The sequence below is a fragment of the Vigna umbellata genome, chromosome 2, assembly GCF_029865625.1.
Source record: "Vigna umbellata cultivar VRB3 chromosome 2, Vumbellata_1.0, whole genome shotgun sequence".
Lineage (NCBI taxonomy): Eukaryota > Viridiplantae > Streptophyta > Magnoliopsida > Fabales > Fabaceae > Vigna > Vigna umbellata.
The window spans coordinates 12,847,537-12,991,715 of record NC_142166.1 but is presented as its reverse complement, the minus strand read 5'-3'; the positions used below and the strand labels follow the sequence as shown (position 1 = coordinate 12,991,715).

At 32.2% G+C, this 144,179-nt stretch overlaps 9 protein-coding genes across 11 annotated transcripts in view; 6 read left to right on the top strand and 3 right to left on the bottom strand.

Moving 5' to 3' along the window:
* Positions 1-9,580: 9,580 nt before the first annotated feature.
* Positions 9,581-11,207, bottom strand: LOC124826249 (protein JINGUBANG-like). The gene has a single exon (XM_047299033.2). It carries the CDS (start codon positions 10,967-10,969, stop codon positions 9,767-9,769), a length of 1,203 nt encoding a protein of 400 aa, XP_047154989.1. The 5' UTR covers positions 10,970-11,207; the 3' UTR covers positions 9,581-9,766.
* A 23,066-nt stretch (positions 11,208-34,273) lies between these two features.
* Positions 34,274-47,853, top strand: LOC124843586 (alpha-N-acetylglucosaminidase-like). Its single transcript, XM_088107607.1, has 19 exons — positions 34,274-34,513; positions 34,581-34,657; positions 35,629-35,843; positions 35,935-36,056; positions 36,833-36,921; positions 37,204-37,298; positions 37,469-37,550; positions 37,751-37,857; positions 37,964-37,994; positions 41,625-41,742; positions 41,889-41,936; positions 42,311-42,421; positions 42,642-42,743; positions 43,516-43,614; positions 44,442-44,552; positions 45,353-45,579; positions 45,672-45,909; positions 46,474-46,552; positions 47,258-47,853. Exons 1-19 carry the CDS (start codon positions 34,274-34,276, stop codon positions 47,524-47,526), a joined length of 2,460 nt encoding a protein of 819 aa, XP_087963733.1. The 3' UTR covers positions 47,527-47,853.
* Positions 47,854-55,158: 7,305 nt separating this feature from the next.
* LOC148203451 (uncharacterized) lies at positions 55,159-55,701 on the top strand. The gene has a single exon (XM_088107930.1). The coding sequence runs from the start codon at positions 55,303-55,305 to the stop codon at positions 55,513-55,515; it is 213 nt and encodes a 70-aa protein (XP_087964056.1). The 5' UTR covers positions 55,159-55,302; the 3' UTR covers positions 55,516-55,701.
* A 4,866-nt stretch (positions 55,702-60,567) lies between these two features.
* Positions 60,568-67,246, top strand: LOC124843589 (aminoaldehyde dehydrogenase 1, peroxisomal). Its single transcript, XM_047320368.2, has 15 exons — positions 60,568-60,734; positions 60,881-61,023; positions 61,414-61,494; positions 61,586-61,734; positions 61,886-61,978; positions 62,059-62,182; positions 62,298-62,363; positions 62,541-62,607; positions 62,793-62,869; positions 63,086-63,199; positions 66,011-66,088; positions 66,179-66,330; positions 66,439-66,499; positions 66,591-66,697; positions 66,964-67,246. Exons 1-15 carry the CDS (start codon positions 60,626-60,628, stop codon positions 67,052-67,054), a joined length of 1,512 nt encoding a protein of 503 aa, XP_047176324.2. The 5' UTR covers positions 60,568-60,625; the 3' UTR covers positions 67,055-67,246.
* Positions 67,247-76,098: 8,852 nt separating this feature from the next.
* Positions 76,099-80,345, top strand: LOC124843588 (uncharacterized). Of its 2 annotated transcripts, XM_047320365.2 has the most exons (16): positions 76,099-76,175; positions 76,302-76,388; positions 76,809-76,906; positions 77,029-77,129; positions 77,229-77,307; positions 77,457-77,517; positions 77,679-77,725; positions 77,826-77,918; positions 78,021-78,111; positions 78,283-78,331; positions 78,721-78,837; positions 78,917-79,064; positions 79,407-79,499; positions 79,574-79,642; positions 79,869-79,911; positions 80,029-80,345. In XM_047320365.2, the coding sequence occupies exons 2-16, from the start codon at positions 76,331-76,333 to the stop codon at positions 80,127-80,129; spliced, it is 1,248 nt and encodes a 415-aa protein (XP_047176321.1). In that variant the 5' UTR covers positions 76,099-76,175; positions 76,302-76,330; the 3' UTR covers positions 80,130-80,345. The 2 variants fall into 2 exon arrangements, with proteins under 2 accessions (XP_047176321.1, XP_047176320.2); XM_047320364.2 differs by lacking the exons at positions 76,099-76,175; positions 76,302-76,388 and having other exon boundaries at positions 76,733-76,906.
* Positions 80,346-83,722: 3,377 nt separating this feature from the next.
* Positions 83,723-90,750, bottom strand: LOC124843587 (E2F transcription factor-like E2FE). 2 transcript variants are annotated; one of them, XM_047320363.2, is made up of 10 exons: positions 90,551-90,750; positions 90,347-90,467; positions 90,185-90,262; positions 90,049-90,105; positions 89,843-89,951; positions 88,681-88,748; positions 88,519-88,588; positions 87,083-87,144; positions 86,519-86,935; positions 83,723-84,149 (listed from the first exon to the last, which is right to left on the bottom strand). In XM_047320363.2, the coding sequence occupies exons 1-9, from the start codon at positions 90,616-90,618 to the stop codon at positions 86,519-86,521; spliced, it is 1,050 nt and encodes a 349-aa protein (XP_047176319.1). In that variant the 5' UTR covers positions 90,619-90,750; the 3' UTR covers positions 83,723-84,149. The 2 variants fall into 2 exon arrangements, with proteins under 2 accessions (XP_047176319.1, XP_047176318.1); XM_047320362.2 differs by having other exon boundaries at positions 86,527-86,935.
* Positions 90,751-106,049: 15,299 nt separating this feature from the next.
* Positions 106,050-107,783, bottom strand: LOC124825533 (uncharacterized). The gene is made up of 3 exons (XM_047298167.2): positions 107,604-107,783; positions 107,435-107,523; positions 106,050-106,361 (listed from the first exon to the last, which is right to left on the bottom strand). Exons 1-3 carry the CDS (start codon positions 107,628-107,630, stop codon positions 106,208-106,210), a joined length of 270 nt encoding a protein of 89 aa, XP_047154123.1. The 5' UTR covers positions 107,631-107,783; the 3' UTR covers positions 106,050-106,207.
* A 9,313-nt stretch (positions 107,784-117,096) lies between these two features.
* On the top strand, positions 117,097-122,895 carry SDH4 (succinate dehydrogenase subunit 4). The gene is made up of 5 exons (XM_047298166.2): positions 117,097-117,427; positions 117,576-117,606; positions 117,721-117,734; positions 119,671-119,732; positions 122,440-122,895. The coding sequence occupies exons 1-5, from the start codon at positions 117,206-117,208 to the stop codon at positions 122,714-122,716; spliced, it is 606 nt and encodes a 201-aa protein (XP_047154122.1). The 5' UTR covers positions 117,097-117,205; the 3' UTR covers positions 122,717-122,895.
* Positions 122,896-143,475: 20,580 nt separating this feature from the next.
* LOC124825531 (two-component response regulator ARR6-like) overlaps positions 143,476-144,179 on the top strand; it is a 2,200-nt gene continuing 1,496 nt past the window's right edge. Inside the window, exons 1-2 of the mRNA XM_047298164.2 lie at positions 143,476-143,839; positions 144,027-144,103. Of these exons, the coding sequence (XP_047154120.1) occupies positions 143,713-143,839; positions 144,027-144,103 (204 nt within the window). The 5' untranslated portion in view covers positions 143,476-143,712. The remainder of the gene's footprint in view (positions 143,840-144,026; positions 144,104-144,179) is intronic.

Below are 144,179 nucleotides of genomic sequence, written 5' to 3'. Positions count from 1 at the left end.
TTTACTTTAAGCCCTCTTTTATAAATTTATATTAATTAGTATCATTATATATAGTATATATACTGTCATAACCAGTAAAATCCACGCACGTATCGTTTAGTGGAGTTCACGTGTCAAGAGGGGGGCTCGACACTCAGATGACGAACGCCAGGTGTCAAGCGAAGAAGATCTGAAACTCAGTTAGTGGAAAGCAGGTGTCGACTGAATAGGGGACGTTCGTTTTGACGTGTGAAGCAAAACTTGGATTTTCAGGAAATGTACTCCGCTCTCTACATGCACCCTCTTTTCAGATTTCTGAAGAATCTCATTCTCTCCTCCTTCTCTCTACATCCTCTTCATCTTCTCTCTGAGAAAACACTCATTTTCTCTTCTCCGATCACTGTTCCGGCACCATAGAAGCACTTCCGGCGTCAAGAGCTTCCAGATAAACCGTTCGGTTTGTGAAGCTGGGCTGGTAAGTCCTTCTCTTCGCTCTGTCGTTCGTTTTTCTAAACATGCAAACCCAGTTCTGGGTTCGTGTGTTGATCATCATTCTTAAAATGAGTGGTTCTGATAGTGTCAGGTTGTCAATTGGTGTAGTTGGAATTGTCGAGCGTTGACGGTAGAAGAATCTGTAGTGGTGAAATTGTATTTCTGCGTCTGGAACGTACGTTCACGCTCAGAGGTAAGGGAAGCTTATTTAATTTAATTTGTATGATGTTGTACTGTATGAACGTCCGTTATTTGACTGAATGAATATAATGCATGATGGTTGATATGTTTGAAGTGTATGAATGTGAATATGAGTATTTGTTTGGAGTATGATTTATTAACATGATATAGATTTTACGAAGTATGTAAATTGATGTTTTATGTGAAGTTATAAGGTTCTAAAATAATGTATTGAAAAATGAGTTCAAAATAAATGAAAATCTGAATATGAAATTCTCATATGAAAGTATACGTTCGTTACTGAACGGTCTTCGACCGTTCGGTTCTTCTGGTAAACATAGTTGAAATGGGATTCTTTCATTTGGAGAGAATCCTAGTTGATGACGAGCGTCCTCGTGTGGTAATACTATGCTTGAGCGTTCGGCCAAGCACAGTTGTATCTGGGTATCCTGTGATAACTTAAATCTGTATATATATGTAATGGTATATTTTCGTTGTTCGTAAACACTACTTCAATAATATCTGACTATATTTATCAAGCCTTTTATTTTAAGTTCATCAGTGCTCGGTCTTATACCTAGCTCTCGTACTAAGTAGTGCTCGGTCTTACACCAAGCGCTCGTACTGAGTAGTGCTCGGTCTTACACCAAGCGCTCATGCTCGTTTCTTATATAATCTATCGTGATGAAAAATAGCATTCGTGTAACTTTAATAGGATTTTCTTCTCTACCGTGATCGGTCATTGACTGACATTCGGATTTCTTGATGTAAATTCAAATAAGCTAAATATTCTTAAGCGTTCGGTTTCTTCAGGTGAATCCTTCTAAGTATTCTTCTCTGAAAGTCTTGAAGTGTATACGTCCATTTGGATCCGGCTTAGAGCTTTAGTATTTGGCCTAGTTCTTTCTGCGTTTGGTTAGAACTCTCAAGGGTCAGTTCATCTAATTTACTCACTTTGTAAGTAACGTCCGTTCTAGTCATTCTTGCGATATGCAGTTGACCTCGGTTTCTTTCATTATCCGATAGTAACCCTTCTGTCTTATTCTATTCTGGAACTGGAGACCTCTCTGTCTCGTTCCAAGTGTTCGTCCTCGTTCCGAGTGAGGATTGAACGTTCGGTATATGGTGTCTTTATAAATCTTCGAACAAAGAGGAAATTGAAATGATTGACAAATGAAAGGTGAAACTAAGATGATTGATAATGGAAGATGAGGAGAATATGATATGAATGAATTGTGTTGGAATTATGAACGAGCGTTCCGAGGAGGAACGACTCATGTTTGAATATTGGAATTTGTAAAGTATGACTGTGGGAAGCTAATGCTGACGGTTCATCCTGATGTTCCGTGAGTACTTGTCCTCACGTAGAGGAGGGTAGGTCATGTGTGGGAACGGCAGGAGGTCCTAGTCCTTAAGGGCACTTTGGACAGATAGGACTAACCTCGGGTGGCAGCTGATGAGAGTATTCCAGTTACTACATCACCCGGGTGCACGAACGCCTGTAGCTACATAGATTTCATACAGTCTGGACAGTCAGTCTAGTGATAGGCTTTGTATGATACGTACGTTGAAATTTATCTGGTGTTGGATTATTTGAAATGTATGTTTATGCATGAATTAAATTACATAAGCTTACCCTGTGTTTCCTGTCGTGTCTGGTTTTGTACGTTCGTCCTTGTCATTGCAATGATCATCCGTGTGGATGTGAGCAGAAGGAGACGAGCTGTTGGAAGAGGCGCTGGAAGAAGAAAATTTGGAAGAAATCGAAGTCAAGACCAAAGAGTAGGACGTTCGGTCAATAGTTTAGTTATAGTAAGGAGGTCGTTCGATCACCTTCCCTTTTGTTAAGAATGGTCGTTCGGTATTTTCTTTTGTAAACCGTTCGGTCAGGTTTGCTTGTCTTGTACGGTTTAAATTTGTAACTCTTTCTGTAAGGTCGTTCGGCCATGAGCGTACGCTCGACTCTAGTGTATGACTGATCTGGATTATTATTAATGTGATTATTCTATTATATAGTTTATTGCTGTATTTTTGGGATGTTACATATACTTTGATACATCTCAAAATGTATTCACAATTTGTTATTATACGAAAAATATTATTAAAAAGAAAACAAAAACAAGAAAATATGGAAATATCAAACTAAATTCATGTTTAAGAAATACAATCTTATAAAAAAAAACTAAATAACTCTAAACATATAGGTCGCTGAAACTTATTATTTAAAAAATGTTAAATTAAGTAGGAAAATTAATTAAGTCTTTTTTAATTTTATTTATCTCAATTTGTTTTTTATTTTAAGAAATTTGATACAATTAGGATGAATAGTTGAATAAATAAGGTGTTCTTTGTTGGTGGAAGCAATAATGAGATGCGTAGACCTGTTAAATAGGTCCACATAATAGGACTTGGTCCTAGTCCATGTGGGTTGGAGAAAAAAAACTTACAGGACCAAAAAATTCTCTTATTAAAAAAGTTCATCGGATTAAATATCCCCAAAGTCCTTGGGTTATGGCCAACTCATAGACTTTCCCTTTTTTAGGATGAAAAATATATAATAATAAACTTATTATCTTAGTATTTAATATAAATATATACTTAAAGTTTTAACTTCTATAACTGATAAAATATTTGTTATCAATGTTATACTTTCAACTTTTATCATCACTTATTTATGGGTTATTAAGAATAAAGTAGTAAAAATAGTGATGAACTTTCTGCAATTTTTTTGGACAAATATGATGAGGAGAATTTACCAATAGTGGACATTTTTGAATTTACCAATAGTGGATTCTCATAATGGAACCCAAAAACGACAAAGCTTGAAAGTATAACATTGATAACATGCGATCAAGGGGCTTAACCCCATGTTATCAATGTTATACTTTAATAACATTGATAAACACGGCTGATAAAAAACTGGAGCCTCCATGCATGGTGATGAACATAGTGTTATCAACAATGACATACAATTATCCTGCAAACAAATTGAACGTATATCTCTCTGACGATGGAGGCTCTAAGGAGGCTCTAAGCTAGCATTCTACGTTCTCTTAAAGGCCTCCATTTTCTCCAAACATTGGTTACCTTATTGTAGAAGATTCAATGTTAAGCTAGGTCCCCAGAAGTTTTCTTTGCTCAACCCCAAAATTTAAGCACTAGCGTTGAGTATCAGGAAGCATATGAGGAAGCATATTTACATATCAAGGTAACCAAGTTTTTTTTTATTATTATTAAGCACGTTGAACGAATATATATATATATATATATATATATATGTATATGTATATGTATATATATATATATATATGTATATGTATATGTATATGTATATATGTATATGTATATGTATATATGTATATGTATATGTATATATGTATATGTATATGTATATATGTATATGTATATGTATATATGTATATGTATATGTATATATGTATATGTATATGTATATATGTATATGTATATGTATATATGTATATGTATATGTATATGTATATGTATATGTATATATGTATATGTATATGTATATGTATATGTATATGTATATATATATGTATATGTATATGTATATATATATATATGTATATGTGTATATATGTATATGTGTATATATGTATATATATGTGTATATATGTATATATATGTGTATATATGTATATATATGTGTATATATGTATATATATGTATATATATATATATATATATATATATATATATATATATGTGTGTGTGTGTGTGTGTGTATATACATGTGTATATATATATATATATAGATGTATATATATATATATATATATATATATATATATATATATGTGTGTGTGTGTGTGTGTGTGTGTGTGTGTGTATATGTATGTATGTCAGAAATTTATAAGGAAATGAAAAGTGAGATTGCATCAACAGTAGAAGGAAGGGAGAGTTTCTAGAGAATGTGAGGAATGGGCACAGGGGATTCTCAGAATGAAACCCAAAAACGAAAAAACTTTAAAGTATAACATTGATAACATTGGTCAAGGGGCTTAACCCGGTCTTAATTCAATGCCAACCCATTTAATGCGGCTATTAGGGCTAGAGGCTTTGAAAAGACCCTCTATAGTGTGGGTCAAAAAGATGGGGTCTAACTCTATGAAAGGCCAGGGTTGGCCTTGGACTGTAAGGTAAATTGAGAGCTCTAGAAACGAGGTCCACAAACCCTTGTGCATCATGAAGGAGTGAGAACATGATTTTGTTTGGTCTCGTTGCCGAAATCACCAATATAACCTTTGATTTGGTGTAGGGGAAGCGAGGATTGGAGAGTGTACCGACAATGGGCAAAAATTCTTCTTCCTCACCTACAATGTCCCATTGCAAATAAAAGACGTTGGAAGCACGAGACTTTCAGGAAGCTACTATGCACATCACGATTTGGTAAAAAATTATTCCACAAAATTTGCATCCGATTCTTCTACACCCACAATCTTCGGAAGCAACAACTTTTTCAATACAAGATTTACAACAATCCCCCACATATTGCAAAAAACGAGAAAGAAAGATTGAAAGAAAGAGAAAAAAGCTCATACAGACATAAGCATGGAAAGTGCATCCCAATGTTCTTGGTTTGGACATTGAACGTACCTACTTAGTCTACCTATACTACATAAGCAATATCAAGTCTAGAAAAGCTCATCAAGTGTAGTAAGCTCCCAATTATCTGGGCATGATGAGGCTGAGATATAAATTCTCCTTTATTTTTCATTAATTTAGAGTTAACATCATAGGGGGTACTCACAGGTTTGAAGTCATAATACCCAAACTTCTTAAGAAGTTTCTCAATGTATTGTTCTTGGGATAGTAATATACTATCTCCCTTCCTTATGATTCTAACACCTAAACTCACATTGGTTTCACCTATGTCTGTCATTTCAAAGTTCGATCCTAGAGACAATTTAATTCTAGCAACAATCTCCATGTACCAAAAATTAACATGTCATCCACATACAAACATATAATGACATAATCACCATATTCAAATTTAGAGTACATACATTTATCAGCATCATTAGGCGAAAAATCATCATATAACAATACATTATCAAGTTTTTCATGCATTTTTTTGACACTTGTTTCAATCCATACAAAGATTTTAAAAGTTTGCAATTTTATTCTCTTGACAAGGTACAACACACCCTTCAAATTGAGTTATATAAATTTTCTCCTCTAAATCACCATTCAAAAAGATAGTTTTAACATCCATTTGGTGTATCACTAGCTTATGGATGACAGTTAAGGCTAACAATATTTGAATAAAGGAAATCCTAGTCACAAAGGAAAAAGTGTCAAAATAATCTATGTTGGGTTTTTGAGTAAAACCTTTGTTCTCTAATCGTGCCTTATACTTCTTTATAGATCCATTAGGATGATACTTTTTCTTAAAGATCCATTTACAACCAATGTGTATTACTCCTTTATGCGAATCTACTAAGGTCCAAGTATTATTTTTCTGAATTGATTTAATTTAATCTTAATGGCTTTATCCCATTGTTTGGCATAAGGAGAATTGATGACTTCTACAGAGCTACTTGGATCATTATCAACTGATGGGTATAGAAATCATTACCAAATGAAGTTTTCTTCCTCTGTCTTTTACTTCTTAATTCCTCACACAAAGCATCATCATCATTATTATCTACAGGTTAAGACGTCTCACTATCCTTTAAAGGAAAAACATGTTAAAAAAACTCAACATTTTTCATCTCCGTTATAGAATTACTTTCAAGTATATCACTTTTAAGAACTAGAAACCTATAGGCAGCATAATGTTCAGCATAGCCTAAAAACATGCAATCAGAAGTTTTAGAGCATGTTTTCCTTTTCTTAGGATCGGGTAACATCACCTTAGCTAGGCACCCCACACTCTTAGATATTTAAGTTTAGGTTGATAACCTTTCCACATCTCATAGGGAGTTTTACCAATTTTCTTATGAGGTATTCTATTTTGTAAAAAACATGCAGTAAGCAAAGCTTCTTCCCAAAAGTTATCAGGTGCACTAGAACTAATAATCATAGCATTCATCATCTCTTTAAGAGTTTTATTATTTCTCTCAGCTACTCCATTAGACTCAGGTGAATATGGTAGGGTTAATTCATATATGATACCTTCTTTAACACAAAATTCATTAAACAATACATATTCATCATATCTATTTGATATAGTCCAAAATATCTGCTAATGAAAGTAAACTTTTAATAAAATAAGAACGTTGCAAACCAAATAAAAGACGTTGGCAATATCCTTTCTTGCAAAAAATGTTGGAAGCACGAGACTTGCGGAAGGCTACTATGCACATCATGGTTTGGTCAAAAACTGTTCCACAAAATATGCATTTGATTCTTTTGCACCCAAAATCTTCGGAAGTAACAACTTTTGCAATACAAGATTTACAACAAAACATTGATGATCCAGAAGACGAATTTGTAATGTGTTTGAGGAAATTAATAGAGATGACATTGTTGTAGAAATTGTATTGTTGTTCTTCTTTCTCTATTTTTTTAATCTTTATATTAGATTAAATTTTATGTTGTGTTTCATTTTGCATAAAAAAAAGTAAAGAAGTTGTTATGATGGTCATGGCGGATGGAAGAAGAAAGATGATTTATATTATGTGTAGGTTTTTTTTTTGGTATTTCATCTCAATTTTTTAAATATTGTTATAAAACAAAATTTCATGTTAGAAAAAAATATTGTGCCAAATATGCATCACTTGTCAAATAAGTACGTCTAATCATGTAGTTGTTAACAATTTTAACAACATCAAGAGAAAAGGAATGATTAAAGTGTTGAAACAAAAAGCTAGGGACCAACTTGAAACTTTGAAACCAAAGTGGGGACCAAGTGAGTAATTAAGTTTTTTTTTTTTTTGTGGTTTTGGAAGATTGTCAAGGTAAGTCTATTTTTTTTTTTTTTGGTTTGGGAAGATGGTAGAGGTTTCATAGGATGTTGTAGAGGTAATACATTTCTTGAAGGCTTCAAGAAGTATATTTCATCTTTTGTCACTGCACCTTTGGTTCCTCCTTCTCCTACTCTTTTTCCTCTTCTGTCATTGTTGCCACAGATCCTATTGTCATTGTTATTATCACCACCATAATAAGAAGATATATTTTTGAGAAAATCCAACAAAAATTGGGACCATAAAAGTAATTAAACCTTAAAATTATATTGATGAATTTACTAATAGATTTAAAAATAAAAATCATTATCAACAAATTTTAATATAATAAAAACTTTGAATTGTCGACAGATTCATTAAAGATAGATATTTTCGTGAGTGAATTTTATTTTAGTGAAAAAAATATTTCCGTCTATAAAATCTATTGGTTAATTTACTATTTTTTTTCATTAATTTCTGTGTTAGTAATAAAAATTTGAATTTAATAGATGTAATATTTATTTTCTTTTTAGACGCGAGAGATTGGATTTTGTTTTTTCAATTTATAAGCTAAACATGTATTTAACTTGATATTGTTGGCTAGATTGACTTGATTTTTTTAAATTTATTTTTCATATTGTGTATTAGTAAACTGGTTATTATATAGGTATTTGTCATTTGTTAGTCGACATAAAAGCTCAATTAAATAGATATTATTATTTTGTTATATATAGTTTGTCTTATTCGTGCAGTAAAATGAAAATGTCCAAAATACTGGATTATGTTTCCAATTTTTTCATCTAACTTTAGTTTCATATATTTTGTATGGATTATCCCGAGTATGTTAAAGCAAAACCTTTCAAAGCTAAGGGTTAAATTCTTCAAGTTTGGACTATACACTTATAAAACAACTGATGACTTAAGCTTGATTAATTTATTCAGGTGAACATATTGAAAAGTTTTAGCTTCATAAATAAAATAATTAATGTTAAGAATTTTTATTAATGGTTATATTTGGAGCTAAATGTATTTCTTTTTCATGATAGTTTTAGTAGGGAATCCAAGATCTAAGTTGCCTAAACTGATTATCTAATTATTTCCTGCTAAATTAACTCAACACATTTAACCGAAGATTTTAAAGGCTATGCTTCTAAGTAGCGAAATCCAAGATTTCGGTACAATTTTCAGAGTACATATTTTATAGATTATAGTTATAGTTATACTTTCGATTACTAGTTAAAAATATTATAAGTTTTTTATTTAATGATAATTTCTTGGTACGTGTAAATTCAATTGACTATACATTTAATACATATATATATTCTCATTATATATCTTAAATTCAATAAATATATCATAGTAATATTATGTAATTTATTTAGTTTTCACGAATGATTTGTGTGATTTACTATATATTTTGTAATGATTATATTGTTAAGTAGAGTTTATCCCCATTCAAATGAGGGATTACATTATCAAACATTGCGACGTTGAGTTTGAAACAATGGAACAGTTTGAGTGCACGGTTTCAATGGTTTACATGATTGGGAATTTCCTTCACATAATATTATCTTCTTTTTTCAAATTATTCAAAAGTAAACGTCCTTTTTGTTTATAAAATAGTAGAATTGAGACTAAAATAAAATTGACAACATTTGAAATTTGTGTGGAAAAACCTATATGATTAAAAAGAAGAAACAGGATATATTACCAATGAAGAAATACATTTGAGTTTTATTTTTTAAAACAAGTAGCATTTTTAATTATTTTATCGAATCAGAAACAGTATACATCAAAGAATATATATCTTCTATCATTAACATAAGTAAAAGAATATAATTTATACAACAAGTTATGTGGGTCGGACTTCAGCAACCCAGGTTCAAATTGAGAGCAATTTGCTTAACACATTAAACAACTTACACGACTTCACAATCATAGTGAGAGTATAGTAATCTGCCGTTTAACGAAGTCAAAACTGAAACAGATATCAAATTATTGTCGGCCGAACAATGGCCACCTCAATAAAATATTTGCCTTTATTTATTTCCACACAACACAAACATCTTTTTAGTGAGAGGGAAAGATCGTATACAGTTCATATTAATCAACAAAAAAATTGTAAAGGAAAAAATTAGGGTCAAGAAAACAAAAGGGCCAAATTGGCCTTTACAAAACAGAAGGAACAGGATTATGGGTCCTATAATTTAGATAGAAGGAACTAAAATCTGCCAAACCTTAATGTCGCAGTCCAAACCGCCACTGTAGACTAGAAAAGATGTCTGAGAGTGCGACGGGTTACAGTGGTCAAGCACGGCAGTTAAGCACTTGATCGAACCACCGTGTCCTTCCAAAACAGCTAAACAAGAGTATTGTGCATGAAAACCTCGCCAAATTCTTATCGTTTTATCAGCAGACCCACTGCACACCAAATCGCCCACCACAGCCAAACACAAAATGGATTTTGTGTGGCCCCTCAACGCACCCACCAACCCCATTCTCTCTCCCTTTTTCTCCCAAACCAACACCGATCTATCGCATGCACCCGAATACAAATGCTTCTCGTCACTGCTCAGAGCCAGCGCATTCACCCCAGATTTGTGCTTCTCCAAACTCTCCACCAGCCTGTGTTTTCCTTCCCCTTCCTCCTTCCTCCACACCTTGATTCTCTTGTCTGCTGATCCCGTGTACACGCGTCCATCGTAAGATACTGCCACGGCGTTTATGGCGTCGTCGTGTGCGCTCGTCACGGACTCCAGGCACGCGAAGTCCTTCGTTCTCCAGATTTTTATGCTCCTGTCCCACGAAACGGAGTACAGCAAGGTCCCGTCTTTCGACAGGGCCAGCGCGGACACGGTGTCCACGTGATGAACCCACGTGCACTTCTTGTGCCTTCGGATTTGGACATGGTTCTTCGGAATCAGAACCTTCGAGGCGCGGTCTCCCAGGGTCGGGAGTGTGGCCACGTGCGTGTATTTTTTATGGTCGTCAACGTCGTGTTCGTGTTTACCGTTGTTGTTGGTGTTGCTGATTTTCCATACGCGGATTTTGTGGTCTTGGTGGGCGCTGAAGAGTTTGTTGGATTTAATAATCAAGGACTTAACGGCGCCGTTCCCGGCGAGAATGGTGTTCTGAGGGTGGGAGTTGAGAGGGGTGCGGTTCCAGGACCTGATTTCCCCGTCGGAGGAGCCTGTGTAAAGGAATTTACCGGAGAGGGTTAGGGAGGAGATGTGGGAGGTATGACCCTTGAGGGTGGTGAGGCACTGGTGGAAGGTGGTGGCGGTGGTGGTGGAAGGGTTGAGGGATGGAACTGAGATAAGGCTGCGTTGTGAAGAGAGGGGTGTTGAGCCTGGTTGATGGTGGGAGGAGTGAGAAGAGGAAGCGAAGCTGTATGATGGAGGGTATTCCATGATTCACATGCTAAGGTAAGGTGAGTGAGTGAGTGTGTGAAAATGGTGTGGCAGATAGCGAAATCAGATATTATTATATATAGCCATCATAAATGTACACCATAGGGGAGGAGAGAAAATAAGAACAGAAAAGGTGAAGAGTGAAAGTGATACATTTAATACAACAAATGTAATAGGTTTTAATAAATTTTGATAAAGTTAATGTTTTATTAATATTTTTATATGACAATGCATGTGATGAAATTAAAATGGAAGAAAAATATATATATAGATGAAGGACAAAAGCGGTGGATGTTAACAATTCTTAAAATTATGTCAGTTCAAAATTAATTCTAAACTCACCTTATGATTCAACACAACACCAATAGAATTATAAAAATGAAACCAAATATATATATATATATATATATACATACGTGGAGGGCAGAGAATAATAAGTTGCTAGTTATAGTTATACTGTTCCTGTGGGGTCTGCAGGGGACATGTGAGGAGCAAGATTAGACCTGAATTGATTAAGGTGTGATTTGAACTCATTACGCATCCTAATTAAATAGGTAATCATGTTAATCAAATTAAGCTCGGATCTATTTCCCAAGGGTCTTTCCCATTCGGCCTTTCTAAAGTTGAGTTGATGGAAAATCGTACCAAGTTGAGCTCAACTTTTATGCCCGTCTACTTGGATCATCTCACAAATTTAGGTCAGGCCACTTGGAAGAAAACGCACTTTTTTAAGTATATTAAAGAATTAATTAATCTAAGGATTTTTCTTCGTATAATTAGATTTAAGAAGCAAAGGATACATATATGACAAAAGTATTATGGATTTTTTGGTACCCAACTAAAAGCATAATAATTAAGCGATTGAATTCAGAGGTCACGGTTTTTAATTAATTCTACCAAAAACCTAGTAAACATTTTTTTAAGGATATGTATCTAGCTGCCAACAGCATCAGATGGGTGTTACCCACTAACTGACTGTCATGTCAGTGTTTTAGGAGCAGCTGATGCTGAGAGCAATCTCGTAAGCAATTACTAGAGGATCAATCTCTGTGAATAAAAGAAACACACATAAAATTTGTATATAAAATATAAATAAATAATTGAAGGTTTAGGTCACTGATAGAGACTTGTCGTCAATTGTTTTGGATGCAAGTTTTCTAAGGGCCGTGAAAGAATACAAATATCTCACGTTTAAAAGCAGTGTAAAGTTAATCATATATATCTATATATGTGCAACTTGTTATTACTTTTTACATGATGAGTTGATTTCGTGGAGACCCTTATGCCATAATTTTACTACTACAGCAGTCTTGGCTTTTCACAGTTGGAAGAGGACATTAGCTAGCATTTTGTGGAGGGCTTGACTTAGTGATGTAGATTATTAGGGAATGAAGTGTGCTTGTCGCAAAAAGTGCAAAAATACAATATAGGCATTAGGGTCTAGTGGCTGCTGCACCAGTGGTGGTGGAAAGTTCTAGTCCCTCCCTTTTATTTTGAAGGCTACATTCTTTAACTCTTGGTGAAGGGTCAAAGGGTCCATTTCGGTAAGAGAGCTATATCTTAGACATAACACCTTTACTGATACATAAGATTAATATTTGTTATGAATATAGTTCAGAAAATTTGTTCAGATAACCTAGGAGTTTAAGAAACTGGCTGTTGCATTGATATAAGCACCATGAGTTGGATTAGCCAATTAAGCATTGAAGGTTTGCAAAGACCAAATGAAAAGTAAAAGAAGCATCCACTCTGTCTGTTTTGATCTAAATCATTCATGCTTTGTGAATGTGATACACTAACGTACTATCAGGTGTCCTAGTACTTCTAAGTGAAAGGACTGTGTGGAGCCCCCATCGAGCTGTTCCAACTTTGGTTTTTGTTGAGTTTTCTGGACTCATATCTACCTCATGAAGACAAGTTTCTTTGTTACCATTCGATATTCGATTTGGACCATCCAAATAATTTTAATTTCCATCTATTCTCCATGCCCCTATATCCTATATATTGGAATAGTTCTCCTCTACCAAAAGAAGTATGAAGGGACTTATTGTCACAGGTAGTCACTCTTTAGTTCTATTGTAGTCAGATTGTGTTTGTTTGTCTTTAGTTTGGTGGACAATGGTATATAGTTAGTTTTTATGATTTTATCTTTTGTTTTTGTTTTAAGAGAATTAGTATTCAGTTAATCCAATCTATATAAAATTTTTGAGATTTTACACACTCCTTTCTCTATTTTTTTAAAAGGAGTTCTTACTTTGAGAAACTTAGACATTCTGAATTATGTTGTATTCAGAGTCTAAGTCCATGAAATGGCATGGTTAGGGTTAATAGTCTCATACGAATATTATTTGATTTAGAATTTAAAATTTTTGTAATGATTTTTTCTTTAAAAACAGGTAGGAGAATTTAAGAAAAAAACATATTTAAAATGTTTTTAATTTCAATTTAAACAAGGTACTATTATTGGATACTCACCTAAACTTAGATAGTTTTTAAATGAGTTGAAGTGTTAACTTTCAATTCATCTCAACCAAGTCCATGTAATATCAAGTATATTATAGAAAAAATATATTTTGACAGATATTTTTACAAAATTTTGACAAATTTTTTTATTAATTTATTATTATATTGACGTATTCTAACCTCAATTAAAAAAATAACTCGTATACTGTATTAAAATATCGTAAAAAATATATATTAAGGTAGCATTGCCTTATATTATAACATTGACATGACAATTTCGACCAACCGTTAGATGTTATCATTGACGGTCGAGTTCCAAAATAACTTGCTGAGATCATTTATACAGTTCAATTTGTTGCATCATGCCATTTAAACCTAGCTATTTCTAAGTCCTGAGAAACTCTAAGAGTGATTTAGCATAATTTATTAGAGTATTGAGTAGATGAATTACTTATGTAGGGTCAAGCTAGAGATTTGTTATGGCAGCGTGCTTGAGACAAACGACAATGCGGAGGGGAGATGGACCATAAAAAAAATGAATATGATGATGATTTAGTTGAACCTAACTCTAAATGAAGTTATTTTTACCAAACATTAGATCATTCACTATGTAGTGCTAGCTAGTCATGCCAATATACTCTAAAGTCAACATTGGATCTAACCAAGGTTGGCCCCATTTGTTTGAGAAGATAAGGCTTGTAGAGGTTTTAATAAATGGTAGAGGGAAAGATTTCAACCTAAAAGTAAATATTCAAGGTTTTATTGCCAAAAAAAACATTAAAATAATTTATCAATGAATGTTTAAAATAAGGGTAGAAGAACTAAAATGTATTTTATAAAAAAAAAATAAGTTTTCTTTTCAGTACATTTTGAAATTCGTTAGTTTGTATTAAAAAAAAAAGTAGTGTGTGATTGAGGGATTAGTCTTTGAGGGATATTAGTTTCTATGCTTGTTAGAGATTAGTCTTTAAAGGATATTAGTTATTATTTTATAAATTTGGTTGTTCTTTCCTCTTATCCATAAAATATATTGTTTGCTTTCTACAAAAGTCTAAATTTCGTTAACCAATAAATTTTAAATTTACATATCTTTGTAATCTCGAGATATTTCTCTAATGTAAAGTACATTTGTTTTGAGATTTATGTTTCTAACAATATGGACGAGGGATGTAGCATTTTCTTGTTTTATTCTTTTTTAAAGAATTAAATATATTTTTAATCTTGATATAAAATTAAAATTTTTTTGTCTCAAATTTTAGTATATTTTAATCCTAAAATTTTAAAAATAAATTAATATAGTTTTCCTAACTTAACATTGTTTTTATTAGGTTTAAACCCTCCCTTGGTCCTCAAGTTTGTATGGAAATCTCAGTTTGGTCATCATCTTTTTTTCTGTCTCAATTGGATCATATTTTTTGTAAAAATGAGCACATTGTACCATAACCGTTAAGTGGTGTGAGACGGCGTTAAATTGATGTGAGCTGGATTTTTTCATTTACCGACGTGGCATTGTGCATTAAAATTGAAAGGCCACGTGGTGATGTTTTGACTAGAACCAGATCTTCTCCTCCCTCCCCCTCTGCTTCCTTCCATCGGCGCCACCCACCATCTACAACACAATCACAGACCAAAAAAGTGAACTTTGCAGTGGATTCTCTAGAAGGAACACACTACTGGAAAATTTGGATTTACAGACGTCATTTTACCGAAGGCCTTGAAGCCCTCGGTATAGAGGTAATTACCGAAGGCTTATAAGCCGTCGGTAAGGACCTCACTAACTTAAGTCAGAAATTAGGTTCCTCGTGCCCCAAATTCATTTTCATCAGCCTCGTCGTTTTGTGCGTATCCTCCCTCTCTTCACACACTTGCCTCTGTTGGTTCACGCTCTGTCAGTTTATCGGTGAGTCACCCGCGGTGGTTGGTCACGGTGGTCAGCGGTGCGTCCACCGGTGTTGGTTCACGGTGCGTGGTGGTTTTGGGGAGTCCAGGGCTAGGGTTCGTCCTAGGTTGGTTCTTTCGTTGAGGGCTGGTGGTGTGGAGGTTGAGGGACTTTGTCGGAGGTAAGTTCCGCAGAACTTCATTCACACTGTCATGTTCATTTTGGTAAAGCCTAGACAGTGTTGCTGCCTTCATCTACTTTTCATTAACTTCTTAGTATACGGTTGAAGGAACTTGGTTGAGGGCTGCGTTGGAGTGGCCGTGGGGCGTCGCTGTCAAGGTTATCTCGGTTAAGGTAAGTTGTTCGTTTAAAAATTGGTTTGTTCAATCTGTATGATTTTGTTGTGGCATCAGTGTATGTGCTTGTTTGATTGAGAAAGATTGGTTTGTAATTGGAATGAGGGACCTCTCCCAGGCCGTAACTCTCTGGTCTCTGGAACCCTCTGCTACACGGCTCTCTCCCTTTTGTTATATACCAACAACCACTTCCTTGCTCTCATGCTTGCTGCTGCCGTGAGTGTGTGTGGAACTGACCATGACATTGTGCTTGCTGCCTTGCTGCCGTGAGTGTGTGTGGAACTGACCATGACATTGTGCTTGCTGCCTTGCTCCACTTCACTTCTACACATGGCTCTTTTATTTTCTTCCAAGTAAAATGCTCCCTTCTATGTGCTCTCCCTACAGTTGCTGTCTCTACTTTTCTGCCCTCCACTTTCTACGTGCACCATTTCCAAAAGAAGACAAACATTTGCTCATCATTACCAAATAAACAATTGATTAATTTCTTTTCTCTGTTCTTCCTCTGCCTCGAACGTGTGTTGTCTAAGGTGGTTGCTGCTGGATGCACCTTGCGTGAAGGTGATGATCAACTTCTCCTTCCAGCCGTGACAGTCTGAGCTTGGGTGTGGCAGTTGCTGCTTGCTGGACTTTGCTGGTGCTGCTGGTTCTCTTCTACACGTTACTGGATCTGCTGTGAAGGTTGTGGGCGTGAAGATGTTGGATGTGGTTGCTGCTACATTTTGTAAGCCAAGAAAATAATTGCCTCCATATGGCTGGACAACACCAAAAATAAATCCATGATGTTGTCTCCTCTATAGGCCCGTGAGCTTCTCTTCCATCTCAACTGGACGTGAATTTTCCATGAGCTGCTTCTCCAACCGTGACAGTTGTTGCACCTCTTCTTGCTTCCAACGAGCCGTGTGTTGGCTCTCTTGTGCACTCCAAAACTTCTTTAATTTGCAGTGAGAGGTGTGTGGTTGTTGGACGTGTAATGTGCTTCTCACGAGGGCTGTGACACCAACCCAAAGTGAGATTTCTTGTGTGGGGCCGTGACACCACTCCCTTTAATAATAAAATTCATCACTGGAGCTCCATGGGCGTGAACTTTCAAATTGGTAGCCCCCTCTTCCATCAAGCACGGCTTACATAGTCTAAAAAGAATTCTCCAATCTCCCATTTGATTCCAATACATATGCATGCTATATAAAACAAAACCGTGTGGCCCCTCCATCATTTCACGGTCTCCTTCATTTGTCATAAGCCAAATAAACATTCTTCAATCCTAGGTGGCACTCCCATTTTTGTTTCCATCCAAAACTTTGCTTGTAAAATGAATTATTCATGGGCCCATTCGTGAGGAATTGTGGCAGCTCCTTTGCACAATAGAAAAATCACATATTATTTGAGAAAACCGTGGACACTTGCACATGTGATCCCCTTCTTCCATTTCAATTCAAATCATGTTCATTTACTTTCTCCAAGACCGTGTGTGTCACATCAATTCTTGCTTCCAATAGTGATGTGCGACTTCTTACAAGACAAATAAAATTGCTCCTTTATTCTCTGTAGTTGGCAGCTCACGTGCAGAGTATACTGTTATTTTTTCGTGCCACTTACCGAAGGCTTTTGGCCCTCGGTAATTACCGAAGGGCAAAAGCCGTCGGTAATAGTTAGCGACAAGGGATTTACCGACGGCTCGATGCCCGTCGGTAGGCCGTCTGTAAATGTCTTTTTCCGACGGCTTTTGGCTGTTTCCGAGGGATTATGGCCTTCGGTAATTCCCTTTTTTTTGTAGTGACAAGATGAAGCGCAAACTTTTTCCTCGTTCAGAATACCAGAAGCAACAAGATGAAGCGCAAAATTTTTCCCTTCTGCATTGTAGATAGTATGCCCAGCATTAGCTCCACCCTGAGAAATACATTAATAACCACAAATTATCAGTGCAAAGCAACAACTAAAAAGACAAACCAACACCAAGCGAAGCCGATCTCAATACACCAAAATAATCCCTAAAATTAACCCTATCGCAATCTGGAACTGCAGAAATGTCGTTATAGTCCCTAAAATTACCAGACATCAATCAATTTAAGAAAAAAAGAAAAAAAAATAAAAAACAGATTCTCTAGGTTAAAATTTGATTGAAGCTACAAAACATGTACAGTACTCATTAAAGAAGAAACCAGACTGAAAAATTTATGACTGGAGGCAATGATCTTGTTTCCAATGGTGTGGACACCGAGGGAGAGAACTCAAGGAGCAAGGTGCAGTGCCCTCAGCATCGTGATTTTTTTTAGGGTAAGGAACGCCCACAAGAGAGAAAGCAAAAGGAAGGAGAAGAATCTTTGCGCAGGATAGAAGACCAAAACGAAGGAGAAGAAGAGAACGATCGCCATGTCATAATCTCTCAAATTAAATAAAAATTCCACGTAATAAAATATTTTGACATCAGCACATTAATTATGTAACACGTCAGCACTAACTAACGCCGTTTGTTACAATTTAACGGTTAGGGTAAAATGTGCTCATTTTTACAAAAAATATGATCCAATTGAGACAGAAAAAAAGATGATGACCAAACTGAGATTTCCATACAAACTTGAGGACCAAGGGAGGGTTTAAACCTTTTTATTATGTGTGAAAGTATTTTAAGATGACGTCTAAGTTTTACACAATTTTAATAAGTTCGAGTTCAAATATTAAATTAGAATATTATTTAATAAGTCTAAAATATTTAACAATAATATTGTATTCATTTATTTGTAAAGTTTGGAGATAAAATATATTAAAATTAGAGTCCGACACTCACATCCAAATTTAAAAAATAAAAACCATTTAACCCTTTCTTAAAGAAATGTAAGCATAGTTGATTAAAAAGGAGTAATTTCCATATATATATATATATATATATATATATATATATATATATATATATATATATATATATATATATATATAACATTCCAGTTTAATAATATAAACTATTAAAATGAACCTTACATTAATAATGATATAACAGAATTATAGATCTTTCGAATAATAAAATTCTTCACCTGAAGAATAAGAGTATAATCTACTCTGCAAGCTTTACTCTTAACCTCCCGCTGAGTCAACTGAAAGATTGTATCCCTAAGCTCACACCATTAAGATAATCATCGCAATAGAGAAAGCACAAACAAAGACAGACCACAGAAAATGCAAGGGTAAGCTAGTTTATAATTGAGAAACGACATATATATATATATATATATATATATATATATATATATATATATATAAACTCATTTAAAACATGTTATATACAACGAACATATCAATACACAATCATCAAACCCTTTATGCAGAACACTTATTATGAATGAACTGTTCGGACTTAGAATGATTGCCGAGCTATGACGGGTTGTGCACTCGTGGTGGCTTCTACTGCTTTGCAAAGCCATTGCCAATGGGTTTCACCCTACCACACTCACGAGGTTAGTCTGTATCACGCCTTGGAGCATACTAGAAGCCCCCAAGACTAAGACCTCCTACTACTCCTCACGACATGGATCAATCCTCTCTACTTGAGAATGAAGGACCATTAAAGTTTCAGGATAACCCCCAAGACTGAGCTCCTACATTCATTCTAAACATACTTGAATCTCAACAAGAGAATTCACTTTGAATCACCATATAGGGCACCACCATGTAACCTCTCTGTGAGGTTTATGGAATTACGTCCATTAACCATACTTTGAAATTACATACTTTGAAATCACCAACTTTCACTTTGGAACACAACTTACAACAATAATCAGTTATATAACATAATACAACTCAAACATATTTCATAAGGCACTCAATAGTTCATTTAAAACAACTTAAGACTAAAAGAAAAGAGTGAACTAAACCTGGACCGTTCGCTGAGTGAAACCAGAGGCTTCTCGCACAACGACCCAACTCGTTGTGCGAATCCTCAGACAGAGACCCACTCCTCAAAACCATTCGCACAGCGGTTAAACTCGCGATGCGAAAAAACTCTGAATTGTATTAGACCCCAAACCCCTCGCATAGCGCCCCAAATCGTTATGCGAGAACCCTAGGTAGTGGCTCAGACTCCCTAAACACTCGCAGAGCGCACCTATTCGCTGTTCGAATAAAATTAACAATAGTCCCAAACTCCACCCAGTCGCATAACGCCCCTAATCGTCATGTGGATCATCAAACAGAGAGCAACCCTCTCAACCCATTCGCACAGCGCGCTCATTCGCTGTGCGAATGCCTTGGCAGAGAGCATCTCGCCAAGGTGACTCGCTATACGAATCCATTCGCACAGCGAGTCTGCATAATCTACAGAATGAAATTCTGCAAAATTATGCAACTCAACCAGCAATTACCAATTCTAACCATTTTTTCCAACTTCTAACACCGCTAGATTGTTTTATATACCTAATTATACTTGACTAAACGATTCTAAACCTTCCTAACATCAATCTAAAGTGTTTATGGATCAATTCCTACTATAGAACATCAAATTTATCAACTGAAGGACCCCAATCACAATCTACCACTTTGAACATGTTTTTGACCATTTTGATGACTCAAACAAGTCATATCTGACTTACCAAAGCTATCCCAATAGACCAAAACAACATATAACATCAAATTCTTATTTTCACTACTCCACTTCCTCATAATTTGAGTTCTAACACAAATAAAACTCTATTTCATCCCCATTACCTACCTACAACTCATATTTCTACCACTTCCAAAGTATAAAACATGCCTCTAGACATCTCATAACTAACCTTTAATGCAATAAATCAGTTCATCCACCCTTGCTCACCAATTCTCCACACTAAACCCCAATTTTTACAAATTCATCTTCAACTTATATTACATTTTTTCTTCAACAATCCAATTATCCCAATACACTTCACTAACATCAAATTACAGCATCACAAACATACATGAAACAGATTCTACCTTCATTTCCTCTACTCATTATCATTCCATTCATTAAATTCATAAAATCCCAAATTGATCAAGAACACCAATTGCACTCACATTTCAAACAGTTTAATATTCTCTTACCATACATTTTCACAGCATGCATAAAATTTAAAAGTAATCAACTAGCTTCCCTTACCTTTGGTCAACAACACAACTCAACACAACTCTGACATATGCTTGCACCGCAAGGCAACTCTAGAAAACCCTACAAATCACCAATTGGTGATAGGAGATCAACCTTAGAACCTAATTTGAGCTAAGAATTGAAGAGAAAAGCTACTAGATACATGCAAACAAAATTTGTCGCATGATCATAGTTCAAGAATGTACGGAGGAAAAAGAGAAAACGACTTACTGGCTCAAAACAAGAAATTGATCGGTAGAGATTGTTGCCCTTAATGCAAGGATCGTCTAGGCACTTCCTGATCGTCAAACAGATGATCCAAGAGCGAGAAAGGTTAGAGAGATGGTAGAGAACTCTAGAAAAGTAATTTCTAGAGAGATGATACGTTTTAAAATAATGAAACTCGTTTATAACAAAACTATTTATAATAAAACCGTTTAATATTAAAATAATCGAGTCTCATTATTTTTAGACTACCATCACTTCCAAAATACCATTTTCTGGGGTTTCACATTGTGTATTAAACTATTAACCATTTTAATTCTCACTTTTAACGTTTTTTTATAATTTGAATTCAAAAAATAAATATTCAGAGAAATATTAAATCTTAAACAAATATAAAAGGTGGACCTACGGAGTAATATATTTATGAAAATAAACGTTACCAGTTTATATTTAAGCTTTCACTTCTTATATCACCTTTTTCTAAAAACTAATTCTTGCCGCATTCTTTCTCTCAAAAATATCCAGCTTTTGAGTTTTGGTATTGAATCTTGTTATCTTTAGATTTATAGTTCCAAAATTTGGAGAACGGGAAAAATCACTGGCGTATGTTATTACTAAGAGCATATGCACTTTTGATAGCCAAAGGAAATTAAGAGATTCAAGTATAGAGAATCTCATGGATTATGTTGGATATTTGTAAATGTTCACGTTTGCTATATATTCAATACATGTTATAAAGTAGGGTTCCTAAAATATCATAAAATACTTCTCATCACTGGTTCAATTATTATAAATTTTTCTGACATTATACTATATAAAACATTTCTTTGGCAACAAAACCAACCTTATCTTCCGCAATACAGTGAAACCAAAAGAAAACCTTTACCTATAAATGTAAAAGCTCATAATGGTACTTTGGGACCTGTTTCCACTCAAAATATTATATGCATATATAAACCAAATAGAGATGTAGTAGGTTTCATAGGTTTCATATTAAAAAAAGTTAGTCCTATCCATTAGACATATATATATATATATATATATGTCTATGTAGGTTACAATTTATGCCACTTGGAAAGAACTTCTTCTCTTGTATATGGAAGATAGGATGAGCATAGACCTGTAATAATGTTGAGGTTGATCTTAATGTTATTCTTGGAATTTAACTAGAAATATCAGTTGATGTACCTGAGTTCACTGTAATCTTTATGGTTTTTGTCTTGTTGAACAAACGAAGAAACATTCAATTTTTTTGTCATGTGATCTTGTGAATTGCATGTAGCAGTTCATGACCGTTTTTGTGTCATTAGGGAAAGCATAAAACGATGATGTTGATGACGAGAAAGATGGTTCGTGTTTTGTGGTATAACAGTTGTACATGTTGGCTGTGGCTTCACTTTGTAGTTTTATCACTGTCATTTTAACTGTAGACAATCACATGCTGTTTTCTAACTTCTTAGTGGATGATTGATTGAGAGCATACGCAATTTCTGCATCTAGGAAAAATTTTCGATCACCAAAAAGAAAGGAAAAACGATCTCTGCAAATGAACTCCATATATTCAACATGGGATTTCTCATACACACAGTAGACAACACCCATACCATATTTGTATTATTTTTTATTAAATATTATTATTATTTATGTTTTAAATTGAATATGAGAAGAAAGAAAGACAGTCGTGTGACAGTTCTCTATTTTGTTCCATGGTTTTTCACAAAATAATGATAGAGTACTATATTTTTACATTTCTTTAATATATTATAAAAATAAAATAATCATAAAAAATTGAACTTTTATAATTTTTTTTAAAATTAAAAAAAAAATAATGTGAAAGTTAAAAGAAAGGAAAATAGGTTGACATGTCTACACACATAATTTTTATAATAGAAAAAATGAGAAATAATGTATTACAGTGTAGTCAAAATATATTTTCTCTATAAAATTGTGTATTAATTTTTTTTAATTTTTTTTTTCTTCGTCTGTCGCCTCTTTTGTTCGCCTGTTCGTTTTCTCAAGCTTTGAGTCATTTGATCTGATAATAGACAATTGGGATGTCTAGGTTACATTTCTTCCTTATTTGTGCTTTTATTTGTTTATTTATGATTCAAGCTTTTGCCTCATATATTTTTGGTTTTTTTTATTACTTTTACTCTCTCTTTTTTGTGATTTTGTGCTGTAGATGAGGTGTTTGCTTTTAATAATAAAAAAAAAAAACAGACTAGGCACTTATTGGGTCACGCAAATAAATAAATAAATTGTGCGGTTTCCAGTTTAAAATTTCATATATAGAGCACCTGTGATTTGGTTAAGACCTTCATTTCATCTGTTAGGAAGACATATATTCTTTTATTTGATAATTTGTATGAAAAATGTTCTGATCGGAAAGATGGTATCGAATAATTTTTTTTTTATCTTTTATTATCCGATCCCTTCTATGTATCATGAGATTATTATTTATGTTTCAGTCAGAAGCTAACTGCCCTAAATAAAAAAAAAGTAAATATAAAAGATAATTTGATTTAAATTTAATAATATTTTAAGTAAGAAAACTCAAGTAATTACCAATCATATATCTCCAAATACAAAAATAATATTTCATTTACTCACTCTCTTATTTAATAATAAAATATAAATTTCTTTATCTTTAATCAATATCCCGTTTATGCATCCTAAGAACATTTATTAAAAATCTTCCTAATAGAAAAATCTTTTTATACCGATAAAAAGAAAGCTTTTTATACTTATTTTTAAATCTGTATAAAATAATGAAATATAGGAAGTATTTTATTTTTTATACTAGTTTTAGAATTGGTATAAAAAATTTAGGCTTAATTACCTACTTAGTCCCCATGTTCGGAGGTAATTTGCTGTTTAGTACCCGGTTTTAAAAATGTAGGCATTTGATACCTATGTTTTGAAATTTGTATCAATTGAATCCTACCCACTTAACGCCGTTATAAATCTAACGTTTTTCTGACTGTGTATGTGATTTGTGGACGAGCGTTTGTGGACGAGCGACGAGGACGATCGTCCAGCGAAGAGGACGCTCGTCCAGCGAGGCAGAAGAGGACGCTCGTCCAGCGAAGCGAACGCCCAGTCAGGCAGAAGAGGACGCTCGTCCAGCGAAGCGAACGCCCAGTCAGGCAGAAGAGGACGCTCGTCCAACGAAGCGAACGCTCGTCCATAACCGCTCGTCCACAAATCACATACACAGTCAGAAAAAACGTTAGATTTATAACGGCGTTAAGTGGGTAGGATTCAATTGATACAAATTTCAAAACATAGGTATCAAATGCCTACATTTTTAAAACCGGGTACTAAACAGCAAATTACCTCCGAACATGGGGACTAAGTAGGTAATTAAGCCAAAAATTTACTTTCTATACGAGTTCTATAAATAATATGAAAGGTTTGTTAAAGCGAAAAGATGAATTTGTATATGATCCAGAGTTTTTATACCGATATGTTAGCTAATTGATATGAAACGTTTGACATATTATACTAGTTAACACTTTAATTGGTATAATAAACTTAACTATTTATACCAGTTAAAGCCTTATATAGTAAAAAAGTCTTGTTTTCTATACCGGTTGGAGCATTAACTAGCATAGAATGTCAATTTTTATATCGATTCGAGCAATAACCAATATAAAAAGTCTCATTTTTTTCTTAATATCAGGTTTGTATGTGTTACCTACCACATACAAAGCTGCATAACATATAAAAGGAAGAAAAATAATGACTACTTCCTACAATTTACACATCAAATAATACTTCTTAACCTTATCACATAATGAATACATCTAATATTTACATAAAAACTCAGAAAATACCTAATATAATCTTTTGTAATCACTTAAAAGGAACAAATCCCTCTACTCTTGAACTTCTTTTAGCATCTCTTGCTTCATTAGAGACACATCACCGAAAATCTATACAATAAAGAGTTTGAGTTAACTTATAGTGATAAAACTAAATATGTTAGTTATAAAATGTTCACATTACCGAATTTCATGATTCAACAACGTTTGCAGATATGATTTTCTGCATGTCCCGCATCACATAATATTCACAATCAAAGCTCTCTGGTTGTTACGAGCACTACAATTAAATTCATAGAATATCATAAAGTTTATAATTATATTTCAATAGTCTGATAGATTAATTATTTATAGTTGGTGTAATGACTTGCAACTTCTTTCTACAGGTGATACTTGTTCCCTTAAACCTCGAATAAGCCTTAACCACTTTGTAAAAGTGAATAAGCCTTAACCACTTTGTAAAAGTGAAATGTACATTGAAATTTGTGGCTAATATGAAACTAGTATTGTCAAAATGGTTTAGAACCCGCGAGCCAACCCGGCCCACCACGGGTTTGGGCCGGGTTGGGTTTGAAAAAATGAAATTCTTTTATACAAGCCAATTTTTAACCCGGCTTACTTAGAACCTGACTCACCCGGGTTGAACTCGTGGCGAGCCTATTTTCTTTGTCATATTTAATGTAATAAGCAGTCAGATTCATGGGAATGCGGCCACTATGTCATGTCTTAGATCAAGACCATCATTCAAGCAGGAACTAAAGATGATTCGACTAAGGTAATAATATATCTTTTACATGTTACAAATCACATTCAATTTTAAACATTAGAATGCAAACATAATTGATAAGGACATATTTTACCATGAATTCAGTAATGAATTAAGACAAAATGTCAACCCTTCCTTAACTTTTTACTTTGTAAATCCTAGTTTTCTTTTAGTTTGTTAAGTGGTTGCACCTTAAGCTCTAATGAGATATTTTGATCACTAATCCCTGCTTTTAAGTGCTTAAAGTATTTGGAAGAAGTCTACGCATCAAATGAAGGCACTGGAAACCAAGGAAAGCAAGAAAAGCAACAAAAATGAAAAACCAGAATTCTGTTGAAGCTAGCCCAGGCCCCCCTTAGTCTATAGGGGCTTGAGCGCCAGTGCATCATGACTGTCGTGCACCTGAGCCCCCCTCCTTCTGGGGGCTGGAGCGCCAACTTTGCTGACATGGCAAATTTGCCCTATTTAACTCAGAGGCGCGGAGAGCTTGACATCTTTTGCTGCCCAAACACGATTTCTCTCATTTGGAGATCTTGGAGGCAAGCTAGGAGCTGTGGGAACATTCCTTCTTCACCCTTGGGTCTTCTTCCTTCTTCCATTTCCACCATTGTTGTAAGCATGAGCTCTCCATTGGAGAGCTAGTTTCATTATTGTTGGGGAATTGATGTAACCACTGAACTCTTATGTAAACTACTATGTTTTGAATGAATATATGCCTCTTTCATTGATTGTTAGTGTTTAATTCCTTCTCTTAATGCTTGTTGTGAAGTTGCTACCCATGACATGATTTTAGGGTTTCCTTGATATTGTGAAATGTTGGGAAAATCTGGACTTGGATTAAACACCTAAAGGAAATAGTATATAGGGATAGAACTAGGACCTTTGGTTGTCTTAAATCTTAATTCTTAATGCCGAAATAATGGTTAGGTCGTCCAAGGGATTGGAGCCTAATAAGGAAGTCTAGGCTCTCTCTACCAAGGGATTGGGTTTGAGTAATTTAGTAAATTGACATTGGCATATTAATGAAGAGGAAGTGAGTTACCATACATAAGAGTGAGGTAGGTGAAATCATACCCCCAACAATACCATTCCATATCATTTCTAATCTTTCCATTTCTAAGTGTTTGAGTATCTAATATCACTTTTATCATTTATGTTGAATGTTTACTTTAATTGCACAAAAACCTAAATTATGGAATCATGCTTTAGTCTAAGTTAGTTGGAAATTACACGATTATTTGGTGACACGAGTCTCTTGGGAAACGATATCTGGTCTTACCGGTTTTATTACTTGAAACGATTTGGTACACTTGCCAAAGTCTCAACAAGTTTTTGGCGCCGTTGTCGGGGACTCAGTGTTAACACTCTACTTTTGTGTGATTTTTAACCAATTTAGGTTTTATTCTTATATTCTTTTTACTCTGAATAATTTTTGTTTTCTTTTATTTTTGGGCTAATTTGGTGCTCTAGTATTGTTGTTCTCTAGTGTATACAGGGCACAATCCGTACTAGGAGCACAACATCATCTCAACCTCTCTTTTAAGACCCTGAAGTTGAGAAAACTACCATAGAAACAAGAGTAGTGGTTGTGCTTGCATATTAGACTAGTCCTTCTTCATCTTATTCATCTTCTCTCTCATCTCTTGTTTGATTTCTTCTCGAAGACTTCCTTAGTAACATGTGTACTTTTGTAAACATTTGAAAATTCATATATCAAAAAGGTTATTTATTATACATTGCTATTATGTATTAGGGTCATTTAGATTTCAATTTTGGTTGAAAAATTAAGTAGGTCCTCATTTTGTTATTGTTTCGTTTAAGTCAAATTTTGAAAAATTGATTCAATTAGGTTTATGTCCGTATTATATAATGAATTTTGAATCAATACAAAGGTTAATTTGTATTTTTTTTGTTTTTTCTTAATTTTTTCATTTTTAATTATTTTTCATAAAAAAAATGTTTTTCATTCCACGTGTTCCATGATCACATGGCAGAACAATGTGATATTCAATATTTTCTGGTATTCAATTTAATCCTTATCACTACAAAAATGTGTAATTTTACCCGAATTTTTTTATGTTATCAGGTTTTAACTCCCCTAAATATGTTTCCCCCTAAATACGTTTCCCGCAGTTCCAAAAACCACTGAAAAAAACAGAGTCACAATTATTGACGGTTTTTGAAAACCGTCATAATTTTCAGAGTTTTTCAAAATCGTCGGTACTAGCAGGAGTTTTCACAAAAATCGCCGGTACTTGCTGGGGTTTTACAAAACCACCGACAATTACCAGGGATTTTCCAAAACTGCCAGAAAATCATTTTTTAAAAAAAAAATTATATATTTATATTTTACATAGAGTATTAGAGCCTCCACAGGATCTTTGTTGCAACTAGAATGTTCTCCTTGCCATGTGATTCGGGTTCTTTATTATATATAGAGGGCTTCCACTTCATTACATGTGCATCACGAGCTACTCTTTCATTTACTTCAGGGGTATCCCTCACTACCACCGTTTCTTCTGGGCGTAAAATTCGATCCAATTCCACCATCAAATTAACAAGGTTACATCTGCAATGAAATCATGAAGCAATCAGCGTAAGTTCATAACTTATGTGAACAGTTGTGTCTCCAAGGATGATACAGTATGACAAATACTCTCACTTTGTTTGTTAGTATCTGAAACTTAGAACTACATTTGACTGTAATCTTTTGTTTATTAAGTAGTAAAACCGTGACTATAAGCACATGTATACTTGACTTTGGTACAAAACTAAGATGAAACTAACGAGTTGCACGTCAATTAAGGTAGCAAGTGTTTATTTATTGTTATTTTACTCTTTAGTTGAATTTATTTTTCATAATAATAATAATAAAATCTTAAATCTAATCAGGCCAGACACGGGTACATAACTATTTGGGTGTTTCATCATGCACTTCCAGCAGTTCATCTTACACCTCCAATTTTTTAAAAAATTTCTTTTTAATTTTAGTAAATATTTTTTTACTTTTTCTCTTTCTATTTTAAGTAATCCTATACTTCTTTACCTCTGCACTCTTTTAACTAAATTTTTAAAATTTTGTCTTTTATTTATCATCTACTAACTATTTAATTTAATTTTAAAATCTAATATTATTTAATATTTTTTCATATTTTAATAATTATTAAAATATGATTTGTATTACTATAATAATTATATTACAAAAATTAAAATGGAAATAATTACAACAAAAGTAATAAAAATAAAAATAATTATATAAAATCTGATTTAATATATATAAATAGATTAAATTAATAAAATAGAATTTTGAAATTTTTAGATTCTTAATTATTGTTATTATTATTTTAATTTTTAATATTACTACTATAATAATATAAATTATATTTTATTAGTTATTTACATATAAAATATATTAAATAATATTAAATTTTTAAATTAAATAAAATAATTAATAAAATATAAATAAAAATTGAATTTGTAGTGTCGGAATTGGAAGTCCGATAACTATCTTATCGGATACCGATATCCGATGACCTTTTTTTAAATTTTATTTTCTATTAAAAATTTATTAATAATTTAATTTTTCATATAACAATTATATTACAAAATTTAAAATTAAAATAATAAAAATAAAAGTAATAAAAATAAAAATAATTATATAAAATCTGATTTAATATATATATATATATATATATATATATATATATATATAGGTTTAATTGCTTCCTTTGTCCCCAGTTTGGTTGAATTGTGTCAAATTCATCCTCATTTTTAAAAAAGTTTCATTGTCGTCCTCACGTGGTGTAAAAGTGTCAATTGAATCCAAACATAGAAAAAATTTGTGTCAATGTAGTCATCTCCGTTAAATACACACTAACGGTGTTAAGTGGCTGATTATTTGGCACTAACGTGGCAAATGAGTCACAGTAGTGGTAATGACGTGTGCACAAACTCTGGCCATGTGTTCCCCTCTTCTTCTGATACTTCCTCTTCTTCTTCTTCTCTTTTTTCTCCAGGGTACGAATATGCTTCCTCAATTTGAGAGTGAAACCAGAAGGCGTGTTGCTCTTGTCACGCATGTAGATAGTAGAATGCAATCTCACGCCACTCTCCATGAGCAGTAGAACCTTCTCGCTCTCCCCAGATTCCGAAACTCCACTGCTGTTCATCAGCTTAAACACGTAGGTCTGCAGAGAAGGAAAATGGAATCAAATCGAATTGAGGAAAGTGAAAGAACGAAAAATGAAAAGGGAGGAGCTACCTTCGGAGAAAGATCGTAGACGTTGGAGCACCGCATTCCAATGAAGCGCCGGAGGCATTTAACCTCGGCGGCTACATCGGCGGTGTTCATTCGCACCTTCACCATCTTGTGTTAGGGTTTTGATAAATTAGTGCGAGGGGGTAGAAGAAGAAAAGAATATAATTTTATAGTGTGTTTTGATTTAATTAATTAGAATGGTTTTGGAGAAGAAGAAGAGGGAAGAGCATGAATGTATATTCTGTTCTGTATTTGGTTGCAGGGAGAGGAAGAGAGACAAGGGGAGGCTTTTTGTCTTACACTTTTAATTTTTGGTGGGTTTTGCTTCCCTCCCTCACTCCCTTCCAAGCCAATGCTCGGACAACACTAATTCCAAATGCGTCGCCGTCTTCCCTTCTTCTCCGGCCGCCTCCGCCATGTACTTCTCCCCAATACCACCAATCCCCTGCGGCCAATTTCAGTTTTTCCTATCCTGCACCCACCTCTCTCCTCCCCTCGTCGTTTCTCCTCTTCCACCCTCTCCAGAGACGATGGCGTCTCCCTCTGCTGTCAGATGTGGATCGACAACTTCCGCCACCCCGACCGCGTCGTCACCTCCATCTCCCCCCTCCTCCGCCGCTTCGACCTCTGGCTCCTCGCCTACCAGAAAGTCGCCACCGACGACACGGGCTCCTACGTCCCCCGCTCCTCCATCTCCACCTCCACCCTCCAGGACCTTCTCGCCCTTCGCAACGCCGTCCTCGACGGAAAATTCAAGTGGGGCGCCATACTCAAGTTCTTCGTGAAATCCCCGCGAGACAAAACCGTTGCTGCTTATTTGTGGTATATAAAGGCTGATTTTAGTGTTTTGTTAGATGGGATGAAAGTGGGGTTGGTGATCAATGCTGTCATGAGGGATGTTAGGGATAAATTGATTGTTGATTTGATTAAAGACGCTCTGGTTACGCCGGTGGTTGTGACTACCCTGGAGAAAAAAGAGAAGAAGAAGAAGAGGAAGTATCAGAAGAAGAGGGGAACACTTCATGGCCAGAGTTTGTGCACACGTCATTACCACTGTGACTCATTTGCCACGTTAGTGCCAAATAATCAGCCACTTAACACCGTTAGTGTGTATTTAACGGAGATGACTACATTGACACAAATTTTTTCTATGTTTGGATTCAATTGACACTTTTACACCACGTGAGGACGACAATGAAACTTTTTTAAAAATGAGGATGAATTTGACACAATTCAACCAAACTGGGGACAAAGGAAGCAATTAAACCTATATATATATATATATATATATATATATATATATATATATATATATATATATATATATATATATATATTGAATTAATAAAATTGAATTTTGAAATTTTTAGATTCTTAATTATTATTATTATTTTAACTTTTTTAATATTACTACTATAATAATATAAATTATATTTTAATAATTATTTAAATATAAAATATATTAATTAATATTAAATTCGTAATTTAAATTTAATAATTAATAAAATATAAATAAAAAAAATTAGTGTTGGAATTGGAAGTCGGATAACATAGTTATCGGATACCAATATTCGATAACTTTTTTTTAAATTTTATTTCTATTTAAAATTTAATAATAATTTAATTTTTCATATAATAATTATATTAAAAAATTAAAATTAAAATAATTAAAATAAAAGTAATAGAAATAAAGACAATTATATAAAATCTGATTTAATATATAAATATATTAAATTATATTAAAATATTAAATTAATAAAATAAGATTTCAAAATTTTAGATTTGTTAATTATTATTATTTTTATTTTAATTTTTTAAATATTACTACTATAATAATATAAACTATATTTTAATAGTTATTTAAATATAAAATATATTAAATTTTTAAATTAAATTAAATAATTAATAAAATATAAATAAAAACAAATTTTTCGTGTTGGAAATAGAAATTCGATATCGGATACCAATATCCGATAATTTTTTTAAATTTTATTTTCTATTTAAAATTTAGTAATAATTTAATTCAAATGAAAATATTATATTTTAATAATTATTAAAATATTGAAAGATATTAAAATATATTATATTTTTAAATTAAATTAAATAGTTATTAAATTATAAATAAAAGAGAGAGTTTTAAAAATTTTATTAAAAGAGTGCATAGTTAAAAAGGTGCAGGAGTATGATGACTTTAAGGTTAAATCCTTTCGAAAGTCTCTATTTATGTGGGTTTTTTCAGTTAGATCTCGTTTTATAGGTTAACGTTGACGTGGTAAGTTTTTTATAGGTGACACATTTAAGCAAATTAGGTGGAATGTATGATTAAAAAATAAAAAAATAAAGTTTTTGATCATTGAAACCCAAATTAGGGTTCATCTTCAACCTCCTTTCATAATCTTCAACCTCCCTTCATCATCTTCAACTTTAGCGATTTATGCTCAGAGTTCATCACCAAATTAGGGTTTATTACCAAATTTGTGAAGAAGGATTTCTCTACAATTTGGAAATTTCTCTGTAATTAGGGTTCATCGTTTCAAGGGTGCTTTGTGCGAATTGGGGCTGGCGCTTTGGTTCGATGGTGTTTGCGATTTAGGGTGGCTACTGATTTTAGGATTTTCTGTTTGCAGGTTTGGTGGCTCTACGGAAGTTGGGTTCAAGGAAGACGAAGACACGAGGGGTTTCACAGTGTTCACGCATGGAAGTCGCGAGATTGGCGTTCTTTGGGTTTTCTCTTTTCTTTTTTGGGTTCTCCTCTTCTTTGCAGGTGTGAGGCAATTGATGAAGGAGGAGAAGACGAACTGAGGTTTCTCGCGATTCTAGGTTTTGTTGCGGTTGAATATGGAGTGATTGCAATGATGTGGTTGATTATGAAGTTCTCGCACTTGGGTTCTGAGTGTGTTTACAGGTCACGATGCTGCAAGGGAGGCGCTGCTTGCGCGACGATGGAGACGAACTCGCGGTAGTGACGGTGGCGGATGATGGGCTTCTGCGATGCAAAAGATTACAAAAACTCGAAGTTCTCTGGTTCAATTGATGCTTTCAGAAAATTTGTATAACCAACAAATTATGGGTTCTCATGATTTGACTTCATAATAATTATTTTCTAATTTCATTGATGTATCATGCAGCAAATGATTTCTGTAGAAGATTGGCCATGAAGGGTGTAACTAAACTGCAAAATTTTGGATCAATTTTCAATATTTTAATACATGTTTTCAAGAATAAGGAGATCCCATAAAATTTGATTTACTCATTCCTCTTGTTCATTTTGTTTTCCAGTTTAATATTGCGGTTCTTATAATATGAATCTCCTTATTTCCATGTGGTTACTAAGTGATTCAAATTCTAGGATAATCTATTCTTAGAGGGAAATTAGGGTTTCTATTGTTGGGGAGGATGACGCTGACGTGACAGGAGTGATGTAGCAAAAACTGGTCACGTCAACGTGACATGTCATCAAAAACTTAACCCCGTTAAGCCAATTTATTTAACGACAGAAATCTAATTGAGTCAAATTTTTAATATTTAGAATCAAATTGACGAAACCTATAAGACAGGACCTAACTGGGAAAAGTCCATATAAATCGAAACTTTCGAGTTTAACCTTACTTTGAATAGAAAGAGAAAAAATAAAAACAATATTTGTTAAAGTTAAAAATAAATTTTTGATGTAAGATGAAGCGATGGAGAAACCAACAACACAATGAACGAACTCCCATTTTTTTCCACTAAACTTAAATATAAAATTATTAAAAAATAGAAATTAATGTTTTCTCGCTTTGCCTTTAGCAACCAGATATTAGATGTTGGCATTTGCATATCAAATTGAAAAAAGAATGATATTTCGTGTCAAAGACTAAACTGATATTTTGGGCCTCTTTTTATTTATTTATATATTAAACGTTATTGCAAGGAATATTGGGATTAAACTGTGAATTGGACTAATCAACCACCGTCCTTCAACTCCAAATTTAAACTCACTAATGTATTTCCATTACTATTGTATTACGTACCTTCAAAAAGGATAAAAGAAAAGACAAAACAAGAAGAGCACTAATGACACGTTTTCTAACATTTTATAATATTTATATTGATAGTGAAACTTATTCAACACTTGTTTACTTTTTTTTCTGTACTCTTTTTATTATTGTTTAAAATTTGTTCTCTTTTCAATAAATTTTAATGCCTAATTATCTTTTGGGTGCTATTATTGCTTCACTCAAGTTTAAATATTTTAATCTATACAAATATAAAAGCATGCTTATCCAAACAAAATTGCCACCTTAAAACTTGTCGTTTCATGGCAAAACATGAGTGCCGGCCAAAAAAAAAAACTAAAACCTTGTCTGTTACGGAAGAAGTTCCTTCCATCATACTGAATCTCTTCTTTTCTATTTCTTCTTTCTCTGTTACCACTTCCCAGTCCCACAAATCCATCATGAACCTTCCATTTCCCGCCATTTTTATCATCTTCATTATCTCCATCCCTTCATCTATCGCCGGCGCTGGCGTCGACGCCGTTTCGCGCCTTATTGAGACCCAAGACCGCGAAAGAGCTCCTCCTTCCGTTCAGGAAGCCGCCGCGCGCGGCGTCCTCCTCCGCTTGTTGCCTTCTCTCTCCTCTAGCTTCCACTTCCAGATCATCTCCAAGGAATACATATATTCTTTTATTATTGTCGTAGCTTATGACTCTTACCCTAATCGAAGTAGTTAATGATTTTTTTTTTACTTTTTTCTATTAACAGAAGCAATGCGATGGTGAATATTGCTTCGTTATCAAAAACCTTCCTTCTTTTGCGACACAAAAGGATCCTCAAATTCTGTATGTCTCTTGTGATTTTCTTAACAAAGTGCTCGAGATTTTTTATTAGAATAATTTTCTATGTTATGTTCTTTTGAAGACTTCAAATTATTCAGTTGCCTGAAATCATCCGTAACGCCATAATTTGTGAGCAAACATAGTTTGTTTATAGTTTGATAGCCTAACTTACTCAGTGGACAATCATAACTTACTGCTGATGCGTTCTCTTTTCACTTTTAAAGTTTTTTTTTTATATTCTTAACTTTATAAAAATATTAGTAAAATATGAAAATTTCTTATGCATTATGCTGATAGAAAATACTTAACTTTATGAAAATGCTTTCTTTAGATCCATGTATATTTTTATTAATATAGATTAGCAGACTTAGTGTCTAAAACTATTTGATAATTTGGATTAATATAGAAATGTGGCTAATCATTTTTATTGTGTCTATTTTAGTTTAGTTCCCAGAATTTAAAAAGTTTAAACTTGATCATTCAAAATATTTTTATTGAATTAACAATTTTATCTATGACGCATATCATAACTATAATTTGACTTTGTAATGACAAAAAGGATAGAAAATAAAGTTAATTTAATAGGTGCACTTTAAAAGATTAAAATAAAACCTTTAAAATTTTAAAAATAAACTGAAATAAAAAAATAAAAGGAAGAATCTTTAACCAAGTCTTTATCCTAAAAAAGGCAGAGTCTTAATACTTAATAAAATAATAAAATTGTCTTCTCAAAAGATAAAATATTAAAATAGTAGTTAGAGAAAAAAACTGAAATACAAGAGATAGTTTCAACTTCAATTGAATTTTTTAAAATTGTTTTAGATTGAAAACATGAATTCTCTCTAGAGTGGTCAACATGAATTTTCCCTAGACAACGTTGAACACAGCAATGTTTTTCTGCTAGCATTTCTCTATAACTCAATCGGAAAGTGATGGAGTGGAACTTGTTCCGATGATTTTGAATCCCCAAATAGGATTGAAGGAACAACAGGAGTGGACATAGTGTCGGGTCTGCACTGGTATCTGAAGCATTGGTGCGGTTCACACATATCATGGGACAAAACCGGTGGTTCGCAGCTATTTTCCGTGCCCAATGCGGGCTTTCTCCCACGCGTTCCCCACTCTGGAGGGGTCTCTGTTCAGAGGCCTATTCCGTGGAGCTATTACCAAAATGCAGTTACTTCTAGCTGTAAGCTACTTCTTTGTGTGGAATTTGATGTCACGGGATTTTGTTTCGTGTTCATGTTGTGTGATGTTATTGCTTTATCTGGGTGTGGAAGATTCCTTCGCTTGGTGGGACTGGGAAAGATGGGAAAAGGAAATTGACTGGATGGCTCTGCAGGGTGTCAACTTGCCTCTTGCGTTTACGGGACAAGAGGCTATTTGGCGGAAAGTGTTCCAGGTCGCTTTCTTACCAATTTGAATTAAAACAAGTTTGTGGTATGGTTTGGCATTCTAGCGTCTTTATAAGGATTGTTCTATAGTTTGATAAAAACAGAGATTTATGTCATTAAGGATTTGAGGTTAGTTTCATTAGTTTTTGGAAAATGGAAATTACCATGTTTGAAAATGTTGATCAATATCCTGTGGTTGATTTACCGTTTGGCCTCATTCAACTTATGTTTTTGTCCTGTAAACTTAGTTTAGTAATGTGTTTGGTTTCCCTCAAAAGTCTGTTTGCTCTCCTACATTTGCCTTGAATCCAAGTTTCTATTGAAAACAAAATGATATCAAGGTTGTTTTTGAAAATTCAGTTTGCAAAATTAAGTTCATTCAAATCATAGTTTGCAAATTTTAATTCAAACATGCGCTTTGATCGTGTTTGTAAATTCGTACACAGCCATTTATAAAGAATCCCACTTTCCAATGCATGAAACTTAGAAGGAAGGGGCTTGATGGATTGGCGTTGCACTGAAGCACACACTTTCAGGGAATGATTTCATAACTCATAAAAAGGACAAAATAATCATCTTTCTCATCTAAATTGATGTCAGCTTCTTTGGCCATTTGATGCTAATGATCAAATATAGATGAACATCTTGATTTAGGCCTTAATTCTGTAATTTGTTTATTCACATTATCTTATCAGAAGCTCAGTAATCTTAGGTATTGTACGGCTTAATTCTGCTCCATGAAGTATTGCTTAGATAGCTATCTGACATTATATTCAACCTCCAGGAGAAATTTAACATGAGTATTTCTGATTTGGATGATTTCTTTGGAGGTCCGGCATTTCTGGCATGGTCACGCATGGGGAATTTACATGGGTGAGTGGAGTGATTCACGAGCCTATTGTTCCACTTTAATAGTTCACATGCTTTTAGTTTAATGTTGATGAGTGAAATTTCAATATTGGAATAATTTAGGTTGAAACTAGAATTGTGCATACATAACATAACTGCTTAAACCTTTCAGTTTCATTGCAAAATTGTCAAGTTTGAGGTTTTTGGCAAAACCTTTCTCTATGCCTTGATTGTCATTTTTCCTGTATCAGGATGTCATAGTTTTAGTGAAATGTGTAACTATTTTGAGTCATAATGCAATTCCAGATGGGGTGGACCACTGCCACAGAGCTGGTTTGATAATCAATTAATCTTACAGAAGAAAATTCTCGCCAGAATGTATGAGCTTGGAATGACACCAGGTACCCATTAACTCGTTATTATTATTGACTCCTCCACATAACAGCAATAAACTATTGTCGATCTTTATGCAAACTAAAGAATGGCCCTGGATTGAAAATTAATATTGTTCTTTTGGTTTAAGTTCTTCTATGGAAGTGGAATTTGTAAGTACTGAAAATTTACTTTTCAGTGCTGCCAGCTTTTTCTGGAAATGTCCCTGCTGCGCTAAAATATATATTTCCATCAGCAAAAATAACACGCTTAGGAAATTGGTGAGTACAACTGTGTATGTGTGTTGAGTTAAACTTGAATGTAATTAGTCTATTTATGAAGCAAACACACTGGTCTAAGAATTTAATTGAGAACGTTTAGTTCTCAGTATATAATTAAGATATTTCTGTAAGAATATTGGGAAGTTGATAAGTGTCATTGAAATGCTCCAGACTTACGACCTTGTTCTGTTGTGCTGTAGGTTTTCTGTAAAGAATGACCTCAAATGGTGCTGCACCTATCTTCTTGACGCAACTGATTCTTTGTTCATTGAGATTGGGAAAGCATTCATTGAGAAACAACTACAAGGTGGGCAGAGTTGTTGGCACAGTAAAATGTTAAGGGAAATTGATTTGTACTAAATATCCAGATACGAATTTAATTGTTTGTGATATTTGATTATGTTTTCACCCAGAGTATGGAAGAACCAGCCACATATATAACTGGTAAGTTTTTCTTCACTGGACTGTTTTACTATATGTTGTGAAAAAATGTTCAGATAGTAAGCAATAATTGTTAAATTACTTTTATTTATTTTAGAAAGAAACAATACATTGGTATTTAAAGGAAAAACGAAATCCTAATAAAAGGAAATAAATCTCCTGAGATAAAGGAAATGTATCTCCAAAAATAAAGGAAATAAATATCCTGAAATAAAGACTCTAAATCAGGTGCAAATCTACCAAATAAATTCATAATCCCAATTCCTTAATTTTAGGGATATTTTACAATCAAATCCATATTTATTATTCAATCAATTTATATTTATTATACATTAAATGTGCAATATTTATACCCGCATTTTAACACTCCTTCTAAAGCGGAGGAATAAATGTCCTCCATTCCCTGCTTGGTTATGAGATTATGGAAGTCTTTTGTCTACACATCAGCCACCTTCTGCCTTTGGATGGAATTATGACATGCATACTAAACCTTCTTCCAATTTTTCCTTAATGAAGTGTCTATCTATTTGTTTATATTTTGTTCTGTCATGCTGAATGGGATCATGTGTAATGTTTATTGCTGATTTATTCTTGGGTCCCTTCAAATTAATCTTCAAGTCGTCTAAATTTTTAGGCATATAACTCACGTAGCCCTTGTGCCATGGACCTGAATTCTATTCCAGCAGATGATCTTGCCACCAACCGTTGTATTTTTCTTCTCCATGTCACTAAGTTCTCACCTAGGAAAGTACATATCCAGTTGTTGATCTTTTATCAATAAGAGAACATGCATAATCTGCACTAATGTCGCTTCAAGAGTTAGTCTTCGATTTCTTTTGAACAGTATTCCCTTGCCAGAGTGACTAATGACACTTACTGAATGAGCAATGTCTGAGCCAAATATATTAGTTTTAAGGAAAGCGTTCACCTGGGAGATATAAATACCAATAACATCTGAGCCCAATCATATAAGGGATTGACACCACTCTCTACCCAAAACTTTAAGGTAATGGGTTAATGGGTCTTTCAACTTTATATAGTGTTCTACTTTTTCATTTCTATCCAATGTGGGACTTAGACTCACTTGGATTCCCAATAGTTATCCCCTCCTTACAGGAATGTTTAGTAAACAAAGTGTGATCTCCTTGACTTTGTTTGTAGCCAAATCCTTTCATAGCTTTTGTGAATATTCCGAACCAAGTTCTAGGAGATCATTTCAATCCATAAAGAGTCTTTCGTAGTCTACATACTTTAATTTTTTTTTTTATCTTTCAACCCAGGTTGAATATTCATGCAGATTTCTTCCTCTAGGTTTCCATGTAGAAACACATTTTTATCATCATAGTGCAGAAGTTTCCAATCAAAGTGGGCAGCTAAAGACAAAAAAGAATCCTTACAATATTCATTTCAGAAATTGGTGCAAAAGTCTTTTAGTAGTCTATTGCATAAGCTTAAGTGTATCTCTTGGTGGCCAAGCTCGTTTGTACCTTTCAATAGATCCATCAGCCTCTTTTTTTACTGTGAATATTCATTTGCAATAAACAATATACTTTTCTCTGGGTTTGTCAACAATTTCCCAAGTACTATTCTTTTCCACTGCATCCATCTCCACTTTTATGGCATCTCTCCATTCTTGCTTTGTCAAAGCTTCAGTAACGGCGTTAGAAACAACAAGAAAATTCAAACTAACGATGAACCTTTTATGGTTAGCTGATAATCTATTCAGAGAAGCATAATTTCATACAGGATAAAGGTTGTTTTATGCTGTTTCTAGTACCTTATCTTAGGCTATTTGCAAATCAAGGTCAGTTGGAGAGTTGAGAGTGTTCTTATTTTCTTGTTCAACTCTGTCTGTATTTTCATGTTTAGGACTTCAATTCGATTCATGGACTTGCCATATGTTTGGAATGTTCTTCCTTCTTGTGTAGACATTGTTGAATCTTGGAAAATTGTTGGTACTAACTCTTGGGATTGAATCTCTAGCTGTTCCGGTATTTTCTCCTTGTAATTCAGTGGCATCAATGATATTATCGATTTAAGTTTCTAATTGTGCCCCAGAATTATTTTACTCAGCTGTAGGTTCATATTTCAAGGCTTCATTTGGAGAATATGACAAATTAAAGAGTTCAAGATGGTCAGCACAATCTTGTGACAAAACTTCTAGAAAGCCATCGTTGAGAAAAATGATTTAGTTTCAATGAAGGTGACATCAATGGAGATATACAATTTTTGGATGAGGGACTATAACGCTTATAACCTTTTTGAGTTGCTGAATAACTAAGGTGACATCCGGAGACGAAGTCTGTCTCTATTTTGATCATGGATATCTACAAAAGCTGTGGACCCAAATATTCTAAGAATGAGACCATTTGAGATCTTAAAGTGAGGTAGGGTTTCAAGAGGACTTTTGTTCTCTAGTTATGTGATGGAAGTCTATTTATCATATATATAGCAATTAGGACAACTTCTCCCCAATAATTTTTTGGAACTTTTTCCCTTGAAAGAGAAGTGCTTGGGTGGTTTTAAGCAAGTGCCTATTTTTCCTCTCTACCCCTCCATCTATTGGGGAGTATAAACACTTGAAGAGTCATGAATAATCCCTTTGGACTGAAAATAAGTAGACACAGTTTGTTTGAAATAATCCCTACCTTGTCAAACCTAAATCTTTATATTAAACCCAAATGTATTTTGAATAAATGAATGAAAGATGGGAATAGTAGTGCTAACGTTAGATTTTTGTTTAAACAAATAGAGCCAATTAACTCTGGTGCAATGTGTCCGTCCTGTCATGCAATGGTATTAGTTAAGTGATCTAACTTAGGTCTTTGTGTCATCCTTATTAGATTATCATGCATATCATTAAGTTTCAAGCTTAAACCCCACTCTCTAATGTGGCTTATCAAAACTTCCTTGTTCAGGATTCTCAAGTCCTTGCATTGATATACGATAGGTATATAAGTTGAGGCCACTAGTTAGTAATTGATGTAAACCCAAGAGGGGTTTTATCTTGATTGTGGACCGACTAACTAAATGAAGGAAATAAAAACACTTAGGATATGCCCACCTAAGAGAAGAATTCTCCAATGAATTCACATTATGAACCAAGCTGAATTACATGAGGACACTTAGCTCCGTATGAGAAACAAGCTAAACAAGTATTCGTGTTCTCAAACAATTGTTTTTAAAACTCAAATTGTCACAATCAAATAGTCATTTGATCTTTTAGGATCACATCAATCAGTTGGGGTGTTGTTGAGTTAGTGAGTCAAGTAGTTGAAGATGTGTCTAAATAGACAAAGGGATTGATAGCAGGGTCATTCTTTATGTGGAAATTTGCAAAGGAATTGTGAGAGACTTGGATCTCTCGAAAGTCCAGCAGTGTTCCCAATATAACTATCACAAGTAGAACTCTCCCCGGTTCTTTGTTGACATTTCTTCTTCCTTTATTAAGTTACCAATATCTCATCAAATTATGAGAAAAAAAGGGTTTGTGATAAATGTCAAACTGAAGTTGCAATTGAGAAATGGTAGAATGTGTAGTATTAATTTATACGCATATGCATCATCTTACTATAAGCTGTTCATAAAGAAAACCCTGATTCATTAACAAAGAGTATGTTGGACTAATCCCAGTGATACTTTTGACGAGAACACCCCACCAATTGATGATCCAGAGTACATTTCATCATTAGGTGCAGCAATTTTTAAAGGAATGCAGAGTGGTGATGATGATGCTGTTTGGCTGATGCAGGTAATGGAAATTAGTTTTTTTCTTTTTATTGGACAACCTTGATTTGATGCTGCTAAGTGCTAGCTTTGATATATAAGCATAGATTTTCATGCAAGTAGACTTATGCATCCACCAAACTCTTAATGGGTCGTACTTCTTCTATACAGGGGTGGCTGTTTTCATATGATCCCTTCTGGAGACCTCCTCAAATGAAGGTTAGTTCATAATATTTTACCTCTGAACTGTATTGAATGTTTTCACCGATAGTCTTCAAATAAACAAAGCTGTCTTAGATCTGTCTATGAAAACTATTCTTTCTGACTTAGTTAATTTTTGTCTTTTGCAAGGATTTCAATTATATTGGTTTTCTCAACTAAAATTTGATTGTTGCTTCAAATCCCCATTATATATAGAGACTATAGCTACTTTCCTTTTTCTTCCATGTGCCTGTACAAGACAACGGCTTGAATAATCCATATACATGTGCTGACAAATGTATTTATTAGGCAGTATAAATGCTTTCTACAATTATGTGTTCACTCTGGTCGTTCCTTCTTAATTATGATTCATATGTGATTCTTATTTTCAGGCCCTTTTACATTCTGTTCCTGTTGGAAAGCTGGTGGTTCTAGACCTATTTGCTGAAGTAAAACCCATTTGGGTTACCTCAGAACAGTTTTATGGAGTTCCCTACATCTGGAAAGTCATTTTCCATTTTATATTTATAAATAAATATAATAGTGTCATTCTTGGCTGTGGCATGTTATAACTTTTGTCTATAACTATGCAACAGGATATTAAAACTTTGAAATTCATTAATTTGATAGATTTAGATATATTTATCTGCTTATGGATTTGATATATAAATAAATTTATGTAATGTTCTTATCACTGACTTCGTGTGTGTTGTGCTTCACAGGTGTATGCTGCACAATTTTGCAGGAAACATTGAGATGTATGGGATATTAGACGCGATAGCATCTGGGCCGATTGATGCACGCACAAGTATTAACTCAACAATGGCAAGTTACTCTTTTTTATTGGGGACTCATTTTTATATTTAGTTGCTCACTATTGAATTATATGAATGATGTGAGGATAGATTGATAAAGAAAACAACAACAAATATGAATATTCCTCAACAATAAAATGTTAAATTGATGTGGTGTAGTATATATGATGATGATTTTATATTATATATATATATATATATATATATATATATATATATATATATATATATATATTTATCTTTCAATTTAGTTAAAGCAATAAACAATTAATTCTTAGCATATTAAAAAAAAAGGCTTTTTCATTTAAATTTGGTTTTTGAAACCAAAACCTATTTTGTAAATGATTCAAAAGCAGTTTAAATTAAATTAAAAACTGAATTTTGGAAGAAAAATAATTTAGTTCCATTTAGGTTTTTTATTTTATCCGCAAAGAATAATATATATATTTTTATATTTATATACAAAAGACACTAGAGGTGCCCATATACAAAAGATACTTTTCGAAGCTAGAATTTGGTGTATATATGAACATAATTACAATCTCTTTGAGATCTTTGAGATCTACTATCTAAAGTGTAATTTACTGTTCAAACTTGGTTTGAGTTGAAAAATGTCATTTCTCGTTCAATGTGGTCTGCTCAGCATGAGAAATATATTCTCAATCTCTTATCTTTTCAACACCCATCAGAATTTGAATTACGCACCATGTTATAATTACTTTCACAAAGTAACTCTGCTAATAACTTTTCATACTTATCATTACCTATTTGATTTAATGAAGGTTGGAGTTGGAATGTCTATGGAAGGTATTGAACAGAATCCCATTGTCTATGATTTGATGTCTGAAATGGCATTTCAGCACAAGAAGATTGATGTTAAGGTAAAATTAGAGAATCTTTGGAGTAAAGAGGTTGCCTTTATTTACTCATGGTTTTCCTATATTCTGCTAGGAGGATCACTTGTAACCTGAGGAACTCCCCATAATGTGGGTGACCAGTTCTGTTGAATGTGAAATGTACTTTTATTGTTTGCCAAGTTTCATTCTGGAGACACTTTCTCCCAAACCAATTTCATTATCCACCTCGACTAGGTAACTTTTTGGACTTAATATGTAATTCCAACTTCTTGTCTTCTATTTCTCATCCCATGAATGCAATTCCATGTTTACAGAACAGAATATTTATAAACCCCATGTTGCTGATAATTTTGATCCATAGCTGGCTTTTTGTTAACCATGGGTAAAATCAGTGTAACCATGGAAATAATATAGAAATGAAGTATATTCCTTTGGCAATTTTTTTTGTCATGCTTATATCTATGTATTGTTCATTAGTGCTCTGATACAACAACGGTAAGAGCCCAATTTGGTTACCATAGCTCTGTCATTTCTCCTTTACTAGTGTGTTTGGTCTCTGCTGTTAATATCTGAAGTTGTAAGCACTGCACACCTGCCACTAAATCCATACTTTAATTTGTTTTATAAAATGTTGTGGGACAATAAATAAATACTAAATAACATGCATTATATGCATTTTGTGTTTCCAACATTGTAAATGTTTTCTTTTCCATTATTATCTATCTACTTTTTTCCCCTATACCCGTGCATCTGATACGTAGAAAAACGCTTCTTTTATTCCATATCTTTCTTCCGTCTTCACTAACTTGGTAATGCTTTTAGATTGAAATACATGAACGTTTCTTTTTCAGGCATGGATTGACATGTATTCAACTAGACGATATGGACAGTCACTTCCTTTGATACAAGAGGGATGGAATGTCTTATATCACACTATTTACAATTGCACAGATGGAGCCTATGTAAGTAATTGATCGAAACTTATAGCTATGATTAATAATTTATTCCAGTTAATCCTGGAAAAGAAGACCTTCTATGGATTGTGTTCAACTTCTACTGATCCTCATTCATTGCCTTCCCTTTATCCATACTTCATTTTCATTGTGTGATACACCGAGATCGATAATACGTTTCAGACACTTCACTAAAGTGTCGAATATAAGTAGCATTTTTTTCTGCTTAGACACTTCTCTAACATAATGTTAATGTTGATGAGGACAGACAAATTGATTTTTTTTCAGAAGTTAAAGTCACAAACTTTTTTGTGTAAACTTCTATTTTTCCTTTATACAAGCAAACAGTCTATTTTGCATTTACGTTTTCTCTTGACCACGACTAATGAGTTTTCTCTTCTGTTTAAAATTGTCTTTGGATGAACTTGAGTAACTTTAGTTGAACTTGATTTAGAGGGTATCTTGTTCAATAATAATGATCCACAAGCTGGTGGCATGTTTTAAATAAATTATACCCTAATTTTTCTTTTCTTAAATTTCAAATCGATGAATTATATCTATTTTGTATTAAGAAATAATGTGTTCATATTGTTATGTTTGACTAACTTTTTTTATAAATGATTTTAAATATATAAATCTTAATTATCAATGGACTATGTCTGTGCGTGATATGTATAAAGCAGGAAAACAAATACATCACATTTTTCGCTAGTTTACTTTATTTGTACATCTCATCCTAGTCCTAGACAGTAATGCATAAGTTCGTATATCATACTAAAGTTTGACCCAATATTCTTGTGTGGGAACAGGACAAAAACAGAGATGTCATCGTAGCATTCCCTGATGTTGACCCTTCCTTAATTTCAGTACATCATGATCAGTCTCGGCACTATGACATGCCCTCAGGAACATTTATCAAGGAAACGACCGATACATTTGATCGACCACATTTATGGTATTCAACTTCTGAAGTAATCTATGCATTGGAGTTTTTTATAACTAGTGGAGATGAACTTTCTAGAAGTAAAACTTACAGGTGAGACTGATAGAAGTTGGTTGTATTATGATTCTTTCTCGTGTTTCAGCACTTAGCTAAATGTAACTCATTGATGTTTATTCTTTACCCAGGTATGACCTAGTTGATCTGACAAGACAAGTCTTGGCAAAATATGCAAATGAATTATTCTTTAAGGTCATAGAGGCATATAAATCACATGATGTCCATGGAACGACCCTTCTCAGCCAGAGATTTCTGGACCTTGTGGAGGATTTGGATACACTATTGGCTTGCCACGATGGGTTTCTTCTGGGACCTTGGTTAGAAAGTGCAAAGAAACTAGCTCAAAATGAAGAACAGGAGCGACAGGTTTGCTATACTCTAATTGGCACAAAAAATTGAAAATTCCCTTGTTCTATTCTTGGTTTTTTTACGAGGGTTATTATGGATATGGATAAGTCGACCCCCACATGACTTCAAATGAAGAAGTGATGCAGGGGTGCATGACTGTAGTTCTGACATTAATTAAAAGGCGAAGTTATGCACCTCACACATTTTCTGAGTTTGGTAATTGATTACAACCAACTTTAATCGATTACATAATACTAAAATCGTGCATGGGTGCATAACAATATTGTAATTGATTACCACAAAAGTTGTACACCTAATGCATGATTTCAGCATTATATAATCAATTACAGTTAGTTGTAATCAATTATTAGACCCGCGCACGACTTCACCTTTTAACAAATGTCAAAACTAAAGTTATGCATCTTTTGCACGACTTCTTTGAAGTCGTGTGGGGACTGTACGACTTGTTTATATCCGTAATTTTGAAATTTTTTTGTCCATATTCATAATAACACTTTTGAATTTGCTTAGAAATGTAAAAGAACTTCTATTCTTCTATTGATGTGACCTAAATGTTTGTAGTTTGAGTGGAACGCTAGAACGCAAATCACCATGTGGTTTGACAACACAAAGGAAGAAGCCAGTCTGCTTCGTGACTACGGTATGAATAACAGTTAATTACTTGCTATACTATTAAACCTTGCTTCACTGGTTAGGATGTGTTAGCCTTTTTTACAGCAACATTATGCCATGTTTGAATAAACTAGAGAAAAGAAAACATGAACAATTAATATATAGAATTTTGTCCTTTATTTATTCAAAAGTTGATTTTTAACTTATACATGAATTATTTTATAATTTTTTTTGGACTAAATATGCTTGCAATCCCTAAACTTGGTGTAGAATTAGAATTTGTCTGTCTTCCAATGTATTTTAGTTTTCAAATTTTAAAAATGAATTAATATAATCTTTTTAGTCTAACTAATGTAAATAGTTCAAAGCTGGATAGCTTTCGAAATCTCAAAAAAAATTTAATCGCAGTTAGGTTAGGAGGTTATATTTACTCAGTTTCAAAATTTGGAGACCAAACTGTATTAAAGTTTGGAATAGAAACAAATTCTAATTTCGTGTCAAAGTGTAGTGACTAAACATATTTAACTCTTTTTTCTTTCTTCGTATAAGTACTTGTAGAAAGGAACACAGATAGGATTTATAAAGTTAAGGCTTGTATACCTTTTGCTTTTGTAAATGGTAAGCACTCTCCTTTCTTAATGAAGAGCATCTTTTGGAACCCACACAGAAAAGGGAAATAAATAATTAATAGCAATGTTATGTTTAGTAATGTCAGTTAACTTGTTCAACGCAGGAAACAAGTACTGGAGCGGGCTTCTGCATGATTACTATGGCCCCAGAGCTGCTATTTACTTTAAATATTTAAGAGAAAGCTTAGAGAAAGGGAAAGATTTCAAGCTAATTGAATGGAGGAGGGAGTGGATAAAGCTTACTAATGAATGGCAAAAGAGTAGGAACATTTTTCCTGTGGAAAGTAAGGGAGATGCTCTAATCACTTCTCGGTGGCTTTTTAACAAATACCTGAACGTCACCAATCCTGAAACAAAGCTTATACAGGAGTAAACAATGAAATTTCAACAAACTGTTCTTAGATGTATAAGAAACCAACACTTTCTCCAGATTTTCAATTCCCATAATCTCTTCCCAAATTTCTTTTTCAAATTTACTTTGCCAATGTGGAAAGGAAACTATAGTTTTCCAGTTCCTGCAAATTGCAAAAACGTAAAGCAAGTGTGCCAGTTATTCCTTTATGCTACCAATGGACTTGAAGTTTTGAAGACAGCCATGTCTTATTGTTGGGAATATAGATGGATTTCTTTAACTATGTGGACCTGACAATTAGGTTGATACCATGTTCTTATTGAATTTTTTCTGAATTAACTTTTCAAATACTTTTCAGATACTATTGTCTTATATAAATTAAATTTTCAAAAATCTATATTAAGCACATGAGCATATCAATTGCACGTTTATTCTTAAAAAGAAGTTACTGCGTTATTTCCCACCATCATAGTGCTAACCAATATTTATATTACATGTAATTGAATATTACTAATATTTTTTTTTTATAAATTATAAAACTTGAATAGGCATAGCATAGAAATTTATCAAAACCATAGTTCACATCTATAAAATAGGTCAACTACTAAATAGTAACTTCTCGAAAGGGAAAATAAAATATGTGGTAAATTTAATTATAAGAAAAAAAATGTCTGGTGAATTTAATTATAAGTAAACTTCAACTTTTTTTATATATCTATGGTATCATATTAAAATATTTTATAATTAATTGAGTTGTTATTTCTTATAAGGATATTTAAAATATTTTTTATATTATTTAATAATATATTTCCAAAGCTATCTTATAATTAATTGAGATACCATTTTTAATTATTTTTTATTTTTTATTTTTTATATTAAATTTTAGTGAAGATACTTTAAGAAAAAAAGTATTCCATAGATACAATGAATAAAAATTAAATTATTAATTTATTTTCTTAATATAAGTATAAATTTGTTTTATTTGTATTTAAGGTTAAGTATCCCACATGCTTTGATTGGATGGTGGTGAAAAGAAAAATAAGAGAGAAAAAAAGAATTAAACCATATAAATGTAACCTTAAAGACCATATTACTCTAAGAAAAAAGCAAAGGAAATGGTCAGAAGAAAAAGTAGGTTTCATTATTACTTAAAAACATAAAAATTGAGGTCAAAGGTATAAAAAAAGTAGAGAGAAAATTAAGAAATGAGATTTAGAGATATAACTTAATAAACTTTACTTATTAGAAAATTTAGAGTTAAATATGTTTTTGTCCCTCAACTATCAAGCTATTTTATTTTTGATCCCTTTTTCAAATTTTGATACACTTTGATCTTTGTCCTTAAGAAAATAATTTTTTGTCCTCCAAAACCAATTTTTCGTCCCTCTTTCAAATTTTGATACACTTTGATCCTTGTCTTTAAAGAAATAATTTTTCGTCTTCCAAAACTAACGGCGTTAAAAATAAGCAGAGGTGACTAACTCCTGACCACACGTGATGACACGTTTCTTTTCAAACGTTAGCCACGTGTTTGATTACATGTTTCCTTTCTTACATTGCTTTGTGGCATGGCGAAAGAGGAAGAAACTCTTCCTGCGTTTCTTGACGAAGAAGTCCTGCCCATATCACACCTCCACTGCGCTGCCGTCTTCTCCGAACAACTATAATCACTAGCTCTTCACTCAACACCACCCACGAGTCAAGGTTCTAGATGTTCGTCACCACCAAAACCACAATTGCAAAGAAACCCTCTTTTTCCCAAGATTGGGTGGTCCGCGAGCAAGGAGCAAGAAATTGGGAAAAAGAAAAATGAGTTTGCGACCCTTTGTTTTAATTGAATATGGATAGCAACTTTTGGAAGGATATGAATTTGCAAAATCAAAGGGAAGAGGGGAGAAAGAAAACTCAGGATAAAGAAGCTTCACATTTTTTAGCCATATTTCTTTCTCGCTTCCATGTGTTTTACTTCATTGCAGAAGTATTCTACTGTTCTTGCAATTGTCTTTGTAACTAAATTTTGTGTGGCTAATTCCACCAAATTTAGAAATATCTGATTACGCCACCAAAATATTTCCGGTAGAAAAAAATGTCTTTTTGTTATGTTGAGGACCTTGTGTGAATCAATTTGTGGGTAATTTGTGCTTTGTTACACGATTATAGCTATTGTTGATAATCTTAATTTTTTAGCTATAGCTTTTGGAATTTCATTATTATCTGTACATGCACAAATTTTTGCAGTTTTATGGTGCCAATAATACTGTGTAGAGAGTGAAAACTTAAAATAAGACCTTGCGTAGAGTTTAGAACCACTTTTTCTACTAAACTCTAGCATTGTGGCTAATTAAGCAATTTACCTGATATGGAATGTGTAACAGGGTTGTTCACCAACAAAGATTAACTCAAAAACCAATAACTGTCCATAAAAGGATAATGAAAACTAAGAATAGAATCAGAAATTGTTAATTTTAAATTTTTGAGTAAATTGTGATACAACAACCTCTTGCAGCCAACTCAAAGACTGAATTCAAACTGATTTTTAAAACAATTTTGGTGCACAAAATCTCAAATGATTTTAATCTTCCAAATTCAAAGATGCAAGTGACACTCCTCATAAGTCTGATATCACGAACGAATCTTCCTCACCCTGTTATGAATCGAGTATACCTCTCCAAAATTTTCCTTCTGTGTTCCAAAGAAATATCTGTTTCACTGTTTCAGGAATATGCTTCTTGGCAAACTCAGTAGCAATTGGATTAAGCATGACGTATGTTTGATTTATCAAATAGAAGCTCCCTTTATTGAATTTTTTGAGGTCATCGTTTTCTTGTTGATCTTGTTGAACTGCAACACCACGGATCCAGATCAGGGCTCTTCGAGAAGCAGGAAGGTACTGACATACACGAAATCCCTTATTTCTCTGAATGTTTTCTGGTCCAAATTTATGTTTATTATGCTCCCAAAACGTAATTCAACAAATTCATCACTTTGAATTCCCTGTATCATTGCAAACATTGTTCTCTGATTGCATTAAGAAGTTGCTCTGATGCAGCCATCTGGACAACAAACAAGACGAAGACAGCACACCTTCTCGACTTCTCTCGCGTCGATATGTAAGTCTCTTCATTCCTCATTTTTCCTATTCTTCATCTTTTTTCCAGCCCATTCATTTTCCCGCCTGATTCACCTCCAATCTCTGTATTACAATCCAAGAAACACTTAACTGCTGCAACTTAACCACAATATATATTAACAGCCAGGTTCACCTCTAATCTCCCTGTTCTTCCCAAGAGGTCAACCATGCATCCATAATTCCAAGTCACAACATTTCTCTCTCAGGCATTGTATCGAACATCTTTTGTGCATCTCTGGTAGCGTCACCAAACCAAACACGATGGTGCACCTCCTCCCGGCCCAAGGCGTCACCGTCGACACCGCACTCCGCAACTTTCCCCTGCACGTGAAAAGCGCGAACGACCTCATCTTTCGAAGAAGGTGAGTGGACGAAGGGAAGAGGTTGTAGCAGTGCACGAATCTGCAAACTAGGGTTTGGGGCTTGGAGGAAAGGGAAGAGACCACAATGTCAAGAGTTTGCGAGGAAGAAGGAGAATGATGAAGAACAGGTTGGACAATTGCAGAACCTTGAGTTCACGGGTTTGTGGATTAGGGACTCTGTTTCTATGAGACGCGGGCGTAGCAACACTTTTCCAGGTGGGAGGAAGAGAGAGAGGAGAGAGGAGAGAGGAGAGAGGAGGTTCGGTGGCGGAGAGAGGGAGAAAAGAACTGATCTTCCCAAGGATAAAGAGAAGCGGAAGGAGGTGGTGGTGATTGTGAGAGTGGGAGAATTTCTAAGGTTTCAGAGACGGTGTTAACCAGTTCAACTTAATTTTAACATTAGTTTTTGGAAGAGAAAAAATTATGGTTTTGTTAAAAGCAAGAATTAAAATATACTAAAGTTTCGAACAGAGATTAAATTTAAAATCACATTATAATTATATTTAAACAGAGATTAAATTTAAAATCACATTATAATTATATAATTGAAAGACTAAAAATATATTTAACTCAAAATTTTATTTATAATTTAAATTTTTTATTATAAAATTATAAAATTATAATATTATAAAATTATACATGGCAAAAGATAAGCGAGCTCATGAGATAAAAAAAATCACCACCTCTACATCAATTAGTTAACAAAAACAACAATTAACAGTTACTCAGTTGAAAAGTTTCAAATATATGAAAACTTAATAAATTATAAAAAATTATTAAGAATTTATTTGAAAGTTTCTAGATTTGTAAGTAGAATTTAAAACGCGGAATCCAGTTTTCGTAAAATTAAATCCTAATCTAATTTTAAAAAAAACAATGAAAGAAAACTTGACAATATTATTCGTAGTTTTTTTATAACCGAACTGTAAACATTCAAACAATATATATAGGGGTTTGCTAACGTGCGTACGCTTGTTTTTCAGTTGGTACATTTTAGCAATGTATACCGAGTTTTAGTAGACAAAAATATACTATGTATTCTAAGTTTTAAGGTTAAGGGTAAAAAAAAACCCCAAACCCTTACTCACTTCTCTTATTCCTCTCAACTCTTTCATCTTTCTCACTCCAATCTTTTCTCTGTCATCTCTACTGTAGCCCCAATTGAAAAAATCAGAAACACCCTGTAGCCCCAATTGAAAAAATCAGAAACACTTGCAGTTAAACAATCTTATAAAAAATGATTTTATAATGAGTTTTGATCTTATAATTTTTGTCTTATCTAATTTTATCCAATTTTCACAAGCATAAAGGAATTGGTAATTGACCTGGAAAAAATCAGAAATACTTGTTGTTAAACAATTTCTTACAAAAAAATGATTTTATAATGAGTTTTTATTTTATAATTTTTGTCTTATCTAATTTTCACAAGCATAATGACATCAAAGGAATTGGTAATTGGCCTGGAAAAAATCAGAAACACTCGTTGTTAAACAATTTCTTATAAAAAATGACTTTATAATGAGTTTTCATTTTATAATTTTTGTCGTATATGATTTTATCTAATTTTCACAAGCATAATGACATCCGAAAGAATTGGTAATTGCCTTGGAGGGTGTTTTTAGAGATGATGATTCAACATATGCAGATGATGAAATTAGAGAAATTAGTGAAGATGGTGAAATTGAAGAGATCTTGAATGAACCTTTGCCTGAAGGTGAATATGTCAATGACTCAACTCTTTACAAAGGCAAATTGTTTAAAGACAAGTGTTTCTGATTTTTTCAATTGGAGCTACAGTAGGGATGACAGAGAAAAGGTTGGAGTGAGAGAGGTGAAAGAGAAAGGATTGAAAGGAATGAGAGAGGTGAGTAAGGGTTTGTGAGGTTTCTTTTTATTTTTTTTAAGTTTTGAGAATGAAAATTATTAAAATACCCTTAACCTTAAACCTTAGAATTCATGATATATAAGGGTATTTTTGTCTACTAAAATCCGGTACACATTACTAAAATGTATCAACTAAAAAAGAGGCGTACGCACGTTAGCAAACCCCATATATATATATATATATATATATATATATATATATATATATATATATATATATATATATATATATATATATATATATATATGAGTTTATTTATGCTATCAATAAACAGCATTCTATCTTTTTCTGTATAAATTTTTTTGTAATCTTATTTTTATAAATTAAATTTTTTTATCTCTTAAATAATTGTTTACTGAAATTTAACCATTTTTTAAAATTAAAATAATTATATTATAATTTTATCATTTTAAATGACTATTTATTTATATTTAATAATTTTTTGAATTATATTAATTACTTACAGTGGAAAAGAAAATACATATATGTGGTTGTGTAAATTTGAATAATTTTTAAGAAAATGAACGTATCTTAAGAAAAAACTTAATAAGTGCAGATAAACTTTACTTTTTTTTTTCACGAAAGTCGGCTTTTGGTTTTGAATAAAAGAAAGCCAGGAAAGCATAAACTTTTCCCATAGCTCACTCAAATAATCCTCTCTTCAGCTCTTTCACATCACCTTCCATTCATGAACCGCGGAATCAATAAAAGTGCAACTAGTCCAAGGTGGTGCTAGGAATCCCACTAAACCACACGCCAACCATATCGTTTCCCCTTTATGTTATGCAATATGTATACCTTTTTATTAATTCAAACATATTGAAATGATAAATTTTGACTTTCCATTATTTTATTTTTTTCGATTATGAGTTGATGTCAAGTTTATTTTAACAAGGGATTCTAATTTTTGAATTCAAATCAAAGTTCTATCTGGAATCTTCTTTTGGTTGAATTGAATTGATGATTATCTATTGGAAGCATTCAATACTAAAGTTAATATTTGTGTGCTATGCAATAGATTAACTATCTAAATATCAAACTTATATTTATAGAGTTTGGGATATGCTAAAATCAATATTTGTTAGAAAGTGTTTGCAATAAATGTTTAGTAAAAGTAACCAATTACCTAAATGTTTGTATTTATAGATTTTGAGATGAATTTCTTATTAGTGTGGACCTAATTATGGCTCAAATGGTAATGATATAAGGTAGGGTTATTGTAATTATTTTTTGTGTTAACTCTACAATTAGTTCATCGATCGTGCAAGACACATAGGCTTGTTGACCGCTCAGTTCATGGCTGATCGGACATTCATATTATATACTTTTTATTAATTCAAATTTGTTAAAATGATAAGGCATTTCCATAATTCTTACATTGAATAGGAGAATTTTGATCATGTTTCTTATCCTAACGAACGAGTGATTCTTACTTGTCTCGAAACTGTAATTTTGAACAATTTAGTCAAGTTCATCATGTTGTTTGATTGATATTAGAAGAGTTGATGTATAAGACAAAGGGTTCCTAACACTTTGTTCCACATAGCTAGGTTTTAATATGGAAGTTTCTCAATTATTCATAATATTTACGCTGCATACCATCTATTTGTTTCTACAAATTCTTTATCATCTCTCTACAGGGTTCATTTGGTTGTTAGATGTTTCGTCCACAACTATATTACTCGTCATGTTTCTTATCGTTATCATAAAATTAAAAGAAGTATAGGCTCGAACCTTATGATGAACACCATCCTATTTCAAATCGTCTCTTTTCCAACATACAATTATTCACTTTCTTATCTATAAATTTAATTTATATTCATCTATGATATTTGTTAAAGGTCTTCCAATATTAAAAATCTTAATTAATACCTTTAACCATAATGATTTTTTTAGGGGTTTTATCTTAATAGTTGGTCGAGATGACATTAATATACTTTTAACATTCAATTTAATGTGAAAAATTCTAACTATTTTATTAAGATTTACCGTTCCAGTATCAATTGACAAGTCAGAAATATATTGTACATCTCAATTCTTTTTTTCATAAATTTTTAGTAATATAAAAAGTACTTTTGGAAACTCGTGTTAGAGAGATTAAAAAAAGCGCCCGGTGGCACTGATCCGTAAGCGCACGCGTCGTAACACGAAGTAGATAGATAGCACACATTCAGACAAATCCACGGTTTCCAGAAGGTTCCAGCGGAGAACCAATGGAAAACGAGTTTTCTTGCATATGCGGTTTCGTGTGCGAAAGTCGACTTGAAAACATAAGCATAATCCTTGCTTTAGGACTCGGTCGATTCTTTTTTTCCAACTTCTAGAACTTCAACTCCTCCTATAAAAACGCATTCAAGCCTTCAGAATTTCTCCATTCTCAAAACCAAACCATACCTCTCAACTCTCTGCTCCTTCAAGAAATGGCTTCCTATGAATCATCTTGGGCCGACCAGTGGGATAACGGGCCTGATCCAATCAGTGGGTCCAACGAATCTAAGAAGAAAAGCAACAACAACGCTCTCGGGAAGACGAAGGCAGTGGCATCGAATGGCGTCAAGAAGCTGAAGGAGGGTACCTCCGTTGGCCTCCAATGGATAAAGACCAAGTACCACAAAACCACCCAGAAACATTAATTTTCGTTCCTTGTACATGTTTTTTTTATTTCCTTATTGCTGAGATATTATTAGATTGGGTAAACATGGGTTTACTTTGTACCATTGATGGATATAGATATCATATTTCTTCTGTTTTGGGTTTGCTGGATTCGTTGGATTGTATACTTTTCTGAATAATCAATCTTTTATTCTTTTTTATGTTAATATTCTTTCTCCCTTTCGCTTCAATTCCACTCCTAACGTTCCTGCTATTGTTCACAACCTTCAAATTCCTGCTTTTTCTTGTTTTCAGGTCAAACATCCTCTTCTACCAGTCTTCTCATACTTCCTTTCACCACAAGGTTGTCATGAATCCACTGATTTTATTTTCAATTGACAGTATTTTGGAAGAAGTTACGTTGATTCATATAATTAAATCAAAATACTCAAATTGAATACGTAAATTGCTTTTGATTTACAATTTCTGTGAATCATATTAATTTAATTGTTTAGTCATGAATTGTAATGCGTAGAATTTATGATATAATTATGCGTTTTAATTTAGTTAATATAAGTTAATCATAATAAAGATGTCATCTATACATTTTAATGTCACGATTGCGCTAGATTTTATAAATAAATTATATTGCTTGCTGTTTTTAAACATTCAAGTTTACATTCGTTAGAAATGAATATGAATTGAATCAATTGGGATTTGGTATAGTTCATAGGAGATAACATGCGAATACTCGAAATAGCTTAATATTAGTCAGTCCAACATAGTTGTTAAGGAAGTATTATTAATATGGAAATTTCGTCTTGTATTATTTTCAGTACAAAACGAGATTATTTGTAAAGGAAATGTAGTTTATCCAGTGAAGGTAAGTAAGATGATACGGTGTTCACCATAGAGATTAGATAAAGACTTGTGTCGTGTGATTTAGGTTAGGGTTTACTATTACTTTATAATTCTTGGTGTTGAAGAATGAGAAAAAGACAAAGTGTGTGTGATGAAGGTATAGGGTGTGACAGGGTAGTTGTAGGTGTGTTAAGCACATGTTACATCTATAACATTTCCTTTTTGTTGTTGTATTTTCTTCCTCTTCAATGTTATGTGCTCATCCCTTTCCTTTCTTATAACCAATCGTAGTCTTCTTAATAAAGACAATCCCAATTAGGGTTGGTAAAGTGGGTCACGGCCCACCCAACCTGCCAAAAACGGAATGGGCCAGTTGTTATTTTAAGTCTGTCAATTTTGGTGGGCCAAAATTCAGGCGGGAAAATCTAGTCGTTGATCCTTTGTTAATTAAAAATTAAAATAAAATATAATTTTAGAGATTGATCATTTTATATTAATTCCTTTAGATGAAAATATACAATAGTATATAACTTAAGTCATTAACACTTATAAACTAGTTATAAATTTAACGTGTAAATATAATAATTATTTTAATTTATCCAATTAAAAATATTAATCAATTAAAATATTAAAAAATATTTGTATGATTAAATATAATTTTAATTTTTATTTATTTATATACATATAAACAAATTTTAAAAATAAAAAACTAAAAAACTCTACATATTTTCAAATTAAAAAATAAAAAGTAACGGACCAGCCTACCCTTTGGTAGCTTAAGTTACAAAATTTAACTCATTTTCCTTTAGTAGACAAGCTCAATCTGACTTGTTTTTGACAGGTCAAGTAAAAATAGGTTGATGAACCGTTTTGCTACTCATAATCCCAGTTTTAATTATTTTTCTTTCATTCCTTTTTTTCTTCATATTATTTTCAAGTTTATTTTGATTGAACACTTCTTTTTCACCTTAATTCTTCAAACTTTCCAACAAATAATATACTCATATGAGTTTTATTAAATAAAAATATTATAATTTTAAAAATATTAAAACTTTAAATCTAGATTATATAAACATATATTAACCATCCAAAATTAAAAACTATTTAACCGATACAAGAGAATTTTAACAAATCACATGACTTTTTATTATAATTGTAAAGTATGAACATTCTGGTCAAACATTATAAGACAATTGACCAACATAAGGTCGATTATTCTGGTGCATCGTCCATGACAGAAATGATTGATTGGTCGAACACAATCGACAATTCAAAATAATTAATTAACTTAAGTATGATTTAACCAAGATAAATCACAAATCAACTCCATAAACAACATTAAAGAATGATTAGGCCACAATTAGGTTAGTGATAAGTAAAGGCATATTATAAGTAGTATAAGATCCAAGTATAAGTAGTATAAATATAAGATCCAAGTGTAAGGTGGTTAGGTTCAATTAATTACAACATCCAATACAAAATGTACTTGAACACATACTGACTTAAGCATCAGAGTTTCTACAAGTACACCCTAAGCAGTTTAGATGGTCGACAAGACTAAAGACTAAAGATTTACATCATTTGAAGACTGAAACGTAGAGTATGTGCTCGACCGGTCTTGAAGAAACATTTTGGCACCCACCATAGGCATGATTAAGCACTTTTCTATTCTCATGGTAATCATAAGGAACATGACAAGCAACGTAGTAGTAGAAAAGGTGGAGAGAACATATGGATCCAATGAAGGCTTTGAGGAGGAAACATGAGGAAGAGATGAAAGCATAAGATGCAAACCAAGGAACCATCATGAACATCAACGACATCCTTCACCTGGGAGCTAAGGGTAGATTTGGCCTTCAAGGAAACCTCCAAATCCTTATGTAACTCAGCAAACTCCTTCCCGAACAAGAAACAACTAATGGGCCTGCCTTAGGGATCGCTTTTCGACTCAATAATACAACCCAAACACTCAACTCGGTTAGGCCATCAACAACCTCTAATTGATATATGCCCTTGTACATTTATTTCTCAGCACCATTAAGGTTGAAATAAATCTTATCACCAAGTCGGAGCTCGGTTCACAAAATTCCCCCAACTAAGGGAGTCGAGGTCCCACCATCACCCTGATGAATTTGTTTGGGAGATCGAGTTGAAGATGATATTTTGCCATGACGCTGCAACTTTCTTTTATTTTGTCCTCGTCTCATCTATCATATTTGGTTACGAGAATTGTCTTCAAAGGAGCAACCTTGATCATAGGGGATTAGTCCCTTAAACATTAACAACCTTTTTAGCCACTCAGGCGTTGACGACAAGAATTGGGGAATTAATGTCTTGAGAGACAAAACTTGAACTATTAGGTGACAATAAAAACATCTTCAACATCTCCTTGCAATAGTTTTACTTTTTTATATTGACAAAGCTCATGAAGTTTGAAAAATAGTCACAAATTTAGCAAAGCTAAGCACCCAATTGAAAATAACTTAAGAAAATGAAATACAATTATAAAAAACTTCACTCCACATGTTAGGGGATAGGTTGGACAGGCAGGTTGACTAAGATTGATGGAATGGATTAGACTGATTGGATGGTCGTCATGACTGATTTGGTGACTGATTTGGTTGAGTTGACCTTCGTGGCCATGATTGACATGATGGTTGAATTGACGTTATGGCGGGAATGATGAGGATGAGCGAAATGGAAGGGAAGGAGTGCATGGGCCAAACTGATTGGATGGCTGAGATTGGTGGAATGATCGGGATAGACTGACTAAATGAGATGACTATGATGTACGAAGGATAAACAAATTAACGAGTTGAATTAAATGGACGGAGTGACGAGATAGTCAGGTTGGATGAGATGAATAAACTGATGAGATGATCGAAATATTTGAGATAGACAAACTAATTGGTTTGATCAGACTAGACTGAATGACCGAATTAATAAAATAGAAAAACTCATCAATATAGACAGAATAATCAAAATGAATGAGCTGAACAAATTCGCTCATCAAACCTAACTTTTTTTATTTCTATTTAAAAATAAATAATAAAAACATATCCATGTAACACATAACTCAAAGGACTAGTTATATGACTATTTGACGCAATATTTCTAATAACTTAAAAAATATTTCTTTCACATCTGAATGTATTTTAAGTTTTATTTTCTGAGTGCCCTATATATTGCAACTTAAATTATAATTTAAAACATTATTATAAAACTAAAATAATTTACAACATGTCCCAACGAATGTGCAACGAAAGCGACACAACATACACACTACACATAGAGTAGCTTTATAAACATTTTGCATTGCAGATTTTAGCTTCCGTGTTTAATTAACTTTAGAAGTTGTGCAAAAGTTATGACACGTTACGAGAGATGAGATGTTATATACACTCGCAACTTTCAATTAATTGTCTGACAACGTGACGGTGATTTGGTTGGGCACTCCGTATCACCCAAAACGTAGTTCTTTGTTATTGTAGGCCAATCATAATGCCATTCACAATCAACAACCTCTACACATAATCTAAAATAATCATAATGCTCTTTTGCACTCTTATGGTTACATTATAAGATGTCAATTATGAATAGAATCATGACAGGTACAGTTATGCCCAATTTCATTAATGAACTACAAGATACAAGTAACTATTACAAGCTTCCAAGATCTCGTTGCTGTTTGTTCTAAGATGTGTGACTCTAAACGTCAGAACGTGGAAACAACATGTTTCCAAACAGTAAAATGAAGCCAAACCTAACCAATAGCAGATAGTACGAAGTCAATGAAATTTTTGGTACCGACAAAGAGGCAAAAGTCGAAAGGAACAAGAAAAAATAAAAATGAAAAGGAACTGTGGTGAGTCATCAACCAGAACAAGATGCAGTTTCAATCCTATTATTATATACAGTTAACATATTTCTATAATTTAACTTTCACACAAAATTTAACTTTAATATATTTTGATAAAAAAGTTTAAAAATAATAAATATAGTCTTTTTAACTTAATTATAATAAACTTTTTACTTTTCAAAACGTGCATGTTTCAATATTAGTTTGTAATGTTTAAAACACATGTGATATACAATTTTTTTATTTAATAATTATATTATATTTATTCCTTTTTATAGTATGAAACCAATGTGATAAGACAGGAGGAATTCAATTTTGTGTGTCTAAGAGATATTTAACGCTTATTATATGTATATATATAACATATGTTATTGAAGAGAAGAATACATTGCATAGCAGAGAGTGAGTGAGAAGAAAGAAAAGAAAGCAAAATGGCCATCTCAGTACCCAGTAGGCAACTATTCATTGATGGAGAGTGGAAAGTCCCCGTCCACAACAACCGGATTCCCATCATCAATCCCGCGACCGAAGACATCATAGGTTCCCTTTTCTTTTTTCTCCTTATCACTACTTGTGTCTGAACTTTTCCAATATCATTGGAGTTTTAATGTTTATGATCATGGCACGCGCATAGTTAAATAAGCTCTCCTGTTTGTAAGTTGTGGCTTGATGTATTTGGTGTTCAGGCGATATCCCTGCCGGTACCAAGGAAGATATTGACCTTGCTGTCGATGCTGCTAAAAGAGCCTTGTCCCGGAACAAAGGCAGAGATTGGTCATCAGCTTCTGGTTCTGTTCGTGCTCGTTATCTTCGAGCCATCGCTTCAAAGGTTGTAATTGTATTTCAACTTTTGCTTTAATCGATTAAATATGTGTTTTCATTTCTCAGACTTGTAAACAGAGAGGGAAAGCATTGAAGTTACGAGTTGCATCAACAACCAAATTAACATTTTTGTTGAATAAGTTTATTTTAATATTGGCTGCTAGATAAACAGAATGTTATATTAATATAAAAAAAACATATAATATATATTATATTTGTTTAATTTTCACAAAACTACTTAGAAATAATCAAGATGTTGTTCAACACTGCGCATCTGGGTACTTTGAGAAATAAAAGTCTCTGACTTCCGGGTTTAAAAATAAATTGGTCAATAAAAGTCGTGGATACTGACTCAGAAGCGCATGTGTTGACACCTTACTGTGTGTCTTTCTCAAAGATAACGGAGAAAAAGGATGAACTGGGAAAGCTTGAAGCAATCGATAGTGGAAAACCACTAGAGGAAGCACTGGCAGACCTGGTAAGTGGTGACGTTTATTTGCATTGAAAAAGCAGTAACTGATGTTTCCATGAGTTTTTTGCTTATTTGGATATGTGATTCTATCTTGTAGGATGATGTTATTGCTTGTTTTAACTACTATGCTGAGCTTGCAGAAGGGTTGGATGCAAAGCAAAAGGCTCCTGTATCCCTCCCTATGGAAACTTTCAAGAGTTATATTCTCAAGGAGCCCATTGGGGTTGTTGCATTAATTACTCCATGGTATTTGATTAGCTTATGTTTCTTCACTAACTAGTTATGCATTTTTTTCAATATAATTTACTTGCTTACACATTCTTTATAGATTGCCTATTCAATGAGGCCCTAACTGAAATATAGCTAATGAAATTATGTGGTTTATGTTATGTGCTAGGAACTATCCTCTCTTAATGGCTACATGGAAAGTTGCTCCTGCTCTGGCTGCTGGTTGTGCTGCAATATTGAAGCCATCTGAATTGGCATCTGTGTATGTTAAAATCAACTATTGCAACTTCGATTTTTTTGTTATGTTGGTATCTTACGCTGTCATACCATTTGCAATTTTAGGACATGTTTGGAGCTGGCTGAAATATGCAGAGAAGTGAACCTTCCTCCAGGGGTATTAAATGTTGTTACTGGATTAGGAAATGATGCCGGTGCTCCTTTGGCATCTCATCCTGATGTAGACAAGGTTCACCCACTTATAGTTATTAGCAGAATTAAATTCTAATTCTATTTCATGCTAGTATTGTTAAAGTGCTGGCGAGCTACTGCTGAATTGTGGCTGATATTTAATTTTTCAACAGGTTGCCTTTACTGGAAGCTCTTTAACTGGGAGCAAGATTATGTCAGCTGCAGCAGAGCTGACCAAGGTATTTTGTGACAATGTTATCTGCAAATTATGTGCAATTCATGTTGTCCTTCTGTTTTAAAAGCTAGAGAAGACTAAGGAACATGCATATTGAAAGAAAATAATTTTTCTTTTCGTATTTCATTCTCTTTTCTTTGTGAGATCATGTAATATAAAATTTGTGGTTTCTTGTTGGCAGCCTGTTTCTCTAGAGCTTGGTGGAAAAAGCCCAATCATTGTTTTTGAGGATGTTGACCTTGACAAGAGTACGTGCCTTTTATTTTGTTATGGACAGCCTATGTTTTCTTGCATTATGGAACTATATTTCGTGTGAAACTCATTGTTTGCTTGTAGATGAGTAAACTTTAGGTGCCTAGAACTGATTACAGAATCGAAAATTGAGTCATACACCATCTAAGATTTTTTTTTGTATTTTTCTTGATTCAAACAGCTGCTGAATGGACAATCTTTGGCTGCTTCTTTACAAATGGTCAGATTTGCAGTGCAACATCTCGACTTATCGTGCATGTAAGTGCAATAGTTAGATTTTGATTCGCCCATTTCATCCTTAACACATTTTCCTGCTCACAAACAAGTATTTCTAGCTAACTTTTCTTATTTTACTGCATAAATTGAAAGGTTTAGATATACTCTGATAGTGGTAGCATTTTTCTGCAAACTTTGTAGCAACGACATTAGCTGAGTTTTGAACATTGATCAAGTAAGATATTTTTACTGTTTCAGGAAAGTATAGCAACAGAATTTGTGGATAAACTTGTGAAATGGGCCAAAAACATCAAAATTTCAGATCCCTTGGAAGAAGGCTGCAGGCTAGGCCCTATTGTTAGTGAAGGACAGGTATGTTTAATGTCTATCACTTCTGCATTTGTTATATTTTAGGTTTTTGTACCAAACTAGGCAAATTTGCCTAAGATATTACAGAAGTAGGCAAAAAATGTTCGAAATACGAAAATAGACAAGTCGTGGGAGCCCAGACGACTTCCAATGAAGAAATCGTGCCTCCCTGCACGACTTCACCCTGTAGCTCTTACCAGGGTTGAAGTCATGCACCCCAAAAACAACTTTATGCCGTTGTAATCAATTACCAAGCATCGCAATCGATTACAACGTGCTGAAGTCGTGTAGGGGGACACGACTTCACCTTTGTAGGCAAAAATGACTCTGGTAATCGATTACACCATGGCTATAATCGATTACCAGCATGTTTAGTGGGCAAAAACTCCTTGGATAGGCAAAAATGACTCTGGTAATCGATTATACCATGGTTGTAATCGATTACCTGCATGTTTAGTGGGCAAAAACTCCCTGGTAATCGATTACAAACTTGCTGTAATCGATTACCAAAGTCTTTTGAGATTGAATGAAAGAGTTTTTTTGGTTCTTAACCATTATTGTAGGTTATTTATGTGTAATTATTTTAATATTTGTAAGCACATGGTTGTTTAGGAAGAGTAATTTTTTGAATGTAAATACAAATGGAAAGCATAAGGCAAAGTCATAAATGAAATTTGAAGTATTTTATTGAATTGAAAATGCATTACAGAAGCAAAAGCTAAAAATAAAATAAGACGAAAGTACAATGAAATTGAAATCTATCTATGAAGAAGATCCGTCATGTGGACCAAAATGACGACGCAAATACCCAATGTCGTGCTGTAGATGTTCAACTTGAGCATCAATTGTATCAAAGCGGTCACCCATGTTCAGCTCTAGTTGTTCAAATCTAGCATTCATGCTATCATTCATAGTATTGAAGTTGTCCCCAACAAATGTTGGGAGATTATTGATCCCCCTTATGACATCATCAAATGAAGAAGTTTGTTGTTGAAGAAGGGGTGGTGGTGGTTTTTGTTGAGGACGTACTTCATTATGGCGTTGAGGAGGAGGAGGAGAGTTTTTGTGAACCCATCTGTTGTCAGCGTTTTGGGTAAATCCAAAGGAGTCTATGACTTGGTGCGCTATTGTCATATGCCTGTTACATGGGCCAAATATTTCATCATTCAATGGAATTTCAAAATGTTGCAGGATCCGGGTGACCAAAAATGGATATGGTAAAGGAGCGTCTTGCCTCAAAGCCTTTTACTTCTTCATTTCATGACGTCATAAGGGGGATCAATGATCTCCGAACATTTGTTGGGGGACAACTTCAATACTATGAATGATAGCATGAATGCTAGATTTGAACAATTAGAGCTGAACATGGGTGACCGCTTTGATACAATTGATGCTCGAGTTGAACATCTACAGCACGACATTGGGTATTTGCGTCGTCATTTTGGTCCACATGACGGATCTTCTTCATAGATAGATTTCAATTTCATTGTACTTTCGTCTTATTTTATTTCTAGCTTTTGCTTCTGTAATGCATTTTCAATTCAATAAAATAGTTCAAATTTTATTTATGACTTTGCCTTATGCTTTCCATTTGTATTTACATTCAAAAAATTACTCTTCCTAAACAACCATGTGCTTACAAAAATTAAAATAATTACACATAAATAACCTACAATAATGGTCAAGAACCAAAAAAACTCTTTCATTCAATCTCAAAAGACTCTGGTAATCAATTACACCAAGTTTGTAATCGATTACGAGGGAGTTTTTGCCCACTGAACATGTAGGTAATCGGTGTAATCGATTACTAAAGTCATTTTTGCCTACCCAAGGAGTTTTTGCCCACTGAATATGCTGGTAATCGATAACAGCCATGGTCTTATTGTAGTTTTAAAATAATTAGTCTTAGACAACTTTTAAAACCAGTTTGGTCACTTAACACAAGCAATCACATGAAACATACTTCAATAGACAATATGGGCCGTAAGATGACTCTCCAGAACTTATCCATCAAGCTTCCAAGTGTATAGTTAAGCAAATAAAACGATATATACCACATCATATCACACGCTACTTTCAGAATCAACAAGGACTTAGACATTCATAGTATCTATTATCTATCCACATAAAGAAGCATAGTAAACTATTAATCATGCATTTTGGTTCGACTTAATCCAATTCTTTTCCAAAATCAAAACTAATACATCAAAACAGATTTTAAACGATTTAAGCACTGAATGGAAAGGTCAATTAACATTCCACTTCGAATTTCTACCAGGCACAATCTTTTATTCATGAATTACATATGATATAGTGTTCCTACCATCAAACAAAATTTAATGAACTATAATCCCATCCAATCATCAATGTTCAAGTTCAGACATACATAGGTATAAAGCTAACATGTTCGGTCAGAGCATAACAGAACTGAAGTGCTAACGTATTCTTTTCCCATTTATACCAGAACTATCATAATTCCAATAGATACATACAGTCGATATTAATCCTTCGGTAATTTATGCTTTTCTTTTAGTACTGACTCCTCTTTCTGCTTTTAACAAAGATATTTGAATTTTTTGGTTTTCACACCTTGTTCCATTTCTTCCCCTATTACGTTTTTGGTTTAAGATAGTGTTTGAAGTTAAGTAATCCTGAAATCTATTTCTAACATAGATTTCTGAATTTCTGATTGTGTTTATTCAATCAAGTCACATCGCATGCAGTATATAGTAGTAATCAAGGTTATATGAAGAAAAGTTCAGTGGTTGCTTTTCCTGACACTGTTTATACACTCTTTTGGTTTATATTATTCAGTACAAAAAGGTATTGAATTTCATTTCAACTGCTAAGAGTGAAGGTGCAACAATTTTGACAGGAGGGTCTCGTCCAAAGGTATGATTAAACACTCTTGTGTATGTGTGTCCCGTTTTGTAGTTCTTCATTTGTCCACAGAAATTATCGAAATGTCAAATTTTATGGCAGCATTTGAAAAGGGGATACTTTGTTGAACCAACCATCATCAGTGATGTGACTACCTCAATGCAAATTTGGAGAGAAGAAGTTTTTGGACCTGTACTCTCTGTGAAAACATTCAGTACCGAGGAAGAAGCTATTGAACTAGCAAATGACACCCAGTAAGTGGACTATTTTTCTGGAAACTGTATATTAGTTTCACATGTAAACTTCTTCTTAACTTCTCCATAGATGTTAACCAATGTTGTCTATGAATTATTATTTCGCAGATACGGCTTAGGGTCTGCCGTAATGTCAAAAGATCTAGAAAGATGTGAGCGTATATCTCAGGTGAGACTGGTCCTTTGTTATCATAGAACAGACAAAACTTATGTATTTTTCTTTACTTGAAAGCTGTATACTTTATATTACTTTTGTGCAGGCTATTAAAGCTGGAATTGTATGGATAAATTGTGCTCAACCAAGCTTCATTCAAGCCCCATGGGGAGGCATAAAACGAAGTGGCTTTGGTCGTGAATTAGGAGAATGGTATTACCCTTATTTCTTCCTAAATCAGCAAATGTAGAATTCAGTTTTAGTGCATTCAAAATTATATTTTGAAATGTGAAAAAACCAAAACTCTTATACTCTTTTTTCAACACACTTTCTTTGTCAGTTGGAATTTGCTTGGATTAAACTGTTTTATGAATGGTTTACTGTTTGTTTGCATTTCTCAAATACAAATATTGATTAGGCTATATCTTAGATTGTTTTATCATCATCTAAGAATCTGAGTCTTCTTTTTATTATTTCAGGGGTCTAGAGAACTATTTAAGTGTGAAGCAAGTGACCAAGTACATATCTGATGAACAGTGGGGCTGGTATCAGTCTCCTTCAAAGCTCTGAAGCAATTTGAGTTCTAAAAGCTGTCATGAAATAAGGCCTGGGCGACACACATATGTGATGATGATTTATTTAGAAAGCATTGTAATGTGTAAAATAAAATTGTTTCATGGCTCTGTCAGTGATGGGTTGTGTTGATGATCTAATTGGTTTTGAAGTTTCACCTAAGTAATCTATATTTATCTTTAATGCACACTTTTTATATGCATTAGTTAAGTTAAACTCTAATTATTATAGAGAACAGTATTCTTTCCATAAAATTAAGTGTTCTTTCCATAAACTACAATGCATAGTATAGGTTTAGGTTGGTAACACATTAATTACAGTTGAGATTAGCTCTGCACATTCCGCAAAAGCTAAATGGTATCTCTCCAAGAAGCACGGCTCTTTATAGCTTGATCTAGAATATAGCTGTTGTCAGAAGAATATTGTCGCTTGTCCAACGTTAATACTTGTTGTTTTTTTAATCCGAGAGATGATTTATATTGTATTGATTGCCTGATTTTATAAAGTTCGAAAGTAAGTATATAAATTGTATATCATGGTATTCCATATTTTTAGGTATAAATATTCGTAAATCATAAATTATTATCAGATCTTCAACAACTAAAACAATTCAAACAACTTAATATAAAAACAATTTGAATAAAAAATACCTATTTGTAGTTATTTTAGGCACAATTTCAATAAATATCTTCTTTGTCTCAGTAGTTGCATACATTTACTTTATTTCTTAAAGTTTCAAAATTGATATTTGGATGGACTTTTTACCTGCACTTTGATATAAGTTCTTCATTTTCAGAAAAAAGAAATTGAATCAAGATTTGTTATCTCAAATATTTGGAATATTTCATCTTTGAACTTGATTATTACTCTTTCAATAGTGTCTGATGTTCACATTGGTGCAAATATCGTATTTAATTATATTGTATAGGATAAGATCATAAGAAAAATGTAATCTATACAAATATGGTGATATTTTTGCAGTTTCTAACAAGGTGTTGAATAAGTATAACTTACACTGTGACTACGGTTATCTTCATAGTCTATTTTCTGGTTGCCACAGTATATGCTATGGTTTTATATAAAAGCATAAGGTTAATCTGTGAAATTTTTATTTGTTGGCGAGTACAACTTATGCATCCCCTCACTACAAAAGTCGCTATTCTTCTCCACCAAAGCTGCAAAGATTTTTTTCCCTCCATAATGTTGCTCGTTAAAGTTTGTTTCTCTCTTTCCTCTATCTTTTTTTTTCCGTTGTTGTTCTTCCATATCTTTAATGCAGTGATGCCTTTGGTGCCGCCATTGAAGTCCAGGTTTTACATTGTTACCGTGGCACTTTGTTGGTACCACCATTGTGTGGGCAAATGGAATTGAGCTGAACTGTACTGCACTACTAAAAACTGTACTGAACTAAAAACTAATTTGTCTAAACTGAACTGTAAAACAATTCAGACAAACTGAACTGTAAAACAATTCAGACAAACTGAACTGTTTTTTGTTTTATCAAACTGGACTAAACTAAATTATACTAAATTGTACTAAACTACAATATAAACTGAACTGAACTACTAACTATACTAATTTTAAACTGAACTGAACTGCTAACTATACTAATTTTAAACTGAATTGTACTCATTTTAAACACCCATGGACTTTGCAAATGCCGGCAGAATATCAAACACTGCATCCATCAGCACTTCATCATGTGCACTATCAACATCATCGATTTCACTGTCTGACTCTATCTGTTGACAAGCAGATTGCTCCCGAAGCAAAAATGAAGTTGCATCAGCAAGTTATGCTAAGTCTGAAAGTATAGAAATCTCAACATTAGCATCAGTTCACCAGCCTTCAACCATAATGAAGTGATATGTTGTCACGCAGCAGCCATCTCCATACAACTGAAAGAGAAAACCATCATTTTGGTCTTTGAATTGTAACACCTTAACTTAGCATGGAATTAACAGAACTCAAAAAGGGCACTAAAATCGGCTCCCATTTGTCATGTTAGCCAAAAATCTCACCTTACTAGTTAACACTGTTAACAGAGGAAATGGGCGTCCTAGGCGTGTAGCATTAGATAACATAACTAGTTTTCATGTTTTGAACTATAGGAGAACTAGTTGCCTTATAAACCCTTTGGAGTGGAGAGAATTGAGCAATGTGGGACTCAAAAGTCCCTATAGGAGAATTGAGCTGGACGGCCTCCACACTCATAAGTCCCACATCTCCTAGATCTTGCATCGTAGCTCACTCCAAAGGTTATATAAGAAGGCTTAGGGGTCTCCTTTTTGGACCTTACCTTGAATCAATTGAATTTTGAGTTGATTTGCACTTTTGCAATCTTCTTTGAGATAGTATTCTGTCTCCAAAGTCCCTATTTTGGGCAGACCTTATCTTGCTCAAGCAAGTGGCGGCCCTCCTTTGATGCTTATCTTGGAGCTTCTTTCAAGTGGCGCATCTTCAAATCATAAGTTTCCTCTTCCTTAATCTCTTCCATTTTTTATTTTCTTTCATATTCTCTTAAATGTCATTTAGTATATTCTCTCTGGGTATGCCTCATTCTCAGCCTGTAACATGTTAATATAACCTGCTTAACCTCAATAAAAGAACACAAGACACTGCATTGAGCAGTAGCATACCAGCATGTCCATACTCCTACAAAAAATTAAATAACACATATGGAGAATAAAACCAAATTCAGTGCAAGTCTCCAGATTTCTAGGACTTTCTTTTGGAACAAAAACATCACATATGAAAACCAAACCGTGAAGGAATGTTAAATCCTATGAATTGTTAGTTATTACAGCAAACATAACTCATTGAAATATATATTTAGATATAAGTGTAGTTGTTAAATAAATAAAATGTAGGGTTAAATATGTTTTTGGTTGCTTAACTTTCAGTGAAAATTGGAATTAGTCCATCTTCAAAACTTTAGACTAATTTAGTCCTCAAACTTTAGAAATGTGTGAATTTAGTCCTTTTAACCAAATTTTGTTAACTTTATTTGATATTTCAAATGCATTTCTCAGTTAACATTGAAGCAAAAATGTGTTAAAAGGTATAAACAATTCAGATGCTATCATGAAACGTACTTGAAACATCAAATAAACCTAACAAAATTTAGTTAAAAAGACTAAATTCACACATTTCTAAAGTTTGGGGACTAAATTAGGACAAAGTTTTGAAGAGGGACTAATTCCAATTTTCACTGAAAGTTAAGAGACCAAAAACATATTTAACCCTAAAATGTATTTAGATCAATGTAAAATGTAATGATAAATTGAGCAACAGTCTGAAATGAGTTAAAGTTAAAAAGGTGTTTTCATCTAAGTACCTTGTAGGCAAAATGACTCTCTTAATGAATGAAGTGTACCTCAACCTCTATTCTGTATTTTGAAAAGTAATACCAAGAGAGTTGTTAACAGAAGAACGAGCATGTTTTCCTAGACATCGTTCAACTTCGGGCGGTACTAAAATAGGACACATAGATTCAGGGGTAGCGATTGGTGGTCTGGGTCATGGAAGTCGCTGCACACTAAGGGCATGAGCGGAGTTGCGGCGAGGGCATCCACTGGTTCGAGGGGTCGGTGACCAGGATTGGATTACGACGGCTGGAGCGACGTTGTTCCAGAGGTGTTCGTCGGTTGGAGGGTGCAGTGGGGTGTGCAGGTTTACAGCATGATTGGCGGCATGCGTAGTGCATCTCGACGGTGTGGAGTTGCAAACTCAGCTGCAAGTGTGGATTAATAAGGAGAACCGGTGAGAGATTTGGGTTTCTTTTCTTTTCTTCTTACATTTTTGCCTTTTCTCTCTCCTTGTTTTTAGAACAGAAAACTAGTGATGGTCATTTTCAATTGGTGATAGGAATGAGACACTGATCCTATTTTTTTTCAAAATCACCTCTTAAATACAATTTTAATCTTTGGCCATTTACTCTAAAATTTCTTTCTGAATTAAGGTCTGAGATTTCAATTGTACCAAAGGGAAAGACTTTCTTAACAACAAGAGGACCTAACCACCTAGATTTTAGTTTTCTTGGGAACAATTTAAGCCTGGAATTATACAATAACACATGTTGTTCTAGGGCAAACTCTCTAAACAAAATTTTTTTATCATGTCATTATTTTTGTTGTTTCTTTATAAATTCGAGCATTTTCATAAGCTTGCATTCTAAATTCCTCTAACTCATCCAATTGGAATAGCCTTTTCTCATGTGCATTCTTTCAATCAAAATTTAGCAAATTAATAGCCCATAATGCTTTATTCTCTAATTTTACTGGTAATTGACATGATTTTCCATACACCAACTGATATGGTGACATTCTAATAGGAGTTTTAAAAGTTGTATGATAAGCCCAAAGTACATCATCTAATTTTCTAGACCAATCTTTTCTAGACGAGCTCGCAACTTTTCTCAAAATTCTTTTCAACTTCCTATTGGAAATTTGCACTTGTCCACTCGTTTGTGGATGGTAAGGGGTAGCTATCTTGTGTTTGACACCATATTTTCCCAAAAGTGATGCAATTTTTTTATTATGAAAATGTAAACCACTATCACTAATGATTCCTCTAGGTACCCCAAATATAGAAAAAATGTGTTTCTTAATGAAAGAAACCACCACCTTAGCATCATTTGTTGTTTCTTTATAAATTCGAGCATTTTCATAAGCTTGCATTCTAAATTCCTCTAACTCATCCAACTGCAATAGCCTTTTTCTCATGTGCATTCTTTCAATCAAAATTTAGCAAATTAATAGCCCATAATGCTTTATGCTCTAATTCTACTGGTAATTGACATGATTTTCCATACACTAACTGATATGGTGACATTCTAATAAGAGTTTTAAAAGTTGTATGATAAGCCCAAAGTACATCATCTAATTTTCTAGACCAATCTTTTCTAGACGAGCTCACAATTTTTTTCAAAATTCTTTTCAACTACCTATTGGAAATTTGCACTTGTCCACTAGTTTGTGAATGGTAAGGGGTAGCTATCTTGTGTTTGACACCATATTTTCCCAAAAGTGATGTAATTTTTTTATTATGAAAATGTAAACCACTATCACTAATGATTCCTCTAGGTACCCCAAATCTAGCAAAAATGTGTTTCTTAATGAAAGAAACCACCACCTTAGCATCATTTGTTGGTAATGCACTAGTCTCTACCCATTAAGACACATAAGCCATATCAACCAAAATGTATTGGTTTGAGAAAGAAAGAGGAAAGGGCCCCATAAAATATATACCCCAAACATAGAAAATTTCCACTTCAAGTATGTTGTTTAAAGGCATCTCGTTTCTTTTTGAAATATTTCCTACTCTTTGACATCTATCATACTGCTTAACAAAACTATGTGCATCCTTAAATAGAGTAGGCCAATAAAATCCACTTTGTAAAACTTTAAAACTTATTCTTTCAACACTAAAATGTCCCCCATAATCTGGCCTATGATAATGCTAAAGAATACTCTAAAATTCATCTTTAGGAACACATCTTCTAATGGTACCATCACCAACTCTTTTGAACAACAAAGGATCATCCCAAAAATAGAATTTAGCATCATGCTGAAAAGTAAGGTCATGAGGAATTATATCAACTGCTTTAAAATTAGCAAAATCTACAAACCACAACAAGGAAGTAATGGTCAGTAACTTCTTATTTGGAAACTCCTCTAAAATAGGCTAGATATCCCAGTTCACTTCATCAAACTTCAATCTTGAAAGGTGATCTGCTACTAAATTTTGCTTTCCTTTCTTATCTCGAATTTCCAAGTCAAACTCTCATAATAAGAAAATCCAACGAATTAATCGTGGCTTTGCATCCTGCTTAGTAAACAAATATCTCAAAGTAGCATGATCAGTGTAAACAATAACCTTAGACCTAACAAGATAAGATCTGAATTTATCAAAAGCAAACACCTCCCTCCTTCCACAGCAAATTAGCATGAAGGAGGAAGAATAAGAAGAAGGGTCATGCACCCTCGTGATGCACCAGGGAAGACGATAATGTTGTCAGAGTCTCACCATCGCTGCAAACCGTCTTCGTCATGACGAGGCCACCTTTTCCTAACGCACATATGATTTTTCCCAAGTTGAGTTGTTCGTGTAAGAATAGAGATAGAGAAGAAGCTTGCAGCTTCTAGGTTATCTTGGGAGAAATGTAAAAGAGAAGAGATTGGGGAAAGAAACTCTAAATAGAGCTTTTGAAAGAAACCAATAATTCGGCAATTGGGATTTTTAATCAGGGTCACCTAATTTTTAATTGAAAAGCTTTCTTTTTTTAAAAGTAATAAAGAGAAAATTTGATTTTAAAAAATATAAATTAAATTATTATTATTATTTTTTCGGGAAACAGGTATCCGTGGATCGGATAGTATAATACTCGTACCCAACCTGTTTACAAGCGGGTATTAAAATACTCATTATCCGTTAATTGCGAATAATAAATATCTGCACATAGTAACTACCCGCCACGTATTTTATATGTGAATACTCGTAACCGCATATTTTATTTTCATCTTTTTATATTGTTACCTAAATAATGTGTAAGTTGAAATATATATATATATATATATATATATATATATATATATATATATATATATATATATATATATATATATATATAAACCTACTAAGCTTCTATGACCTGATACATATCCTTTGAAATAAAAATTCTAATTTAGTGTTAGCCCTATTTTCACAAGCAAACTTCGATTGAGATGAATTGGTTTTCAACTTTCTTTCTCTACTTTAATGTGTCGAATGGCCCTTGAAGTTGTGATATGTATAAATCGATATATATGACATTCCTATATATATAATGCTAAGAAGGGTTCATCGAAACATTCTATGAAAACTTACGAAGGCTTTTTTAAATTAAATCCCATTTAATCACTATATAAATTTTCTTTCCTTTCCAACACTTCACACGTTTTTGAGCTATGACAATATTGTTAGTCTCCTGTCTACCCCGGATAAAGAGTAAACATATACTCTATTACTTTAATCATTAAAGTTTTTGTAAGTGTTATTTCTTTTATGTTGTAATAAAAACGAGATATGCCAATTTATTGTACTCAACCGATTATTTATCCAATGTTTTTTATACTTACATTTGGAGAATTTATATTGCAATTCTCTTATTTGAATTTTTTTTAACTAAATTTTTATTTTAATCTAACCATTAACTAAGAGTATGTCTAATACTTTATCTCCTATAACATATAACCAGACATCTATATTATTTTCTTCATGAATAATATTTCGCCTCATATTTAATGTATTTTGTTCTTCAAATTCTTTTATTCTAAAGATTCGTCCACTCGTTTACATTTTAAAAGTAGATTAACATGTTCTTGAGTTTGTAAATATTGGTGGAAGTGGTGAACTTGCATCCAGTAGTCTAAGTCAACGGTTAATTAATTTACCACAAAATTTTGTATAGCTTCTAGAATGATAAAATTCCTATAAAGTAATTTACAATATAATGTGTTCCTTTTGAGGGTGCATCTATAAGTGAAGATGCAACTTGCACTTTATTTATTACTTTATTACTACAATGTTAGACTTTTTGGACCCACAAAAATAAATGCGACGTTGTATGATGCTGAGAACATAGCAATTAGGTTGCTTGATGAAGAAGAGAAAAATATTTTGAAGCATTTTTAATGTCTACTTTTCCAGTATCTTGATGTAAAAGTAATTGATTGTGTGGTTAGGTATTAATCTCACATGATTGGTGTACCAATTTGTCTTTCTCAGGATTTAGAATCTAAACTTCCCTTTTTTCCATCTCATGAAAGCAACTTCGTTAACAATCTGCTTTTCTTCTTCTGTGTGCTATATAACATTTCTTTCTCACTACTTTTTTCACTTCAAACAACATATAACGTTGTCTTTTCTTTCTTTTGTTTTCTGTGTCTCAAATTATGATTGACGAATGCATGAACATGTTATTAGGGTTACTAGCAGGTAAGGAGTTAATTAGTTATTCAATTTCCACTTTGTACACGTTGTATTGCTCCTTCCTTTTGTTGTCTTCATCGTTTGTGTCATTTCATACCAAAATTTCAGCCATTTGTTAGGTTAAACTCAACTTCTATCAGCTTATATTAATTTAATGAAAACGAGATAAATCGATCCAACTAAAAAAATATTTAATAACCAAAATAATTAGTTACTATATTAATTAAGTTATATACTATTTTTAAATTAAAAATTATTAGTATTTAAAATATTTTTTGTATTATGGATGAAAAAATATAGTTGATTTATAAATCAGAGTCTAATTTCTAACATTATAAAACATTTAATTTTTTATTATTGATTTTAAATTTTAAATTAAAAACTAATTTAGATACTAATTAATAAGTAAAATTTATTTTACCTTAACACTACAGTAGGATTTTTATAAAAATAAATAAATTCTTAGGTCACACAATTTTGACGAGAAGTCAACTTTTTTTTTTAAATTCATGGAGAAGGGATTCATTAATCTTCAAATTAAACTTAAAATTCTGAGTCGAGATCAAAAGGTTACTTGATAATTAAGCACGGAAAGATTTTGAAGATGCATGAAGAAAATATTTTTAAAAAATAATATGATTTATGAAAATTGTAATAAACTATATTTTTTTTTAATTTCTGTGACATCAGTTGTTTAACATTTAATATTGTCAGTAAAACATATGAAAATTTATAAAATGATGAAATATGTCATTAAATGATCCTCATTTATATGCGAAGTTTTGTACTAATATATTACACAAAGTTTTCATCACTATTAGTTAATGATAATTTAATATATTAATTAAGTAAAATATAAATGCTTTTAATTATTAGATTCTCAATCAATGTCATGATTAACATTTTCCAATAACGTATTAAATATAAATGGATGGTTTCTCTTTAAACTAATATTGTCGTAGCAGTAACAGTCAAAAAAAAAACTCAGAAAATAAAAACAGAGCAGGAAAAAATGGAACAGTGTAAAATTTACTGAGTTGTGTGTTTATATGTACCGACAACGAAACTTGTGATCTGATAAACAAATCCAAGACAACCTCATCTAATCTAAGCCCCGAAACTACATTGCAATTTCACATTTTTGTTCGTTAGTTTCTCTCTCTCCCTCCCTCTCTTTCTCTTTCTCTCTCTTCTGTCTGTGACATCAGTCACCCCATTCTGAACTCTGAAACTCAACCTTATTGTTTCTTCTCTTGCGTCTTAACTGTTTCAGGGCATCAAAGTTTCTCCCTTTTAGCCAATATGGTAACTGCAGATGAGAGGGTCGTCGCTGTGATCATGGTTGGAGGACCCACTAAAGGTATTCCTTTCCCTTCCATTCATTCATTCACACCACAATTTTTATTCACTCAATGCCACTTCACCATTTCACTATTCACTGATTTCAATTTCTCGTCTTAGTTTCTTAAGTTCAGGCCACACACATTGGTTTTTCAAGTTGTATTAAATGTTTGCTTGGCCAACCTATTACAAATTGATTTTGAAGTTAAGTGATTTGTGTTGGCTCTTTTCGCTATAAAACCAAGTTAGTAGTTCAGTTAAAAGTTTTGATCCAACCCAAAACTTTCTGGACCTTGAATCAATTCCTTGATGTGAAACTGAACTTCTTAAGATTTACTTTAAATCGTTATAACTGGTATTATAATGTGGTTTTGGAGAATGGTTCATTTATTTCTCCTTGATTATGATTCCATAGTTTTTGTTATGTTTGCATGTACAGGTACTAGATTTCGTCCATTGTCATTCAACGTACCCAAGCCACTGTTTCCATTAGCAGGACAACCAATGGTTCATCATCCTATTTCTGCTTGTAAAAGGGTACATACCATACACAATTGAACACAATTGTGAATATTTTTAACTAAGAATAATCATAAATGATGTATTATCTTGTATTTTTGTATAATCTACCAAGTACCTAACTGTTATTTGTGTCCCAGATTCCTAATTTGGCTCAGATTTATCTGATTGGTTTCTATGAGGAACGTGAATTTGCCTTATATGTATCTTCTATCTCCAATGAGCTTAAAATCCCTGTTAGGTTTGTTGTCTTTTCTTTCTATGCATCTCTTGTAACCTTTAATTTTTTCTAAAGACAAGATTGGTCTCTTATGTCATTTTTTTTCTTCTGTAATATTAGATACTTGAAGGAAGACAGACCACATGGTTCGGCTGGTGGCCTTTATCACTTTAGAGATCTGATCATGGAAGATGATCCGGTTTTTATCTTTATCTATGACTTTGTCCATTCTTGATTTTATCTTACATGTGTGTGTGTTCAGAAAGTGTCTATTTCACTTATTTTAATGTCTTATGCACTAGTGCTTGTGTTACACGTTTTAATAGTCTTGACCGTGTTGTATGGCAGTCATATATCTTTTTGCTGAACTGTGATGTATGCTGCAGTTTTCCACTGCCAGAAATGCTAGGTAATTTCTGTTCTGATGTACACTAGTTTCTTCTACTTGCAACTGTTTGATGCTTTAGTTTCTTTGCAGAAGAAAAACTTTTAGCTTACTTGATATATTTTAACTGTTATATGGCTGTGGCAACAATTAATTGTTTCTTTTACGTTCACCTATGGCTACAGATGCTCACAAAAGATATGGCGGGATGGGAACAATACTAGTTGTGAAGGTTGGAGAATAAACACACAGAAGAGTATCATACACTGTATTTTTATCATTATTTTTGTTGATTAGCCTCTTACATTTTTTATTTCTTCCTCCTTTTGAAGGTTTCTGCAGAGTCAGCGAGCGAGTTTGGGGAATTAGTTGCTGATCCAACAACTAATGAACTATTGCATTACACAGAGAAACCTGAAACTTTTGTATGTTCATCATGTGCTTATTCCTCGAACTGCTGAAATAAAATTTGAAAATTTTCCTCTCCTCCACACTTTTGTTTACTTTACTACCTTACTTGAATGCAGGTAAGTGATCGTATAAACTGTGGTGTGTACATATTTACACCAGATATCTTTACAGCCATAGAGGGTGTTTCTACTCAGCGCAAAGACAGAGGTCAGCTAAATACTTTAGGCTGACCCATATGAATTATTTAAAAGAAAAAAGAAAAACTTCACCTTTAATTTCAAAACGTGAAATTCTTCATTTCATTTAACTTGTTCTGGCCATACAGAATTGGAAATACTGCAGTTTGTCCTCGTGTGTATTAACTCGCTTTACTTGCAGCTAACCTAAGACGCGTTTCCAGCTTTGAAGCAATGCAGCCAGACCCAAGGTTTGTACATATGAAAAGTCGAAAGACTTAGCATCAGCTAGAAAAATTTCATGGCTCAAACAGGATCCATGCAGTTTGCTTATTTAAGTAGTTACATTAGCAATCAGATATCATTCTTTTCCAATTTGCTTATTTAATAAAATGTATGATACTCAACTTTTACATATAATTGAGTACTAACATTTATTGAAGATAGCAAATAGTTGTTGAATCGCTGACTAATAGTAATCAGTTCACTATGGGGCTTTTATAAATCTTGTTTGCATACCTAGGATACATGCTGCTTTTCCTGCATCTGAAGTTATTATTTCAAAGCTAGAGTTATATTATGCACACTATGCACAGTTTACAATTACTGTAACATCTGATTCTGAATAGTTCTTCTTCAGGACTCTTCCAGCAAATTATGTCAGATTGGATCAAGATATCCTCTCACCTCTTGCGGGGAAGAAACAGTTATATATTTATGAAACCAATGACTTTTGGGAACAAATCAAAACTCCAGGGTAAGCCTGCATATTATGTTACACATTTTCATCATTTTTTCCATGGCAAGTACCATAAATGTTGACTTAATTCTTGCAGGATGTCCATAAAATGTTCTAGCTTGTATCTTGCCCAATTTCGCCACACATCTCCCCATCTACTAGCAAATGGAGATGGTATTAAGAAAGCCGGCATCACTGGTGATGTTTATATTCACCCGTCAGCAAAAGTGCATCCATCTGCTAAGGTGAAGAATATCCTTAATCAGAGGCTTTCACTATCTTCTCGGTTTCTCTGTTTCAGCCATGATAGACATGGTGGTTTTCAAATTTTTAACAGTTTAAGGATATTATTTTTCCTTCTGATGCATGATAGACTTAATTTTCCTATCAGTTTGTATTCATATTATGATTTATTTACAAATTGTATAACTTTGCCCTTTGGATTGGAGTCGTGAACATACACTTTTTGTTGAAATCACATCATGCAGTCCCCACCCAAATGCAAAAAAGAACAAGAGAAGAAGATCTAAATGACATGAAGAAACAAACTGATATGAAAAATAACTCTTGTAAATTTTATTGAACAGATTGGTCCAAGTGTATCAATATCTGCAAATGCTCGTATTGGAGCCGGTGCAAGGCTAAAAAATTGTATCATCCTTGATGATGTAGAGATCAAGGCAGGTGTACAGTTAATTGGTTTGAATTGCATAAGTGTTTTTGGAACTCAACATTTTCATATTTCATCTTACAGGAAAATGCTGTTGTTAGTCATGCAATTGTTGGATGGAAATCCTCTATTGGACTATGGGCACGTGTCCAGGCAAGTTAGAAAATTCTTTCTACATATCTATAGCTCTCAAAATGGCTCAGAAACACTTATAATGATGCCTTCTCATCTAGTTAACCAGGAAGAAGATATTCCCATTATATAATGTTATCTTGTGCTTACATTTTCATTTTCTATCTTTACACTCAATTTCCCTTTTTTGGGTAAATATGTTGATTCTATTCACAATTTGTTTGCTAAATTGGATATACTGAATCAGGCTAGTGGAGATTACAATGCAAAGCTTGGGGTAACTATACTTGGTACCTCTCTTAACTTTGTCTCTTACTTTTCTTAGGCTATATTTGTTGTTTATTTATTGCTATGTAAAGGTAAAGTTAAATTCAACTGTGGAATTCTTGTTCCCTTGGTTTGAGCAGGTGAATCTGTAACAGTTGAGGATGAGGTGGTGGTTTTTAATAGCATTGTTCTGCCACATAAGACCCTAAATGTTGGTGTTCAAGATGAGATTCTTTTATAGAACTTCTATGGCTCCCATTGCTGGCTTCTTTTTTCCCTTGTCATTTTATTTGCCGTTACTTGTGCTTAATTTAATATCTAGTTCGGAAACTGATCAAAACAATGCATATCATCCATTTTGTTACAAAATTGCAATATATTCATTGTTGTATACGCACACTTTAATGTTGCTATTTTAATAAGGACAATGATATTTTCTGAAAGTGTTTTACACCCATTTGATACTCTCTCTTTTTTTCTACAAATATAAAAGTTTATTTTTTAAAGATCATTTTATTCTTAGAGTAGGTTGTCAGATAGTTGTTTTTGGCTGCAAACAATCTTTTTCCTTCAAGTGTGTAGTGTGGTATAAATATATATTCTATTGTGCAAAAGTTTCAAGTGTCATATACGACACCATTATCGCTAATATTAACTTAAGTAGCACAAAACAGCATTCCATACCAGCACTGAATCAAACTGTTAACTGAAATGTGAAACAAATAATTTTTTTGTTTAAAACTGAACTAAAATGAAAGCATACTTAAGTAAGAAAATTCTTTGAAATTTTTAAATTTTTAAAAATTATTAATTATTTAAGTGGCAAACTAATACTTTTGGACCAGAACCCATATGAATTAGACAGAGACATAAGACTTGAACATGTAAATGTATAGGGGGCTTCTTCCTACACTTCAAGTTTTCTTCTTGCATCCCCAAATTTTACTCTCATCTCCATTTTAACCCTACAAATTATATATTATATATTATATATTAAATAATTAGGTAAACATTATTTACTGTTGTTACCCGCACCTCGTAACATTATTTACTACCATTGTAAATGTGTAACATTATTTACTCCCCATTCCACATCCCTAAGTAACTTCTTCTTTCTTCACCACACGGACTTTCCTTCACCACACAAAGTTCGTGGTTGCTTGAAGTCAGAGTTTTTACTCTAACCATTTGAAGCTTGCTAAAGGTGATCTACTGGGTAGTAAAAGAAGATTGGATCTATAAATAGTTTGAACTACAAGTATGGTTTTCATCTTAAATAGTTTAGATTGTATCGAGTTTTCCAACGTGGATGAGTTACAACCACCGGATTTTGTAATTTAATTTGTGTTTATGGGTTTCAAAATCCAGTTTTTGAAATTGTTCATTGGATTTCAAAATCCAGTTCTATTTCCTTCAAACAAAACGAATTATGAAATCTTGTTAACAATCAAACAATTATATAATGCAAGATACACTTACAAATGATCATTGGGAGGTTCAAAAACTAAATAACAGTAGCTAATAATGTTGTTAGAACGTGACAAATATACTCATTGGAGTAGATGTATTGTTGTTTTGTTCTCTTATCCAACATGATTTGTTTAAAGAACTTGGCCAGTGATACACATGCAAGATTATTAGTAAGTTATGGTCAAGTAGAAGAATTGAAGAAGTCTTTGTTAGTAGATTCACAATCAGAGGTACTTTCTCTTATACCTTATACTTTACTTAGACATTTTTTTCTATAACGATTTGTTTCATTAATTACAGTCTACTATGAACAAGTGGATGATTATATCAAATATAGGTTATGTTACTTCTAATCAATATAATGTCATCAATATGTTTGTCATTGGTTCAAATTATTATGATCTTCCCACTATGTTTATGTTTTACACCACCTTCTGATTGTAGACAACATCGACTAATCAGTATAAGACATGTTCATGGTTCTCATTTTGTGCAGGTAAAGTAATTAGTTTTTTTTACATTATATAGCACTTTCATTTACTAATATTACTTTACAGGTTCACCTACAAGAAGGTTGTCCTATATCAGTGATGATATCATATCGTCTAACAATTGTTACCCTGAGACTGGAGCGTGGTCATCCTTTTATGTTAGTAGGATGCAAACATTTGGAGAGTTGATGGGAATCAGTACTAGATATATAAACTTGTAGTATGAATGATATTTGAATTATGTAACTTAATTTTATAAAGGAAAATATATTTTTGTCAAGCATCAATTATAGAGATTAATTATAGATATTAATACAAAGTTCAAAACAACATAAAACATAATAAATACATTACTAATACATGCAAACATCTATCCATGTAGATGGATGTCAACCTTATACAGTACGATCTTCTCTATTGTAGAGGGCACATTCCTACGACACCTCACAAGTTATTTGTAACGCCTCGTGAATCTGTGATGGCATACCTTCTAACCAAAACCAAGCATCTTCAATAAGATTAAGAGTCATCTGTGGAAGGTGGGTATAAACTCTCTCTTGGGTCATCATGGAGCTTTTAGTAGAGTAGAATAAATTGGACCTTGTATTTTGTGCCAAGTAGTTTATGATTTATTTTGGGCTCTTTATTTTGGGTCAAATAGTCTATGATTTATTTTAGGCCTTGTATTTTTGGGTAAAGCAGTCTAGGATTTATTTTAGACCTTGTTTTTTGGGTCAAGTAGTGTAAGATTTTTGGACCACTTGAGTCAACAAAGCCCAAGGCCCAAAGTGGATGTCCATAAGCTTAGGTTGACCATGTGGTCAAAGTTTTTAATCTAGCTTGGCGGACAAGAGTGTGGGATATCCTAACTATGTGAGTGTGGTCATGTGTCATGCTGTCATTGGAAAAGATTTCACATAGTTAGTGGTTACGTCATAGTAGCCACATGTCCTCCTCCTATTGGAGAAGATTTTGCCTTTGTCTCCAAGTTAGGTCAATGTAGTGTTTTTAAGATTTGCTTCTACATTTTGGAGATACTCTTAGCTTATAAATAGATGTATTCTCCCTTGTATTCACACTTTGATATTAGTAATGAAATGCTGCCAAAATATTGAGTCATTTTATTACTATCTAATTTCAAGGTTAGAGCATCCTAGGTGGTCTCCTCTATTAAGTTTTATAGATGAGGATGTTCATTGGGACAATGAGACCTGAGCTCAACCATATAAGGGATTGACATCACTCTCTATCCAAAACCTTAAGACAATGGATTAATGGGTTTTCATCTTCATATGATGCTTCACTTTCTCATTTTTACCAAATGTGGGACTTAGGCTCATACTTGAATTCCCAACAAACCACGTTCCTCTAGAGTTGGCCTAACCTTTCCAAGAACACCATCAAAACACCACCACATCACCATTAAAGCATCAAAGGCCATGAGTCTCACCCTTATCCTCAATAGCTTTTGCACCTTCATCCTTACCATAACATCCCTTCTAGTTTTGATTCAACCTAGATTGAGGAAATTGTTATCATTTGATAATTAGAGCTTAAGTTATTTTTGTTTGTCCTTGTATTTTTCTAACATTTTCTTGTTGTAACTATCATTAAATGGTCCAAATCTAGTTTCCTTACACACAAAATCATTTTGACAGTAAACATTAACAATTTTCAAAATTATACTGCATCTATCTCATATTCAAAACGGAGAGAGGAAACAGCAACGTTTTGGCTTGAACCGCTACATTTATTTGTATTTCAGCATGGATATTTTAATTTAAGTAAATAAGTGAAAATATAAAGAAAATTTGTAACAAAAGTGAAATTATTAAATTTAATAATTGAAAATATAAATTGATAGTTTATGGAATGATATTCACTTTGTATATTATAATTAATTAATAAACAAATGAAATAAGTGTTATAGACAATCTACAAGAATGGTTAATTGATCTTAAGCAACAAGGAAATCAACACGCTAACAGATGAAAAACTGAATTCTTTAATGGACATTTCCTTTTGAGAAAGCTGCTATAAATTTAATAACTTTAAAAATTATTTAATACACGGAAAGCATTGATTCCATTTTGAGAAAACTACAACAATTTGACTAACTTTAGTCATTTAATACATGGAGAACATGGATTCTTTAAATGATCATTCCTTCTTGAGAAAGCTACAATCTTTTACTACCTTCGGACACGTCAATTATAAGGTTTTCGTTGGCTTCTTCTCAGCAACTTCAGAGTACCATGATTTCCACGCATCCATGTAGTGAGAGAATAGATCTCTCAAAGCTGCATCACAAAATACACATACATCAAATAAATTTAATTTTCAAAAATAAAATTGCTACGACGGTACATTGAAATGGAAAGTATAAATCTTTCAATTGTTGTAACCCAATTCCATACTACTACAGAAAATCAAAGACATTTATACTTTGCATCAAAACTTTAACTTATTTAATTGAATTGTTTCCTGAACATCTTTTGACTAGCTTCAATCACAACATAATGTAAAAATCTCAACCGGACCGACCATATTTCAACTCAACCTCAACCTGAACATATTCAAATTTGATCATGGCTTGATGAGTATGTTAAACTTTATCCGAACAAAGCATCTCAATTTAAACTTGGTCAAGTCATATTCAACCCGCTCGTGATGAAAGGCATAATCAATAAGAACCGAAGCATCACATTTTCAATTCAGTCTACACCAAGACATATTTGGTTCAATCTCAGTCAAGATATTTTTAACTTGATCAAAGTTAAAATATCTTCAACTCAGTTTCTGTTAATTTATATTTCGGTTTTCTCCTTTATGACATCTTCGACTCATTCCCTAAAACAAGTTCATGGTTTGATACCAATTTAAAAATTAGTCAATAATTTAAAATCAAACCGATTAAAAATATCATATTTGATCTTAAATTCAATCATTAATTGAATTGCATGGGATATGGATATGGACTCAATTTTTATCCATGTACACACATCTTTTTATATTTAATGCGTACGACACATCTCCAAACTAAGCATTAATGTTTTGGTTTGACAACTATGCAATCAATGGACTTTCCATATAACATTAAAAAAGGCAAATCATTAGGAATGATCATAAAGTTGATAGATTTATTAAGAGTGTTAGTGGTAGGGCGTTAGAATCTTATTACAAGTTATAAGACTTCCTAAATTAAGAGTACGAGATTTTAGTGTAGAGTTTACAAGGTCTCAGACTCTTCGACTACAACCACCTTCTGTAGTGTAATTTGTAGGCTTTATCAATTTAATTGTTAGAAAGAAATGAACTGGACCAAATCAGTTGCATGCTAATTTTTCTTCCCTATAAAATACTAATTAGTAGATATCTATCATACAAGGCGAGAACATGGTATACAGGGTGAATTCTTGTGGAATTATGCTGTCAGTTGTTAAGATGAAAGGAATTATGCTGTTCCTAATAATTTACCATCAAAACTATGAAGAAAACTAAAGAGATAATAAAAAGAACAAGACTGGCATTTCTTTATTGATAATACCTGAATACAATGGAAACCCTGCATAACAAACCTAATAAATAACCTAGTTGTGCCATCATGTAAAAGTTAGGAAATAAAATGAAACTATTTACGAGATAATAATTTAGTTCTATCCTTCATAAATATGATTGAATCATTGGGCACCCTGCTTAAAATATCCATGCCCCTCCAAAACGATTCTCACTGTAACTAACTCATCCTACCCAACCTATCAATGCCCCTCTAAAATGATGTTGACGTCACCAACTGTGACAAAAATCTCTCCTACTATCTCATCATTCTTCGCACTCTGTAAATTTGCACTAGCTTTGGACCTACTATTCTAAACCCTCCATAATTTGGGTTCATAAAACAATTGGTTAACGAGAGCAGTATTCAGGTCTCTACAGGATCTCAATGGTGGACCATCGAACAACCAACCATAGTAATCGAACTCCTATCATTACAGAGAACATGCCCTGCTCTTCACTTTCAGTCTATTGGAACTCAGGCACCAACCTACTTGCAAGTTGCAAACATCTACCCACTGCATACCACACATGTTGACCCTCTAAAAAGAATTATAAATAGGGTTGCCTATAAGGTAAACGTGCAAACTAAAACAAATATTTAATTTTTTCATTCTTTTCCACAAAAAGGCTTATAATTAACAGCCAATAAATGAACTTGTTAAATATAAATCATTCTAAATTTCCATCTACCAACTTGAAGTTTGACATCAAAGGGACAGAAAATATATTAGACTTTTTTTTCTTATAAACATAGTACATATATAAAAATCAGTTTCCATTTCAGAAGGTTAAGCAGGGTACTGGTGCAATTATGATTTGTAATTCAACAATATGCAAGTAGATTTACTTGACATTCGGAGAAACAAGAGAACATGATTTCAGAAGAAACTAAATACTGTAGTCAAAGTTGCAGTCTTTGTTTCACATTAGCTAATAAAATTGCAACTTTACACTTAGTAAGTCACATTTACAGTCGTAGTTCAAACAAAACACAGTAGAGTCTACTATTTTTTTGCCGTAACAAATGAAGGATAAATTTACATCTAGTACAACTGTTCTTATGCAGATATACAAAACAAAATTCCATATCTATTAAGCAGGGGAGGATTACCTAGATACCTTGGTTTTGATACTGAGGACGATGAACCTGTGCGAGGCTGTCCCAGTCATGCACCTGATTCCCGCTATTATTTTCAGAGGTTCCGACTTTGGGCACATAAGCTGGAGCGAAAGGACCAAACTGATAGCCCTTTGAAGTTTGTTTTGCATCTTTTTCAAAGTTGCTTCTGTCGAGCTGTACTCTGTAACTGATATTTTCTTGTTGATTTTGCATTTTACAGGTGTGGCCATCCAAGAGAAAATCAGTTTTGCTCCTTTTAAAACTTGTGTTTGTGATGTCAGTTCCAAACTTTCTTTTCCCTGGCTCGTTGAAATTTGAATTGTGAGCTAAGTCAACTGATTCACTCCATGCTTTACCTCTCCATCCCAACCATCTAAATGCTGGTTTTCTTGTATTTGTTGTATGGGTCTGCATCCATAGCAAACTCATCTTAAGACTACTGTAATTCAGTTGGATACAGAAAGCTGCAGAGCCAACTTTAAATGGTGAAAAAGTAAAACACTGCTTTTCTAAGATTCTAAGAGGAAATTTGAAGTGCACCGAGGAGAATATCACCTTCTCGATTAGGTTCATGGAGGATAACACATTTGCAATATCATATAGGCGTCTGACTTTAGCTGAAAGGCCAGTATCATACAAATAAAAACTCAGAAAGTTAAATTCTTTCTTTGTCAAACCATGATGAACAAGCATAAGGGTGTAAATGGAAGAGTTTACATCTTACGACAAACAATTAGGTAAGTGTTTGAGAAATAGGTAATCAAATCGGGATTCAAATAACGAGTCGTCAAGCTATTTTTTAAAAGACTGAAATATTACTTTAATATATCATACAGATAACATATAGTTTTCAATGTAAACAATTTCAATTAAAAATAAATACAATTTAAGCAGAAAACAATAATTTTCATTTTTAGTGTAGTATATACGTAATACAATAAAAACGAAAATAAATATTTATGAATAAAAGTAAACAAATGGATTAAATTAGACAAGACCCTCTAGAATCTTTTTATTTCAACTTATCTAGTTTCAAAATCTGTTTCTTCTAAAATCAAAGAAATCATACTTATATAGCGTATCTTAATTGAATTGCATATAATGATCAAAAAATTTATTTTTATCATATCCATTTATATTCATTTATAGACAATTTAGATATACATATATATGTAGATACGCATATAAAATACTATTAACAATTTTTTTCTACAGAAACTCTTTAACTGGAAAGTCATATAAAATAACACTATTAGATATATATTGTTTAACTGGAAAGTCATATAAAATAACTATTATGATAACCTTAGTTTAGAAGAATGGAAACAAAACGACTAAATAACTGTATGGATTACTGGCATTGAATGAGTGAGTGGCAAATAAAGTAGTGAAATAACAAAATAAGATAAGTTTACAAGTGTTTTTTCAATTCCTTTTCATTTAAAAATTTAAACTGGCGTAACTTTTTAATATTTTTCACGAAACTAGGAGAAAAAATATAAATTGTTGAACCGTAACAACGATAATAACTTAAGAGATTCATTTATGATACAATTAAATTGTATCAATTATTAATCTTAGATTCTCCAACAATAGAAAACTTATAAGATTAACTTATGATCTGTCCATGAACAGTCTTTGACCTATTTTAATAAATTTTTCAAAATAACTCATGAAAATGATTTGCTATCTATATATAAGAAAAAAACTAGCACCATTCTCTAAGACGCACATCTAAACACACTCGTTTCTATTAACTGAAACTTACTAAACATAACTAAATTTTGTCTCACTTTTTTCTAATAAGTCTTATACATGCTTTGTAGTTCAAACAAATTTTAACCAATAATAGAATGTGTTAGAAAGTGTATTGACAGCCCTCGTACACATAAAAATAGTTTACACATTAATACCTGTATTAGAAGCACTTTGTTATACGAGTGCTTAATTAAGATATTTACCAAGCCATACCAGAGTTTAGTATCACTTACTCCTCATTATTGATGTATTAGCATTTCCAAGCAACAGCTTTGCAGCTTCGTCAAGGGAGATCATTTCGATCTGAAAAGTATGTTGTTAAAAATGTCAACATATATTAATATGTTATAAAGTTAGAATATCCGAGAAAAATTCGATAAATTAGCGACACTCACGCTAGAGCAGATAAAAAGCTTAACAAAATTCTGAGTAAGCAATGCCAGAGATTTTTCCCTTCTGTTTTCTGCAATGGCAAATACCACAACAACCTTTAGGTTTCATATTTCAAAGAAAATAAATACCAATAACATACTATCTAAATTGCGTCACCAAACCACACCCGTTTAAAGTCCACACGATTATGATAAAGATTGAAGGTATATTATAAGTGGTAAAGCATCCTTGCCATCAACAAATAAAACAGCTACGCAAATAACGTAGTCTCCTATTTAGGGATTGAATTACGTGTTTATTTGAAAGAATGTTGGCAAAATGTTGGTTAAAATTAATATTCAAGTGATATGATTTATGCTTGGATTTTTGCATCCAAAAAACTTTTAATAAAATTCAATATAACTTTTTTATCAAACACAAAAACTACGTAAATTTGATACGACTCAGAATTAATTTTAAGCTCAATTAAATCCTTAATGTGAAACTAAACATGTAAACATGTACCTAAAATCACATTAACTGATTAACGTGATTCTGAAGAAATCAACATGAAACCAAACACGCACGATTCGACCTTGGAATCCATTTCTGTTCATAAAAATGAGGCAGTATATTAAAAATTTTTGGCAATTATTTTTATTTGTAAGAGAAAAACCTTACTAATAACCAACAATAATGTTAAGAAATCTCCTCAGCTCCCATGTCGAACGTCACAAAATAATCACCTATTTTCTCTGTTCAATACCTCTTCTGTTATTTTTCTTTAAAAAAACTCAAATTGGGTATTTCTACTCTGACAGTCATATGATTGGTCACTTATCAGCTTGCTGACCCACTATAGCTTTGGAAAAAGTGGATCGATCTCAGTCATTCTTCTGATTTCAATGTTTAACAGTTTTAATATATAAATTGAGGGGGAAAGATTGCATGAAAACCAGAAAGGTACGATAACTAAGTGAACAGGGTGCAGTTGCTTATTAAACCTTGCAGCATCTACTTCCTGAGACAACATGCCACAGACATGTATTTTTCACAATAACATTCACAATGGCAAATAAATATTTATAACATATTTATTGAAGTGAAAATTAAAAACCAACGCAGCCAATGATTTTTAAATCAGCAAAATATTCGGAAGCAAAAAGAAAAAAATAATAAAAATACCATTCTTAGAGGATAGACCAAGAGCGGTGGAATCAGGAATTTCCTTGTCATTCTGACTTTCAGTATTGACAATGGGAGAAGTTTCCTCCTCATCCTCATCATCAGACACCTAAACCATTGACAACAATTCGACACTAAATTAGTCATTAACCCCAAAACTACGAAATAAAATCGTAAAATGAAAACACCAAAGGCAGTTCTCTCACTTTCGCGCTGTCATTGGAGTCATCAAAAGATCCAGGATTCTCTTTCAAACCATCTTCCTACAAAAACCTAAAATAAACATCAAATCTTAAACGCCAATAGTCCAACACAGTCATTTAATTTCGGAAGAAAAACAACCTTGAGTTCTTGCAAAGCCTCGGGAATCGCAGAAAAGCCTTTCCAGGTATACTGATTCTTAGCTTTTCTGGCCAGCACCTGAAATATAAAAACCAAGAATTTAAAAAAAAAACAAGAAAACATAAAGCAAGCACAAAACCTTGTAAGCGATCGAATACAAACCCCGACGCTCTCTAGGACATTGACGATGTCGTAGATCCGGCGTCTCTCAACACCTAATCGCGATGCGGCGTCATCGAGACCAATTAAGCGGACGCCATCTCTGTTGTAAAGCCTGAGAAAACTGCAAGATGAAGAAGCGCGTGAGAAGTAAAGGATGAAATTGAATTGGATAGAAGCAATTGATAGTAAGAGTGAGAAAGAGACTTGGTACACAATAAGCCGAGTGATTTCTGCTTTCGGCTATAGGTGTGGTGGGTTGAGGAGGTAGACATGGAAGTGCAGGAGCATCGACCAGGGTGGATGGGTTAGGGTAGACTGTGGAGAGAGAAGAAGAGGTGTTGGGACGGCGGGATAATAGTGTTTAAAAAGCGGGAATCAACCACAAGACCCCACATTGTTTTTTTCTTCCTTATATATGAATCAGAACTACAGCCTATTATATTTAACTAAGTTTTAAATTTAAAAAACTTATGTTACTTTATGCGTGATTAGGTTTCTGTACAACATAAGCGTGTTGCGGTGTCATCAATCATGTCCAGCGGCCGAATCTCAGCACAAGATCATTTTTATCTATAAAAAAAGTGTTTTCTTTAGTCAAATATTTATATACCATATTTTAATTTATTTATATTTATTACTTATTACGACACATGAATTTAAATTATATATTCTCTATTAACATTATTATTTATATAGTTCTGAGATATTAATTATAATTTTAAGATTTTATATGGTTTTTTTCTAATACAAAAAGTTAATAGATAAATAAAATATAATTTACTATTACTCAATTAACATGTGTTTTTTTCATAATTTTCATAATTTGCAAAAAGAATAACTTACAAATCAATTTTTTGAAAATTATATATAATTTTAATGAAAAATTGTCACGCAAACACAACTTTTCCTTTTCATTATTTTCTGTACAGAGTCAAGGACATAAAACAAAAAAAAAAGTATTACCGGAGTTTGATTCTTTGAAAGTTGTACGAATATATATATATATATATATATATATATATATATATATATATATATATATATATATATATAGATAGATAGACAGATAGATTTGTTAATGCGCGTCTGTTTTTCAGTTGGTACATTTTAGTAATCTGTACCGAGTTTTAGTAGACAATAATATTCTTATATATCATGCATTCTAAGTTTTAAGGTCAAGGGTATTTTAATCTCATTCTTCTCAACCCTTTCTCTTTGATCTCTCTCACTCCAACATTTTCTCTGTCATCGTATGCTAGTCTAACTGAAAAAAATCAAAAACATTGGTTGTTAAACAATTTTACAAAAAATGATTTTATAATGAGTTTTCATTTTATAATTTTTGTCTTATCTAATTTTATCCAATTTTCACAAGTATGAAGGAATTGGTAATTGACCTGCAAAAAATCAAAAATAATCCTTAAACAATTTCTTACAAAAAATGATTTTATAATAAGTTTTCATTTTATAATTTTTGTCTTATCTAATTTTATCTAATTTTCACAAGCATAATGACATCAAAGGAATTGGTAATTGGACTGGAAAAAATCAGAAACACTCGTTGTTAAACAATTTCTTACAAAAAATGATTTTATAATGAGTTTTCATTTTATAATTTTTTTCGTATATAATTTTATCTAATTTTCACAAGCATAATGACATCCGAAAGAATTGCTAACTGACGTGGAGGGTTTTTTTAGATAATTCAACAAATGCAGATGATGAAATTAGAGAGGTTAGTGAAGATGGTGAAATTGAAGAGATCTTGAATGAACCTTTGCCTAAAGGTGAATATGTCAATTCTTTACAAAGGGAGAGGGGTTTCTTTTTTTTAGTTTTGAGAATGAAAATTATTAAAATACCCATAACCTTAAAAGTTAGAATCCATATATATAAGGGTATTTTTGTCTACTAAAACCCGGTACACATTGCTAAAATGTACCAACTGAAGAACAGGCGTACGCGCGTTAGCAAACTCCATACATACATATCCGTCATCGTCTCCAATTCATAATGTGGTTCAGTGCCACTTGCAATGATAGAGAATCGTTTCTTCAATACACCAAATGTTCTTTCAATAACATTTCTGAGTGATGAATGTCGATGGTTAAAGAGCTCTCGTGCATTTTGTGGTCCTCTGCGAGAAAATTCTTTAAGGTGATATCTGACGCCTCTATATGGTGTCATAACCGTACTTTTCAGCATAAATCCAGCGTCGCCGAGATAGTATTTTCCTACAGGTATGTTCACATCAGTACAGATTAATTACAATAAATTCCCAATCATTATATTCCAATGAAGAGACTTACCTTGGGGGATGACCAACGGATCATCTCGATCAAGAGCATTTTTTAAGATTCTAGAATCAGATGCTGTGTCTTCCCACCCAGCTAGAACGTATGTGAATTTCATATCAAAGTCACATGCGGCAAACACATTTTGAGTTGGCCAATCTTTTCTACCACGAAATCTTGGAGCATCTTCTCTTGGCACCCTTACACGAACGTGAGTACCATCTATGGCCCCTAAGCAATCCTAAACATTGAATTAAGAAGTCATCATACAACTGCATAACATTAACATCCTTTCATAAAATCACAGTCTGACTAACACATTGAAATCATTACCTTGAAGTAAGGATAAAACCGACTGTTGTTCAACACATATGGATGAACCTCATCTCCTGATGGCTGAGTTAAAAATTCTGATTCTAGAGTTATAACAGCATCCAGCACATTGTGAAAGAATTTGCTTACCGTCGCCTGATAATGCTAATTCTTACCATTATCTAAGCATCATTTTAGTAGCAAAATCAACTCTTCTTTAGCTTATTACTTGCTTAAATCCTTTCTTTTATTTAGTTTTAGTATTTATCTATATTTTGGGCTACATTACGTAAATAATACTCTAATCCCCTGTTTTCTTTGATCTATTTTGATGTTAGGAAGATCCTCCATTACATTGAAGAGCCTCGGTGATCCAGGAAGTCTTTGATTTAACAGTCATTTTCGCTTAAGCGAGAATAATTTAGCTTAAGCGAGAATGACTATCTTCTCCAAGAAGAATTCTCGCTTAAGCGAGAATAATTTAGCTTAAGCGAGAATTCGGGCAGTATATATACTCACGAGGCAGAAAGAAAAATGGTCTTTGGTTCTTTGGAGGTGCGATTTCACGTCTGGAGCTCATGGAGGGCGCGAGGAGCTTGTGGGAACATCTCCTCCTCTTCCTTTGGGTCTCCTTCTTCTTCCATCTTCCATGTTTGTAAGCTTTAGGGTTCTCCATGAAATGGAGAACCAGATTCATCTTGTTAGGGTTAGATGTAGCTTATGAACTCTTGTGTAATGAATGATTGTTTCGTATTTATAAATGCCTTTTCTATCTATTACTAGTATTCTTGTTTCTGATCTTAAAGCTTGCTTGTAATGGGGACGTTCATGACTTGATTTTGGGGTTTCATTGAGCCAGGAATGGGATATGAAATCTTGAACTGAAACAAGAGTCCTTGTGGGTCATTGAGCCAGGGATGGGATATGATTCACATGTTGTCTTAGATCCTAGTTCTTAATGCGGGTTTGCTTGTTAGATTGTCCAAGGGATTGGAGTTTGATAAGGAAAACCTAGGCTCTTTCACCTAAGGGATTAGGGCTAGAGTGTTTTAGTGGATTGACTTTAGTAAGTTGATAGAGAGGAAATGAAATTGGTTATACACAAGAGTGCATTGGTAAAAACTAACCTTAACAATGTCATTTCATACCATTTCTAGTCTTTTCCATTTCCAAGTGCCTTCAATACCAAAGTCCAACCTTGTAATTACTTGTGAATTTATCTTTTTGCACATATTCTTAAATGATGAGTTGTTCTTGAGTCTAGATGAGTTGTTAATCGCACAATTTTCTAGTATTACGAGTCTCTTGGGAAAACGATACCTGGTCTTACCACGGTTTATTACTTGAACGATTTGGTGCACTTGCCAAAGAGATTAACAAGTTTTTGGCGCCGTTGCCGGGGACTCGTATCAATACTAGACTTTTGTGAGGTTTCTAACTTATGTAGATTTGATTTTGTATATAGAACTAACTCTTTTGTTGTAAATAGATTTTCACTTTTATTTGGGCTAATTTGTGGCTTTAGCCTAGTTGTGTCTAAGTGTATGCAGGGAGATGTTCACATAAGGAGGACTGCAGCCTCAAAAGCATCATGAAGACCCTGAAATTGAAGGAATTATAGGACACAAGGAGACAACTATGTTGAGCATCACAAGCTGCCACAAATTCTTCCTCCCTTGAAGATGCTCCAAGTGCTAAGTAAAAGATGAACAAGAAAGGGAGAAGAAAAAGAGAAAGACTAGTCACCACCACCCTTTGATGAGAGGCAAGGAACTCAAGCCTAGCAAGCCAAAGTTGATCAAGAGGATTGAGTGTTTTAAGATGTCAAGGTAGTGGAAGGGCAAAAATGAAGATTCTTATGCTATGAGAATTGATTTGGTGACTAGAAAGTGATTCAAGAAGAGTTGGTGAAAGGAGCACACCAACAACAACATTTGCACTTCATTGAGTAAACCGTCAAGCTAATGACGTTAAACAAGCGCTTTTGGGAGGCAACCCAATTTTCTTACCCTTTTTACTTATTTTTGTGTCATTTCCATTATTGGTCTATGTTATGTATGTTGTGTTTGGTTGCATTTTCGTGATTTTTGAGTTGTAATGTTGTTTTTGTGGTTTGTATAAGTGTATTATGTTAGTTTTAGCTTGGTTTGTGTGTAAGTGCATTGAATGAATGTGTAGAAAAAAAAATCATAGGGTGAGTGACTAATTTCGCAAGAATCTGCATTATTTTCGCTTAGGCTAAACTTTCTCGCCTGGGCGAGATATGCAGAAAAATGAAAAAATAAGTTTTGCTGATATTTTCGCTTAGGCTAAAGATGATTCGCTTAGGCGAGAATTGAATTTGAATTTAAGGTCCTCACTGGAATAGTTTCGCTTAAGCTAAAACTAAATCGCTTGGGCGAGATTTAGGCTAAAAATTGGGGTACCCACTGGAACAAGTTCGCTTAAGCGAAAATATTGTAGCTTGGGCGAAAATTTCTACTGCAAATCTAGCTTAAGCGAAATAAATTTAGCTTAAGCGAAAAATGTTTAGCTTAAGCGAAAAAGTTTTAGCTTAAGCTAAAATCTGATATGGTGCCCCCAATACTGGTTCTGCACATTTCTTTTTGTTGATTGATTTTGAGTTTTCTCTTGCTTTGCACTCTTTCACACACTTCTTTTGATGTGTTTTTAAACCTTTTTGTGTTGTTGTACCTTTGGGAAGCTTAATTTTAAGACTTCCCTCTATGTTCATGTACTTTTGTCTTTGTTTGTTTTGACTTTCATTGTTTTGTTTCTTTGCTTTATTTTGCATATTTCTTTTAGTATGTTTTTGGACCTTTCTCTTCAATTGTTGACTATGAGATACTAATTTTACTTTAAGCTTTCTTGGATAAGATCTTCCTTAGGAATTAAAGAGTTCAAAACCACCATTGGTCAACCTTTGAGACATGCCTGAGCTGAGAAACATATGACTTGAAGATTTTGCTGCTCGTGTAGCATGGCCTGGGGGCCAGGCCCCTACTGATGGGGGAGGTGGAGCAGTTGCGGAGTATAAGCTACTGGAGGAGGAAGATGTTACATATGAAAATTGAAGCTAGTGTTCTACGCTGTTGGAGCTGCAAAGAGTCCATTTTGATCGGTTCTTAATTTCAGTTTTAATTTGCAGTTCTTATTTACTTTCAGTTTTTTGTGTTTTTGATTTCTTTTTTACTTGCCTAGTGGATAGTTCTTTTGCAATTGGTTTGGTGATTCGAGTGAATCATATGTTATGCTTGAATTGAATACAAATCTTTTGTGCTTGCTCTTTATCTATGAAAATTTCTTTGAAAATTTAATTGAGATTATGTGGTTAAGTTTGTTGAACAGAGGTTGTGGTTGCTTGTATATGTTTAGATGGATGCTTGGTTTTAATTGTGATCAATATTCTTGGCATGATGTTTATCAAACTTTGGAACCCTTAGTAAACTTGTGAGATGTTGTGCCCAGAGTTTATTGTTGAGTGCTATCACTTTGAAATCACAGTTGATTTTGCCTAAGTTTCTCTATTTGAACTATTTGCTTGCTTGTTACAAATGATCAAGGCCATCTTGTTCTTCAACCTCTTCTACATTTTTGAGCCTAAAAGCCAATGCAAAACACTTGAACCTTGAAGAAAAACTTTCTCACCCCTGGAACCTTAAGCTTATTGAAAAATCCTTAACCTCCTTACCTTGAATTGAGATGAACATATATGTTAGGATGAGGAGAATGGTTTAAGTTTGGGGGAGTTTTTGAAATAAGGAAGCATTGAGAAAATAGCAAAATGAGTCAAAAAGAAAGAAAAAGAAGAAAGAAGAAGAGAAATAAAAATGAATTCATTGAAAAAGAATTGGGAAATAAGTTGAGAAGTAGTTTATCCAATTGTGAAGCAAAGAGAGAGACTAATGCTATATCATGAAGTAAATTGTTTTATCTCTTAGCTCAAGGTGCTTTGTTGTCCAGAAAAACTAATTTTTCTTCTTAGCCCAGCCACATTACAAGCCTTAAAAAGTCCTTGTGATGCTAACTTGCTTGTGAATGTGTTTTATATTGTGAAACGAACGGCAAATTTAATTTGTATAACACTGTGATAGTTGAGAGTTAGACACACATCCTTATACACCATTGTGCTTGAGTGAAACACTTTCCTTGGTGAAGGATGGTTCCATGCATTCAATGAAAACATCTTGCCACGTTTGTTGATCTATCAATTACATCTATCTTGTGATTTTAAATTGTGAGCACCATGATTGAAGTTTAGCTTGCTAAGGCCATTTTATCTCTTGAATGTAATTTCCAAGTTGAGCAAGCATGATTGATTTTGTTTATTTGATTAAACTATGCTTGAGTTGCTAGACTATCGTGATCGAATTGTTTGCTACGTGAAGTACTTTTGCTTGAGGACAAGCAAAGTTGTAAGTTTGGGGGAGTTTGATAATGCTAATTCTTACCATTATCTAAGCATCATTTTAGTAGCAAAATCAACTCTTCTTTAGCTTATTACTTGCTTAAATCCTTTCTTTTATTTAGTTTTAGTATTTATCTATATTTTGGGCTACATTACGTAAATAATACTCTAATCCCCTGTTTTCTTTGATCTATTTTGATGTTAGGAAGATCCTCCATTACATTGAAGAGCCTCGGTGATCCAGGAAGTCTTTGATTTAACAGTCATTTTCGCTTAAGCGAGAATAATTTAGCTTAAGCGAGAATGACTATCTTCTCCAAGAAGAATTCTCGCTTAAGCGAGAATAATTTAGCTTAAGCGAGAATTCGGGCAGTATATATACTCACGAGGCAGAAAGAAAAATGGTCTTTGGTTCTTTGGAGGTGCGATTTCACGTCTGGAGCTCATGGAGGGCGCGAGGAGCTTGTGGGAACATCTCCTCCTCTTCCTTTGGGTCTCCTTCTTCTTCCATCTTCCATGTTTGTAAGCTTTAGGGTTCTCCATGAAATGGAGAACCAGATTCATCTTGTTAGGGTTAGATGTAGCTTATGAACTCTTGTGTAATGAATGATTGTTTCGTATTTATAAATGCCTTTTCTATCTATTACTAGTATTCTTGTTTCTGATCTTAAAGCTTGCTTGTAATGGGGACGTTCATGACTTGATTTTGGGGTTTCATTGAGCCAGGAATGGGATATGAAATCTTGAACTGAAACAAGAGTCCTTGTGGGTCATTGAGCCAGGGATGGGATATGATTCACATGTTGTCTTAGATCCTAGTTCTTAATGCGGGTTTGCTTGTTAGATTGTCCAAGGGATTGGAGTTTGATAAGGAAAACCTAGGCTCTTTCACCTAAGGGATTAGGGCTAGAGTGTTTTAGTGGATTGACTTTAGTAAGTTGATAGAGAGGAAATGAAATTGGTTATACACAAGAGTGCATTGGTAAAAACTAACCTTAACAATGTCATTTCATACCATTTCTAGTCTTTTCCATTTCCAAGTGCCTTCAATACCAAAGTCCAACCTTGTAATTACTTGTGAATTTATCTTTTTGCACATATTCTTAAATGATGAGTTGTTCTTGAGTCTAGATGAGTTGTTAATCGCACAATTTTCTAGTATTACGAGTCTCTTGGGAAAACGATACCTGGTCTTACCACGGTTTATTACTTGAACGATTTGGTGCACTTGCCAAAGAGATTAACATCGCCCCAGATCGATGAAAGAAAAATGTGACACTCTGATTCTTGACATTATGCCCAACTATATAAAGAAATTGAGCTACTTGTTCCTCCACTGTAGACCGAATGGCGTCTTTAACTAACCCAGTTGATCTTAATCTCTCACAAAGATTAATAAATGCCTCTGGACCCATCCGAATAATGTCACGACACTGAGTAGTATGCACCAGGTACGACATTAACTCTTGTCTGCGACGGTCTTTGTCGGGAAGGAAATTGCTAACACTGCTTAGATCACTCGAGAACATATTCAATATATTCAAGGCATGACAAACAATGCATAACATTGTTAGTGCAACCAGGGAGGTGGTTATTTGTAAGTGTTGATGTAGTATTGCGACTATATTAAAGTCAACACCAACCACATCATCATTTAGATCTTCACGGTCCAAGTACGACAAGTCAGATTCTTCTTCCATCTATATTTACTTAAACAAATAATCATACTATAATTAACATCATGCATTCATATATTCATTAAACATAATCCTATATTCATACATTCATATATCATATATCATATATTCATACATGAACAATATACATTAATACATTCATATATCATATATCATATATTCATACATGAACAATATACATTAATACAATCATATATTACTTAAAAACAAAACAAAAATATTTAAATAAAACATTAAAAAACATTAGGCTATTTATTATAAATAAACGAGCAATAACATTCCTCTCTTCAATCTTCATTTACAAACAGCAAATTAAAAAAATTAAAACATTATTTTCATATATTCACACATTTCACACTGACTTATAATAAAAGAAAATATAATCTAACACACATTTCATATATTTACATATTTAATATAAACAAGTACTTAAAATATACATTAAAAAATACCTCTTGAAGACTTATCAAAATGAAGATTCACTCTGCAATGCACGTCCACTTGAAACCTTCACCCTGATACAACAAACATGGCAACGAGATTAGAACCCTAATACAACAAAAATGGCAACGAGATTAGAAACTTATGAATATAGTATACAATACTAGAATAAAAACTTTCTTAACCATCATATACCTTCAATAAACCTTGGTAATACTGGAACTTCAGCTAACTCCTTCAACTTTAGTAGCTAACTCCTTCAACCTTCACCACACTCCACGAATACACCAAGTGGATGAAGTTGTCCAACCTTAACCTTCACAAGCTTAACCTCCACAAGTTAAACAACAAGTACCTTCACTTTCTTCAGAAGTCCTTCACCTACAACACAAACAAAACAGAGGTTACATTAGGCTGGTTGTGCATCGTCAGCTTCGTCACCATCCACAGACTCCCAGCCAGTGTCCATCCTCCCCTCCACATCCTCCACCTTGGTGACCTTCATGCCATTTCATCCACAACAACAAGAATGGCCCAACTGCAGCAGTAGACCGGCAGCAGCAGCAGCAGCGGACCGGGAAGAAGCACCGCAGCACCGGACCGGGAAGAAGCAGCAACACCACCAGCACCAGCAGCAGACCGGGAAGAAGCACCAGCAGCAACGGACCAAGAAGAAGCAGCAGCAGTAGCGAAAGAAGAAGAAGAAGAAGAAGCAGCAGCAGCGAAAGAAAAAGAAGAAAAGAAGAAGAAGAAGATGGCTGTAACGAAAGAAGAAGAAGAAGATGGTTGTAACCGGATACAAATGCAACTGATCCCGATACACCAAATATGGAAATTGAAGAAAGGGCTGTAACCGGATACGAGCTTCAGTGATCGGGATACATGCACCTGGGAATCCAAAAAACCATATTCGGATATGGCTTCTCACTTTTGTGAAATGGTAACCGGATACACCATGCACCAACCCGTAACCCAGCTTCTTCTTCGTCTACACCCGTTGGCAGCAACCCGTAACCCAGCTTCTTCTTCGTCTACACCCCCTGGCAGCCATTTCCTTCCCTTCAAAAACACCACTACTCCTGCAAATTTCGTTACACAGTGCTATAGAAACCTCACCTCCTTTTTCTTCTTCACACCCAACCACCTTTCCCTTGCGCAGCAGTAGACAGTTCTTCTTCTCGTTCAAACAGATACAGCATACATACACCATATTAATACATGGTCAAAAAGCTATATCAGCAGTGCAGTGCAGCGTTGTGTATTATCAAGAGCAGGAATCTTTCCTGTGCAACGTGACCAAAGCTGTAGCTTCTCAGGAATCTTCACTGTGTGACCATGGCTGTAGCTTCAGGAATCTTCACTGTTCTTCTGGCATGCAGGCACTCGTGAATACACAATATTATGGTGGTTTGATATTTTATTATTGTATGAGAATAATAACAAATCACAAAAGGGCAGATTAGGCAAATCACCCTTCTTCCTTGCAAATCATCGCAGTTAAGAGAGTGATGATACAGTACGTGAATCTCGCTGTTACCTCCGATTCATCGCTCACAATACTACGCAAGTGAACACAAAATTTTTTTAATCCATCGCTCTCTTTCTCTCCTTAACAGTGTATCACCTCAAAGTGAACACAGTGTTAGAGAAAGAGTTTTAGAGATATGGTATGTTTTTATGTCATGAAACTCGTTAATAGAATTTCTATTTATACATTGAACTTTTAATATTAAAATAATTAAATCTCATTATTTAAAACACGTTGGCACCTCTAAGACATTATTTTCTAGGCTCTTACAAATTTTATAATAAATAATAAAGTTATGTATTTTATTTAAAATTAGTTTTTAAGATGATAAAAACAGTATTAATAATTAATTTTTCATTTAACCTAAACATAATAATCTTTATAAGATTCAAAGATGCAACATGTGTCTAAACCTAACCAAGTGTGCATTTGGCATCAAAACATGAAACTTTCTCTAATTCATGTTGACCTCTGAGAGCTTGGAACCCAATCAAAACAAGTGTGGGACAATCCTCGACATGAGAAGCTTCCAAAAATTCTCAAGAAACTTGATCAGACAAGTAGGGTCGCTTAAGCAGTAGAGTTGTTAGAAGTTGGTCTTAGGTTCAAGCCAAGAGGTTCAATCAAAGGCCAACACTTAGCCGATTTCATAATTGAGCTATAGGGAGCACAAAGTGAACCAATCAATCAATAATGGACCTTGTACGTGGACGGGTCATCAAACAAGTGAGGAGGTAAAACTAATAGTTATGGAAGTGCCAAATGGGGTGTGCTTAGAAATACACATCAGTCATTCGATGATCTTGGTCAGGCTGCTGATGCAGTTGACCATTCTTTCCATGATTGACCGACCATTGAACCTTATAGTCGAGGGTAATACCATATTATCTTTCTAACTAATTTGAATTACATGGCTTGTTTTACTTTGCCTTAAATTTGTTAACTTTTATGTATATATATTTAAGTTTCTTCTTTCTATAGTTGCTTGTAAGACCATCACAAGGTATATTAAGCAATAGTTTCTTCACCCTTGGCAATCATGGGGAGTAATACCACTAGAATATAGAGAATCATTATGGCAGCGATTTAAGGTAAAAACATAATGAAACTAATTCTCATTTTGTATTGATGTATATTAAGTCTATTTAAACATCAGCTACTATAGCAACAAAACGTGTAGTAGAGACCTGAGCAAGAAGCTCAAATTAAGAAAATTTTCCACACCAAAGCATCTCACAAGCTGTCAGGAATGGTTAAAGATGCACGCACTGCAGAAGAATGCCCTTATTGGGTGGGGGAGCACATATGGAACTCATTGTTGGTGTTGTGTACACAGGTTACCAAGATTACCGCAATAAATATGCTACCACCTAAGGTTATCAAACTTGTGAGTTAACTCGTTAACTCGTACGAGTTTGTTTTTCTACACTTGGAAGTAAACTCGTTTTTGATGTAAACTCGGTAGAATCGAAAGTAAACTTTATCAACTCACCCAAACTCAAGAGTTCGCAATCGAGTTGGAGAGTTCAGAGGATAATTTTTTTAAACCCAAAAAGACAACAACCATATTCGTTTGGTGTATGAAACTAAAAATGGAAAACTCATCGCGAATAGAATGGGTCATTGTTGTTCCTCACTACGTCCCTCACTACTCGTGGTGCCACCTTTCACTTATTGTGTCGTCGTTTGTTCGTCGCACAGTTGTTTGCTTGTCGTTTGTGTCTCTAAGGTTGTCTTTATTTCATTCTTCTCCAATTATGTATCATAGGTCATCTTCTCTATTCCTTAAAGGTGAGTTTTTTTTTGTTGGGCAACTATATACCGTTGTTTAGAGGAAGGGATTTAGGGGATTTTATTGTAACATGTAATATTATATATATATATATATATATATATATATATATATATATATATATATATATATATATCATATTCTATTTATTATATAATATTCTAATATGACAAGATTGTTGTCCTTCTTAAACAACAACTACAAGCTCGTGACCAGGCTTATGATGAACTGAAACAAATATTTGAGAATCTAGAAAATATGGTCATGAGATTGTTGTCTTAAGAAGGACAAACTCAGTCCACCCATCACCCTCCCAACAACAACGCCTCCAATCTAGCTCACCCTAGTGCAACCATCTCCCCCACCAATAACTACCTTCCCAGCAATAGCCTCAGCAGCACAAAGAAGAAGATAATGATTCAGAAGATTATGATGATTAAAAAGACTTTTTTTAGTTTTACTAACATTTACTTTAAGACTTATTTGTTTCTTATATGAATGACAGTATAACTATGTTTTTAATGATATGGTTTTCATTTATGATTGATTGCATTGTTTGAATTTCAACATTTGTCTGCATTATATGAATTGAGAAACACATCTACATTGATTATATTATGACAAGTTCATTGTGGTGGATAAAAAATGTTGTCCACTACACATGATTCTATTTCAAACTTTACCGGCGGACTAATTCGTTGATAATGTAACTCATTTTGTCATGTTATTATTGATGAATCATGGTTTTGATAATTATCGATATATTCGTCCCTAATTACCGATGAACAAACCATTGATAATTATCGACAATCATGATTTATCGGTAAATGTTTTTGACAAGTTATTTATCAACATGTTTATGCTCATCAATAATCCGTCGAAAAATTAACATTTTCGACGAATATCATCTATCGACAAATCAAGTATTTTTTATAGTGAGCGTAAAGTACAATAAGTACTTGAATTCTCTTAGTCCATGATGAAAAGTTGTAGAGCTCAATAAATGAGAAAGTAAGAAAACAAAAAATATGCAGTCATAGAAAGGAGAAAAAGAAGATTTACAGAGAGGAGAAGAGAAAACTTCTTTATTAAAGGAAAGAAAAAAATACAATTAATTAACACTTTGAGAGTATTTGATACAAGAAAATATATAACTAAAGAAAAAAAAAAGAGCACATAGGACACAATAATAAGAGCAACGCAAAAGCAAAAAACAAGGGCAATGCTTTCAGTCCTCCTCATGGTCGTTTCATTCCCAACTCGAATAGATAAACTTTTTACAAGTAAGGAGGTAAACGTTTGGCAAATATATCAACAATATGTAACAAGTATGAGATGGGGATAAGCTTAAGGAAGCTATATGCAACCTTTCGTAAACAATGTGAATGTCAATCTCAATATATTTGGTGTGTTCATGAAAGACTTGATTAAAAGCAATTTGAATGGAAAACTAATTGTCACAATACAAAAATGTTAGTTAACAAAAGACATTTTAATTAAACATATAAATCCTTGACATGAGTTTTCAATCACAAATCTTTATGACAAACATAAAGATGAATTGTTTGTAAAAGATTTTTAAGATATGTTGAGATCATTATTAATATTTTTCTATGTACAGGTATAGTATTCAGTAAAAGTGAAAGCTCTTAAGCTTCGCTAGACTCAAGAGACTTAGTTCACGTAAGGTAAGTTAGTTTAAATTCTTTTAAGTTTTATGTGCTAGTTGATATAATAGTAGAAATGTTGTGAGATAAGTTGTTTGAGAAATTTTGGCATCTAATTAATTATTAAAGATTAAGTCGAATTGTTGAAATGGATTGTAATGTTGTTGATTCTCAAAATGTGAAAAGCGATTTAATACTTGTGGAACATACTTTAATTGTATAAGTAATTAATTGAGGTAACCATTGACTCAAACTGGTCTGATGAGAAATCTTAAAACCAATATCTCATCAACCAATTTGAAACTTATATATATATATATATATATATATATATATATATATATATATATATATATATATATATATATAATACATATTTTGGTCCTTCGGTTTGTTAGGTTTGTTCAAAGTAATTCTATCTTTTTTTCAGATATTTACAATTGTTCCATATTTTGTAAATACGGTTCATGTTGGTCATTTTTACTTACGGTGTTAAAAACGCTAATTGCGTAATGTTCAACTTAGCCACTTATCAAAAAGTGGTGTTTTCTTAGGCTCAAAAAAATGTGTATGATTTATGATGTGTGATGCCAAGAATGGTAAAGGTACGGAGCCATAATTTACTATTTTTGTGAGGATGTATGTGTAACCAAGTAAAACCAGGGGATTGAGCTATACTATATTGTTTTTGTATGTGTGACTAAGTAGAACTATGTGATTAGTCATAATATGTATGAGTGTATGGTACAGTATTATGACAAGTATAAAATCTTCAAATCTATGGGCATGTGAATTTAAATAGTTAAATGAGATGCAAGTAGATACTTAAACCTAAATTGTTACACGAATGCAGAAGATACTTTAAAAAGAGGTTCTCAGTCGTGATAGACGGTTAAGTGTCAGAGAAAGCCTTTTCTTTCGTTTTTGGGTTGTGATAGACATATATTTTTATTTGTGTATGTATATATGTACATTTGATTTCTCTTAAAAAGATGTTAACTTTTATTTTGACAAGTTTAATCTATGAGGAACCTATATGTTGAGAAGATTATTTAAGTACACAATTACCATATTGATTTTAAAAACGGAATCTCAAAACTTATTCCAATAAAAAACATTGCTAGAAACTAATATTCTTCAACAGCACATACTCCGCTAAACACTGTCCAAAGATTTAATTCTACAACGCATTTCCTTGACTGAAATCTCAATTTGAACATATAACAGATTCACAACTAATGTTTTAAATCTACACATGCTGATTCAACAAGAAAAACAATCAGGATTACGAAGATACAATGCAAAACATAATAAACTCAACGAGTAGAACAACAATTAAAAACAAAAGGCCTAATTTTAAAGGACTGATTAAGGTGTTAATAGATAGAAACCCACGAGCCTGGGGTGTGTTAGCAAACCCGTTCAACAAGAGCAATTTGTGGCTCCCCCGTTATGTGCCTAGGAAAGGGAATACTATGCCCTATTTTATTTTCAAAACGAGTTTCACCCCAGACTTCAGCAGCAAAAGTTAGACACCATTATGGCAATAAAAGGACAGCAAACATTAATGCATCGAAACCAATATCATTATTCTCAAGCACAGCAAACTCACTGTACGGCCAGAGAAAGCAATCACATTTTTTTGTCTAATGCACGATAAAGAACTGTCTTGAACATAATAGAATTCATATCTCACGTTAAACTTTGTTAATTCAAAGCAACTTAGTTGCGACTTGGGTCAGCAAAGAAGCTGTTGAGGGAGGGCATAATCTCTGGAGATCTGTTGCGCACATACTTCCTCAGGAAATGCTCGGTATACTTCTCTCCCTCAGCAAAGTTCTCCAACACTCCGGCCTTCCTTCCCTCCTTGTTCACCCTAAATACATGACAAGAACAAAACAACCATCCATTATTAATAAGTGAAACACTAATACCGATTAATTAAATTAACTAACAACAGAAACAACTCTTATGGTGATGAATGATTCAGTGCATGATAAAAATTAATCGACTTTTCTAATAGAGGCTGTTCATTCAAGCTTCCATTGGGATTGATTCCACTTATTTCAAAAATAATTAATATGCAGTTTGATCTTGAGAATGATAGCGTATTTATTCTGTCCCCAAAAGTGTCCATGTGTTACAACATGTGCAAAATTAAGTCCTAAAATCATATTTAGTCCTTTGACTTCTTTAATCACAAATATATAACCAACACGTGAATAAAGTGTAAGCAAAATTAACACATTTACAGAGCAATGTGCACATATTTACGCTTTTGAGAACTAATCAGTCTCTGAGAAGGTTACAACAAGACTGAGTAATCCGGAACTAAATTGTATAAACCACCACTTACAAAGACAAAATATATATAGTGACACTTTCAAGGATCAAATTGCATATTAACTATTTAAAACATAATTAAAAAAAGTACTTATTTCCCAAAACATTCTAAACTGATTGAATCGAATCAACAATCATCCTGATTCTTCAACTTGTTTTTGACAAGACTAGTCAAAGGAAGAATTTTTATCTATAATCATCACTTTCCCTCCTGTCCTGTTTTCTATCTTTCCCTCACCCTTTTATCTTTAATCCCAAACTAGAAAAAACCCTAACTACATAACATTAAATTCAATAACTTCAAGGCCAATATGTAATCCCAGTCCATGATTTTGGTCATCCTAATGTTTTCTCCGATTTAAGTCTGCGTATCCTAACAAGAACTTAATTTTATGTCAGGTCCAGGATTTAACCAGACCAAAACAAAACAAATAAAACATCTGCAAAATTGAGCATTGAACCAAAATTAAAAAAAAATTACACTAAAAATAGAAGGACCAAATCGCATATCAGGACAAAAATTATAATTTATCCTAAATTGAAAGACCAAAACCTATAACTAAAAGAAAATAAATCAATTTAAAAAAGAAAGCAATTGAGATAGACCTGACTTCAGGGTTGATGCAGATATTACGAACCAGTTGAAACCCACAGATCCCAATAGCAGCACCAACAGCGGCAAACAACGGATACACCTGAAAGCAAACATCAAATCGGTGAAACCCTAAAACTAAAATAGTGGAATAAAATCGCCTCAAGATGGATCAGAACGCACCTCGGGTCTGAGCCAGCGATTGGCCATGGATAGTTTCGGAGTTGAAACCTGAAAAGGGGAAGATAGAGAGGGAGAGAGAGAGAGAGGGCGCTGAGAGAGACAGAAAGAGGAGAGTGAAAGTGTGATAGAGAGACTTTATTATCAGGATTGGCGTGCTTAAAATATAGAGTAATTCAAAGGAGTGAAGTTTGCAACCCTAGTGGTGGTTTTATAAGTTACAGCTTGTAAGGGTAGAAAAGGAATTCCAGTTATGCGTGTGCACGCAACTCGATACTCTGCAATCTAACAGCCAGTGATGAGACGCCAGCTCAACATTGAGTTTCTTTTGAATATAAAAGTGAAATTTAGAACATGGAGTGATATGGTCGTGAGGAATATTAGGGGGTTGGATTTGCACTCACTGTGCTAGTTCGTTTTAACACATTTGAAGATATTTTTGCGAGAGAAAAGATATATATAGGATGGCTAGAATTCAAACCTCTCAGAATCAGGTATATTTTCTTTACATGTAACAAAAATTATTAAATTATCTATGATATTTGTGAAATGAGAATCGAATTTATGATAACAAAATCGATTACATGATACATAAATTGATTCCATAAATATGGAAGATGATTCTTTACTTTAAATGGGTGTGAGGTTATTATTACAATAAAAATAATATTAATATATTATAAAAATTAGTATTTAAATTTTTTATATCAAAAGTTGATTTATTTTGTAATACTCCCATTTTTAAGATGTGACGAGTTATTAAAAATCAGTAAAATTCAAATTTATCAGACTGCGGAAATATACTTAAAAAATAATTATCCAATTACATTAATAAAATAATGTGTTATTTCGTATAACACATTATACGATTATTGTCGATAATTTCATTCACAAACACACAAACACAAACATATATGAGGTAAGCTACCGATAAAACAATCATAATAACAAGATACATACATACTGATTATATTAACCATAATCAAACACACAACAAGATACATACCTTCTGATAATGTCAACCATAATCAAACACCTCATATATGGTAGTAATAACAATAGGATTTTTAATCTTTTAACATAAACAATTCAATCATACTGAATTACTCGATCCTCGATATTTAAACTTCTATCATCAATTATTGATCTCTAACCCTTGATGTCATCATTGACATCTCACACATACATGCTAACTACTTACTATAACCATTATAGTAACACCACCAATAACATAATATAACTTGAAGCATCTCAAGTACCATGATCATCATCATAGATACACATGACTATCCTAGTCATGAAAACCAAGAGCATCACCGTACATAATATCATAATGGAAAGAGTCTATCTCAGTCATGTACCTTACCTTGTCGACTGTAGTCGCTCCTACAATCCACTTGTAGCCTCCCGTACAGGACATCTGTAGGCTCCCCTAGGATCATCTCCTTTCAATGCACACAAGGCAAAAGGAAACAACAAGTAGACTTATCCTCCACTCTCATGCTCATCAATCACATACTCATGTACATTTCAATACTCACTCATGCTCCATACTCAACCACAAGTCAAACTGACCTTAAATATAACCACTAACCTTAATCTCTTACTATCATCATGTTTCACAGCTCCTTGGGCTTGATTCACGTCCATTCTTCATCAAATTCACCATTATTCACCAAAATGCATTGTGATAATCAATTATCACTTAAGATAATCAATTATCTTAGTAAAATTTCCCTAGAAACATCACGCAGGAAGGTATAATCGACTATCATCCTAGATAATTGATTATTCCTGAAACCACACTCAAAAGCAACGCGTAGATAATCGACTATAATTAATAATAATCGATTATTGCTGAATCGAAACACATCCTGGACATGATTCAAGCATTCAAACATACATACGTCAACCCTATATCACGTGGAAACATAGTTAACACATCATACATGCATTCAAGCATCACATACTCATGTAAACATACTTAAACACATATAATAGATCACTTGAATCATTCAGATCTAATCATTGACATGTTATACCCCCAATAATAGGTTGCAAAAGAGTCTCCGATAAAAACACCAAATAGGATTTTCAAGCAACCAAACTAATTAATTGTAATGCTTACAAATGAGAATCAACAAGATGAAAATTCTTCAAAATAGAGTTGCTGATGCGATGTTGTTTTCTCCTAAACTAGACCTCCGATTGACGATCCAAATGATCATAATGAAGAACCATAAGTCTGGAACCTACTGTCCAAAAATCAGCCCAATCCAACGGTGAAAGACTTCACAACGATGAAAACACCAATGTAAGTTTTATGACATTCTCCAAAATAGAATTGCTGATATGAGGCTATTTTCTCCCAAACTAGACCTTCGATTGACAATTTGAATGGTCAGAATGAAGAAACATACGTTTGGAACCCACTATCCAAAATCAGCCTAATCCAGCGGTGAACAACTTCACAACAACGAACACACTAGTGCAGGTTTTATGTCATGCAGGAATGACTTCTTCTCTTCCTTTCTCTATCACTTGGTTTTTCCCTCTCTTCAAATGACTCTAATATGCTCTACTAATCTGACACATCTCCACTAAAACAAAGTGAGACATAATGGTCCACATTATTTGGTTATTTCCACATAGGAAGGGGGCCAATAACCCAACACTTACAACATATATTTGCATGAAAACCCCCAAGCATCATAATTTTGTTATCTCTTAGCATCAAACCCTATGTTGGGATAACCCAACAAAACATATATAATACATTCATAGGGAAAACCCATCACAAATATTACCAAAAACCTATCTCATGCACACAGAAACCCTTACCCAACAAAAGCAACGAATAATAATAATCATATAACACATCAAACAAGGATTGCTGATCAAGATAATCAAGAACACATATAACATACAACCATAAACAAACAAAGGTAAGGTTCCATATATCTTGGCCTATCATAAGACTTTATCTACAACCCTAAAACATCACTAATCTTCCTTTACACTAAGAGTTTCCCATCACTCTCTCTCTCTTCTTCTCCCAAAATGTCAATCTCCTCACTTTCTATGTTTTCTCTCTTTGATTTAGAGTTTCTAGGTTTATAAACACCAAATCACCCCCTTAGATAATTTCTACACCAATTAAATAAAGATAAAAGACTCTTTTGCCTCTAGGCAAAAATATAAAATTAAATAAATAACATAACAATTATGTGGTAACAAAAATATACACTCAAGAACATTGATTTTCAAACAAAAACATAAAGTCAAAAAACTACTTTATTTTTAAAACTCTTATTTTTCTAGATCTTACAATTATTATTACTATTTTTTTTTAAAAAAATTATTGATTTAATCGTTTTCAATAAAAAAAATTTACTCGTTCAAATATTCCTTTTTAATGTTAAAAATAATTTGGTAATTTGTTTTACAATTTATTAATTATTATTATTACTTTTTTCGTTCAAAAATTATTTCATATTATTGTTAAAGATAATTTGATAATTTTTTTTTACAATTTATTATAATTTTTTTATCAATCATATTAATAAAATTACTTTCAAACTATCACAAATTTTCCTTTTAAATCCATTTATTTTCATCTTCAAATTCTATACAAGATTTAAAACTTATTCTAACAAAACACCTTGTTGAAACATATTATAATTATTATATTTTAAATTAAATAAATTTTTCAAATTTTATTAATTATCAATTTCTAAATAAAAATTAATTAAATAGATCTAATAAAATGTTACTTTTATAATATATTTAGTTGAATATTATTTTTCTAGATAGATATTTAAATTTTATAGAAAATACAGAAAAAATATTAAAAATTTAAAATTATCTTAAAAAGTTATTTAAAAAAAGTAACACAAATTTTATCTGCAAATCCATTTAAATAAAAAACACCCTTTATTATAAATATTATATTTTAAGGTTAAGTATTTTCTCAGTTTCTTTTAATAATCCTTTTCTCAAATAAAAATTAATTAAATAGATCTAGAGGAAAAATAAAAATTAAAAAATTAAAGTTATAAAAAATAATTTAAAATGATTAATTAAAATAGTTAGTATAAATTTTGAAAACTTTAAGAGAATGAATAAAATAAAAAACATTTTTTTAATACAATTTGAATTTGCAGTAAATGAGTCATTGTTGATTTTTTAAAAAGTAAAAATATTATAATAAAACATTTATATTTAATAATAACAACAACCATCACAATAATGTTCTAAAATTTTAAATTTATATTTAATTTTCTATTTAAATGTTTTAATAAATTATTATAATAATATTAAATTTTACTCCAAATTATATTATAAAATTAGTATTACGAAATTAACATTTATTTATCATTAAATTATTTTTTATTTTTTTCTATCAAAGCAATTAAAATTAAAAAATTTCACAAATAATGTATTTCTTTTAAAAAAAACTTCAATTAAAGATCAATAAAACACTATTTTCTTAAATGGACGAAATCCAATTCTTAATTAATATTAATTTCTAATATTACAATTTAATTTGGAGTTCGACTTTCTGAGATCGGATTGTGGAAATGATTTTTTTACGAGGAAGAAAAGTTAAAAAATTAAGCATTAGATATCAAAATAAGAGAAAAATAGTTTAAAATAATTAATTAAAAATGTTGAGAAAAAGTTTTATTTTATTTTTTTTAAATAATTAAAATTAAAATTGAAAATAATTTTAATTAATCATTTTAAATTAATTTTTCATAATTTTTATTCTTTTTAGTTTTTCTTCTTTTTCAGAAAAAAACAAAGAAAATCAAATAAGTCTATACATATAAACAATATTTAACTAAATATATTTGAGAAAATAATATTATAACACTCAAATATTAAAAGTTTAACCCATGAGACATTATAAAACTAATAAACAAAATTATTGTCTCAACTTTAAATTTAAATTATGAATAGAGTTATCAACTTAAATAACTATAATAATAAAATATATTTAGAAAAGCTACTAAACACACAAAGAAAAAATTTGTTACATCATGGTCTCATTTTAGAGATGTTCTAACACTCACCTCTCGTCTGTAATCCAATAATGTGATTATTGCGAAAGAAAAATACGACACATGGAAACACTAAAAGAAAACAATATGGTAAACTAATGTACAAAAGGTTCTCTAAAATAATTAAACCATATTCAATCTAAGCTAAACATTTATAAAATACAATAGCGTATATCAACACACATAAACAATTGACAGTAGACTTCATTATCTGGTTACATGCCTTTGACATACATATTCAATTTAATATTTATAATTTAGAGAATCCTAAACACATGAGTTATCATCATACTATTCAGGAAATTAATCTTTTAATGTCTATACCAAAAGTCTAGGAAAAGACCTCTTATCATTCTCTTCCTTACCTCATTCATCTCTATATAAGTTGAATAGTTTATAGAATATTAGGATACACACTTTCAGAACTCCCATATATCAAAGCATACACTAAACAACCAATTTCTTCTTAGATTGGTTCCAATAATTCACAAATTATGTTAGAAGCCAATTGTTGTTTTTAACATTCCTATAATCACACACATTAAACACATCATAAGAAATATATGTAAATTTAATTAAAATTGTGATATTTTCGCTTAGCCGTAGGATCTACTTGTTTAACTAGTAGAGCTTGATAACATACTCATTGAACCACCAGATTTGCTCACTCAGCGAGTAGTGTTTGACAACATATTTGCTCAACCATCAGATCGGCTGACGCAGTGAATAATGTCTGACTGCACACTTGCCTAGCCACCAGATATGTTATCTCAACAAGTAGTGTATGACAACGCACTCGCTCAATGACCAAATAACTCACTCAACGAGAAGAATACTGGAACCTATACAAATCTAAATTCTTCCAAAAGTCGCCTAACGAGAATATTCTCACCCAATGATTATCAAATCAATGAACTTTTTTAGTTTGGCCTTGTGAAACAAGAATTTTCTTGCTAATGACCAATTTGGTAGCTCTCTAACTTTGTCTTCGCCCAGTAAGTATATGCTCGCCTGACGAGTCTACATAATTCTACATAACAAAATTATGCATATTTATGTCATTTCAATTCTGCAAATCAGTCTAAAACTAACCACAAATGTCAAATCAACGAACCATCAAATTACCCACAATTTAATGACTCAAATAACCTTAGATACAACATCAAACATACAGTATCTCAACATCTTAACATACAATCACTAAAGACTGTTCAAAACCCCTAACTCAACTCCACTGATCATATTTCATCAGACAACTCCATACAATCATACAATCAGTAATTATAATTTGCCTATTAGTTAAAATCAAAGTAATTAAATTCCCTTACCTAATAGATGATCAAATTGCTCTAGAAAGCTTAAGGTAGATCCAAACGCACAAGAAATCATATATGTTCCTACAAAAACAAAAACATGACCAGGAATTTTATTTTGTTGAGACAAAATCGTCGAAGAGAAGCTAGACTCTCTAACAAACCATATTTTGAAATTTATCAAATAATACTCAACGAAATATTGTTTGTAGAAAAAAAACATTTAAACAATTGGATATGATAAAAGGCAAATGCTTAACAAATAAAATCATCCATCTTAATCACTAGGACAAAATATACCTAATGAATATTAGAGTAATTATGACTAAATAGATAGCGTCTGACGCAAATGCATACGCTAAACGCTTATGTAATTATATTCAAGCTACTAACATCATCAAGCGTATGACAAAGTAAATCATGGGTAATAACTAAAAAAAAAGGCTTTAGACGTTCTCAAAAAATATATAGAACATAGCATGTTGGGATAAACGACAGACATTCCACTAAGCAATTTGCTAGCTCAAACCTGCGTCAAACAATATAAAACTCCTAATATAGTATCTATACTTTATAACGTTTGAACTAAATAACATATGTATGATTTAAATATTAAAGAATCTAAGCACTAATCTTGTTCAAACACAAACACATGTTTACACAAGCAGTCTTATAAGACAAGCGTCTAAAGAATATATCATCTACATCATAAAAGTCAACTTAATGAGAAACAATTAATTGAATGATTTTGACATATGCAAATATGTTTTAAACACGTAATGTGTCGTACGATCATCAACGAATAAAACATTTAATGATGTATGAAAAAGTGTTTTTATGCTTGCATACTTTGCTTTCTTTATATATGCATGAAATGACAATGCTTAGCTTAATTTAGAAGCTCTACACAAAATTCAAAAAGATGTTGAGAGATAAGAAGACTCTCTAAGAATATTTTATCAAAGTTTCTTGTCCAGGAAGATCATACAATCCATCTATAAGAAGAAGTTCTGCTACCCTATGACGTAGACCTTAGTCTGACCATGCTACTGGAAAATTCTATGAAGCCTATCTTGATATCTACTCAGTATCCAACAATCATCTCTCGAAGTAGCATTTACAAAGAATATCAACCAAAGAAGAAAGTTGTTGTTAAAGAAGATACAAAAGGAAGTGAGAAATGAAAAAGAGAAAAAGAAAGTATGCTCAAGAAATATCATTAAACATCAGTTGTACTCTATTCCAATTCTCGTATCGTTTGATGATCTTCAACACAAAGAAAAATGATAAAAGCAAGCTCAAGCAAAGGAAAATATAAAGAAAAAGCTATCATCATGTCTCGTTTTCTACAAAATCTTCAAGCTTATAATGTTTGATACCTTCAGAATGAAAAGGAATAGTAGAAGCAAAATAGAAAAAAAGAAAAGAGAGAAAGAACTTCATGAGCTCACATCGTCTAATGCTCTTCAGCTTAAAGAAGAAACCTCATGAGTTCACAAATTGATTTGTATCTTTGTAATCCTCTCCATGAGAGTTTATTCAATTTGTATTTATAAACAAACACCAAGTGTGTTTATATTAAAACACTTATTTTTGTACTAGTCAAGATAAATTAGGGAACCATAAGTGGTTGACAATACTTAGGAACCATGAGTGGTCATAATACTCAACAACTAGGAGTGGGTAAACTCATACTAGTTATGTTAACGAGAAGAACCAAAATTGTTGTAAGAATACTCAAACTAGTCATGTTGACTAAGGAAACTAGGAGTGGTGTAAGAATAATCAGAATAGTCATGATTGACTAGGTGAACCAATAATGGGTAAACTCAGACTAGTCGTGTTGACTATGAGAACTAAAAGTGGTTTATAATACTCAGACTAGTCAAGATTGACTAAGGAACTAAGAGTGGTAGTAATACTAGTAACCAGGAGTGAGTTAAACTCATTGTAATCTTGAGAAGATTAATGAAACCCCTTAAGAGTTCTTAAGGCCCTGTTCTTTTGAGTGGATTTGAGGGAGTGGTTTGAGAGGATTTGAAGATAAATTTTTTTGTCGTTTATTTGAGTGAATTTGGAAATAAAATTTGTGAGAATTAGTATAGAATTGTATTAACGTGATAAATTAAAAAAATTTATTTCCAAATTCACTCTTGTTTACCTCCAAATTCACTCAAATAAACGACAAAAAAATTTATCTTTAAATTCTCTCAAATCCTCTCAAATACAATCCCTCAAATCCACTCAAAAGAACAGGACCTAAGAGATAATTGGATGTAACTCAAAGTGAACCAATATAAAAATTGTGTTTTATTATTTTATTTTCTTAAAAGCTTTATTAAGTTTTATATGACATCGTCTAAAGAATATATTTATTTGGTGATCCATTAACGAATTCATGATATATATTCACTCTCCATTAATGATTTTAATACCTTTAAAAAAAAATTAAATTTATCAATATTAAAGAAAATTAAAAGTTTATTAAAAAAAAAACTATGTTGAGAAAACTTTGACAAAAAGAAGTACTATTATAATATTTAACTTTTATTTTTTAAATTTAAGTGTTTATATATAATTTTAAAACTACTAATTTAATGTACATTTTAGTGTTGTAAAAATCCATTCAGTTATTAGGTCAATATACACATTTGGTCCATTAAATGGCTAGTGTTTAAGTCAACCAATTTACATTACGAAAACATAATATATTATATTTGTAACATAATTTGATAAATCTAATTAAATTAAAATATTTTATATAATAAAATAGTAACATATAATAAAATAATAAATAAAATCAAAACAAGATGATTTCGTAGTTAAAATTTTAAATCATTGTCCTTATAGTAGAATTAATATTTACAATAAAACTCTTTAAAAATAGAATAATTAAATAACATAATTTTTTAACATTAAAATAAATTAAAAAATAAAAAATTTAAAAATTCAATCCAATGAGTTTTATATTAATACGACTGCATCAATTTGGGTTTGATTATGAACTTCCTATTATTGAAATTTTACAGCTTTCATATTATTATGTTTATATTAGATAAATTAATTAATATTTAACAGTAATGATTAAGTTAAATAAAAACAGGTGTCCTCCTAACTGGTAGGTCATCAAACCTTAAGATTCTCCTTTTTCAGGCGATCTTCCTTGTGTGAGTAGGAAGTGCGGATCCTTCATAGTTCCTCACACTTCGCAGAATACCCAAACCCCAAAATGCAATCTCTGTCGTTCAGACTCACCAAGAGGCTCTACAATTCCAAGCCTCTCTTCAGAATCTCTTCCAACTTCGTTGCTCACGCATCCTCCGCCACCTCCACTCCCCCCCCTCCGCCGCCACCGTCTCCTCCGATCCCCGCCGCTTCCACTCTACGTAACCTCCTCACTGCTCCGTGGTTCGCAACTCAGTCCCGCGGAATCTCTTTATCCGGATCTGATGTAAGTTCCTCGGTTTTCTCACACCGTTGATTATTATACGCAACGTTGCGATCCTTTCTCATATATTATTTTTCGTCGTCGTTTCGTTGCGATGTAAGCTTCGGTGATGGTTTTAGGGCTCCTCGTAACTTTCTTGCATGTGCTGCAGGTTAGAGTCGGGAATCTCGACGGAAACCGAGGTTAATATTTTTTCGCGTTTTGCTTTGGTGATTCGACTTTATGTGTGGTTTTAGTTTCTAACGAATTCTCCTTTTGCATTTTCACTGCGGTGGACGTGGATATTTTGCATCCAGGATGCGCTCACGAGGTAACTAAGAAATGCTTTGGGAATTGGTATTGAAGTGATTCATTGATGTTTGTTGTCTAAAATAGCGTTTGATTATGTGAATAATTTTAGGTTCTCAAACACCATCGCCCCGGTGAAGGAAGTATTAATATATTTTTTTTCTCTAGCATTCTTATATAGCTTATTGAATACTGACCTTAAGTGACATTTTATTCAATTTTGTTAATACTGCTTTGGAATTTTTCTGTCTGATTAATTGTTGATGTGTGCTGTGGTTTACTTGTGTTGTTTGCACATATGTATATATTCAACTAACTTAAATAAGGGAAAGGGAATTTAGAATATTGTCAATTGAATGAACTTATAGAGGCTTTCTTGTGAAGGAGAGGTCTCTATTGGCCATTATGTGTGGAGAAAACATTCTCGGGACTTTTTCACACCTTTAGGATACAACTTGACTTATTAATGCCAACTACTTGTCTCCAGTATTCACAATAGGGTGCGCTTGATATTGTACTACACCTTTTCCTTCTCTTGTAGGGAAAAAAATTTAATTTTTTTTTTCGATTGGTTCACTTATCATTTGTAAGAAAGATGGAATAGGAAGTGAATTAAAAGAAGTAAGTTCTAATGCTCTGTAATATTTTAAAGATAATATCAGTTTTCTTTTATATTCTGAAATTCTCTCATGTATTTGTTGTTATGTATACTTGGAGACTAACAAGTTATTGTCATGATAAAACATATTACATATTATGCTCAACCAGAGGGACATTTTTATTTATTTATTTACGTATATACTAGCTCAACTAAATTATCAAATTCAACTCATGAATTGCCGAGTTATTGTTTGAGTCATGAATCATACTTTTGTAGCATGTTGTAAGACTTTTTCACACCTTTAGGATACAACTTGACTTATTAATGCCAACTACTTGTCTCCAGTATTCACAATAGGGTGCGCTTGATATTGTACTACACCTTTTCCTTCTCTTGTAGGGAAAAAAATTTATTTATTTTTTTCGATTGGTTCACTTATCATTTGTAAGAAAGATGGAATAGGAAGTGAATTAAAAGAAGTAAGTTCTAATGCTCTGTAATATTTTAAAGATAATATCAGTTTTTTTTTATATTCTGAAATTCTCTCATGTATTTGTTGTTATGTATACTTGGAGACTAACAAGTTATTTGTCATGATAAAACATATTACATATTATGCTCAACCAGAGGGACATTTTTATTTATTTATTTACGTATATACTAGCTCAACTAAATTATCAAATTCAACTCATGAATTGCCGAGTTATTGTTTGAGTCATGAATCATACTTTTGTACCATGTTGTAAGATTCAGTTATGGTGAAAAATTTCTTCAAATATTTCATATACATCATGTATAGTGTTTATTATAAGCAATTTAAAACTAGAAATAAATAAAACAACTTAAGCAGAAGTCATACAAAACCCAGTTATTAGTTATATCAATGTTTGAGAAGTTTTCATTGAAGAAGAATGGAGGCAAAACAATTAATAGCTAAATATAGTACATGCATTAAGTGGTTGAGTGACAAACAAAGGTGAGATTATCAAACATAAGTTCAAGAGTATTCTTTCAAATTCCTTTTTCGTTTTAGAATTTAAGAGATCATGACTTCTTGAAATTTTTTCTTCATGGAAATTGGTGAAAAAGTAAAAACATATCATTGAAGAATGTTGGTAATATGAATTACATGTATTCATTCATGTGTGTAATATACAAAGTTTTTCACCGAGTCAAATAGGAACTAATGAATTTTCGTGACACTTACTATGTTCAGTTTCTCAAAGGGTCATACTGTATGATTTGATCAAGTAAAATTTCATCACCAGTATTGGAAGCTGAATGGAATGAATTCTATTTGATGCTGATAATGCTAAATGCTAAATTCTAGTTCATTTATTTGACCAATGACTCCCAGGTTCAGTTTCGCTCTGAAGCTGGTTATGCCACAGTTGCTACTAGAGAGGATGATATCAAAAGGTTAGTTGGTGCATTTGATGGTACAATTGCTCATACTTTCAATCTCATAAGCAACAACCCCTATTACATCGATGAGTTTGAATATTATATTAAGCCTTTCCACTATTTTTTGGGTGCCATGTATATCTAGAAATTTTAAGTTCAATTTTACATCTAATAGATTTTGGCATTTATTTTACATAGAAAAGTATTCAATGGGAAGGGGAAAATACAAAAGTGGATAAGGAATTCCAGAGAAACCTAAAAGCTCTAGGAAAACAAATGGTAACAGTTCCTAGGAAACCACAAATCAAATATGGCCCTGGGAGGAAACACAAAATTAAACCAGTGTAAATGCTGCAGTATTCTCCTAGGAAACTCCCTTTACAGAACACCTGCAACAAAAGGGATAAACTAATTCTAAAATAGCTCATTACAATACTCCCTTTTCTTTGAACAAAGAAGATAACTTCAAAGCTTGAGCCAGTAATTAGGCCTGCCATTTCCATTGCATTTATGCTCTCCTCAATTTTCTTTTGCCAATATTGTTTGCTGGTAAAATTGATTATGATTACAATCCTGTTAATCATAATCATTGTATTGATTCTCTTGATATTTTTATACCTATAATTTTGGATTTTTGATTGCATGTCAAACCATTCATTACATTTATTATATTACCAAGAATTATTGTTAGACGGGAAGGGGAAAAATGCAAAACGAGCATTAGATATCCTCCAAATAAACAAAAAGGTCTTGGGAAACAAAAGACTAAAATTCCTAAGAAATTACTAGACAAACGCAAACCTAGTAGAAAAGACAAATGTCCCAAAGGCCATAAGTCTACTAGGAAACTCCCTCCACAAAATATCCGCAACAAAATTGATACTTTATTACTTATTGGGAAGTGAGTTTAATCTTAACTCATCCTCATAAAACAGGTTTGTAAGGTGAGGTTTGCACCTCACTTATATATTATAAATTAACATTATTCCTAGTCGATATGAAATCTCCAACATATCTCCTCATGCCAAGGAATGAACATTTCAAGCATGAGATTAGACATTTATGGGTGGTCTAATAAGAGTCTGATAATGGTGGCATAAGAGTCTCAAAGAACATGACTAAGATAGACTTTGAATGACTGATATTATATTAGGAAGTGAGCTTAAGCTTAACTCATTATCACAAAATTGGCTTGTAAGGTAAGGTTTGTATTCCGGTTATATATTATAAATTGATTTTAATCCTAGGAAATGTGGGATCTCCAACAATACTAAAACTCAAAACAAAAGCCCCTGTGCTGTAAACAAATATAACGACTTTATCCTACATATTAATTAAGTTTTCCCTGTTGGATCAAAAAGTGATTGTAGATACGCAATTCACATGCAATGCATACTATTAGCAATTGCATACCATCCGATTTGATGCTCTTTTCTTTGGCCAAAAGGTTTTCTTTGTTGAACGTATAGTCTAGGCATAATTCCCCTTTTAGTCCCAACATTATAGAATGACCTATATCGACTTTATCTTACATATTAATTAAGTTTTCCCTGTTGGATCAAAAAGTGTTTGTTGATACGCAATTCACTTGCAATGCATACTATTAGCAATTGGTTACCATCCGATTGGATGCTCTTTTCTTTGGCCAAAAGGTTTTCTTTGTTGAACGTATAGTCTAGGCAAAATTCCCTTTAGTGCCAACATTATAGAATGACCTATAACGACTTTATCCTACATATTAATTAAGTTTTCCCTGTTGGATCAAAAAGTGATTGTAGATACGCAATTCACTTGCGATGCATACTATTAGCAATTGCTTACCATCCGATTTGATGCCCTTTTCTTTGGCCAAAAGGTTTTCTTTGTTGAACGTATAGTCTAGGCAGAATTCCCTTTTTGGTGCTAACATTAGAAAATGGCCTTTTAGAAGATTAACATTGTTGTCTATGGGATATTGACTGCCTAAACTTCAAAATATTGCCAACTTCAACAATTTGTTATTTAAATGGCTTCTTACTGAGAGTCTAACTTGAATTAACTTGATTTAAGATGCGGAACTTAAATTTGTTTATGTATTTATGAATTTTAGAACAACAAACCCAAAGATGCTCACCACTGAACATGAATGTAATCCATTAAGATTATTTAAGTGTGGAAACATGCATTTAAGAATGGAACAAGAACAAATAAACAGTAAAGAGAAGATATAAATAAAACAGTAAAGAGAAGATATAATTAGAATCCTTAGGAGTTTGTCACTGACTACGAGATTAACCCATAGGATTATTCAGGTTCAGGAAGGGTATCATCACTTTGATTTTCAGCATTGTCCACGGAACTAGGCAATCTTAGAATTACCAATGTTAATCATATCTCTTTTTTCTGACGCACATTTGGATCATATGTTTGTTTGCTACTCCCATTCCTTGAGAAGGTTTATTTTATTTTAAATTCATGGTTTTCAAGATTGGGGATAGGTATATAATAAATATAGGAATGCTCTATAATAGTTGCGCTTATCTATTCCTTATTGTTGGTTTAGCCTATTCATGGTTTAAAGGGCATTACATTGACATGGATGCTTGAGTCATCCTTTGATAATGAGTGATACTTGAAAACACTTGTAACTTCCATGAATTTCCCGTTTTTATCTAAGGTGGTATTTTGTATAGATGGTTTAGTTGATTCCCATTTCCCTCTCTCTATTGGTTGGCATGTATAGCAAGGAACGAAAGAGTGGATTAGGGAAAGAAGCGAAGACAAAGAGGGAGCAGCTCCTTAAAGCTACTGCAGTTGCCTCTCTTCTTTTATTATACCCAAACACCTACTCATTGCTCCTGGCAAATTTCTTTGTGTTCTGGCACTTAAAAGCTGGGATAGAAGAGATTTTGGCAGATTATGTTCACCATGCAATGACCAGAGAATTTATAACGATTTCTCTCAGGTTGTTCTTGATAATCGCAATGAAGGATGTTTTATTAAAATTTATATTTGTATAATCAGATAGTGGATGGGTTGTGTTGACATTAATTTCCAATAAGAGCTCATTGAGGGGCAAACTTGTCCAAACCATAATTTGTAGTTTTTAGTTGTTTTTCAAACTTAAAGAGGCGACGAGACAACACGATAACTTCGTGATTTATCATGTTAATGGATGAATTTTAGCGTGTGTCTTGCATATAGTTTCTGCTATCAATCATCTTTATGCTAACTAGTATTATACAACAATTGTAGTGTTGGATAATAAATGTGTTTTGTTCTTGTTACATGTTTTTGGAAAGGCAAAAAATGGTATACATATTTATATTATAACATGTCTGACAGATTGTTCTTTTGTGTTTAACGTTTTCTAATCTTTAGACAATCTAGTATGCATTTTATACTGTAGATTTATACTTACGGTTAGATATAAGATTTGATGAATTTCAACAATGCATGTATGATATTTTTTGAATCATATTCTTCGTTAGAGGTGTCATTTGAGTCCCTGGTCCATGGGTTGACCCTAACCCCTTTTAAAATCAAGCCCCAATTTTCTAGTTCCCTTAATAGGGGGTTTTTTAAAAGCCCCAACCCCTAAAGCCCCACATAAAGTGGGCTGGAGTAGGGTTAGGATGGGGCTAGCCCCCAAACTAAATTAGTTCACTTTTAATGTTTTTTTAGTTATTTCTTTTATTTACTTTACAAGTTCAATAATTTTCAAAATTTACATGATATTTAATATCTTTTTAATTAAATATAAATGTATAAATATTGATTTTATAAAAACTTATTTAAAATAATTTTTTAATTATGAGTATATTTTAAATATATAATTTTATTATTTTGGAAAGTTAAAAAAGAAAATTATTATTATTATTTTTATTTAAAAGAAAATGAAAAAAAATTCAAAAAATAAATTATAAAAGTAACACAGTTGAAAATTCGATTTTTCAATAATCGAATTCTAATATCTATATAAATATTTGAAATATTAATTATGGATAGATTTTAAATTCAAATCTACTGATTGGATAAATTTTTAATATCGGTGTAAAATTTTTATTTTTTATAGTTTGTCATATAAAATTCTTTTGTTGAATGTTTTGTATAAATATATATACATTAAAAAATTAAACCACAAACTTTATAAAGTTTAAAATTAATTTCACGTAATAAAAAAACTAACTTTTTAGTGAAAATCCTTGTTAGGCAAAATTCTTATAAATATCATATATGTTAGTATACAAGATCTAGATGTAATCCTAGTGGTTATAAAATCATATTTTTTTTCTAACCTTTTAGATTAAATTAATATTTTAAAATCATACTTATCTTTATCCAACAAAGATCGTTTTTATTGAATTATTTATCATAATTGAGCCGATTGTAATAAAAAATAATTAAATAATAGATACAATATTTTTAAATAAATATAATGTTATAATTTATAATACTAAAATTAAAATTATTATTGTATTTAATTATTAACATATAAAATAAATAAAAATTATAATAATAAATAAATTACATCAATGTCTCTTAATAAGAAACTAATAAAAAAGACAAATGAATATAATATAAAATATATGAAAAAGACATAAAAATATATAAATTGATGTAAATGACTAAATGATACGTTTCATAAATTTTTTTTAAAAGAATTATATAACTTTGTAAATAATAAATATTAATTTTATTAAATTTGGAAAATTAAAAAAGTTAAAAAGTTATTAAGTCAAAATTTTAACATGTTCACACCAATTAAAAAAAATGTAATTTTGATCACAAATCTTAGTCGAATGATATTGATTTAAACTAGTGACAAAATAGAATACCATCTATAAATAAATTCGTTAGTCAATCAAAATTTTACATATTAAATTAAATTTTTTAACTTTTAAACCTATTTTATGTGGATATCTTTGAACCGTCAAATTTACAAACCAAAATTAAGAAACCAAAATTAAGATGAAAAATTATCAAAACAAAATTTGAAAATTAAGAAATAATTGTATAAAAGCATTATTATTAAACTAATTAATATAGAAACAGTTATGAAGTAGAAAATTAATTTTATTGGTAAAAAAATATAATTATACATGAATCAATTATGGTTATAAGTTATTACTAACAAAGATAAAATGAGAGCTGGATAAAAAATACATATGATTTGTGATTACTTGTATGATGATATTATGTTTCTAGACGTTAAATTTTGTAAAAAGGAAAGCCCATGGGCTGGCCCTGGCCTATAGGGCTTTAGGGGTTTTTAGCCCTGTGGACTTTTTTAATAAAGAATTTTTTTGGCCCTGTGGGCTTTTTTGGCCCCAACCCACATGGGTTAGGGCCAAATCTTATTAAAGGGGCTCATTTGACAGCTCTATTCTTCGTTATATAAATTTCTGTGTTGGTTTTATTAAATAATTTTGTTCAATATTTAGTTTTTAGCATTTTATTGTCTCAATACTTTGTTTCTTTTAGAATTTCCAACTACACCCTTGCAATTGATGAATTAATTAAGATTATTCCATTGTCGAGCTAGATAATCAATAATATTTATTTTTAGAAGTTGTTACATGTTATAGTAGAACATTACTACTACTTTGAATGGAATTTTTCATTGAAAATGAAAACTCTCATCCAAGGATTAAGGAAGTCTAGTTCGGTCGGTTGAATAGAATGGATAAGTTTTATAAACTTTTGTATGTTCAATTTTTATGATTAAAAAAAGGACTACTAATAAAGAGAATTCTTGGATATTTGTATATATACATATGAGCATTTTAATCTAAATTTATATAAATTAATATTTCTTAGTCTATATATAGATAAATTTGTTATATAATCTAAGATTGTAAATGAAGTGCTAGTTTTCTTTTATGTTTCTCTTCGTATTTTTATATTCTCTTAATATGTCTTGTGATACTCTTATAAATGCAAGTTACAAGACTTGCATGCTGGAAACTAATTTGGATAATGCTAGTTTCTCACCTGAGGACTAGATAAGAGCATTAGCACTTGAAAGTAATTTGTTAGATAATAAATGGTAAAAATTCTTCAGTTTTAGTTAGTTAAAAGTTAAATATCACTGATGTTTGACTATAATCTATTTACAATATGATTTATTTTTTCATTTTAAATTGTAGTGACAAACTTCAATGGTGGCTTATATTATTACTTAAAATGACTTAAAAAAAATCACGAGTGAAAATTGAAATTGATGTTTTCTGTACATCCAGAAACTAGAACATGGACTTTTTCTTTCCAATCAATTATGTAGTTTTGTCAGGAACATTATTTTATTATGGATTTAAAAGATAAAAAAATTGACGCTGTATATTTAGTTATATAATTTAGATTTACATTTTAATAATCTAAATCGTACAATTTAAAATGTATTATATAATTTTTATTGAATTGCATAATTTAGAAACGTATTTTCGATTCTATAATTTAAAAAATTACTTCTTACTTCTTCAGTGAGTAATTAAAAATCAATTTATAAAAGTTTGTTCTTTTTTAAAAGTTTTGACGTGGAAGTCTGTAGAATCTGGAAGTTCTGTTTGTCCCCTACTAAATATCGATTTAAGCGAAGGACTGCTGAAAACGACATATTACTATCGTCTCACATTTTTTTTAATGCCCTTGCCAACAAGTTCTTAGGATATACAATACATATTAAAATATTTGCCAACAGGTTCCTAGGTTATACCATAAATATTATAATATTTTCATAGTTGTTGTTGCTTGCTAATTTTTAATTGGCTGAACCTGAAAGGGTATTACAGCATGAAATAAATTAATTTGGATCGGAGAGTGTATTTTTAGAATATGCAATTCATAAATATAATTTAAACTTTCAACAACATTGAAAACAAGAAATCTCTGACTAACATTCGTATTTGATTTTAGCGATTTCAAAATAATAGAAGTGTAGATTTGTTCGATGGTTAAAGATTAGATTTTCACATATAAGAGGAGATATAACCGGAGACTTTTGTAACTGTTACTATCAAAATAGATATAAAAAGTTTTACTTTTATAAAAGTGAGAATTTTTAAGTCTGGTAAAGTCATAATCAATAAAAACAATAATAGATATAAAATGGAAGACTTTTTTTATATATGTTTAGTAATAACTGGTATAAATATTAAAACTTTTATATCAGTTTTAAAATTGATATAAAAAGTCAAATGCTTTCCATACTTTTACTTTTATACTTCAAAATTGATATAAAAGGTTTTTCTTAATCAATATAAGTCTTTTTTGGCATAGCAATCGGTTCACATTCTTAGTTAGTTAAGTTTGTCTTTCAAAATACATTCAAAAATAAAATTAAAAGAATTTTAAAATATAACTATAAACTTAATGCAATGTTTCAAAAAGATAAACCCATTATCTAAGATATTCCTATACTGAGTTTCCTCTTTTGTTCCAAAGCTATTATCTCCATCAGCTCTTATCTTTGCTTCCATATATACAAAATATACAATCATAGCATAAGAAAAGAAATAGGAGACCTATAATTACAAGAGTAAACTAATTTTTAGAACAATAAACTCAAGTAGAAAGAGATCATATCTTATCACAAAAGTTATCCAACTAAAACTTTGAAATAGAATAAAAAATTTAAAAGTAAGGGTAAACTAATGAATTAAGAAATGATGAGAAATAATATAAAAGAAATAGTAAAATATCAAAATACCCATGAAGAATATCAAAGTATATTTGAAAGGAAAATAAGTTCTTAAACTCTCTAATCTCATTGTTCCATACATCACTATTCAATTACCCATTCAGTGAAAATTCTCTTTAAAGGCCAAGATAAAAACTCACTTAATGCAGTTAAAGAATAAGCTTAATATAAAAACAATAATAACTCATGATATAGAGTATGAAAGCAAAGCTTTGATAGAAATAAAAAGTTAACTTAGTCTTTCTCCTTTTTTCATTTAAATCAAATTCATTACTTTAGCCAAAAAACCCATTCAATAATAAAACTTCATTATATGAATGAATCCAAAAATGTATATAGTTCACATTGATTGAATCAAATACTAGGTACTAGCTATATATCTCAGCCTAATGGCTCAAACAACTATCTGCTCAAAACGACTTAAACAACGAGATAAATTCTCCATTGATGTTCCAACACTCAAGACCAATCTCTTCAAACCAAGCCATTACAAAGTTAACCACACTAGCATCCTAAGTATGATCCTCTTTCATACCATACGATGTGCCATGTAGAGCCTTCTTTGACTCGTACCACCTTGATGTCCAACTCTACTTGAGTTAGACACTAGTTGAGTCTGGATAATCCCATCCCTTAGAGTCCCTTTCAATACACTTAGACTCAACCTAAATTAGCATTTCCGCTTAGAAATAACTAATATGACAACTCGAACACTAAAATCTTCAAAGATACACATACACTGTCAAACATATAGTAATAGAATCATAATTATAATAGAGGCAAACAAGGAAAATCATTTAACAAAATATAAACCACTTTTAGTATGGAGAGATTTCAGAGTTATCGCCTAACACCAGGCAACCACCACCCTACGCCACAAGGTTAGCGTCCAACAACACACAACGTCACTTAACGATAGACACCTAGTGACAACTGGAATTACGCCTAAGGACAGTTGGACACGATCCAACGATGAGACCCCTAGAACCTTTTTGTCTTCAAAAACTTAAAGTGGCGCCCAACGGTAGAGGTTGTCGCTCAACTATAATGTAGCATACAAATGTGTTTTTAATAAACTTGGACTCAACCTAAATTAGTATTTCCAATTACAAATAACTAATTTGAGAACCCCAACACTAACATATTCATACATACACATATTGATAGCAACCTCTTTAACTAGGTTTGGCCAAAACTAGAAGGAAGCAATGAAGATGGTCTCTTGAAGTTTAATGGTGCGAAAAATAGTGGGAATAAAGGTCCAAGGTGGTGCAAAAATGATGGGCAGTAAGGTAGGATCTTGGCCTTGGTGAAGAGGTGGTGGTAGTGTGATGTTTGGTGGCTCACAGAAAGGTTAAGCTAACTCAATGAGGAAGATTACTAGATGGACCTCTAGGGTTGCCCTAATATTGATCAAGGAGAGTATTATGGTCAAATTTGGGCAGCATAACATTAACTAACATCCAAGATGTATACAAGAGTAGAGACACCTCTTTATATAGGCAAGGGTGTCTCCTTAAAATCCTAAAAGCAAAGCTAGCCCTAAAATCAAAGCTTGACTGAGAATTTGGAGGCCCTCTAGGGTGAAGACAAGTGTCCAAATCCTTTCTAATTATGGAAGGACATGTGACTACTCATAAAGCAAAATCTCTTTAATCCTAGAATGTCATGTGACCACTACTAAAGACAAATCATCTCTAATGGAAGCATGACACATGACACATACTTTCCACATGGATTGAATGTCTAACTTAAGGAAAACCTTACACTAATTAGGCCTTAATACAAGCCTAAGGAAAACCTACACTAAATATCAGAATACATGACCTAAAATCCTACACTACTTATTCTTCTTCCATGATGGCCTAAGTGAAGCAAAGTTTTGCTTCACCTTCTAAAGATGGTTATTCTTGTAAGAGCTTGGTCATACTTCTAGTGATAGGACCCTTGGCTAAGAGCTTACCATCACATACATTGTCAAACATATAGTTATACAATCATAATTATAATAGAGACAAACAAGGAAAACCATTTAGCAAATATAAACCACTTCTAGTTGGGAGATATTTCAGAGTTACCGCCTAACGCAAGGCAATCACTTCCCAAAGCCATAAGGTCAAAGGCTCACTGTCTCACTAGCATCCAATGACACCAAGCGTCGCTTGACGATAGATAAACAATGACCACTTGAATAGATTACGCTAGACACGGTCCAACTATGAGACCCCTAAAACCTTTTTGTTTGCCAAAACTTAAAGTGGCGTCAAAGATAGAGGTTTCCGCTTAACTAAAGTGTAGCATACAAATGTGTTTTTATGCAATTTGAACATTTCTCATCATCTTAAGGTTTTCACTTCTATTTCACATGTTATAACAATCACATAAGTGTACTACAATCTTAAAATTGCAAAGACCATGCCACATTCAATACTACCTTATTGTAATACAAATATCTAGTCAAACATATTTATAACTTTTGCAACAATATTTCAAATTCACGTGTTTTTAATCTCTTTAGACTAATGTATTCAAGTACTTTAAGGCGTGTAAGGAAAATCATTATACAACATAAAAAACATTCAATCCTACAAATCCAAACAATAACTTTACCATAATAACATCAAAGTCACACCCATTCATTTTTCATCTTATAGGCAAACTTTTCCTTACATACTTTTGCAATTTCATATTAATACATTATCAACGACAATTAAACTTTTCAAGTCTAGCAATTCTACTGTATCATCATTAAACCACACTCGTTTGTAAATTTTCTTGTAAGTTAATATCTCATATAATCACATTCATATTCACTTCATTTTTAATAACAATATCAACCAAATTTAATCTGTCCAGTTCACTTCATCACATTTATAACAATTTCATGGTTAAGATAAAATCACCCCTTCCACAAAATTTCTCAACCACTTTAGTATCCAAATTATTATCGTAAGTACCAACATTCATTAAAATCACTATTCTCATAAAACTATTCCTAAGTTACAACAAGCATATACCTACAATGTTTATACTATAAATTTTTAAATTCAATGATAAAATCTTATTTTCAATTAAGTTAGTTTCCCTTATCTTACAAACTTTGTTTAATATTTACTTTTTTTCTTCTAACCAGTTTCACACACAGAAATCACTCTATCTATATTATGGAAATACCCAAACGACAATTACAACAGAATTTGATCATCTTTACAAAAGAAAGTTTCACAAAAAAAAAAAAAACATGCAACCCAAAAAGGGATATGCATATTAAAGAAAAGATATTGTTCACTGAAAAAGAGTAGAACTTCAAACTCGAGAAAATAAAAAATTACTCCTATAGTATTATATCTTTAAAAAGATAAGAGATGAATATTAAATTTTTAAGAAAATAAGAGTTTTGAGAAAAAAACTAAATTTTAGAGAAAAATTTTTTTTCTTTTCTAAAGAAGAAAATTAAAATTATCACAATGCACACCTTTAATATATTAATTAGTGTGAATGAAATATGTTAAATGGTGTGTTAGGATTTATATTTATTTTTTCTTAAAAATAGACAAAAATATCTAATAATAAACTTTGCACATATCGTTTTTTAGTTTTATCATCAAATAGAACAAACCAAAAAGAAAAACAATAAAAAAACCAACATTATTTCCACATTAATTAATTTTTTCTTTAATAATTTTTTTTTTAAAATAGAATTTGTTATCTTACTAAAAAACTTATATATCACTTAAAAGATCTCATTTCATAAGGAAACCCAAAAGAAAATTTCCACCAAAACTTTTTTTTTTGAATAGGAACTGTATATGAACTCTACAAATTTACGAAAGATCACAATGTTATTTAAACTTAAAAAATGTAATGTACTGGAAGTGTTTTAGTCTAACAATTACATTAACAAAATTTAGTAAGTTGTATATAATAAGTACATAAGCAATATTAAAGCAAATAATTTGTTTTTTTTTTTTTTTGTGTATTTTGTTAAGAATAGAACATAGAAAGGATTAACTAAAAGAATGGTAATGAAAGGTGTAAGAGATAGATAGAGGTAAAGAAAGTAAATGGATGATGTGATGGTGACAGAAGAGCAGTGAGGAATATAAGAGAAGATAGATATATGGAGGCCCCACCACCTCACTCTCTTACACTGTAACTCTGTAACTCTGTACTCTGTGTCAGAATCATTTCTAACATTCAAAGATATGGTACTGTAAAAAGAAAACCCACTTCTATTTATGTCATTTTTGTTATAATATCTAAGAAGAACAGAAGAAGGAGATGAATTGAAAAATATGAATGTTTGATTTGAAGAGAGGAGTGTAATTGCAGTCAGTTTTTACAGTTCAGGTGACTGATTTGATAAAGGAGTGAATCTGCATATCTTAAATTAGAGAGTGCTACTCTTCCAATTCCAATGTGCGATCTGAAAAGTGCAATTTCTGACTTTAATTTTACAAATTCGCCTTGGTACTTGTGTGCAAACTATTGACGGCAACAAAACAGATCACCATATAGATTACTACTAGGTTTAACACCTAATGTAATAAAATAAATATAAAATGAAAAGGGTTAAGTTATAATTTTCTTTTATTTTTTATTTTTTATTTTATTTTAGTTTTTCTAAAGTATAGAGAGTTTATCATTTTGATTCAATTTTAAATTTTCATATTTTTTTACTTCAATTTAGTTATAGATTTAACATCCATTCAAAATATTTATTTAATGAGTTTTTTAATTCTTCAATTTTAAAGTTGAAAAAAATGAATAAGACAAATTTCAATTTTGTATGTAATTTCATATTTAAATTTTATTTAATATAATATGAAACATGTAAATTTGATAATTTAATTATTTTTAAAATATTATAAAAAACAGATAAAATTTACCGTTTTTATAAATAAAAATAAAGTAGAAAGGATGCCTATTTAATGCATAAATACATGACAATAATATATACATATTTATATTTTTAATTAAAGTTCTGTTTAAAAGTTATTGGTTTAATGTCTCAGTAGGTCCCTATTTTCGGCGTGAATCTCAAATAGGTCCCTTTTCTTTTCGGCGTCTCAATTGGGTCCCCATTTTTGTAAAATTGTAACAATTAGGGGTCTGCCGTCAAATTGGACAAACGGCCGTTTAATTGTTGCTTACGTGGCATGAACAGTGTTTTCAGTAATGACACGTGGCATGATTCCCATCTGACACGTAAGCAACAATTAAACGGCCGTTTGTCCAATTTGACGGCAGACCCCTAATTGTTACAATTTTACAAAAATGGGGACCCAATTGAGACGCCGAAAAGAAAAGGGACCTATTTGAGATTCACGCCGAAAATAGGGACCTACCGAGACATTAAACCAAAGTTATTTTATGATTGGATTGTAATTTACTTATACTATATATATTTAAAATAACACATTAAATTTATATTATAATTTTTAAATATAAAGTTATGTAATTTATTTATAGATGAAAGTAAAATGTTGAAATTATAAATTAATTATAAAAAATAATTATAAATAAGGCCGTGTTAAAAGTTATTATAAATCATATCTAAAGTATATTAATTATTTATATCTCAAAAGAAATTATTAAAAACATAACCACAATAATACAAATCATAAACTACACTAAATTCATGAAAAAAAATTATATTACATAAAAGATAGATAAATTATATTTATTATAAAAAATTTAAATATGTAACACCAAATTTAGTAGTATAAAACTAATAAAATAAGAGAGGTGTTGCTCCCTCCACCACCAACCACACCTTTCTCCCTCTACCTTCCCAATTTATTTTAATTTCAATTATATCCTCAGATTAAAATTTTTTACTTTTACTATTTTAATTTATTTCAAACCTAGTTCTCCTGCTTTACTTGTGCACCCAATCTTTCCATCTCTCATTTTCATTTAATAATGGGTGTTGCTCCCTCCACCACCACACCTTTCTCGCTCCACCTCCCCAATTTTTTTTAATTCCAATTATATCCTTAAATTAAAATTTTTTACTTTTACTATTTTAATTTATTTCAAACCTAGTTTTCCTTACATTATTAAAATATATTCAAAATATATTCAAAAATAATAAATCAAAACATTTAAATTAAATTATTAAAATATTTCAAAAATAAAGAATAAACTAATAAAACAAACCCTAAAATTAAAAATGTAACCTTTGACATCCTTCAACGGATGTCAACATCCGTTTAAGGAAAAAACGGATGTCAACATCCGTTTAAGGAAAAAACGGATGTCGACATCCGTTTTTTCCTTAAACGGATGTTGACATCCGTTGAAGGATGTTGACATCCGTTGAAGGATGTTGACATCCGTTGAAGGATTTTGACATCCGTTGAAGGATTTTGACATCCGTTGAAGGATTTTGACATCCGTTGAAGGGTTACGTTTTTTATTTTAGGGTTTTATTTGAAGGTTTATTCGAATACGCACCTTGAGAAAGCAACACACACTGCACCACGAGAGCGACACTGCACCACGAGAGAGACTGCTTGATAATTCTTTCCATCACCACCCTTTACAACTTGTAGTATCTCACAGCGACAAAAGAAAGAGATGAAGAAATATAATGTTAAAATAAAAGAAAAGTATTTTACTCATGTACGGAGAACTAAAATAGGTTATTAGTGAAATAGGTTGTGAATGGGTAAAATTAAAAAATAACCCTAAAAATAAAATTTTAGTTAGGGGCAAAATAGTAAAGGGGAGGTGGAGGGAGAAAGGTGTGGTGGTGGAGGGAGCAACACCCTTTAATAATTTGTCTTTCGTTTTACTCTGCAACCCAACCTGTCTTCTCCGTTTCACTTCTCCTCCTCCGTTTCTTTCTTCTTCATTTTCTTTACATTATTAAAATACATTAAAAATATATTCAAAAATAATAAATCAAAACATTTAAATTAAATTATTAAAATATTTCCAAAAATAAAGAATAGACTAATAAAAGAAACCCTAAAATAAAAAACGTAACTTTTAAACGGAGGTGCCATCCTTCAACGGATGTCAACATCCGTTTAAGGAAAAACGGATGTCGACATCCGTTTTACCTTAACCGGATGTTGACATCCGTTGAAGGATTTTGACATTCGTTGAAGGATTTTGACATCCGTTGAAGGATTTTGACATCCGTTGAAGGATTTTGACATCCGTTGAAGGATTTTGACATCCGTTGAAGGATTTTGACATCCGTTGAAGGATTTTGACATCCGTTGAAGGATTTTGACATCCGTTGAAGGATGTCGTAAATGTTACGTTTTTTATTTTAAGGTTTTATTTGAAGGTTTATTTGAATACGCACCTTGAGGAAGCAACACACACTGCACCACTCCACACACTGCACTACGAGAGCGACACTGCACCACGAGAGGGAGACTGCTTGATAATTCTTTCCACCACCACCAACCTTTGCAACTTGTAAAAGAAAGAGAGGAAGAAATATAATGTTAAAATGAAAGAAAAATATTTTACTCATGTACGAGGCACTAGAATAGGTTATTAGTGGAATAGGTTGTGAATGGGTAAAATTAAAAAATAACCCTAAAAATAAAATTTTACTTAGGGGCAAAATAGTAAATGAGAGGTGGAGATAGAAAGGTGTGGTGGTGGAGGGAGCAACACCCAAATAAGAGTTACAAAGATGATAACTTATAAAAGAAACTTGAGATTCCTTATACAAGAAATATCTACAGCGGAAGAATTTCAGAAATCTATCATTGTATCTCTCTCACTCCTACGCTAAGATAATTGGAGATATGTCCTTCGTAAGCTCACACTCATTAAGGTGATTCTCTCAAAATAGAAATATAGACAAAGACAAACAACACAAAAATTAAGGATAAGCTAGAATACAAACAATTAATGATATATATAAACATATAAACATTATACACATGATACACATATTACGCGGATATCCGCGGATAAAACCCGCGACGGATAGTTACTATCCGCGGATATTTATTACCTGCGGATAATGGGTAGCAGATATTTTAATATCCACTTCTAAACGGATCGAATGCGGGTATTATACTATCCAACCCACAGATACCCGTTACCCAAAAAAAAATTTAATTAATATTTTTTTAAATTAATTTTTTTTATTACTCTAAAAAAAAGAGAAATTTTAATAACAATGACTTAGGATTCCTTTCAATTACCTTTTTCTAAAAGAAGAAAAGAAAAAAGGAGGTTACGTTACTTTTGAGCGAACCCTAATAGAGATATCAAACATATACATAGAATCCCATTAGAAAATTCTCTCTTAACGGAGGACTCTTTTCTTCTTCCTTCTGGTTCAGCTCGCGCAGGGAGTAGGCTCTATTCCCTCTTCCACTCTCTCTCTTGGTTCTGATTAGGGTTTTGTTCTGATTTGGGATTTGAAATTAGGGTTTTATTTGTTTTCTGATTTTGGGGGTTTCTTTTGTACGTTTTGATTCGCGTTTTGGGAGTTCGTTTCTTGATTTCTTCCCTATTGATTGGTGATGCGATTTTGGGGTTATGATTCGAATGAGTATTTTGAGTTTTTTTTTTATTTTAGTTCATTGATGCAAATTGGATTTTTGAAGACCCTGGTGGTTATCGCGATTTAGAGATTTCTGTGATTGTGTTCGTTTTCGAAATTTGGGTTTAGGGTTCCTGTTTTCGTTCTCTTGAAAATCTTTATCTCTCCGTTTCATACATTGATAGATATTTGTGGGTTAATCTGTGACTAAATTGAGACTTCAGTTACTACTGGGTGTTTCTTCCTTATCATTTTTTTTCAAAAGTTGTTCAGTATTTGTTTTCTTTAACTTGTTTAAAAATTATATTGTCTTTTTAATATGTACCAAATATAATAAATTGTTCTCTTTAACTTGTAATTTAATTTAAACCTTATTTAAAAATTCACAAAATATATTTTTTAAATATTTATGGATTGAAAACGGGTATCCAACGGATATCCGCAGGTTGAAAAAAATCCACCGATTTTTTTTATGCGGATATCCAGTGGGTAGCAGGTCTGGTTGCGGGTACGATTTTTTGCATGCGAGTCGGGTTACGGGTAGGCACTATCCGTACCCGACCCGACCCGTTGTCATTCCTACATATTACACCAACCAACCAAATACTTTATGCATGACCATACTTTGACTAGACAAACAACACAAAAAGTAAGGATAAGCTAAAATACAAACAATATATATATATATATATATATATATATATATATATATATATATATATATATAAACATTTAAACATTATACACATGATACACATATCACACTAACCAACCAAACACTTTATGCATGACCATACTTTGACTAGACTGTCCGGACTTAGAATGAATGTCGAGCTATGGTGAGCTGTTCACTTGTGGTGGCCTCTATTGTTTTGCAGTCATTGCCAATTAGTTTCACCCTACCACCCACATAAGGTTAGTCTATTACCACGTCGTAGGCCTCCAAAAAGCACCTAGACTAAGTCCTCCTACTACTCTCAATACACGAGTCAATCTTCTCTACTTGAAAATGAAAGATCATTAGAGTGTTAGGAAACCCCCAATACTGAGTTCTCTGAATTCATTCTAAAAATACTTGAAACCACACCAAAGGAGTCCTTTTGTGGAACCCATTTTACCAATCGTGAAACCACCATTTGAATCCATATGAAACCATATACATATAACCTTTCACTTTTACATTACATACAAACATATATAACACTGATTATACTTCAAAGGACCATAAACAACCCAACAAGTCATCAAAAAATACATGAAATCATTCCATATACATTAATACACAATAGCAGTCCAAAAAAAAACACCAAACAACAAATAACCCATTTAAACTCATACTTAGTCAAAGAAAACAACTTTGAAATCCTCACTAACAGCTTTAGAAGGGTCCAAAATCCCCTAAACAATCTAATGAACGTTTAAAACTGATACCCGAAACCTCGAAAACCACACAAAACTTCCCTGGATAATTTTCGAACGACAATAATCGATTATCATATGTAATAATCGATCATTGCCGAGAGCTTTGAAGAAAATATGATCCTCTGATTCGAATATTCTTATCAGTTTTTTATAACAACCTGGTTTTTCTAGTTTTGGTACATCTTAGACATATCCAAATGATTAATTTATAATCTGTAACACTAATATTGATATGAAAACATTTTCTAGATGAAAGTAGAGTATTGCATTGGCCATTTGGATAGTAATTAGATTTACCAAACCAACTCAACAACTCAAAACCCCAAAAATGGACTAAAAACTAACCTAAGATGTAATTCTCACATTCTTGACAGATTTTCACTGGTTTGAACTCTATCAAAGTCTTAATTAGTCTCATAACCTGTTCCAAACTCTCCAAAATAGATTAAATCCCGTACTTCAAAATCTCACTACTCAAAACCCCATTTTTACACTAAAAATACTTCAAACTTAAACTATACACTACCTTTTCATTACAGATCAGATTTCAATCACATTATACTTCCAATAAGTCTTAATTTACCTCATGATAGCCCCTCAATAACAATTTCCCCACATCAGCACCAAATTCTCAAACTTACATATGAAAACCCCCTCTCAAATTTGATTAACCCTACGACTTATAATGGATTGGAAGTGCTAAGTAACCTCACCAAAAAAGTAGTTAACCTCTCAATTTTTCTTTTAAAAAAATTATATTTCTTTAAAGACACGTTTATTAGATTAATAGTTTTTATATAAATTACTTAATACAATTATTATTTAAATCTTAATCTATATGCAGTGCTCATGAGTTAAATTACAACCTTATTTAATATTTATATCCTTTAAATAACAGCATAAATATTATACTCTTTAAATTATAGTTTATAATTTTAATTTTAATAAAACAATTTTCATATTTTATACATATAATATAAATGTTAAGAAAATGGACAAATAAGTTAACAAGTTGGGAGTCAAGATAGACTATTAGATGAAAAATATAAAGGTTGGTCTAGTGATAAAGAGTGAAAAGAAAATCTAGAAGAGGTTGTGAGTTGAACTTTCTCATTAACATTTAAAAATTATAAGATTAGTTTAAAAAATTTGAAAAAAAGAATAAAAGAAGTTATAAGTTGAATTCCACTACTAACAAAACTTACAATTAATATTTATATAAAAAAAAATTATTAAGTGATTTCACACAATTAACCTGCTAAGTCCATCCCAATTTATCATTCCAAAAAGTTATTATAAACACAATTAACTTTCACAGTAAAAATCACGTTGAAAATATATTAAAATGAGATAAGAACATAAGGCACTATACCAAAACCCATGATTCAAAATTAAGAAAATCTTTACTTAGGCATCTCATCATTGTTTCTAGAAAATTTATGTCTTATATAAGCTAGTAATGCATATTCAACCATATTTTATTAATCTATTAATTAAACTTGCATTTTGGCAAAGCATCAACGTACATATTACTCTTTGTATAAATGTAAGAGGCAACAAAAATCAAGCAAGCAACAAGATGGTGAAATCACTTTGAAACCATAACCTATGTCATCCTAAGAAAAAAAAACATACTCGATAGTAAAAATAGAAACAATAAGTTCATAGCAATAGAAATGCTAACAATACTATTTAAGAATTTTAAATTCTTCAATAGAGTTATGCAATAGACCTTTAGAAATGCAATCATATTACTGAATAGTAGATTTAAGCATTGGAATATTTTATCTTTGAATCCTAAAAGAATGCACTAACACATCGACACCAATATAATACAACATAGTACTCTTATGATATCTAAAAAATATGCGATGTAGATTGAACATCCACAGAGGCTAAAAAAACAACATGTGTCCACTTCCAAATGATGAAGACCTTTTCAAAGTGAAGAAAGAGACGAAGAGCAGTCTCCTCAACTTTGCCACACAATCTACTATGCACTATCACATAATCCTTTCACGGGAAGCGTGTCATAATATAAATGCTATTGAAAAAGGAATGATAACCATATTTCATGTAAACTTTTAGTATAGTAATTTAGATTGCTTACAATATTTTCATTGCTTTAATGTTGCCTTTTAAATAGTTTTTGTAGGTCAGTCTTATAAAAGAAATTTGTGTCTTAAGTCTTCTTAACAAAGTCTATTAAACCACTTTGTTTATTTTTGCTCTGATTTGATAACTAGTGTTAGGTTATCTTATATTATTACTTAGGTGTTTTTTTTCTACATTAAAAGACTATAATTGTCAAATGTGTGTAATATAAGAAAAAAATAGTTAGGCATGTGTAATATAAGAAAAAAGACTTTTAAAATAATCAAAGCATTGAAACAACTTTTGAAAAAGTTCTTTAAATAATTGTGTTTTTTTATTAGAACATAAAATCTATTTTAACTATCATTTTAAAAGTTTTGTTCTAATCTTATTTCTCTGAAGCATAATCTATTTTTATAATTTATTTGATAACCTATTTTTATAAATTAAGTAATACAAACGATTAATTAGATAATGCTTAATATGTTTCATTTTCTATAAAAAAATTAATATTATTTATCATAGTGAAAAGGAAAAGATTGTTAAAAAATAAAGTAAATTTCATATGTTTAACTACAATTCAAAGTATGAGAATTTTAAACTTTTCATAAAATAAGTAATATCATGATTTAGTATGTTTTGCATTTTACAAATATGAAATTAAGTATAAAAGTCTCTGAGACTATGAACACAATTTTTATAAGATACAAGACTTAAGACACTACATAATAACAATAGATAAAGTCTTAGTGAATGTTAAACAAATTATACATAACATATGACAAGACACTATTAGCAACACAATATGTTATATACAAGTCAAAAACACATTAAAAGAGTAAAATGTCACCTACAAGAAAACTTAAAAGATCAAGAGACTTAATGAATCTATGAAAAAAAAATATATATACATTTTAAAAACATAAAGACAAAGCCCTGATCATTAAGAAATTTTTGTCATAAACAAAGATCATCTAGAATTATTCTAAACGAAGCAAACAACCCTCTAAATTTGTATATGCTCAATATGACACATTATCAAAATAATGGAGAATTCTTTTTCACAACATCGAGTGCAACAACAAAATGTTACTATAAAGTCAAACATGTTCAAAAACTTTACTAGATAGCACAAGGACAAATGAAAAAAAAATGAAAAATATAATGATTTAACTTAAGATATTTATAAAAGGAAGTTTCAAACTATTAACGAAGGAGTGAGCATCTACACTTTTCATAAACACTATATGCATAATGTCTTTACAAGCTTATCAATACTTAAAAAAATCTCATTTGATATATGAATATAATATACCTTTTTTTATACCCTTCACACTAGTGAAACTTGTTCACTTAAGATAAATATAAGTATCCATCATCAAATCACATTCTTTTTTCTTTAATTTCTCTATCTCTCAACTCCTTTTGTTCAATTTCTTTCTCTTCATCAATTTTCTTTAATATGTTTTTTTCTCAATATGTCTCATCATAGTTTGAGCATGTCTTTTTCAATATTCATTAAATATTTTCTCTTTATCTATATACCTTTCTTCTTTCTTTTCTTTTCTTTTCTTTCTTCTCCCCTCAAAATTATTTTTTAATTTCCTCTCCATATGTGAAACAAACTTATTAAGAGAGCTTCTTCGTGCACCTTTAACTTTTATTTAATTTTCATCTTTGCCCCTGTCAGAAGAATCTTTGATCATCAGACACAAAAACCTTACGCCCCCTACACATTTCATTTTCCTTTCGCATCACACTTCATTTTCTTTCTCACCACACTTCACTATTTCTCACTGCACTCTTTGCTTCTCTCGTGGTTGGAGCACACTTCTTCCTCTCTTCTCTCTCGCGGCAAACTCGTATTACAATTTATATAAACAAATAAAAAACATAAAAGTATTAAACAAATAAAAAAACACCATAATATATATCAAAAAATAAATTAACTAAAACTACATAAAGTAACAAGTATTAAAAAAATAAAATAACAAAAAACCATATCACAAGCGGAATTGGAAATGCGCTAAAATAGTTAGCAAAGTTTGAAGTACCCCAAATATTAATCGAACTTTGAAGGTCGGTTGAGGCCTACCGAACTTCGAAGTGCAGCAAGACCTAATCAGCGTTCGAACGTCGGTGCTCCCTTAACCGCAGTTCCAATGCCGATTAAGGGTGTTTACGATTATAACTACTAACCTGAAATGTCTTTCAAATGTCTTTCTCCACCTTTCTCCTCTCCGAACCACACCACACATCACACGGTCACCACTAATGTTCAGATCACAATGACCACCAGTGTATCACCATGGCACTTCAGAAGACAACCTCTCAAAGAATAACTCAACAATAAGAATTGAATAGTGAAGAAATAATTAGCAAAGAGGGTGCAGGATTTACAGAAACAACAATTTATTAAAGATGGTTGGTTAGAATTAAACCAACAACATTAAACCATCGTTATGGTTATAAAGTTTAATAAATAAAGGATAAATAGGACGAAATGTATGAAGTGTAGAGAAAAACACTCACTTCTCAACACTTTTATTACCGACACAGATAATAAATCTAAATATATAAATAAAAAGTGAATATATATATATATAAACTTAATGAATATAAAAATTGAAATTATGATATCAATTTATATAAACTTGTAAGGACTATTATTGTATAGTTTAAAGAAGAATATTGATATCATACTTAAACAAATGAAAATGTGATTAATAAGTGATCGTTATATGTTTCTTTATAAGATAGAAATGATTCTTATAACTCAACTAAAGAGAAATATATTTTTTTATCAAATATATATTTTATTATATTATAAAATGTATTCTTTCATAAAATGAATTAGGTAAAAACTATTTAATTTCATATTAATTATGGATAAGTATTTTGTAATATATACTAATATTTAATATTATATTTAATTTATATTATATGAATAATTATTTTTTATATTTAATTAAAAGATAAAAAATTATAAGAAAAACTCAAGTTGTTACGTTTGATCATACATTTGTGTAAGCAAATTTTTTTGAAAATAAGTTAGGTGTTACTAAAGTCTTATTAAAAATATATATTTGCTATTTTATAACCATTGGAATAGATATCTTCTGGATAATATAATTTTAACATTAGATAAATTTTGATTTAAACTGACCATTTTTGTTTAAATAATATATTAGATATTCTTGTATGTTGATAATTAATTCTTAATAATTTACTTTTGCTTATATTTTTCACGTTATTTTTGTTTTAATTATAAATAAATAATGTTGTTGGTCTAAACGTCAATTGCAAATTCACATAGAAAATAATAATATATATTCATATAAAAATTATATATATTCTTTTTAAAATGAACTTTTGTGTATATTTTTGCCTATAATTAACTTTTTAGGACATTACGTGCCTTATATAATCTGATCTGTTTGGTCGATGTTATTACATAACATATTAATTTGATAATGAGAATTTATTGACTTTAATGAAAATAGATTTGAAAGTGCAGACGGTGCGGTTTGTAGGAAAAGAGAATCCAGATCCATTAATCCATTAATTTAATTTAACATAAATAAAAGAAAGGAATGATCGAAGCGTTTCGAAGTAGAAGAAGGCATTTATCCAAAAGCTAAGAAATCAAAGTGAGATTTTGTGAATAAAAAGCATATAATCTAAAAATGAATAAAAAATGTGTGGCAATGATGTGTAAAAATAAAAAATAAAAAAATTTCAGGAAATGGTGAAGTTGAGAAGTAAAAAGGATGTGGATCGGATCCAACTTGATACGCGTGATGATGCAATGCAAGGCAACTTCATTGAAGGAAGATTTGATTTGGTTGAAAATGTGAACTGTGTGAAAGTCAAGGAAGATAGGTTTGAGAAACAGAGAGGAAAGGTGGACCCGAACAAGATACGTTTGGTCGTGTCTGACCATCAACAACGTTACTATTAATTATAAAAGTATGATTGTGACAAGAGAAGCGACAACTGCAGGTGGGATAATCCTCTCTGCTTCATTTCCAAAAACAACAAACAAGATCTCTCAGATTTGGATCCTCCGAATCTCCCTCCTTTTCATTTTCTCATTTTTATTATTATTATTATTTTTCTTCACAACCCTTTTCTTTTCTCCTACCTCTCCACCATTCAATATAAACCATAACCCTCTCTCTCTTTCTTCTTACTTTTATTTTATACTATACCTTTCTTCTACCCATTCTTTTTCTTCGATCATCTCTTCCTCCTTTTTTCTTCTAATTCAATCCAAGATGGCTGCCGCCAGCGATGTTTTCAGGCCGGAAGTGGGTTCCGGGAAGCTCCACGTCCTTGCCGTTGATGACAGCCACGTCGACCGCAAGGTTATTGAGAGGTTGCTCAAAATCTCTTCTTGCAAAGGTAAGGACTAAAGACGGAGAATTTTGGTGGTTTTGTGTGCTTTTTGGTCTGATCGGTGAAAAATAAGTAGTATCTCGAAGAGGGTGTGTTTTAACTGGACTTTTTCGGTGTTGGGATCAGTTTTTGTTGTTTTTTTTTTCTTGCATTCGTTTGTATTCTGATGGTTATTTGAACTGGGTGTTGGCAGTGACGGTGGTGGAAAGTGGAAGCAGGGCTCTGCAGTATCTGGGGTTGGATGGAGAGAAGAGCTCCATTGGTTTTGATGTAAGAATATTTGGCTTTTGAATTGTTAAAGGACTTCTTTTTGGTAGTGTTTAGGGGTGGTGCTTATGTTGTTTGA

Bases quoted from the DNA above. Each gene is read 5' to 3' on its own strand.
- LOC124826249 (XM_047299033.2), bottom strand. From the start codon at position 10,969: ATGGAATACCCTCCATCATACAGCTTCGCTTCCTCTTCTCACTCCTCC.
- LOC124843586 (XM_088107607.1), top strand. From the start codon at position 34,274: ATGAACCTTCCATTTCCCGCCATTTTTATCATCTTCATTATCTCCATC. The intron at 45,910-46,473 runs GTTTGCTATACT...AAATGTTTGTAG, and splicing joins ATGAAGAACAGGAGCGACAG to TTTGAGTGGAACGCTAGAAC. The intron at 46,553-47,257 runs GTATGAATAACA...TGTTCAACGCAG, and splicing joins CAGTCTGCTTCGTGACTACG to GAAACAAGTACTGGAGCGGG.
- LOC148203451 (XM_088107930.1), top strand. From the start codon at position 55,303: ATGGCTTCCTATGAATCATCTTGGGCCGACCAGTGGGATAACGGGCCT.
- LOC124843589 (XM_047320368.2), top strand. From the start codon at position 60,626: ATGGCCATCTCAGTACCCAGTAGGCAACTATTCATTGATGGAGAGTGG. The intron at 62,183-62,297 runs GTTCACCCACTT...ATTTTTCAACAG, and splicing joins CTCATCCTGATGTAGACAAG to GTTGCCTTTACTGGAAGCTC. The intron at 62,870-63,085 runs GTAAGTGCAATA...TTACTGTTTCAG, and splicing joins CATCTCGACTTATCGTGCAT to GAAAGTATAGCAACAGAATT.
- LOC124843588 (XM_047320364.2), top strand. From the start codon at position 76,733: ATGTGGTTTTGGAGAATGGTTCATTTATTTCTCCTTGATTATGATTCC. The intron at 77,518-77,678 runs GTAATTTCTGTT...CTATGGCTACAG, and splicing joins TCCACTGCCAGAAATGCTAG to ATGCTCACAAAAGATATGGC. The intron at 77,726-77,825 runs GTTGGAGAATAA...CTCCTTTTGAAG, and splicing joins GAACAATACTAGTTGTGAAG to GTTTCTGCAGAGTCAGCGAG.
- LOC124843587 (XM_047320362.2), bottom strand. From the start codon at position 90,618: ATGTCTACCTCCTCAACCCACCACACCTATAGCCGAAAGCAGAAATCA. The intron at 90,263-90,346 runs GTTTGTATTCGA...TTTATATTTCAG, and splicing joins ATGTCCTAGAGAGCGTCGGG to GTGCTGGCCAGAAAAGCTAA. The intron at 89,952-90,048 runs GTGAGAGAACTG...TCAATGGTTTAG, and splicing joins ACTCCAATGACAGCGCGAAA to GTGTCTGATGATGAGGATGA.
- LOC124825533 (XM_047298167.2), bottom strand. From the start codon at position 107,630: ATGGCCAATCGCTGGCTCAGACCCGAG. The intron at 107,524-107,603 runs GTGCGTTCTGAT...GTTTGCTTTCAG, and splicing joins ATCGCTGGCTCAGACCCGAG to GTGTATCCGTTGTTTGCCGC. The intron at 106,362-107,434 runs GTCTATCTCAAT...TCATGTATTTAG, and splicing joins TGCATCAACCCTGAAGTCAG to GGTGAACAAGGAGGGAAGGA.
- SDH4 (XM_047298166.2), top strand. From the start codon at position 117,206: ATGCAATCTCTGTCGTTCAGACTCACCAAGAGGCTCTACAATTCCAAG. The intron at 117,428-117,575 runs GTAAGTTCCTCG...CATGTGCTGCAG, and splicing joins TCTCTTTATCCGGATCTGAT to GTTAGAGTCGGGAATCTCGA. The intron at 119,733-122,439 runs GTTAGTTGGTGC...TGGCATGTATAG, and splicing joins AGAGAGGATGATATCAAAAG to CAAGGAACGAAAGAGTGGAT.